Genomic DNA, 107,521 nt, shown 5'->3' with positions numbered 1-107,521 from the left:
ACTTGGTAATCCAGGCTGGCCTCGAACTCACGGAGATCCGCCTGGCTCTGCTTCCCGAGTGCTGGGATTAAAGGCGTGCGCCACCACCGCCCAGCTAAAAGTTTTTTTTAAAATAAAAGATTTAAAGAAGTACATCTAAATTTATCCCATAATTGTATTTGTTTAAATTTAAGAAGGAAGACAGACGGGCAGTGGTGGCACACACCTTTAATCCCAGCACTCGGGAGCAGAGGCAGGTGGATCTCTGTGAGTTCGAGGCCAGCCTGGTCTACAGAGTGAGTTCCAGGAAAGCCAGAGCTGTTACACAGAAATCCCTGTCTTGAAAAACCAAAAAGAGGAGGAGGGAGGAGGAGGATGACGACGACAGCTTCTGGTTCTGTAAATGTTGAGGTGATTTTAAGTGAACACCATAGAAAGGAAACTCAAAGCAGCATTGTTCCACTGAGATGTGCTGCTCTTTGTTTTGCTCAGAGGATGTGAGGTTGCCCCACAGATGGTGAGAACAGGGTGGGATGAGGATTTGGATCTGAGTTTGACCTTTATACAGGTGGAGAATGTTGTCACCATCTGTTGTGGGGAACACTTTCTGGGGAGACATAAAACAATTGGCCACCACCTCATAGGGCACCAGTGTTAAACTGTAGAAAAGCACCCAAGTCCCAGCTGTGGGGACCAGTAAAATTGCTGCGTTTACATGGATGATGACTTCCCACCCTCTGCCAACCCTCCTCAGTATATATACTCTAGCAAGTCCTGAGAATAAGGGTTCACGTAGTTATGGCAAATGTACGTACGTACGATTGTCTGGGAAGAGCCGAGGGAAATGTATGAGAGTCCAGTGAGGCTCCTCAGCCCATCCTTCAGCAGGGGTATCAGCTGTCAAGTGACCCGCTTTTAAGTCAGTGTTGTACGGTGGCTTTTATGTTCCAAGGATAGTGTGTGCAATACCATAGTCCTTTCTGGCCTAGTGGTGGCTCGATGTCCCAGCAGCTTCCCAGCCACAGGTTGGAGGCATGGTGAGAAGACACTTGTGTTTTGTGTGGACGGGGGCTTCTTCCATTGACACAGGACTTGGTTAGGTGTGTATGGAAATTGCTGGGTTCTCCATGTCCATCCCAGCCTCTGGTTTTGCACAGCAGAGCACCTGTCCTAAAAGTTGGGGTCAGATAGGTCCCTCTGAGGGTACCTGTGAGCAGGAGGGTTCCAATTAGAAAAGCCACCCTTCAGGTCTGGACAGTTGCTGGGGCAGAAGCAGCTTTCAATTTAGTGGATTTCACTCCAAGTGCCACTCAGCAGTTTCGTATTGACTTGACACCTCTACGCCGCCTCCTTTAGGGACTTCGGGAAGCTTCCAATCTAGCAGACACAGGGAGTTTGGTCTTTGGCTTATTGTTCTCAGATGTTTACCAGACAAGTCAAGGTGAGAACAGAAAAGCAAGCATGCAGGTGAGGCCACTGCTGGCCACACACCAGAGGAGGGCGCAGTGACTGTTCTCAGCAGGCAGGCTGACACTCTGGGCACAGTGGTGACGGACAGGGTGCTAAGATCACCTTCTTAGTGCCCCCTTCCTAACCCCTAGCTGGCTCTGGTATGAGTGTGAAGCCAAGCAGATGACTTGCTGGCAGATCCCACGGGCAGAACTGGCAGTTCCAGTGTAGGATGAGTGCTCTGGGGACAAAGGACCCCACAGCTGGAAGGAGGTGTGGAGGAGGGGCAATGTGAGAGCGTTGACATGGGCCAGCCAGGACTCCTGAGATAACTAACTCCAGGCGGTGATCAACGTGACCCAGGCAGGCGGTACTGGCCAACCTGGTCTGACTGGCCTCATAGACACCTCAGCTTCTGCACCTGGAAAGGGGCGGAGCACAGAGGACACAGGAGGATGGCCTGTGGGAAGCCAAGAAGGCTCCCAGACCAAGCTAAGCACAGAGACCCACACGTGTGTTCCTTGCTTTGCTTCTGACAGTACCCGGGAAAGCAGTTTAAGAAAGGAAGGGTTTGCTCTGGCTCAGTGAGCCTACAGTCCTTCCTGATGAGCGGGAGACAGCTGTCACATTGTATCGGCTCTCAGGAAGCAGAGATGAACGCTGGTGCCTACCTGCCTTCTTTTTATGCAATCTGGCCTCAGCCACCCCCAGTTAGTGTGGATCTTCCCACTTCAGTAAACCCAGTCTAGAAGTTTCATCACTGGCCTGCCCAGAGATGTGTCTCCTAGGTGATTTTAGATCCTGTCAAGTTGGCAATATTAACCATTGCATGCCTGAAACAAGCTATGGACACCATTGTCTTCTAGCCTCAGTGGCCTGCCACCACAGAAAGAGGTGCCTCTCTAGGGTGGCCTGGGCTCCCACTTGGTTTTCCATCCAGGGGTGGACCTTGCTGCCTCCTGTGTCTCCCTCTCCACTGTGCTCAGAAATCTCCTGTCTTGCCATGTCATACTTTCCTCTAGTATGCTGCTCTCTCTTTACTCCATCCATGGCCCTGTTCAGCTCCCATGTGTGATGTGCGTTTGCACCTCCCCCCTCCACTTCCGAGGACTGCCTGTCACCGCCCCCCTCCCCTCGCTCATTCCTCTCATGCACCCTTCAGGGCGAGCCAGTGGGCACACTGGATTCACACAGCTCAAGGGGCCTGCTGGGATCGCCCTGCTGGCAGGCTGTGGTCTGCCCTTTGATCTGTGCTCACTCCTGTCTTGGGCCACAGCCCTTGACTTCAGCCTGGAGTTCTTCAACCCCTGCCTGCTCCTGTGCACACATCTGCTCCTGAACATCTATCTGATCTAACTATCTTGAAATGCCCTCCTTCCAAAGCCTGGGACGCTGTCATTCTCCTGGACTTGGTCTCCCACCGAGTTCTCCAGTTTCACTGTATCCTAAAACAGGAAACCCTAACTGGACGGTGGGACAGACAAGCTCCTGTGAGAGGACAGTGTCAGGAGATGTACCCTTGCTCTCAGCTAAGACATCCGGAGGCCCCGGAGACCTTGGAGCTCCTGTCTCAGGTCCACCTCTACCAGGTGCCTTAGGTCAGGGATCAGCCTCTTGCCAGCTGGCCAACTGTAGGCTGTTGCCTTGGCCCAAGGCTTCCTCAAGGACAGCTGCTTTGCCTGGATCCAGCTTTGCCAAGGTTGAGGTCAGGCTGGACTGAGGTTTTTTTCTTTTTTTTTTTTTTCCAAGACAGAGTTTCGCTATATAGCCTTGGAACTCACTCTTTGACCAGGCTAGCCTCAGACCCAGATCCTCCGCCTGCTTCTGCCTCCCATGAGCTGGGATTAAAGGTGTGTGCCAGCACTGCCCAGCTGGACTGAGGTTTTCAATCATGACTTGCTATCTGAAGGAGGACAGGAATCTAGACCAGGGTGTGACAGGGTCTTCAACGAGTCAGCTTTGCAACTATGTCAGCTGTGTGTTGTTCCTCTAAAGTGCAGGGGTGGAGCCACACCCTTGTCACTGGGTGTCATTGTCACCCTGGCTCTCCTCTGCTTATTTTCTCCTTCATTTAGGAGGAAGGTCTCTGCTGTCAGTAGAAGCTCAGTGAGCAGCACAGCCAGGCTGTGGGTACAGAGCGGCTTCTTGCTGTGGTTGGGTGTCTTCTGACAGCGTCTAGGTACATAACAAATACCTGCTCTGAAATGTGTGGGACTCTTACAAATTTTATTTGAGACAGGGTCTTACTATGTAGTCCTGGCTAGCTTGGAACTCAGATTCCCTGGAACTGACGTTACAGGTAGTTGTAAGCCTCTGTATGGGTGCTGGGGATCGAACCCAGATTCTATGCAGGAGAAGCCAGTGTTCATAGCTGCTAAGCCTTCTCTCCAGTCCCTTATGACTGTATTGTCAAATCTAAACCATCATCACCCCGTGCTCAGTCAGAGTAGACATTCTTAAAATATACCTTACATGATTTGTCTTTTATTTTTGAGTTATATGTATTTATTTTGTGGGGTGCAGGCACATGCTAGGGTACACACATAAAGGTTAGAGGTCAGTGTATGGGAGCCTGTTTTCTTCTACTGTGTGGGTTCCGGGGATGGAGCTCAGAACCATCTCACCCCTGCCTATGACCCTTCTGTTCTTGTGATATTAGAAGCAACCAACCCCTTTAAGTGTATTTTCCCCACACTTTGACGTATTATCCTGACAGTTAAAATATATATATATATATATATATATATATATATATATATATATATTTTTTTTTTTTTTTTTAATGTGTGTTGGTGTTTTGCCTGCATGTATGTCTCTGTGAGGGTGTGGGGTCCTCTGGAACTGGAGTTACAGACAGGCTTGAGCTACCATGTGGGTGCTGGGAATTGAACCCAGGTCCGATGGAAGAGCAGCCAGTGCTCTTAACTGCTGAGCCATCTCTCCAGCCCCTATTCTGACATTTCTGTCATACGTTGTTATAGTTAAATAGGTCCCATTGTCAGGGACCAGGGTCTTGTCTTCAGCCAGGGCCGAGATGGTAATATTTGTTGAGTGGGTGAACTAGAAAAGCGTGGTGGAGGAAGCATGACCGTAACCATGATTTAGACTGCTCAGGAAACAGGCGGCCCCTCCCCCAGCACCAACACACACAAAGCCAGGCTTCAAAAGCCTCCTTTACCCATTTGGCTTTCCTGTGCCTTCTAAGGGCCCCACCCCACCCCTTTGTCTTTTTCATACTTGAAAACATTTTGGTGAAGTCAAGCTGGAACCAGAGCAGTAATTCCTCTTTTTGGAGTGAACGCCCCAATGTGGCACATGGCCAGCTGCCTTCTGGGTGGCACAGGAACAGTTGGTGACAGCTGGATACAGTCAAGTTCCATTACAAACACGTTTTAAGTGCCATTCACACACAGAAGAAACTGCATGCTTTAGCAAAACAAAATCTGGGGATTTTCAAAGCAAGACAATGCCCCATCTGAGCCTGTGCAGCCTTTTCATGCATAAGCATCCTCTTCTGCGCCTCTAGGCTCTCCAAAGCCCAGAGCCAGCAAGTACAGGCCACGATGGCTCTTGCCAAAGCTTTGGGGCCTCCGGTCCTGAGTCAAAAGCCTGACCACATATTCCACCTTAGCGGGGAGGCCAAAGGCTGGCCTGTCTCAGTTCACTTGATTCTTTCCTCAGGGAGCATGGAGGACTCCAGACAGGGCCAGGCAAAGCACTTGTTCGTTTGATCATGAGACGGGTGTTATGAAGTATTTCTCAGGACTTGTCATCCCTCTCCCAAAACTCTGTCAGTCCACCTTGGGCTGCTGCCCAGTAGGCAATGGTTGGTCACCCTTGTGTGAACATAGCCATCTGGCTTCCTTTGGCCTCCACTGGCGTCTGCACTTACATGCACATACCTCCACGTGCACATAATTAAAAATAAACATTTAAAAATGTTTATTTGTTTATTCACTTATGTGTACGTATGTGTATGCCTGCATGGGTTTATGTGTGCCACGTGTGTGCAGGAGCCTATGTCAGAATCCCTGGAATTAGAATTACAGGCAGTTTTGAGCAGCCTGGTGTGGTCCTGGGGAACTTGGTTCCTCTGGATGGGAGAGCAGCAAGTGCTCTTAACTACTGACCCATCTTTCCAGCCCCCAAATAAGTCTTAAAACCTCAGCAGCATATGGGGAGCATGCCCAATGCTGGCTGGCTTACAACAGGAATGTGTTTCGGCTTCTGGAGGCAGGTGTGGGCCTGCAGGGCTGTGTTCCCTCCAGAGGCACTGGGCGAAGATCCTTCCTGCCTCTTTCAGCTGTTTCAGGTGATTTGGGGCTGGCATGGCTCCAGCCTCCTCACATGGCTTCTCTTGGCTGCCTCTGTTCAGACCCTCTTAGAAGGACACAGTCCCACAGGACTAGAGTCCACTCTAACGCCCTTTTCTTGATTTCACGGTAAGGACATAGTTTCCAAATATGGTTGTGTTCACAGGCAATGGGCGTTGAAGCTTCAACATGTCTTTTGTGGGACACAACTCAAGACATGACCACATAGAAAGGCTCTGTTAGGGAACTCACAGGGCAGGGCACACCAGGAACTCTGCTCCTGTCCAGCTGTGTCCCCATCATGAGCCTAGAAGGAACCTTTGTAGAATGACTGTTTTTCACTTGTGTGTTTTGATGACAAATGTCTGCATCCTATTCTGTTTTTATTTTCTCCCATTTCCTACATCTTAGAAATCCTCTTGTATCAGTAAACACAGAAATCTGTCTCAATCTGTTTCTTTCAAAAAATATAAACACAGTAAAGCCATTTAATACTCTTACTCTTTAAAAACAAGTTTGCTTAATGTGGATGTGTGTGTGTGTGTGTGTGTGTGTGCGCGCGCGCGCATGCGCGCGCGCGCACCACATGCACCACATGCATACAGGTGTCAGAGGAGGCCAAAAGAGGGTGAACTGAACCGGGTTCGCTGCAAAAGCAGCAAGTGCTCTTGGTAGCCATTTCTCCAGCTCTCTTCTCTGCCAAAAAAACAAACAAATACACACACACACACACACAACACCACCAACAACAACAACAAAAACACTGAAACTTTTATCTAGATCAGGGTGGTTGCCACAGTGTTCATGTGGAGGTCTGAGGACAACTCATGGGATTTGGTTCTTTCCTTCCATCCTCTGGGGCCCTGGGATAGAACCCAAGTGGGCAGAATTGGCAGCAGGCACCTTTACCCCTGAGCCATCTCCCTGGCTCTGCCTCAGTATTTCCAATGCCGTCCAGTACTCTGTATACAAAGCAATCACAACACATTCAGTCTGTCCCCTGTTGGTTGTCTCTGAGGGTGCTTTTCCATGAGGACATTTTGGGTTATTGTTGCTAAAAAAAATTATTTCCCAACTCTAATTTTTGAAATTATAATGGAAGGCTGGTGTAGATGGTAAGAGGTACTCTCTTAAAAAACTTAGCAGTTGGTAGCTTGAAATCTTCAGATGTGAGTGTATAACCTGGAGTAACTGCAGAAGCCAGTAAAGTAAAAGGGTGATTGTGGGGTGGGTGGGAAAGGAGCAGTAGAGAAGGGGAAAGCAGGGTATGTGTGACATGAAGGGGAGATGGGAAAAATGGGGTTCTGATTCTGGATGGGGAGTGCAGTAGTTACAGAAGAGAGGGAGGAAGGTAAAACAGGTAAGGATGTCTGTAAAAGTCAGGAGGACTACTACTATTAACTACCTAAAAATCCTTTTAATACATATAAGTCAGTGTATAAATAGTTTAAAGGATTTTTCCCATCTGGGCTGACAATTCTTCCCCCAAGAGCCATAGACTAACAAAAACCAAATACCAGGCATGAGAAGCTTAGTTGTTTGTCAAGGTTGGTTGACCAAGAGACCCCCAAAACATTACAGACTAGTGCTCTTAGTTACAGCCCTCCTACAAGGCTGTAAGTCCCTATTGCCAAAGAAACCATGTACTTCAGACACAGGGTCCAGAAGCCCAAGAGCTGAAACTGACCTCAGAGCCTCCTGAGGACTAGCTGCATGGTACCAGAAAGAACCCAGCAAGCTTCCAAAGGAGGGAGCAACCAACAGTCCCACCTATTGTTGTTGGTTACTCTTTTGGGGGCCCACTACCCAGCTCCCAGATAAACACACACACACACACACACACACACACACACACACACACACACACACACAGATAGAGAGAGGGAGTCTTACTGGCCTTAGCTTGTCTTGTTTCTAGCCAGCTTTTCTTAACTTTAAATTATCCCATCTACCTTTTGCCTCTGGGCTTTTACCTTCCTCTATTTCTGTATATCTTTTCTTTACTTCTTACTCCATGGCTTGCTGTGTAGCTGGGTGGTGGGCCCCTGTTGTCTTCTCTTTCTCTCAATCCTCAATGTTCTCTTCCCAGATTTCTCCTCCTATTTATTCTCTCTGCCTGCCAGCCCTGCCTATTTTTTCTCCTGCCTAGCCATTGGCTGTTCAGTTCTTTATTAGACCAATCAGGTGTTTTAGATAGACAAAGTAACACAGCCTCACAGAGTTAAACAAATGCAACATAAAAGAATGGAACACATCTTTGCATCATTAAACAAGTGTTCCACATCTTCCATACATTGCATAAACAAATGTAACACATCTTCAACTAATATTCCACAACACCTACCTACCTATGACACCTATGAACCACAACAATGCCAGCATGGTAGATAACCTGAGGGTGCAGCAGTGGCATATATTGGTTGGTGGTAACCAGCAGCTCTTTAGACTTGAAACCCACTCAACAAGAGGGGAATCATGCCCAGAACTAGAAACCAAGTCAATTACCCAGTGCTTGTAAAGTCATCCATCTTATAGGAGAACCTACCACTGCCACCTTATTAAACCAGAATAATCCTTCACTATATTCTAAATTTTATTTGTCCTTATATCTACAGATAAGTGTAATTCTCACTTCTAATTAAGGAAAAAAATTTTGGCAACAGATGGAGACCATTATAGAAAACCACAACTAATCAAAATGCAGAGTTGTGGAGTCCAGTCCCAGCTGATAGATCTATAACACACACCCCACACCAAGGGCCCAGGGAAGAGCAGGTGGGTGGGAAGACTGTAAGCGCCAGAGGATTGGGACATTTGCTGTAAGATTGTCTTCTAGAAAGTTCAGAATTAAATCTATGAAGTCTCCCCAGAATGATTGTCTAAACATGACCCAATCAAAGATGACACCAATAGACACGCAAATATGGGAAGGGACAGGTCAACCACTCAAAGACATACAGGAAACCAAGGGAATGTTGAGAGTGGGAGACACAGCCTTTCCAGGGGGCGAGCATACCAACTAACTGGTCATCCAGTACTAAATGGTCAACGCTGAAAACGCCACACAAGTAACAGTGTACAGACTGATCAGGTATGTAACAACAAAAAGAGGTAATGGGGAAATACATGGGTAGGTTTGGAGGGAAGAAAGGGAAGGGGGAAATGATGTAATAAGATTATAATCTCAAAAAATGCCCCCCCCCCTTTTTTTCCCCTGGAGCTGAGGACCAAACCCAGGGCCTTGTGCTTGCTAGGCAAGTGCTCTACCACTGAGCTAAATCCCCAACCCGCCCCCCCCCCCCTTTTGTGTGTGTGTTTTTTTTTTTTCTGAGACAGGGTTTCTCTGTGCAGCTTTGCACCTTTCCTGGAACTTGCTTTGGAGACCAGGCTGGCCTCAAACTCATAGAGATTCGCCTGCCTCTGCCTCCCGAGTGCTGGGATTACAGGAGTGCGCCACCACCGCCCGGCCCAAAAAATGTTTTTTAAAAGAGTGACCTTTTCAAGAGGGGACTCCTGTGGCTAAGGATATGTAGGGAGACAGGTAAGACAGGTAATCTATTTTTTTTTGAGACAGGCTTGGTTGTCCTGGAATTCACTCTGTAGATCAGGCTGGCTCTGCCCCCCCCCCCCCCCCAGCTCTGGGATTAAAGATGTGCACCTGCACCACTGCCCTGGTCTGGTTCTTGAGACAGAGTCTCATTATGTTGTCCTTCTACTCCAGCTTCCAGGGGGGCATGCAACAGGCAGGCACCACTGCCCTAGGCCTTTCTGGAACTATTTTAAAGGGCCAAGTAGGAACGGAGTAGGAAGTGTTTGCATGGTGTAGTAGTGGGGGACCTCTTGGACAGGGACCTATCTTCTGGTGATGCCCCAGCCTATGCATGTGACGCTTTGACTCTTGGGGGTCGGTTTTCTCTTTCTCTGGTCTCTGGGACGCGACCTAGGGCCTCTCACATGCTAAGCAAGTGCACTGTCACCGAGCTGCAGCCCGGGCTCTACATCACTTGTCTAGAGTTCACACACAGGACAGGGTTCCCTGAGGGCCTTTCCAGATCATTAGTTGGTGCTTCCACTGATTAATTCTGCAGAGACTTCCTGGGGAATACATGTTTTAACCTCCACAAGAACAGCCCCTGGCCAGCACTGCAAAGGAGGATCAACTGGTCCTCCCAGGACAAGCAAAGTAAAGCAGCAGAGCCTGCGAGTTGAGGCTACTTTGGTAGCGAAGCCTGAAGTTGACATGTCCTCCTGTGAAACTAGACCCAGGTAGGAAGCAAACTCAGATGAATTTAGGTAACTTCATTCTCGGCAAGCTGGAGTCCAAGTTGGATTCAGCTTGGGCCACCTACCCTTCGGTGGCACCCATGACCTTGGGTCTCTGTAATCAGCCACTTCGCTGGACTGCCCGCCTGGCCAGTAAGCCACGCCCGCAGCCTACGCACGCTTGTGAAACTCGAAACTCGAAACTCTGCTCCGCCTCGTGGAGGGTAAGGGGCGGTGCTTAAAAGCAAAGGCGTGGTTTAGGGCGGGGTCTTATATAGACTGAGCCTACGGTGCCGCGCGTGCGTAAACGCAAGCCAAAAAGGCGTCCTTAAACACCTGGTTGGAGCCGGCGAGGAGTGGGGGAGCGTTCACGCACGCGCGCTTTCGATGGGGGCGGGACCTTAGGCCGGGGGCGGGGCCTCGGGCGGCGCGTGCGCAGGCGCGTGCTGGGCAGTGCGGGCGCGGCGCGGGGGGCGGGGCTCCGGTTCTCGTAGCTGGCCTGAGGGGCGAGCTGGTGACTGGCAGGACTAAGGCTGCGGGAGGTCAGTGGCGGTCGGGGGCCGGAGCCGGTCGCCGGCGCCATGGAGGACGACGACAGCTATGGTGAGTGGAGCCCAGCCAGACCGCCGTTCCTCTGTGCGCTTCCGCCGGCGTCCCCGGGACCGGGCGCGGGGCGCGGAGCTCCGGGTGGCTGTGGTGCGAGGGCCCCGGGGTGACTGGCCAAGCGCTCGCGGGCTTGAGGGTCGCCGGGGCTGAGGGTCACCCGGACCTTAGAGTCGCCAGGAACCGTGTCACCCAGGCCTGAGGGTCACCAGGAATTGAGTGTCATCCGGGGCTGAGGGTCACCCAGGCCTGGAGAGTCCGGGGCAGGGGTCTCCCGAGGCTGAGGGCGCCCGGAGCGGGTGGTGGTAAACCCGGTCCGACGGTCTCTGAGACCAGGGTTCCTCCGGGCTGAAGGTTTCCGAGTCTGAGGGGCCCCAGGAGGGGAGTCACCGGAGTTGGAGGGTCTCCGGGGCAGGGGTAACCTGGGCGCTGAGGGGCGCCAGGGTCATCAGGATGCCGAGGAGCCCCGGGGCGTCGAGGGTCGCCAGGGCCCGGTGGCTGGGGTCCGAGTCCCCCGGGCGAGTCGCCTGCTGCTTGTCACCCGCTTGGCTGGCGCTGCGACTGGCCGCGGGAGCCGAACGCCTGGCCTGCGTTCCCTAGTAGTTTCCAGCTCACCGGAGTGTTAGAAGTTATGTGCCCCATCCAGCTCTTTGTTCCGAGATGAACACGAGTGGCCTGACCGGGGCCTCTGAGACGGGGACCTCGGCCAGGTTCGTGCTGCTGTCGCATTGTGAATTAACTCCTGGTCCCCACATCTGTCAGTCAGGGCCTGACCACCCTTGGCAAGGAGATCAAGTTTGAGCTGTTGCCTGCATGCAGGTAGACGGAGGGTAATGACACCAGTTCGTCAAGACAGAAGCAATTCAGATTCATCCGGCTAACCCTGCTGGTGATCAGCCAGGGCTCTGGTTCCTCAGAGAGTCTGCAGTCTCAGGATCTGTTTGAAATGCTTTACGCGGTTGTTAGCATTGTGTCCAGGAGGAATGGAAGAAAGAATGGCAGGTAGAGCAAGTGGCGAACTTTTCTGGTTTGGCAGGGAAGTACAGATGGGGAACTTAACGTGCTTAATGGAGCCAAACTCTGGTTTATTGCCTCATAGGCTGCGGCATTGCTTCCTAACACTCTGCCATGGGGGTATTAACATGCCAAAAGGGAAGCACGTTAGGTCTTTGCAGGTAAGCCGGTAGAGAACTCTGACCTGGTGAAGCCGGGAGGGTTATGGCTGACAGCTTGACCCTGAGCTTTGAGTGTGTGAACACTGTTTGGCTGAATGTTAGAGGTGTGTGTGTGCCTGTTTAGTAGAATACAAGCCAGCCTTTGCTGCCTTCCTGGTAAAAGAATGTGTGCCTTCCTTTATGATTGAAAAGCAGCCCCCTGCTGGCAGCCCCCAAGAGAGTGCTCATCCCCTTTGGACCCTCTGGGTTTTTTCTTCCGTTGGAAACCTTCACAAGCTTTAGCCACTGCTCTCTGGCTCTTGTCATGTGTTGCCTCTGGGCCCCAGTGTTCTGCCTTGCTCTGTTCCTGCCCTCCCCTGGTGTTAGTGCCTGCTGGGTGAGGCGAGAGGCTGCTGTTCTGGGTGGTTTTAATAGCACCTGCTTTGACTCAGGCATAACTTCTACTTAGAAGGGAGAAATGGGAGCGAGCAGACTGTTTTAGTTCCTGTTACTGCCGTGGACGGAGGGGCTCAAACCCAAATTTACCATATAGTTCTGGAGATCGCACTGGACTGATACCAAGATTTCATTAGGGCAATATTCCTTCCAGAGACTGGGGGGGGGGGAGGTCAGCTTCCTTCCCTTCAAGCTCTGGAGCATTATTTATTTACTTATTTTTTTTTAAAATGCATATAGAGGTAGGAGGGCATCTTACAGGAGTTGGTTCTCAGCTTCTGCTCTGCCGGTCCTGGGATCACACTCAGGTTGTCAGGCTTGTCACCAAATGCCTTGACCACTAGGCCATCTCACCATCCCAGATGTGGGCATGTTTGCAAGCCATTTTAGGAGGGCTGCACAGGGTGATGAAAAGGAAGTTTATCGCTCTCTTCGGACACCTTCACATCTTTTCATTTGGGAGGAACTAGAGGGGCTAAGCACAAGAAAACTCAAGTATCATACAGTTAAAATGATCATGGCTGAGGGAGTCTGAGACTAGCCTCCCTTCCTTCCCTCCCTTCCTTCCTCCCCTTCCTCCTCCCCTCCCCTCCCCTGTCCTTGTCTTCTCTCGCTCCCCACTTCTCTTGCTCTTCTCTTTCCTTCTTGACTTGGAGGAGCACCTCCCTCTGATGCCTGGGCTGGCCTCAAACTCCTAGGTTTAAATGATCCTTCTGCTTCAGCCTTCTGAATGGCTGGCGCTACGGTGTGTCCTTGTGTCTGGCGCAGCTTGGTTTGCTTTAGTATCAGAACTGCCCGTTCCCCTCAGAGACTGCAGAGAATTTACTTGGACCAGTTTCCTTCCACCTTAAGAGGAAGCTTGTGCTGGGGATTCATGGAGCACGTAGACATGCTCAGAGCCTTCACTGCCTTCTTCCAGATGAACTGCTTAAGCTGTAGTACTTAGTTTGTAAAATAATAATCCACTGTTTCATGTGGCTTTGACAGTTTTACACACAAATGTTTTAGCCAGATTTGCCCTGTGTTTGCTCCTGTCTGCCTTTGTGTTGGCCTTGGACCTTTACCATCATTCTGTAGGAAAACACATTTGGATTACAGAGCTGTCAGGTTGGTATTAAAAATGAAACCTTTGGAGCATAGCTCATGTGTAGTATGCTGAAGACAGAGCATATATCTTACGGGTTTGCTGTTCAGTTAAAGGAACTTTCAAAAGCAAACAGCGAGTCCTGTCTTGACTGCAGCCTCTTTAGTATTTACCAGGCAGAGATCAATTGATAACTGCACCTATGCAGGCTCTAGAAAGATCTGTGATGGCACCTGGAGTCCTCCAGACAGTCCTGTTGGCTTATAGTTTCAACTATGTGTGTCCAGGAAGAAAAAAACTGTAAACTTAGATTCTGTGTACATCCTGTTTAGGACACAGACACTGGGTCGACTGGAGTCAGATAGGGCTCTGTAATACTGCTAAGGGTTGTGAACACACAGCCATGTGAGGGCCTCCCTAGAGCAAATCTTTACCTTGCTGCACAGCAGTGGGGATCAGGTTGGGACTAATTCCTGGATTCTATTATTAACTTTTTAAAAAAAAATTTTGAAACAAGGTCTCATGGAAGCTGTGCTTGTCACAAACTCGTATGTCTCTCAGGGTAACCTTGAACTCTGGTCTTCCTGCCTTCACCTCCTAAGTGCTGGATTATAGATGTGCACCATTCCCAGTTTAACCTCTTTCTAAGCATCATGTCCATATAAGTTTAATTTTGTTCTAATTTTATGTATATGACTCTTTTGTCTGCTGTATTATGTGCACTATGTATGTGCCTGGTGCCCTTAAAGTTTGGAGGAGGGGTAGTGAGCCACCATGTGTGTGTGTGTGTGTGTGTGTGTGTGTGTGTGTGTGTGTGTGTGTGGGGGGGGGGCGGCGGCGGCTAGGAATCAAACCTGGGTTCTCTGCAAAAGCAGCCAGCGCTCTTAACCATGGAGACAACTCCAGCTGCCATATAATTTTTTTTTCTTAATATGGGGTCTCATTATGTAGCCCTGGCTAGCCTAGAACTTACTATGTACACCTGGCTGGCCTTGAATTTACAGAGTTCTACCTGTCTCTGCCTCTCTAACACTGGGATTAAAGGTGCATGCGCACCACCATGCCTGTCTTCCCCATATAAAAATTTAAAACAAGAGCCCTTGGAATCTGCCCTTTATCATAGCAAACATGCATTGAACACCTTGTTTCTGCTCCTTTCAGATGGGATTGCTTAGGCAAACTGTCAACAGGTAATTGATCTTTATGTTCAGGAAAGCTTTCAAGTGAACTGAAAGGTTATCTCTTGCAAAAGCATTTTGCCAGATATCCTGCACCCATCCTACTCCTGATGTGCCTGTGACATGCTTCGTGTTGAGCTCCTGGGTCCGGAGTAAGCAAAGTAAAATCAACTTTTAGCTAGATTTTTAAGCTAATTAAATATTAAGAAGCGTTGAGACAATCTGGTTTCGGTTTCTTGGTATAGGGTGAGCACCGAGGTGGGACATACAGGAAAATAGTTGCTTTGCATAGCATGTGGAGATTACTGAAGTGCAGCTGCTTGCTTGGTGTCTCTAGCCTTGGCTCACGAGGGAAGTGTACAAAGCATACTCAGGGCCAGGATGGGGAGATAAGAATAGATACAGCACCCAGGGCTTCCAGAATCACCTCTCATCTGTTCCTCCTGTCCATCCATCTCCTGTCGCCATGGTCACTGAAGACTGCCAGGATCTGACCTGGTTTTTATGCATGGTTAGATGTGGTGTCTAAAGTACAGAGGTGCCCCAGAAGAAGAACCCTGTGGTGTGTGGACACAGAACTGTTCTGAACTGTGGTTACTGTGGATGCCTTGCCACAGGAGAAGCATGGGTGTGAAGGGCAGGCATGGAGGGTGTAGGTTGTAGCAAGTCTGATGGTGGGAGAAGGGCCTCTGGGCAGTTGTAACCTAATTGTATGTATCCAGGGCTCTGATAGGTACTTTAGGGAAAGAGTTGTAGAATAGAAATAATCACTATCCACAACAAGAAATCCATGTGTTGTACTATAGCTGAAAGGAGAATTTATATCCAGATATAGGAAGAGCTGACCATGCTGTATAGTGAGCTGTGGGGAATCCATGAAGTTACAGAGGATTGTGAGCCACCATGTGAGTTCCAGGAATCAAACCCAGGTCCTCTGCAAAAGCAACAGTGCTCCTAACCACTGACACATCTCTCCAGTCTTAAGAATAATTTTAAAGCTGATATTCTTATTTATTTATTTATTTATTATTCATTCATTCATTCATTAATTCATTCATTCAGAGCTGAGGATCAAACCCAGGGCCTTAGCACTTGCTGCTAGGCAAGTGCTATACCACTGAGCTAAATCCCCAACCCTGGTTTTCTTTTCTTTTTTGTTTTTTGGTTTTTTGAGACAGGGTTTCTCTGTGTAGCTTTGTGCCTTTTCTGGAACTCACTTGGTAGACCAGGCTGGCCTTGAACTCACAGAGATCCACCTGCCTCTGCTTCCCGAATGCTGGGATAAAAGGTATGCGCCACCACCGCCCGGCACTTTTTTTTAGTTTTTATGTGAATGGATGTTTTGCCTGCATGTACCATGTGCATAACTGGTGCCTGATGTAACTAGAGTTACTGATGGCTGGCTGTGAGCCACCATGTGGGTGCTGAGACTTAAACTCAGATTCTCTGGAAGAGCAGGTAGTGCTCTTAACCACATTTTCTAAAATGCTGATACCTTAAGAAAGAGATTCAGCCGGGCGGTGGTGGCGCATGCCTTTAATCCCAGCACTCTGGAGGCAGAGCCAGGTGGATCTCTGTGAGTTCAAGGCCAGCCTGGTCTCCAAAGCCAGTACCAGCACGGGCGCAAAGCTACACAGAGAAACCCTGTCTGGGGGGGGGGGGGGAGAAAGAAAGAAAGATATTCATATTTCTCACCATTGGTTGATCTCCTAGTCTCTCTGAACACTCAAATAATTGGCTCTTTTCTTTTAAGGGTCCCACTACATTTCTCATCAGTGTATATCCTGACTCCTCAGTTCTCAGGTTTGAAAACAAGAATTTTTTTACATTCATGGGGTACCCTACCCAAGGGAAGACTGACTTGAGGATTTTGTGTCTCCTTCCTAGCTTCTGACCTCCAGCCTTGTAACCTGATTTCCTGTGCCCAGGGTTGTTCACAGGGCCTGGGCTCCTGCCAGGCCTCTAGAAACTCTCAGGGACTGTGTGTAACAGCCTCTGAATGTATGTTTTGGCAGGATCTCAGCTAACTCCAGATCTTGAGAGATGTGGAATCACCCCATGCTTCTCTTGGGATAGGCTTAGATGTAGTAACAGGGCCATTTAGGGTGACCTCCCAGTAGGGATGATTTTGCTTCAGAACCCTGGCAGGATGAGTACCTTCCCATGGCTGGTCCTTAGGAAGAAGGTGTTCCCTCCACCCTCACTTGGAGCAGCTTCTGACAGACTTTTCTTTGTCCCCACATGAGAGAAGAAACGGACCTTAGAACATTGATCTGGGAGTGAGGGAGTGGAGATGGGACCTCTATAGCTCGCCTTTGCTCTCTGCAGACAGTGAGGTGCACAGTGTTCTGGATAGGACCCAGAGCACGTGGCATTTGGAAGAGAGCTGCCTTTTTAAAAAATTTTTTGTGCCTCTAGAACAGACAATGGGGCCTAAGGTCCCATATAGGTAGCCTAGCAACTACGGAGGAATAAGAGCTTGAACCAAGTCCCTTCTGGCCTTAATGTGCAGAGTTTGGGTTTGCTTTCACTCTCCATCCCAGACAGGAATTCTGATTCCCTTGGACATGTTCTGCCATATACATAACCACTTTTCTTTGTTCTTCTGTGATCTAGATGACTACTTTAATTGTTTTCAAATTTGGTTACACACTTAATGATTTGGTTTGAAAAGAACAGTTAAACAAATCGAGCGCTTTCCTAGAAACATAAGACTACCATAGTTACATATTCTTGAGTTGATGTTAACATGTCAGGGAGTGTAAGTACATTTAGAGTTCTTGATACATGGTGCCAATTAGCTTTTCAAAAGGACTATACCAGTGTGCCTCCTTCCTAGCCATGTGGGTACATGTACACATAAGTGCAAATGCACCTGGTGGGAGGGTTAGCGTCTAAGAGCTGTTCAATTAGAACTGATGTAGTGGTCATCAAATGAGCCCTCATTAAATCTGTTGATTCCTAGCTAGGCTGGAAGTTTTTGTTTTGCATCCTTGTGTGTCATGAGCTGGCTATAGGACAACTGGGCCTTAACCAGGATGAACTCTGAATGGCCTCTATCAAATCAGCTGATTTACATAGTTTGCTAATGTGGATATTTTAAGCATGGGGAAAGTAGATGTCAGTTCTGATGGGAGCTTGTGCCAGATTTTGGTCAATTTTAGTTGCTTTGAACCTGTCACTGATTTTGTTCCTAAATTAAAAATTTTTATCTTATAGTGTTATACCTCTGATAAAGTTCAGAATCTTTCCTTTAGAGCAGTGGTTCTCAACTGTGGGTTGTGACCCCTTTGGGGGTTGAATGACCTTTTCACAGGGTCATTTATTGGAAAACACAGATATTTATATTATGATTCTTTCTTTCTTTCTTTCTTTTTTTTTTTTTTTAATGGTTTTTCGAGACAAGGTTACTCTATGTAGCTTTGGATCCTATCCTAGAACTCACTCTGTAGACCAGGCTAGCCTCGAACTCACAGAGATCCACCTGGCTCTGCCTCTCAAGTGCTGGGATTAAAAGCGTTAGCCACTACACCCAGCTATGATTTTTTTTTTTTTTTAATTTATTTACAGTTAATAAAGTACACATGGGAAACCCTAAGAATTTACCAACAAATTACAACAAACTTTGAGGCCTAGTAAGTGACTCAAGTAGGCTATAGAATATAAGGTACAATAATCAATTATGGAATATAAGGTACAATAATCAATTATGGAATATAAGGTACAATAATCAATTATGGAATATAAGGTACAATAATCAATTATGGAATATAAGGTACAATAATCAATTATGGAATATAAGGTACAATAATCAATTATGGAATATAAGGTACAATAATCAATTATGGAATATAATAATCAATTATAGAATATAAGGTATAATAATCAATTATGGAATGTATAGTACAATAATCAGTTGTGAGAGGGTGGGGATGCAGCACAGTACTAGAGTACTTGCCTTGCATTCTTTTTTTTCATTCAATAACTGTATTTATGATATTCATTAATTACATCAATTGTATTGATTTATTACATTCATGATATTATGTCCTGAAACTACTGTCCATTTGTGGGGCTTTTCCATCACACAGATCAGAGATTCTGTACTTAAGAAATCATTGCTCTATATTGCTTTCTTCTCCTTCTTGAGATAATGTCTAATCTTTCTGTCTCTATGAATTTGTATATTCTATATATTTCATGTAATACAATTCTATAGTATTTGTCCTTTTTTATGTAAAAACATTTTATGTACAACTCCAGGAGAAATAATACACAGATAGTTTGAACATAAAAACAGGTTATACTTCAGAAGTCCAGGGTTATTTGAAACTGGAAAATATTTTCTCTGTAAAAAATAATAAAAATGATAACATTTCCTAGTAATCCCCTTTAAGCCAAATAATAGCTGAATTATACATATAAATATTGATTAGATTCTGAGATACAGAAGAAACCTATCTTCCTCTGTTCAGAGAGCTGTGTTTTACTTAAGTTATGTGAGATTCCTATTCATCTTCCCCTTCACTGTTTGATTTAGGGTAGATATTTTTCTATAGGATAATTTTATTTTATTTTATTTTATTTTTTGGTTTTTTGAGACAGGGTTTCTCTGTGTAGCTTTGTGCCTTTCCTGGATCTCGCTCTATAGACCAGGCTGGCCTCGAACTCACAAAGATCCACCGCCTCTGCCTCCCGACTGCTGGGACTAAAGGCATGCGCCACCACTGTCTGGCTTCTATATGATTCCTAATAGTAGAAAAATTATAATTATGAAGTAGCAATGAAATTAATTTCATGGTTGGGGCTCACCACAACTTGAGGAACTGTATTAAAGGGCCGCAGCATTAGGAAGGTTGAAAGCCAGGACTCTAGAGAAACATTGCAAGTTAAATGGATGGATAGTCTGGTTTCTGATGACAACAGCTCTCTCTGTGGGTTTGTAGGCATGGTACTCTCTCCTTTCTGAATGTTCCATGTGTCAAAGGAGACCCTTTTGTCAGATAAAGTTTTGTCTTACCTGTTTGGAGCACCCAGGACTAGTAGGATATTACTCTCCTGTACAAACCAGGTGATGGCCTATTTTTTCAAGGATGTGGAACCAGATTAGAGGTCACTTAAGGGCAGGGCAGCCCTGACCAGCAAGCTTCAAAGGTTGGAGCACCTGAGCTGAAGATCCTTGGTGGTTGATCTCTCCTTTGTCTCTTGACCAGGCTCCCTGCCTCACTCAGGCCCCAAGATGAAAGTCCTTTGGAGTGGGCTTCCAAAAGAAAGCTCTTGCCTGAACCTGTCCGCACTGTATCCCCAGCCCCAGCTTGGTTGTCTGTCTAATTATTGTTGCTTAGTTTCAGTTGCAATAATAGAGGCCTGGAGGAGGTGGAGAAGCATTTAGAAATGTTCGAGAAGTGAATCCCACATCCTTTCAAACTGCTTGTGTTTTGCTTCTCTTTGCCCCAGCGGATGGGGGCAGCAGGGCTTTACCAGGTCATTGTTCAGGGAGGGTGATCCCAGTATTCCTGCGGTGGTTGGCTGGGACTTGCAGTCAGGTCAGGACAGCACCTCCTGCCTGCCATGTGCTCATGTGCACTGTTTTTGATTAGGGGTGGTCTTGAAGGTCTGTGTTGTCCTTTCTGCTGTTGCTATGAAGGGTGCATTGGTGAGAACCTTTCCTGGCGACATCACTGGTCTATTTCCAGTAGCTGGTTTTCACTGCTTATTTGGTTAGCAAGTAGTAGTCACTGCTCTGCTCTACACAGCCTAGGTGTCAGGAGGGCTTTGGACCTCAGAGAAGGACATCGGCATGAAGGCAAGCCATGAAGGAGCCTGTGTGAGTGGATGTGACAGGTATTGCATTGGGCAGGGGAACTGTCATAGAGAAACTGCTTGGACTTGTTTAGAAAGGTCATGTGATCTAAGTAGATGAATGTGGCAAACACACTGCAGGCCAGGAGGCCTGAGCTGCAGGTGTGGTGTGTGCCTGGCAAAAGCTGGAGGGAGGAGGCCTGAGCAGCTAAGAAGCAGCAGGAGCGCTCTTTCTCTCTCTCTCTCTCTCTCTCTCTCTCTCTCTCTCTCTCTCTCTCTCTCTCTGTGTGTGTGTGTGTGTATTTTTAAAAGATCTATGAGTTAGTCTGGCACAGAGGGCACAACCTTCCATGTGGAACATGCTGAGGGCCTAACTTGGGGCAGGAAGTAGAGGAGAGAATAAATACAGTGATGGACAGGAAGTGAACAAAATTTGGTTACTAGTGCCTGGGAGGGCACAACGTTGAAAAGATGCCAAAGGTACTCCAGTTTCTAACCTTGAGTGACTGCTTGGAGAACCCCTGGATTTTAACCTTCTGCAGCAGCAGACATCCTGCAGGAGTCTTTGGAACTTTAGACAACTGGATTTGAATGAAAACTGAGACTACACCGGGCGGTGGTGGCGCACGCCTGTAATCCCAGCACTCAGGAGGCAGAGGCAGGTGGATCTCTGTGAGTTCAAGGCCAACCTGGTCTGCAGAGACAGTCCAGGACAGGCTCCATAGCTACAAAGAAACCCTGTCTCGAAAAAACCAAAAAAAAAAAAAAAGAAAAGAAAAAGAAAACTGAGACTACGAGTGTATGAGTGGGAGGCGATGCCCGGGGCAGACCTCAACGACTCCAGCATGGCGCCTCAGGCACAGTCCTGCTGATGGGTATGAGAGAGGGGACCGAAGGTACAGGCATGCCATGCTTCAAGCAACTAGACTGTAAGTGGAGAGAGTAGGAGGGTGGGGAGAAGGCACACCGGGAGCATGCTTAGTAGCTAGAGGTGACGTAGAATGGAGAATGCTTTTTGCTTTTAATTTGTAGTCCGGGTGGCATTGGGCCCCGGTGTAGCCAAAGGTGAACTTGAACTTCAGCCTCTCCCTCCTGAGTGCTAGAATGACAGGTGTGTACCCCCCACCTAGTTTGTGTGGTGCTGGGGTGAACCTAGGGATTTGTGCACACTAGGCAAGCACTCTATCAACCAACCCACAGCCCCTGCCCATAATAGAATTAAAAATACCCATTTCAGTAGTTATTCTAGGCTAATCTTGGGTTACACAAGTGTTCCTTTGTGCTGGGCAGTGACCAGTAGGAGTGGCCTCTGATTTCGTTTCCCCTCCTGTGTCCTGTGTGTGGCAGCTGCAGACTGCATGTGCTTTGGGAATCTCTTCAGTGTGTAACTTTCTCTTGAGTTCTGAGTCCCCAAAACATAATCTCTAACAACCATAATGACTGAAAGTTGGATGTTGAGTTTTTGCAAATTCTGGTGGTTTCAGCCTTGACCAGACTCCCTTGTCATCTGAAATCATTGTGATAGCTCATGGACTCTCCATTCTGAAGTCCCCTTCACACGCCATTAGCACCTTCACTTTGTCACCATTCATTTACCATCCTGGGTATTCAGGCCTGAAGTCATCATGAACAACCCCCAACACACACACACACACACACACACACACACACACACACACACACACAAACACACACACACCACCACCACCACCACCACCACCACCATCATCATCATCCTTGGGAATGCCATCCATCCACCTCCTTTGAGATGGAGGTCTCTTGTTGGCCCAGAGCTCACCATTTTGGCTAGGCTGCCTGGCCAGTGAGCCCCAGGGATTCCCTGCCTCTGCCTCCCAGCCCTGGGATCACAAGTACAGACCACTATTTCTAGCATTCTTATGTGGGTCCTGGGGATCAAACTTGGGCTCTTATGCTTCAAGACAAGCACTTACCAACAGAGCTGTCTCCTCCACCCCTCTTCTCTCTCTCTCTCTCTCTCTTAACTGTTTTCTGTCTGCCTGTCCATTTGTCCTTCTTGTCAACATAGATGAACCAACCTCCCTCTCTGCTAGGGCACTTGCTTGAGAACTTAAAAATACAGGTCCTGTTTTCAAAAAGCTTTTAGCGTGGGCTCAGGGTGAGCTGAATGTTTTCGAGAGTACGTGAGAGCTGTGACGGTTACAGGCACCTGATTCCCATCCTGTTCCATGATGAGGGAGCATTCTTGATCGGGGTTACCCTGTGAACTGCTTCACCATGGTAAGCTGCTGGCACTTGTGAGGGATGGAGCGTTGCAGGATTGTTGCCAATGAGGCCCTTCCTCCTCCTCCTCCTCCAACTCCTCCTCCTCCTCCTCCTCCTCCTCCTCCTCCCTGCTCCTATGTCCTCTTCTTCCTCCCCATGCTTCTGCTCCCCTTGCTCTCCCCGCCCCTCTGTCTCCCTCCTGACATCACCAGGACCACGCTGTTCTTCCAGTGGACTTGCACTGTCCTTGGTTTGTTCTTTGCCCACACCTGTTATACACATTTTGTTTATTCTGTGCTGTATATGCTTTTTTGAAAACCCACTTTTAAAACTTTTCATTTTGTTTTGTCTTCCTCTCATAACTGGGATTGTATAGTTCTGTGTCTCAGCAAGGCCTGTATTGCAGGTTACTAAATCATTTATACTGAAATAATTGTTGTGACTCTTAGGGTTGAAGTGTTTGTGGGGTCACAGATAAGGGTAGTTTCTGTCTCCTAAGACTCCTGGGTAGTACTAATTTGGCCCAGGACCTCTCAGAGCCTCTGGCAAGCAAGATGGTGTAGTGGCATCGGGGTCATGCAACCTGGTCTTGGATTCCCTGGAGCCCAAACACTTCAGGTTGGTGGCTAGGCAGCCAGAACTTAGTTACAAGGCTGAGCTGACTGCCTCATGGGCACCTAGAGCCTTGTGTGGCAGAAGACAAAGGTTGTCTGTGGGAAACACACAGTCAGTGGAGGAACAGAACAGAGCCAGTTGTTATAGCTCCAGAATCTGTGTAGCTGAGCTCTGACTGTGCAGCTTCTGGAGGAGAAGCAGGCTTTGGTCAGGGTCATCAATAGGCTAGAAAGCTCAAATTTTGTAGGTTAAGAATGAACTTTGGACCAGGTAGTGGTGGTGCACGCCTTTAATCCCAGCACTCAGGAGGCAGAGGCAGACTGATCTCTGTGAGTTCGAGGCCAGCCTGGTCTACAGAGCGAGATCCAGGACAGGTTCCAAAGCTACACAGAGAAACTTTAAACTTTGCCTGGGGGATGGGCGGGGGGGGGGGGGAGAATGAACTTTGGGGCTTACGTCCAGAACTGTTAAGTAAAAACACTGTCTTTGAGGGACTTCTGCAAAATCAGTCTTGTGTCACCTGGCACCATAGGCTCAGCTGTGGACTGTGGGTCTCAGGAGCACATCCAGGTGCCCTGGGAATACTACCATCTTGTTCTGATGCCTCTTGGTAGACTGTCACTCTTGTGAGGATGACTACCTGGTAATTAGACTGAGTGGATGGAGCTTTGGAGGACCTTGCTGGTACGCTGACAGCCACCTCCTGCTACTCCAATTTTGGCTGGAGAGTTAAAGAGCAATTTCTTCTTTCCCTGTTGGGATATCTTACAGGTGCTCTCCATTCAGATTGCAGTCACACAGCATGGAGGAGGCGAGATTCTGCAAGGATGGCTAGGGTTAGACTTGGAAGGTCATCTTATACAGCGTAATGGCCCTCTGACCTCCCAGCCTAGACTCTGCCTCCGGAGGAAGCAGCACTTTGGGAGTGTACCACAGGGCAGCAGGAAGGCTCCTCTGTGTCTGGGAGGTCTCAGAGGCCCAGTGGTTCCTGCTGCCGTGACCTCTGACCCTGCTTGTTTCACTCAGCAGACAGGACTTCCTCTCTTGTTACCTGACCCAGCCTATAAGTTTAGCAGGGCTTGGCACGTTGGCTCTAAGTTTGTTGACTGAATCCTAAAATCTCTGCCCCAGTCTGTTTCAACATAGGAGTTAAAATCATAGGATTGATCACGGCAGCTGTGAGTCCCACTTAGAAGCAGAGCCCCTTGTAAGCTTGTGCATATGACTCGCTTCCCTCTTCTCTGGGTCTGTGGTCTGTCTGGAGGTCTGGTTCCTGATGCAGCTGGCTGTGGGGTAAAGCAGTCAAGTCTCACTGTTGGCTTTTTGGAACAGTGAGGAAGTACTCTATGCTTTTGCTTTACTTTGTTTTGTTTGATTTTTGAGACAAGACTTCTCTGTGTAGCTCTGGCTGTCCTGGATTTCAGCTCTGTAGACCAGACTGGCCTTGAATTTAGAGATCTGTCTGCCTCTGCCTCCTAAGTGCTGGGATTAAAGGTGTGTGCCACCACTGCCTGGCTTTGTTTGTTTGTTTGTTTTAGACAGGGTCTAGCTATGTAGCCTCTGGCTGGCCTGGAACTTGCTGTGTAGACCAGGGGTGGTCTTGAAGTCACAGAGATATGCCTCCCTCTGCCTCTGGAGTGCTGAGATTAAAGGTGTATGTCCCAGATCACTTTGTGCCTTTGAGATTTCAGTACAGTTTTTTTTTTTAATGGATATTTTCTTGAAAAATGTGATTATTCTATACTTGAAAGATGATTGTACCTAGCTGGGCAGTGGTAGTGCACGCCTTTAATCCCAGCACTTGGAAGGCAGAAGGAGGTAGATCTCTGTGAGTTCGAGGCCAGCCTGGTGTACAGAGTGAGTTCCAGGACAGCTGGGGCTGTTACACGGAGAGAAAGGAAGGAAGAAAGAAGTGTGTTGCAGTTCACGAGGAAGGGCAGTCATAATCTTCACAGCCTGGACTCTGTGGCCGTCAGAGTGCTAGGTAGAAAGGTGTATTGTTGCTACCCAGCCCATAAGATGTTTCTGTGCTCTCTTCCAGAATAGAGCTAGTTCTCTTCTGTTTTCAGGCAGTGGAAATATGTCTGAACAATGGGCCACATAGGAAAAGGAGTTCCTTATTCTGGAAGGATGTTGTTTCGTGATTGTCCGTCCTTCCCCTACATCATGTGGACACACTGTGGAGGACACAGGAGAGTGCTGCTGTGCTGAAGGCTCACTTTCTACTCTGAATAGATCTAAAGCCAAGTTTTTTGCTAAGTACTAGTGTCCTTCCCTTTCTGGACATTGTATTAACTTCCACTTTCTTAAACATATAAACTTGTGTACACAGCATTGTAATAAGGGGAATTAAACATGTGCCTCTCAAAAGTATGTAACATAGCCTCAAAAGTCAACAGAGAAAAATGTGGTTCTCAGCACATATGGCTCTGAAAGGGCTTTAGTTGGCTTGAGGGAGTCACAGTGATTTTATTTTCTTATGCTATCATATCCCTAGGTCAGTGCATTTCTGCACCAAAACAGGTCAAGTTTCACCTCCTTGCAGCCAAGGGCTGTTGTGAAGTATTACTTTAACTATGTAAAGATGTGTTACATTTGTTTATGTTGCAGAATATTAATTTAAATATGTGAAAGTGTGCTATACTTGTGCATGTTGCATTTGTTTAACAATGTAGAGATGTGTTGCTTTGCCTGCCTAAGGCACCTGATTGGTCTGATAAAAAGTTGAACAGCCAATAACTAGGCAGAGGAGGATTAGGCGGGGCTGGCAGGCAGAAAGAATGAATATCTAGGCTTGAGAGAAGAGAGACTGAGGGAGAAAGAGAGGGAGACTTCCAGGGCTAGCCTGTCAGGCAGCTGCCAGCCAGACACGGAAGAAGCAGGAAAGTAGGACATACAGAGTGACAGAAAGGTAAAAAGTCCTGAGGCAAAACATAGATGAAGAGAAACATGTTAAGTTCTAAGAGTTAGTGGGACAAGCCTAGATAAGGCCAAACATTAATAACTAATAGTAAGTTCTCTGTGTCATGACTTGGGAGCTGGTTAGTGGCCCAAAAGGAAGCCTGCCACAAAGGGCAGAAGGGGAAGGAGCAGATCCCAGGAGAGCTTGTCTTCCTTGGAGAAAACAAGGACCTCAGTAGTTTGGATTTAAAGGTGAGAAGTGCTCAGTCTTGCTGCCTGTGTGTTCCAGAAGCTGGGCATGTGATGTGTTGCTGAGTGGAAAGCAATCCATAAAGCCCCACCCATTGAGAAAATGATCCTTTCCACTCATACTTGTTCCTGCACTGAAACATTTCTCTTCTTAAAAATATGCCAGAGTATATTACTCTTAAAAAAAAAAAAAAAAAAAAAAGCCAGACATGGTGGCACACACCTTTAACCTCAGCATTTGGGAGGCAGAGGCAGGTGGATCTCTCTAGGACAGTCCAGTGTAATAGGGAGTTCCAGAACAACCAGGGCTTTACAGAGAGACCCTGTCTCAAAAAAAAAAAAAAAAAAAAAAAAAAAAAAAAGAAAGAAAGAAAAAAATGGGGGAAAGCAGTGTAGGTTCTGGAGAGACAGTTCAATGGTTAAGAGCACATATTGCTTTTGCAGAGGACCCAAGCTTGGTTCCCAGCATCCACACCCACATTTGGAAGGTTACAACTGCCTGTAACTCCAGCTCTAGAGAATTTTATAGCTCCTTCTGGCTTCCTTGGGCACCCACACTCATGTGCACATAACCATACACATGTATCTTCATAAACACATAATTAAAAATAATATTTTTAAAGCAATTTATTCTGGCTTTCCAATCTACCCACATCTAGTGACCAAGTCACTTCAGGCTGGGAGCTAGGAATGACTAAACACACATACGTACGTGTATATAAACACATGTATATAGTTACATATTTTTTAGACTTGAAATTTTGATGATCCTAGATGTAGACTCCACAGGGTCCTGTGGCAGGCTGCACAGGCTGGTGATGACGTGGGCTGGCCAGACAGAGTAGTTGCCTTCATTACCCGTATAGATTGTATTGAAGAGGGCAGGAGGGCTTTTGTGCCCACCATGCTATACTGGATGGCTGTGCTGGCTGCACTTCTCCAGCTGTGACTCTCTAGTCTGATTTCTGTGGTTTTGCTTTGGGCCATTCAGAATTCCCCTTAGAGAGCTTTGAGTTTTCAGAGGTTCTTAAGAAGAGATTCAGCAGATCAAAGAAGCAAAAAATACCCAAGCCTGGCTGCCTTTGCTCCTCTATTGTAATTACCGAGTTTAACCACCCACTTTAGCTTCCTGAGTGCCCTGTGTGGTTTTCTGTCTTATTTCTTTGAAGAGACATCCTCCCTACATATGCCTGCCATTGCTAGGCAGCCCCTGGACTGGTGCCAGTTGTGCTAGGCGTAGACCCTGGTCTGTACACGGACCCCTCCACCTTGCCTGCTTGGGTGAGAGACAGGCTTAACACTGGGTGTTAGGCCCAGGGGACCTCCAGAAGATTGAGGTCAAGCTGTTTGTCCCAAGGGTCTTCTGGGTGGCAGTTTGTCTTTCTGTAGGGTCTTTGGCAATGATTGTGCCTTCTCATTTTACTTTAGCACTTGTGCATATTTTGGAAAATTATTATGGAAATATTCAAACATAAGCAAAAACAGAAGAGTGTGTAAGCTACAGCTCTCTCCATTGGTGTTGGTGTGACCACCACCTCTTAGTTTTTTCTCGTACCTATTCCTACCTGCTCACTCTCAAGCCTTTTTCTGAAATGAGGAATGTTTTGTTGTGGCTTGCTCTTAAAAAAAAATACATATTTTTTATGTGTGTGTGAGAGAGAGGGTGTGAGTGTGTGTGTGTGTGCTGAACTTGTGTCCTTTGGAAGAATAGTGCTCTTAACCTCTGAGCACCTTTTAAAAGATATTTATTTATTTATTTATTCATTCATTCATTCATTCATTCATTCATTCATTTATTGTGAGAACTACCTTGATGTAGTTCCTAAAAATATTTTTAAAAACTCTCTCAGTGTTGGTGGGAATGAACTTTGTTCTATAAATTTTACTTTGTGTCAAAAATACTCTATCAGTCAAAATTATAGCTGTTTCTTTTCTAAGTTGTGTGTATGATGTGTCTGTGGATGCATGAATGTGAAGGCCAGAGGTATTGGGCTGGGTATTTTTCCCTCTGTTTTATTTTTTTCTACCTCATTTGTTGTTGTTGTGTTTTGAGATACAGTCTTATTCTGTGGCCCTGGCTGGCCTTGGAACTTGTTATGTAAGTCAGGTTGGCATCAAAGAACTCCATCAAAGGGTCACACACAAAGAGCCGACCCTCTGGCTCCTAAATGCTAAAGTTAAAGGTATAAAGCTACCACACCCAGATTCACCTCATATTTTGGGACAAGGTCTCTCACTGAACTTGGAGCTTATTGGCCAGCCAGCTTATCCCAAACAGTGAACTCCAGGAATCTGTCTCCACTGCTCCAGTGCTGCTGTGCTGGGTGCCAGGGACCTAACTCAGGTCCTCATTTTTGAGTGGCAAGCACTTCCCTGACTGAGTCTTTTGAGCCCTACCAGGTCATTTTTCAGTTCACTTACCAACAGGTATCTCTTAGACACCGTGTCATGGAAACCTTTTCCCCCGGGATGGCTTCAGCAGACGTCTGCCCCCTCCTTCTGGAGCACAGATATCCACCAACATTCAACTTAGAGAACCTGCAGCTCATCAGACTTATTTATAGAACATAGGTGAGGGGTTGCTTACAGGAGCATGTGTGACCCTAAAGTGCCACACCACTCAGAAAGTCTTATCCAGCCTGGACAACTTCCCCGTGGCTACATAGAAAGAACCCTCCCTTCAGTTAACCTTCCACTTTCTGCTTACTTTAGCACCTACCAAGACTGAGGCCATGTTAGTTAGTGTCAAGTTACATACAAATCTCCAAGCTATACAGGGGGAGCAACCAGAATCTCAGGTGAAGTCCCAGTGGCCTTTCCTACTCTTCCCTTGGTGAGGGAACATCAGTGGTCAGCAGGCCAGTCTTGGTCTCTTGCCAGAAGTCACAGTTGCTGTGATGAAGAAGAGAGCTGCTGTGCTCAGAGGACAGGGTTTCACAACCTGTCGTGATGGGTGTGCCTCACAGGCCTCTGACTGGACAGTCTCCAGAGAGTCTGCGTCCTAGCTAGAGAGAAGAGCAGGTGCTGAGTCCCTCCACAGCCTCAGGGGCCTGAGTGACTGGAGCGGCAAGGGAGTGAAGGGAAGACAAATACGCAGACACACAGAAAATCTGGGGTTGGGTGTGCTGGGCTCCTCGTGGAGACGCCTAGCTGCCTAGAAGCTCAGCGTATCTATTATGTTCAGTTGAGCAAGGAGATAGAGCTATTGCACTCAGCTGGACAGGGGTCAGGTTTAGCTAGGTGGGAGCACTCTTCGGCTGTAAACATCTGGCCAGGGCAAAAGCTATAGTGGACACTTTGGCACACTTCGTCAACATTTGCACTTGGCCTGGGAGGGCAGACTTTGCCATTGTCCCATGGGTCTGTGGCATGGTCCTTCATATGGCCAGCTTATACCAACTCCACACTCCACTCAGGACTTTACACATTCAGGGTTTCTTGTGCTCCCCACTACTGGGGACATTTGTTGATGTCCATAGAGGGGACTGTTTTATCAGCAGCATATGGAGTTGTGGAGCTCAGATGAGGGTTTCTGAGTAGTTAAAATGGTGATGACATGTTGTCTGCTTTTCTACCCCCATGACTCATCTGAATCTAGTTTTGCTGGGTTTGTTGAGCACAGGCCTGTGGTTAACTTTTCCTACCTTGTCAGCGTTCTTGTGCCCTTTGTGACTGACAAGGCATCTTTTCTAGATGTTAAAGGTTTTATAGAGTGAGTCCACTAAGATCATTGCTTCATGTGTAGCATGGTCTTTTGGCCTCTCCCTTATACCTGAGGAATATAGGGTTCCCTGCTGTCATCAGGAGGCCTTGGTGACCTACAGATCACACACAATTGCTCCTCAATGATGAATCTTTAAAAAGAGTGTGATGGGGGGTGGGGCTGGAGAGATGGCTTAGTGGTTAACAGCACTGGCTATTCTTCCAGAGGTTCTGAGTTCAATTCTCAGTAACTACATGGTGACTCATAACCATCTGTAGTGGGGTCTGAACCCTCTTGTGTACACTTGATAGAGCACTCATACACATTAAATAAATAAATCCTTAAAAAAAAAATTTGTGGCTGGGCGGCAGTGGCACACACCTTTAATCTCATCACTGGGAAGGGAGAGCCAGGCGGATCTCTGTAAGCCTGGCCTACAGAGTGAGGTCCAGGACAGGCACCAAAACTACACAGAGAAACCCTGTCTCAAAAAACCAACCAAACAAAAAGTATGTGTGTGTGTGTGTGTGTGTGTGTGTGTGTGTGTGTGTGTGTACTCTCATGCATATGCCTATATGTTTTTGTGGTTCTAGGGGTAGAACCTGGGGTCCCAAACATGCTAAACAATTGTTGTAAAATGCTCTATCCCAGCCCTAGAGGGATTCTTTCTAAAACTCATTGAGAACTCATTTCAGGGGGATTATTTAGTGTTTGAACTGCCAGGTCCATGATGATCTTCTGCTTTGGAACTAAGTTGTTTTTTTTTTAATTGTATATACAGTATTCTGCCTTCATGTGTCCCTGCAGGCCAGAAGAGGGCACCAGATCTCATTACAAGTGGTTGTGAGCCACCATGTGGTTGCTGGGAATTGAACTCAGGACCTCTGGAAGAGCAGTTGGTGCTCTTAACCACTGAACCATCTCTCCAGTCCTGGAACTAAGTTTTTAATTATAGGCTATTTTGAGAGTTAGTGATTTGTGTCCCTGATGAATTGGATGGCAATAATTATATTTAAGTAATTATACTAATTTTAATTTTGGAGAAATTGGTCCTTTCATAACTGCAATATGGCAGATCATCATTATGTCTTCTGTCCTAATTGTTATTACCGTTTAATTAATGTTGTGATCTGCTAGGACAGTTTGTAAACTGATTAACTAGGGGTGCTAGTAGTCATCTGACCCCTCACTTTGAGCCCACCAGCTTTATTCTCATGTTCTTGGTGGCTCCCAGTGTCCTGTACTTGAAACATACACTTTAAGGAAGCGGAATGTGGTGAGACACACCTCTAGTCTAAGAACTAGAGAGGTCGAGGTAGGCGATCTTGAGTTTGAGGCCAGCCTGAGCTATGTAATAAGACCCAGTTTCAAACTAAGAGGGTTTGGGGTGTGGCTTAGTGGCAGAACACTTGTCTAGGGTGCATAAAGCCCTGGACTCTTTCTACAGCACCCAAATATTTATCTGATAGAAAGAGAGAACGATAGTTTTCTCCTTCCCTCCCAAGTTCTGAATTGACTAGAAACTTAGAACAAGGAATCAGACAGTGGCAATTAAACCATCAGCCTTATGACTAGTGAGGAAGGTGAAGACATTTCACTTAGCATCCAGGCGTCTGGGAAATAAGCTACACATTTGCAAATTTCTCCCTGTTTCTTTTCCAGAGATATAATTTTGAACTAGATTTCTTTAGAATTAAATGACTGGTGGTCTGGTCTGGTCAGAAGGCTTACTGGGTAAAATGCTGAGACTGGCACCATGGTGTGTGCTCAGTCACACTTGTATGTACACACACACACACACACACACACACACTCTCTCTCTCTCTCTCTCTCTCTCTCTCTCTCTCTCTCTCTAAATTTTTTTTATCCCCCAAGACAGTGTTTCTCTCTGTAGTTTTGGTGCCTGTCCTGGAACTCACTCTGTAGACCAGGCTGGCCTTGAACTCACAGAGATCCATCTGGCTCTGCCTCCCGTGCGCTGGGATTAAATGTGTGTACAACCAGCGCCCAACTACTCTCTACATTTTTAATGTGAAAATAGAATGAAATAACTGGTAACCACAAGTGCTACCTGTGTTTTTTGTCTCCCAGAGTCTTGATATCAGGCAGGGTAGGTAGACCATTCTGGATGGACACAGAGCAGTGACGAGGTTCAGGTTGTCCACGGAGCTCATTTTGAGCCAGTGTGAAATAAGGTGACAGATTTCAGCTGTCACCCATATACACAAATGTCTTTATGTGGCCTGATAGAGTCACATTTTTTGACACTTTTGTTGATGTTTAATGGCTTGCCAACAAGTGTTAAATTATTCTAGAACTGCATTCTGGATTATGGTGCTGCTGGAACACTACACTAGACACTACAACAAGACAGAACACAGGACAGTACACAGGACAGTCCATGGGTAGCACTTGTTTCTTTGGCTAACTGTAGCATCTCTGATTTGCTTCTAAACCTGGTGGGATATTTTTGGACCCAGGTTTTTGTTCCTGTTGCTATTACTTGTTTTAAACAAGCATTTAAACAATGGCCTAAGTAAAATGTTGGAGCACTTCATGAGTAGTCATTTAAACAATAGATTTAGAGGTGTTTTTATTTTTTATCCTTGAACCAGCCCCATCTTCTAAAGCAAAGCTTAGACCAAGCAGAGCTCTGGCCTTTAACATCTGTGACCAGTGTCAAGGAGCTTTTGGCCTAGTTGACCTCAGTGGAACTGACTGGAGCTCGTGGGTTATTGTGGCAGGCACAGCTCCTGGTCTGGTCGATTGTCAGCTGACTAGGAGGATGGGTGGAGTGCATCATTTTGTAACATTGGTCTTGTGGTTTTACAAAGAAGGGGCTGTGTAATTAGACTGAAAAAGAGGGAAGAAACAAGAAGGGGAGATGTGCCACTCAAATTGGAATCAACAGCAACAGCGACCCCACCCACCCATCCATACTGCTCTGAGCTGCCAGCAGGCTGCTTTCATAAGTGAGCTTAAATGTCTTGAGGCAGCAGGAAGGGCTTGGACTTGCGACTACTGGATGTGCCTCCCCGTGGGAGGCCTTGCCTTCTTGTGGGTGGGAGAGGGAGGTGGAGCAAGGAGGAGGGAAGAGGAGGATCTTTGATTGGTGTATAAAATGAATGAAAAAATTTTCTTAATAAATAAAGGGAAAAACAACACAAAATAAATAAAGCAACCCCCCCCCCCCAAATGTTGCACCATGATCTGTTTTTTTGGTGAAGGCTAAAAATTTTGACTTAAAACTCCTAATTGAGCCGGGCGGATCTCTGTGAGTTCAAGGCCAGCCTGGTCTACAGAGTGAGTTCTAGGACAGGCACCAAAACTACACAGAGAAACCCTGTCTTGAAAAACCAAAACCAAACCAAACCAAAACCAAACCCCTGCTAATTGAATTTGTTTTAGCCATGGAGAGAAAAATATGGAACAAGTTAATAATCTTCCTCCTCCTCTTTTGGTGTCTTGTATTCTCCAACAACTAAAAGTACTGGAAAGATCATTCTAGGAACTAGGGACTTTATTTTTAAAATGCACTGCAAATGCTTGTGATGTATTACCTTAATCTAGCTACAGAACAGATTTCCCTGTGTCCTGATCAGAAGTGTTCCTGTAGCAACTGCCTTGTTGAACTCATCTGTTCATTCCCTGGTGGGATGGTCAGTACTTACACCAACCTGATGGGACACTTGACATGACTGCTGGGTGGTATCTAAGACATAGATGATGTTCAGCAGACATGTTCACTGGAGAACAGTGCTCGTAGGTCATAAAATCAAAATGCTTAGAGGTGAGGCTCAGAAATCTGGGCCACCACTCTGTTTCCTTTTTTGTGGTCACAGCTGACAGACAGCTGAGAGAGGGGCTCTGGAGTGGACTGTAAAGGATGGTAGGATCCAGAAAAGCAGAAAACACTGATCAAAATGATGCATGCAAAAGTTTAAGATCATGAACCATATAGAGACATGGATAAGTATGCACAGCAGTACCAATCAGAAGAGCCAAAAAGTGCAAATAGCCTGGGTGGCCATCAGCAGGGAGACATAGGGCCGTGTGCTGTCTAATGAGGATTATTGAAGTGTGGAAGCTGTAGAGTGGCTGAGTCTTGGAGACAGATTAGTGATAGAGCCAGGCTCCAAAGGCCACGTGTACATAGCAGACCTGACCAGACAGAAAGGCCAGTTGGTGGTTTCCAGAGCTGGCGGTGACAGGAGTGTGCATGGGGCTTTCTTTTAGGGGAATTTGGTGCTGGGAACTAAAGCCAGGTCTTCTGGAAGAACAGCTGGTGCACTAAGGGCTGAACTCTCCCCCAGTCCCTCAGTTTTAAACGTTGCTGTAAGCATGTTCAACACTGATACAATTCTCAGGTTAAAGTAGTTTTCAAAATATTGTTAAATGTTCGCATAGCACAATACTCATTTCAGTATTCCCCTCCCCAAATACAGCAGGAGGTGACCAGAGCCACACGGTCTGTCTGTCCACTACAGCCTTTCCTGGAGCTACTGGTTGCATCCGTTTGTCATTTCCTTGGTTTTCTTCCAAACTCTCAGGGTTTTCTGTTTTGTTCTCCTGTTGTTTATTTTAGCTCACTCACCCCTTTCCACCTCCTGCCTAGCCACCATGTCTTCTGCCTGCTCCACCTGCAGGCAAGCAGTTCTCCCAGGCGATGACGTGTCCTGTAACCCCCATGCCACCATCTCTGTGGGATCACCTTCAGTAGCTGAAGGCCCCTTGTTTTTTCTATTTTAGGTGTCAGTGACATTCTCAGAAGTCCTCTACAAGTTCCTTAGCAAAGGGTGTGTGGGAGGCTTGTGTTTGAGTTTCCATGTTAGAAAATGCCTTCATGAATCTGCAGTTGTTTTGTATTTAGTAAAAGTTCTGTTTTAAAGGCTGTGTGTGTGTGTGTGTGTGTGTGTGTGTGTGTGTGTGTGTGATGTTCAGGAGGCTTGCTATGCTGTATTTTTGCTTGCCAACATGAAGTAACAGCCCACAATTTAGGAACATTGGCTATATTTTTGATGGTCTTTTTGGTGGTTTCCAGTGTTGCTATGCATGTTACATGAACATTTGCAGTCCTGTCTGTAAGTGTGAGTGTGAGGGTGTGATCCCAGCAGCATTTGTGCAGAGATGGATCTTTTCTGGTCATGTGCCAGCCCCATCATCTCTTAGGAGTTTTATTCTGGAGAGAGATTTCTGAGCTGTGTGTCCTCTGCCAGCACAGTGATACCCAAATCCCTAAAACAACTGAGTGACACCTCTGGAGTTCACTGAGGGACGCGGACCCTATAGTATGCTGAAGCCTTTGTGTGTGAGCATGGCTTCTTCCACCTCTTTAGAAAGTCTTTCTATAAAATTTTAGATTTTTTTTTCTTGTAAAGTTTTACACATTGTGATAAACTCCTGACTGGGCACTTGAGCTGCAGACGTGTGGATTTGTGGTCAGCAGCCTTGCTAAGCTCTGTGACGAGTCTGACACTTTACCACGAAGTTCTTTCCCCTGTGTGCAGACAATCAAAACAACTGAGTAGCAACGCTTTCCTTGTCCCTTTCCAGTCCTTCCACTGGCTTCCTGCTCTGTGTAACTGGCCACTGAGTCCTCTCAGGAATTCTTGCCCAAGGGGAATTAGGGTAGAAAATTAAGTCACTGATGGTGAGCCATTTTCTCCAGCCTTAAAGGGGAAGCTTGTACTAATGTCCTACAGAATATATATGTGTGTACATGTGTATGATATAAGATAATATAAATGTAATAGATTATTGTACTAGGTAATTTTTATTTTGGCTTTCCAAGAGATTTTACTCAATCATAATTATGTAGACATTCAGATTTATTTATTTATTTATTTATTTATTTATTTATTTATTTGGTTTTTTTGTTTTTTGTTTGTTTGGTTGGTTGGTTTTTTGTTTGTTTGTTTGTTTGTTTGTTTGTTTTTTGTTTTTGAGACAGGGCTTCTCTGTGTAGCTTGGCTGTCCTAGAATTCACACTGTAGACCAGGCTGGCCTCTAACTCACAGAGATCTATCCGCCTCTGCCTCTGCCTCCCAAGTGCTGGAATTAAAGGTGTGTGCCACACTGCCTGACGTTATTCAGCTTTTTAAATACTTTCCCACCTGTACATACATGATATTTCAAAAAAATACACAACTAAATCAATTAGGGGTAGGCAGATTTTTCTGTCCTGCTTGCCAGCCCCCAAATAACCACTTAGACACTTATAATTAATTATGAAAGCTCAATCGATAGCTTAGGCTTGTTTCTAATTAGCTCTTATTACTTAAATTAGCCCATTTCTATTCATCTATGTGGAGCCATGTCTTACTTCCTCTGCATCTCCTTGAGACTCCACCTTTCTTCTTCCCAGCATTCTCTCTGCCCCCCCCAAATCCTGCCTAGCTATTGGCCATTCAGCTTTTTATTAAACCAATCCAAGTGACACATATTCACAGTGTACAAAAAGATTATTCCACAACAATGAGGTAGTCTGGTGTGCCTCTCTCTTGGGTGACAGATATTGTTAAGTGCTTGAAGTATACAACACACACACACACACACACACACACACACACACACACATACACACACACACCTTAATAATTTTCATATTGGTTACATCTTGAAATACCGTTTCAGCTATGCTTGTGTCTTAGGGTTTTTGTTGCTGTTAAGGAACACCATGACCATGGCAACTCTTATAAAGAAAACATTTAACTGGAGTGGCTCACTTACAGTTCAGAGGTTCAGTCCATTATCATCATGGTAGGACATGGCAGTGTGTAGGCAGACGTAGTATCGGAGAAGCAGCTGAGAGTCCTGCATCTTGTAGGCAACAGGAAGTGGTCTGAAACACTGGGTGGTATCTTGAACATATATGAGACCTTAAAGCCCACCCCACAGTAACACACTTCCCCCATCAAGGCCACACCTACTCCAACAAAGCCACACCTCCTAGTAGTGCCAGTCCCTATGAGCTTATGGGGGCCAGTTACATTCAAACTACCACAGTTTAATTAAATAAAATATAATCTTAAGATTAATTCAACCTATTATCTGCTTTCCCTTCCACTCTCCTTCTCCCTCTCTTCTTAGTTTCCTTGTTTCATAAACCCCTCTATATAGCCCAGGCTGACCTCAACTTCAAGGTCCTTCTGCCTTAGCTACAGGCATGGACCATACATCTGGCTCTGATGTGTAAAAAATATATTTCATAGATGAGAAAAACCTCATATATGGAGAGAGCAGGCAGCTTCTGTACAAAGAGAATATGTAGCGGCCCAGGATCTCAGTTGATTCTTGGGCTTTTGCTGATCCCAGTGACATTTCTGCAGATGTTGATGAGAGCTAACTATACATTCAGAAAGAAACTTAGATTAGTTTGCCATTTTGTACCTTAATCAAGTGCAGATGAGTTTAGATCAAATATATATATATATATATGGAACACTATTCCTTGAGAGTTACTCTTCTCCAAACCCAGAAGTCAAAGAATAGTTTGACAGATTAGGCTATAGGTAAGTGACCTTTTGCAAAGCAAAAGTCCTTACTAGGAAAGCTAAGAGAGGTGGTAGAGTTGGAAGTATATGTAGCATACAGCCACAAAGGATCACTATCCAAACTACATGCAGAATACCTACAATCAGCAATAAAAATCTTAGCCAATAGAACATGGTGTGTGTGTTTGGCTCACATCACACAGTGGGAAGGAGACTGAGTGGCCTTCCTGAAAGAGTGTGAGCAGCACTTTGCAGTCACAATTGTTCAATCAGTGCACTCAAGAACTCTAATCTTGGTTGCCAAACACCATCTCCATTCAAAAGATCCCACAGTCCTTGGCAAGATAGTTGATGCCATGGCCTGGTGTAACAAATAACGAAATGAGCTAGCCTGGAGTTCAGAATGACAGAGCCATCTTGAGGACACTGGCAGTGAAATTACCAGGCAGAAGATGCTGAGGAGCAAGTCTCTCCAGTGAGAGACTAGTCTGGACAGAAGCCCAGCTTACTCACTTTGTCCCAGTATTCAAGGTCATCAATGCTGTTATTGATTGGCATCACATACCCCTGACCCAGATCCAACCTCATTCTTCATGGTGTTCTTGTCTAAGTCAGTGACCTCAGTGTAATTCAAAAAAAGCAGCTGACAGACCCAAAGCTAAGGTACTGCACATGCAGTGCAGCCTTGTGGATGTTGAATTTCAGAGAATATGGTCTGGAGACCTTTCTCAAGGGATGGACGAAAGCTTCCTGCTGGGCTGTAAGTGTGCTCAGGGTTTTTACTTCTGTGTTTTATGTACTCTGCATGCCCTGGTACCATAGAAGTACAGTCATCATGTATTTCTTATGCAGTTTTAACATAGGAGGAAGGAAGTATGGAAGAGTATGCCTTCAATGAAATGTTTAAAAAATATTTCATTGTGTTTTATAAAACAACACAGGCTACTCGTTTAATGTCTATGCTTTATTTAACAAGCAACTTGTTTTGATTAAAAAAAAAAGATTGGCATTTAGCCTCTCAGAAAACTTCCTTGTTGTCTATGAGGTTTTGAGAGAGAGGAACTGCCATTTGGGAGTTTTAGAGTTTAGGCAAACTGTGCCTCTGTGGTACTGTGGGGTGAGCTACAGGGGAGAGTATAGTGGGTGGGGCTGAGGTGCAGGGATAGCCTGGAGGAAGGGGTGAGGTGCAGGGGTAGCCTGTGGGAAGGGGTGAGGTGCAGGGGTAGCCTGTGGGAAGGGGTGAGGTGCAGGGGTAGTCTAGGGGAAGGGGTGAGGTGCAGGGGTAGCCTGGGGGAGGGGGTGAGGTGCAGAGGTAGCCTGGGGGAGGGGGTGAGGTGCAGGGGTAGCCTGGGGGAGGGGGTGAGGTGCAGAGGTAGCCTGGGGGGGGGGGTGAGGTGCAAGGTAGTCTTGGGGAAGGGGTGAGGTGCAGGGGAGAGCACAGTGGGAGCCCTCCCAAGACTGGGCCAGTATAGATGCTCTCACCTCCCCTTCTTCCTAAGCAACTTCATCTTATAGAGGTGGTGGTGATGATTGGAGAGTGCCTGTTCTGTTGCAGTCACATCTCTCAGAGAGGTTATGTAGACCTGCAGAAGTATTTCTGCATTCTTTGCAAACTGATATGAATGATCAGGTGGTGGTGGTCTTTAATCCCAGCACTTGGGAGGCAGAGCCAGACTCTGTGAGTTCAAGGATAGCCTGGTTTACAAAGCAAGTTCCAGGACAGCCAGGGCTACACAGAGAAAACCTGTCTCAAAAACAAAAACAAAACAACAAAACAAACTTACCCAGTGGATTCTCAGAGTGCATCCTCTGGTCTTTTAGCTGTTGTAGCAGATCTTGCCAGCCCTCCTGGTGGTGTGATGACCCAGTTTCCTGACAGAGCTGCATCGTGTCTCTGAGTTTGCCTTTCCTCTATCGCTGTAGCCCACTTTCTGGAGCAGGCTTCTTGCCTGAGAAGAGACTGAGGTTGGTCCTGATTGGGCATACAGTTGTTTTCAGAAAGTAGAATGGCAAGGAGAGGTGGCATGCTGGCGAGAGGCCTCCTCACCCCAGAGATTATGTAGATCTTTGGAAACAGTGACCTCTGTGCAGCATTTGGTTGTCTCTGGATCACCTCCAAAGGAAATGCCAGATGATGCCTCCAAGTTCATGGTTTACTCCAAAAGTATTTATTTTTGGTTTCCTTCTCCAAATGCTTCACCATTCCCATGGGAGAAATCTTCTTTGTCTTCTTCCTGGAGCTTGGGGCTCCCCAGCCTCAGAACCCAGCCTTAGCTGCTTTGTGGTGATCATTTTTTTATTGCTGCCTGCAACTTGTATCCCTCAGTAAACCTCACACTTAAGCACTCAGGGACAAAGCGCCAGGCAGAATGGCATTGGACGGCTCAGCAGTGTTTGCTGAATCAGTGCAGAGCACTTGGTGCACACGTGACTGAAGTTACTCTAGGGAAGGGGGTACCTGCGGGGCAGTGGGAGAATGGGTAACCCTAAAGACGCAGGGAAGGCTGGCATGGTGGTGTAAGCCTGTGCCAGCACTGGAAGGCAGAGGCAACAGTGACTACAAGGCTGGCCTGGCCTACACAGTGAGATACTGTCTCAGAGCATCAAGGGGAAGAAAAGCCCCAAGGAGGAGTAAAGATGAAAGTTGCCATATAGTCACGTACGTTTTCTGTATTACAGTTGCCCTCACCACATTTAAAGGTGGCTAGTAACAGTTTATTCATTTAGCCAGCAGAGGGCAGCATAGATGGAATCTCCAGATACAGTGTTTTTTCTTTTTTAATTTATTTTATTAATTATTTTATTTCTTTGTTTTTTGAGACAGGGTTTCTCTGTAGCTTTGGAGCCTGTCCTGTACTAGGTCTGTAGCCCAGGCTGGTCTCGAACTCATAGAGATCCACCTGCCTCTGCCTCCCGAGTGCCGGGATTACAGGCGTGGGCCACCACCTCCTGGCTTAATTAAATTTTTTTAAACTTTTTTTTTTTTGTTTTTTTTTTTTTGTTTGTTTTTTTCGAGACAGGGTTTCTCTGTGTAGTTTTGGTGCCTGTCTTGGATCTTACTCTGCAGATCAGGCTGGCCTCGAACTCACAGAGATAGGCCTGGCCTGCCTCCCGCCACCACTGCCTGGCAATTTTTTTTTTTTTTAATTAATTTGTTTGTTTGCTTTACTTAAAAGGTATTTAAAGGTACCATAGCAACAATGTTGCAGAGTAGTATGCAGATTATTTCAGCCTTAGCTTTGTTGTACCCTGTGGATCATACTGTGTGTTCTCTGTCACGGAGAAAAGTGTCTCCCTTGAATCAGAAACATGTCAGTGAAGTCTTCAGGATGGATCTTCCATCATCCCTGGATATGGTCCATTGGTGAGTTGTCTGCCTTATTGCATTGCCTCTGGAGAGTCACTTTAGCAGTGTCTTCCTGGTGCTCTCATAACTACACCCTAGGAGGACTCTCTGAGACCGGCATGGCAGGGCCATCTGTTCTCTCTCCTGAAAGGGAACCCAAGCCATACAGTGCTCATTCTGGGACACTTTATGGTATCAATAATGGATTTTCTTCACAAAGGGAATAAATAAGATCAATCTTTGGTTTTTTTTCAACATTACATCTTTCTGTGTCTTTTTTCTTTTTACAAATGTCAGTTGCTCTTCTTAGAAAAAAAAATTAAACAGGAGATGCACATGGTGGCACACCCTTGTAATCCTGGCACTTAGGAAGTTGAATTTCCTGGGTTGCAAGTTCAAAACCAGCCTAGATGAGTGAGAACCTGAAGAGGGAGGAGGGGCAGGCAATACAAAACATAGAGAAGGTGTGCATTAGGTTTGTGTATGTTTTGACATCTCGTTAACATTGACTCTTTGTTTTGATAATAAAAGTGTTATAATTCTGCCTCATAAAGGCTTGTTCTGACCAGCCATGAGAACCCTGTGGGTTGCCGGCGCCAGAGAGGCTTGTTGGGAATGGGAGCAGGCTTTGGGGTCTCAGTAATATGCTCCCCTTTTACTGGAGTCTTCTTTGGAAGACACAGTGCTTGGTAAGCTTGGCCCTGTTGATACTGTTTATGTTGCGGTAGAGTTTGACAATTATTCCGTGACAGACATAGGACAAGGAAAAAGTAACTGTTCATGACGCTGTGGTAATTCCATCCGTAGGGTATTTTGTAAGCAATATTTATTTCTTTTTAGATGCTAAGTAGTGGTTTCACCAAAAATGTATCTGTAATTATACTCAGTAGACATGTAGAAAAGCTAAACCATAACCTCTGAGGCAAGCAGGAAATGTTCCAGAGTCAGAGAATTAAGAATGGAAGTGGAGCCGGGCGGTGGTTCTGCCCGCCTGTAATCCCAGCATTTAGGAGGCAGAGGCAGGCGGATCTCTGTGAGTTCAAGGCTGTTCTACAGAGCTAGTTTCAGGACAGCCAGGACTGTTACACAGAGAAACCCTGTCTCGAAAAACCAACCCCCCCCCCAAAAAAAAATGGTAGCGGAGCCAGGTGGTAGTGGTGCACACCTTTAATCTTAGCACTTGGGAGGCAGAGGCAGGCAGATCTCTGTGAGTTCCAGTACAGTCTGGTCTCCAAAGCAAGTTCCAGGAAAGGTGCAAAGCTACACAGAGAAACTCTGTCTCAAAAAACAAAAAACAAACAAAAAGAAGAAGAAGAAGAAGGAGAAGGAGAAGGAGAAGAAGAAGGAGAGGCAGGTGGATCTCTGGGTCAGGCCAGCCTGGTCTAGAGAGTGAGTTCCAAAATAGCCAGGGCTACACAGAAACCCTGTCTTAAAAAAATAATAGGTAGGGTTGGGGATTTAGCTCAGTGGTAGAGCACTTGCCTAGCAAGCACAAGGCCCAGGTTCGATCTTCAGCTTAAAAAATAAAAAATGTCATGAAAGCACAATCATCATAGAAATAGCCATTACATCTACTGTCATGTCATTGGCCCATGTTTTTATGTTCTCACCTTATCCATTGTGGGTGGGTGGGGTATTAAATATGTTTAAGCGTCTTAATTATTTGGAAGTACAAAACTTCTTACTCTAGACCCTTGCATCAGTGTTTGAGGTATAGGTCAGGGGAGCTCCAGCTCGCTGTGAAAACACAGCTGAGCAGTGTGCTGTGCTGGGATGCACAGAGGATGAGTAAAGTCTTGTGCTCCTGCCATGGACACAGAAGGGTAAATATGTAAGATGACAGCTGTGTTAGTTAACTTGCCCCACCATAGCAACCTTTTGATTAGCTGCATGTCTTCCAGAACATTATGGTGTACACCTTAAATATGCATAATAAAATTTATTTTAAAAGCAAACTTGCATAGGAATGCCCTGACACACAATATGAATAGTTTTCCAATGTCTTCTTCCACAGTTTCAAACTCACTGTAGGGCCTGCCCCAGCTCCTGTATATCTGCATCGTCTGAAATGCTTTTCTGAGGCCTCAGTAATTTGGTCTGCTCTTGTAATGTGCCTAGTTATTTCAAAATGTCCTTTGGAACTTTCTAACAGTTCCCATCCAGGCAAATGCATAGTGACTTTTCTACAAGGCTCTATTTGACACTGGCTGTACATGTGCCTAGTGTATCATTATGTGATATGCTTATATATTCTAGTGTTATAGATAGTTCCTGCTTTTATTTTTTTGAGATTTATTTATTTATTTTATATATATGAGTACTCTAACTGCATGTACAACTTTATGCCAGAAGAGGGCATCAGATCCCACTATAGATGGTTGTGAGCCACAATGTGGGTGCTAGGAATTGAACTGAGGGCCTCTGGAAGAGCAGCCAGTGCTCTTAACCGCTGAACCATTTCTCCAGCCTGTTCCTGCTTGTATTGTAACTAGATTGTTTTGCTTTTGAGACAGTGTCTCTATATGCAGCCTTGGCTGTCTGGAACTCACTGTATAGACCAGGCTGTCCTTGAACTCATACAGATCCACTTGACTCTGCCTCCCAAATACTGGGATTGAAGATGTGTGTCAACACGCTCAGGCAGAATGGTGTAACTTTTTAAAAAATAATTAATTATTTTTTATTTTATATGCATATATGTCTGTATGAGGGTGCCAGAGCCCCTAGAATGGGAGTTACAGACAGTTGTGAGCTGTTGTGTGGGTGGTGGGAATTGAACCCAGTTCCTTTGGAAGAGCAGCCCATGCTTTTAACCTCTAAGGCAACTCTCCAGCCCCATGGGTAGATTCTGAAACTCTTAATATTGCTGGCTTTCAAGTTCTAAGTCCCAATTTGGAAGATAAATTATTGTGTTGTTTGTTTTTTGTTTGTTTGGGGCAGTGTTAGGAATAAAGCCCGGCATAAACTAGATGAAGGCTCTTTTCACTTACCTAGCTTCCTGTTTATGTAGAGTTTCGGTAAGTTACTTAGTCCAGCCATGAGTGTACCTTGTAGCATGGGCGTTAGGCCTGGGTTTGTAGTCCTCCTGTGTCAACCTTTTCTGTAGTTATGGTTACAGGCCTGTGCCACCAGGACTGTGGATTTTCTTGTTATTTGTTTAAACTTTGAGACAGGTGGTCTTTGAGACAGGTAGCTCAGGCAGGCCTCTAGCTCATGATCCCCCTGCCTGAGGCTCCTGAGTGCTGGGATTACAGGGGCACACCACATGCCTTGCCTCATAAGGATGATAAATTATGTAGTCACTTTCCTCTGAGTCAGACATGGGCCTTTGGTAGATAATGTCTGTTTTAAGGATTTGAGAAGGCTGTCTTTATTTCCTTTTTTAGTTAACAGAGTTAGTGCTGCACTAGCTTTAGCAAAACAGAAGTCAAGCTGAGGGCATCATGGTGTGGTCTGGGGTTCTGCTGCACTCAAGTTTGTAGGGCAGCTTTGTCAGGCTCACAGGAGCCAAGACTCAGAACTGTCCCCATCAGGATTGCCAGGAAGTCTCATGAGGAGCCCAAGGAGGGATGCTAGCTTTCATAGGAGCTACTTTGAGTCACTTTTTGAAAATTATACTAAGAATGGATTATTGGCTAATAGAGGTGAAAGTTGTGAAGGTCCAAAATCAGGAGCTGAGGGACAAAGCTGTGAGGAGCTGTGGGGCAGTGGCAGTGGACAAGGATGTGAAGTCCTGAGCTGCAGAGGATGTGGAGGAGTCACGGGAACCAAAGGGATGGGTCTCTGAGATCCTAAGAAGATGGGGTGTAAAGGTTCCTGGGCTGAGGGGGAGGACTGGGACGCAGAAGCTGCAGAGACCCAGCCTGTGGCCTCTGCTTAAGCCTTGACTCTCCATGTCTCCATGCATCGTACAGAGTCCATCCCTAGGTCCTGGCACTACCTTAGATGTAAATAGAACAGGAATCTGACCCATCTTTCATAGCAGCTTTTCAGGTCACACTGCTTCTGCCCTGGCTGCCTGCAGTCGGTTCCTCCCAGCACCCAGGGTGGTCTTGTCACAAAGGAAGTCAATGTCTTTGCTCTGCCCAGAACATGGTCATTCATCTCACCCAGAACAGAAGCTGCAGTCCTTAAAACAGCCCAAGGCTCCCTACAGTCCTCCCAGGGCCTCCACCCTCTGACTTCACCTCCTGCAGTCCTTCCTGCCCCCCACTGAATTTGACACTGTCCTGAGCCCCAGAGCCCATGTCCAGGAGTGGTGTTCACTCTGCTTTTGTATGTGTCTTTGTCATTCCACACAATGGAAATGCTGTGTCCATTTGGTCTGGATGTCTCTACAGCCCACACCCACAGTGCTCAGGGACCCTTATTGAGTGAAACAGTAGGAAGGAAAGATGATAGACTTGATTGATTTTAAAAAAGTGTGTAAAACTGAAGATAGAACTGGAGTTAAAAACAGGTGACAGATTGCATTATAGGTTGTAAATATTCTATTCAGTCCTACAAACCAGTAGGAAGGATAACAGAAAAAAGAATATAAGGTGTAATATCAGCTCACAGAACAGAAGTGTTCTCACACTTAGGGAAAGACAGGCTTGATGGCAGTAAGGCTAGTGTAGAGGTCAGCACTGGGAATGTCCCCACCTGTCAGTGCAGTTCAGTGCGGGCCGTATGGACAGACCAGACATGTGCTGCCGCACTGCTAGGACATAGGAAACAGAAATGACCTGTCCCTCCCAAGTCAAGATCACCTGGGAATCAGATCTAAGGCCAGAGGGTTGAAGTATGGGTTAGGAACCATCAACCAGGCTTTATTTAAATGGTGCAGAATGTGGTGATAGCAGGACTCACCAAGGGCAAGGGTTGGAGAGGACACTTACCCCACAGGAGATCTCAGGGTTGGACAAGGCCACACCAGCGAGGCCTAGGGAGAAGACTCAGTGAAAGCTACCAGTACTACTTGGTTCAGCTGGAGAAGGGGGAATTGAGAATTGAGGCCTTGCCTACATCAGGCTGGCCTCTGGGCATGTCTGTGGGGCATGTCTTGATTGTTGGTTCATTGGTATAAGAGTTCCCAGCCCACTGTTGGTGGCACCATTTTATGGGCTGGGACCTAAAGCTAACTGAGAAAAAACAAGCAAGCAACAGCTTGGGTGTATTCATTTCTCTCTGCTGTTGGCTGTGGATGTGATGTGACTAGCTGCTTGAGTTCCTGCCTTGGCCTCCCTGAATTGATGGAATGTGTCCTGGAATTGTAGCCAAATAAACCCTCTCTCCCCAGAGTTGCTTTGAATCAGGGTATTTGTCATATTAATGGTCATGGTGGTGCTTCATGCTGTTCCCTAGTATGCTTGATGCTACTACAGACAGCTGGCTAAGCAGCCTCATAGTCCACCCTGGGAACTCTACTTCTAAGAAAGACTTCTGGAGAGAACTAGAGATATGTCCAGAGCATGTGCATAGAGCACTGAGGTTAGACCTTACTTAAAAGTCTTTAGACTGTGAATAATGGAAACATGATATCCCTTTATAATCCTGGAAGGAAATAGGGCTAGGGAGATAGTGTAATTAGTACACAGGAGAGCCTGAATTCCATCCCAACTCCCTGTAAAAGTCAGGTGTGACAGCGGATGTGTGTAATTCCATTGCTGGGGAGGTGGAGATAGGGATCCCAGGGGCTTTCTGGCCAGCCAGTCTAACTGAATCAATGAGCTCCAGTGAGGGTTCAGGGAGAGACCTTGTCCCAAAAGTAAGGTGAAGAGCTGGGCATGGTGTGCACACATCTTTTGTCCCAGTATTAGGTAGGCAGAGGCAGGCCTATCTCTGTGAGTTTGAGGCCAGCCTGGTCTACATAGTGTGTTCCAGCTGGGGCTATATAGAGAGACTCTGTCTCAAAACAAATTTAAAAAAAAGTGAAAAGCAACTGAGGAAATACCTGTTGTATTTGATGCACACACCTGTGAATACACAAATATGTACACACACAAACACACACACACACACACACACACACACACACACACACAAAGTGAAAACGAGGTGTTTATAAGCAGCATGCAAAAATAGTTGCTAACTTTCTGGTGTGTGTGTACACATATGTGTGTGACATGAGAGAGACAGTATAACATAATGTATATTGCATGCAAAAGAAGCCAGGCCAAACCCTACAGTGGTTCTCACTGGGGGAAGGGTCAGACTGCTTGCTAACATTTTCTGCATTCATTCATGAATATGTTTCATGAACATTGTGAAAAATATGCAGAAAAGAACGTCTAGATGTGATGCAGTAGGAGCTAGAAAAGGAGTATTACCCGGTGCAGTATGCAGCTTCACTGGGGTCACCATCAGAACAGCAGGGGGCTGTTGTCTCCCAGAGTCCTTTAGCAAGGTGGAGCAACTTGGCTCAGTCTGCAGGGCAACAGAGGACCAGTCTGTAAACTTAGGCTAGAGACCACTTTGGGCTTGTCATCCTTAGGAGGTAATTTTCTAATTCTAGATTAGTGTTACTTGTTAGAATACTTGCTTTGGAATAAATGGATTAAATAAAGGTGCCTTTCTTCACAGATAGGAAAAACAGTAGTAACTTTCACAAAAAGTCTCCTGTGACTGTTACAATCTTGAGCAAAAGGAGCATAGTCCGAGGCATCCTAACACCTGATTTCAAACACACTGTAAAGCAGAGCAGTCCAAATAGCGTGCTATTGTCACACAGAAGTGAAACAGAAGTGGGAGCCCAGAAGTCACATATCTGCAGCCAACTGACTTTCAAGAGAAGCACCAACACTGGTCCCAGTAAAACTGGTTATCCACATATATAACCAGAAATGAAATCTGACTCTGTCTCACCATCATAAAAATCCAACTGAGGGGTTGGGATTTAGCTCAGTGGTAGAGCGCTTGCCTAGCAAATGCAAGGCCCTGGGTTTGATCCTCAACTCTGAAAACAACAACAACAACAAAAACAAACAAACACACACACACAAACAGAAAATCCAACTGATTCAGATGACCAAAGACCTGAATTAGATTAGAAACTATAAAACCAATAGAAAAAGTAGGGCAGTGCTGTAAGGTGTTACAGACAATGATACTGTGGATAAGATCCCCAAACAAAGGCAAAAACAGATCAATGAGAGTTTATCAAACTAAACAGCTTTTGGAAAAATATTTGTAAACTGTGTAGAATATAATATCCAGAATATACAAGGAACCAAATAGAAGAAGAAACCTAATTAAAAAGAAGCCTGGGCATGGTGGTGCATGCCTGCACCTTAGCACTTGAGGGGTGGAGCAGGTCAGAAGTTGAGATCATTGTCGGTTATGTAGGGAGTTTGAGGCCAGCCAGACTATGTGAGGCTGTCTAAAACAAACAGATGGAAAGACAGCAGAAAAACAAAGCAAGAGATGGAAATAGGCCTTTTTTTTTTCCCTTTTCTTTCTCTGTGTAACCACCCTGGCTATCCTGGAACTCACTCTGTAGACCAGGCTGGCTTTGAACTCACAGAGATCCTCGTGTCTCTGCCTCCTGAGATCTGGGATTAAAGGCATGTGCCACCACTGCCCAGTGACCTTTCTTGAAAAAAGCAATACAAATGGTCACAGGTGAGCCAGGCATGGTGAAATAGGCTTCTATGTAATTCTAGTACTCCACAGGCCTGTGTGTGTGTGTGTGTGTGTGTGTGTGTGTGTGTGTGTGTGTGTGTGTGAGAGAGAGAGAGAGAGAGAGAGAGAGAGAGAGAGAGAGAGAGAGAGAGAGTGAGAGAGTGAGAGTGAGAGAGTGAGTGAGTTAGTTCAAGGCCAGTCTGGGCTATATGATGAAGCTCTGTCTCAAGCAAACAAACAAAAACTCCTAAAACCCAGCAACAAAAATGGCCAAATGTTTAAAATGTTCAATATCACTCAATCATCAGGGATGGTGTAAGCAAAACAAACAAAACCCCTAAAACCCAGTAACAAAAGTGGCCAAAATATTTAAAATGCTCAGTATCACCCAGTCATCAGGGATGATGTCAGCAAAAAGCAGCAACTGTTGGCTAGGCCACAGGGGTGATTAGTACAGACATTGTAACAAATACTGTGCAGGTTCCTAAAAACTAAAACAGCACTTTACCCGTGGAGCCATTTGACTGGCCTGATTTATTGTTTTTATCTATCTATCTATCTATCTATCTATCTATTTATTTTTGCTTACTTACTTTGGTTTTTGAGTCAAGGTTTCTCTGTAGCTCTGGCTGTCCTGGAACTTGTTCTGTAGACTAGGTTGACCTCTAACTCAGAGATCTGCGTGCCTCTGTTAGGACTAAAAGTGTGTTCCAGTACACTTGGCTTCATTATTATTATTATTATTATTATTATTATTATTATTATTATTATTTGCATTTACATTTACTTACTGGGGGGGCATTATGCATGCCATCATGAGAATGTGGCGGTCAGAAGACAGCTTGTGTAAGTTGGTTGTCTCCTCTCACCTTTATGTGCATTCTGGGGTTCAACGTGATCGTCAGGCTGTGTGACAAACTCTTTAACCACTGGACTATCTTGCCAGCCCCACAGTCATGATGAAAAGAGTTGGAAATCCTCAGTACACGGAATGGACAAGGAGATGCATTACTCACCCTAATTTCGGAGCTAAACATTGTGTATGGAGTTATTGGTCTGAATCCCATAAACAGGCGATTGTTAAGTGTCAGTTAAGATTGCAGAAATCAGAATGGGGTTGAAATTGACTTCGCATTGGGAGTGTGGCCCTTGATTTTCTCATCTCTAGGCCCTGACTTCTGCTTCTTAACTGGGACATGTTAGCATGTGGTGGTGATTGCCATCTTTGTCATTGTTTATGGATGTTAACGTACTGCTTCCTCTCTGGGAGATGACGGGGTTAGGTGATTGTGTTCCTGGGAAGACTGAGGAAGTGAAGAGGAAAGTCGCAGCTACTGTGCCCTTGCTGGGGTGGGCCCTGCTGAGCTGTGTGGTGACTCAGTGCTATGTAACATGCTAGAAAGTGCTTGAGCTTGACTTCAGGAACTGGGTGGTGACAGAGTGTTGTGACGCCTGCAGAGCTGCAGGCTAATTGGTCCCTGTTCCTCTGGTAGTCCAGAAGCAGCCCCAGCTGCCCCAGTGGCTGGACAGCTCCTGTAGGTGTTTCTAGCCCCACCCAAGCACGGCCCAGGAAACTGCTCTGGGTACTTTGCTAGTGAGTTAGCAGCAGCCTCTCCTTTGTGGCAGAGCCCAGCCTGTCCTGTTCTGAGAAGCCAAACAATGGTTCTTAAGGAAGGAGAAAGGGAGGATGGTGAGTCCCAGCCCCAGATTAGACCCAGGTGGTCTGAGGCGGGTGGATTGGGTTCTGAGGGTCTCTTTGGACTCAACTGTATGTCCCCACAGGGACAGCTTTACTGGGACTTTGTGGAGGGTGAGTTAGAGTCTGGTTTTTCTCTGTTTCTTTGAAAGAGCTGCAGTGTGCTGAGTAAGATTAAGAGGTGTGTCATGTGTCTCAGGCAGAGGGAGGGAGGCAGAGGGAGCAAATAACTATGAGATTCTAAATGAGTTGGCAAGAGTCATCCAGGCTTCTACCAGCCTTTGTTTTACTTTGAGCTTTGTACAAAACAGTAGATGCTCTTGGTGGCTTGCAGCCTCCTGCTTGTGGACCAACCGCTCACTGTATCTGAGGAGCAGTTGTGAACCACAGTGAAGCTGGGCTGGCAAGTAAAGGCATCCACTGGGTTATGCCGTCAGCATTCGGCATCACTGGTTCTTGCATTTCCTAAATGAAGTGTAGCCAAAGGAGAGGCTTCCTCTTTCTTCGCTGGGTGGAGACTGTTGGAAGTCTCATGGTGTCTGCTGCATTTCCCTCATCTTCCCCCAGCCCTCCTGTCAACTGTGGCTGTGAGTCAGAAGCTGCAACTCTGGGCAGTCTCCCTGCTGTGCTTTCCTTGGCTCAGCCCTGAGGCAAAAGAGGGCGAGTGTGACCCGCTGCAGCTCATGTGGTACGTGTGGTCGTGTGGTCATGTGGTCGTGTGGTCTTCATGTAAACCTGACAGAGGTGAGGCCATGCTCCAAGAACGATTCCAGGGAATCTGGTTATCTCTTTCACTTCCCTCTTCTGGCTTACTGAGCACACACTTGAAGTCTCACCTCTAAAGAGAGCTCACCCTGGGCAGTTTCCATGAGGCTGCTTGAAAAACTCTGTTGTGGGTACAACTGCTGAGTGAGAAGGATTTTATTGGAGGACTGGGGGGGGGATGGTAATGGGAGCGGATACCAGGCCAGGGTCAGCTGCCCACTGGGAGCTTTTTTTTTTTTAGAAGTGAATCCACATTAGCCCTGGTATTGAGCTGCAAATAGTTTTGAGCGAAGAGGAGGACACAGAATAAAATATTAGAATAATCATAGCATCAGAGTGAGACTGCCTACCCAGGCCGGCAGTGATCACTGGCTGCTAGTACTTCACCCACCCTCACATCCATCTAGGAAGTGTGCTGTAGTCACTTTGAGCCAGTGGAGTCATATGTGGTTGGGTTCCCCATTGGCCTGGAGGCTTTAAAGTGTATCATCAGATGCCCTGAGTGTGGGTGCAGGGCTAAATCCAGGGATGGGGTGATATGCCTGAGGCAGGCCTTAGGGCAGAGCTTTAGGGGCAGGGCCTGAGGGATCAGATCAGCTCTGCTTTTAATGAACAACCCTGAAAAGCCAGTGTCCCCATTTCTAAACCCCTCCTAATGTTTCCTATTTGGAACAAAAGGGAAGAGCATTGCCCTCTTAACCATTGCTAAAGTAGATTCCTGATGGGCAGCCACAGAAGCAGGATGGCATTTAGATGGGTGTAAACAGGAAGAGAACAAGTGGAGTTTCCTGTGGCAAGTCCCTAAGGTCCCGGAGGAGGAGAGTGGGTGCTTCTTACGAAACTACCTCCCCAGATTTGCTGTCCCGAGTATATGCCTGCTCAGTGGTGAGGACAGACATTCAGAAGGGGGTCCTTCCGCTGTGCACATCAGCCGTGCTGCTTTCACACCCTTCTTTAAAAATTACTTTTTACGTTTATTTATTTATCATTTATTCATTTACTTATATATGTGCATGAATATTTTGCCTGCATGTATGCACATGTGCACCTGATGTCATGGGATGCCTGAAGAGGGTATTGGATCCTCTGGAACTGGAGTTATAAATGGTTGTGAGCCACCACCATATGGGTGCTGGGAAAGGTCAAACCTAGGTTCTCTGGAAGAGCAGCAAGTGCTCTAACCTGCTGAGCCATCTCTCCAACCCTTTACCTCCTTTCTTATCTGTACTTAAATAAGCAGTTGCTCTCTAGCATCATGTGTTTATTTGCCTAAGTGAAAGTTACCAATATAATTAATTAATTGGGCACTGTTTCCTTAACCACCATAGATTTGGTTCTAGTAGATTAGCTATTTGAGCTTATCTGCTTATGTATAGGCCCCCTTGATTTGCCACTGAACCCTCTCTTTAGTATGGAATCCAGACTCCTTAATGTGTACCCATGGCCCTCCAGAGCAGGCTCTCAGCGCTCTTGCGGGCTCTCTGACTTGTGTGCCCATGATCCTAAGGGTTTTTTTTTTTATCACCTGGGGTTCACCATTCCCACAGCTTCTCCATTTGGAATCACTGATTACCGAGTCTTGGATCCAGCTGGCCCCTCTGTAGCATCTCGGCATGTCCTAAGCATGCACAGATGCTGTGCCAAGTTCCTGCTGCCACAGGCTTGCCCGCCTCTCCCCACTGGCAAGGCTGGGTCTGGAGCTATTTAAGTCCCAGCTCCAAGCACAGGCTGCACTTATGGCAGATGCTCAGCAAATGCTAGCTAAATGAATCTGTAGGTTTCAGTAGGAGAATAAATTGCTAAGGACCAGTCAGGGACCAGGCGGGCTGTTGGTGTTGGATCTGTGCCTCATTGAGGAACTGTCGGGAGCAATTCACCTCAGGGTGAATTCAGACCTGAGCTTGGTTTTCAAGTTTAAAAAAAAAAAAAAAAAAGACTCAAAAATGTCTGAAGCTGTGAGGTACTACAAGGGTATAAAATAGTATTATTTATAAGAAAACACACCAAATAGAGTTGCGTATAGCACCTCTTGGGTAGAACACTAGGTTTTCAGGTAGCAACTAAACAATTCACCTTGATGTTAACTTGACTCGCAGCAGCATCCCTGGTGACCTGTGTCTTGGTTTGGGACAAGCTGCTTGGAAGGTATTAGAAGGAAGACCCAAGGTGCTTGATGCTATGGATGAACACCTCAGGTGCTTCTCAAGGTGACACCTGATTCCATCTTATTTTTAAGCAGGAGTATATTTGATGTTGCACAAAGCACACATCAAGGCAAGAAGCTTGTGTCACCATCTGCTGTGACAGTGTTGAAGAGCTTCCCTCTGGTTGAGCTTTACAGGCCTCCCTGTGGAGCACAACAGTTGTGAATGTGCACAGCCACATTTCACCTTTTCTCCTCAGTGAGGACATGGGACAGAAGCCAGGGCTTAGCTGCCTCTGAAGACAGTCGGCCTTTCCCCCTGCCTGAGGTCTTCTGCACCTGCCATGTTTCCTCGTGTAGAGTATGAAAGTTAGGCTAGCTGCAGACACCCAGGACCAGTTAGAAAGGAGGTTTGGGGAGGCAGAAGGTGGAATCAGATTCTAAGAGTTCAGTATCGGTGGGAAGAAAAGCAGGCTTGGGTCTGGGGTGTTAGAGTCCTGCAAGTTTGCAGAGTAGTCAGTGAGGACGAAGCTGGGTACCATAGAGGAGTGAACAGAGTACCTTGGAGGCAGCATGTGTCCGTCTTCAGCCAGTCACCCTGGGGCCCATAAAACCTTATTGAAATGAAGGTGGAGGTTGCTATAAGTTTGCTGTTAGCTACATCAAAGATGGAGAGTTAGACTTGGAAATATCTGGGATTCCCACCTCTCATTTTCCCTTTGGACCTTGACACCCTTCCAAAAGCAGCTTCACTGAACACAGTGTTCTGGTGTCTGCTCATCTGTCTGTCTGTCTCCTGCTCAGCTGTACTTTCGTCTTAGGAAGAACGCCGGGGAATGCTGCTTCTCCTGCCTACCCTCCCAGGGTCTTCAGCCTTGAATAGTGTGTGTGGCTCCAGCACAGAGCCAGGTGTCCCTAGCAGCTGTGCAGTCAGACTTCCAGAGCCAGAAGTGCCTTTGCAGTTATCTAGCCAATCCCTGGTCGGCTCTAAAATAACAGTCTGCCTTGGCTCCTGGGAGAGCAGGCCTCTGAACAACCGAGGAAGAAGTTGATGGCCCTGCTGATGTGGTGTGGCAGGGAGCTATGGGGCAGGAAGTTGAGTCCTGCTCCCTGCAGATGGGCTGCTGTGGGAGGACCCACCCAGCATGTCCCTTCCTTTCTTGAGAAAATAAGGAAGTCATATTTTGCCTTAGCCCTGTGTTTTTCACACCTTACGGAGGACTGACTCAAGGAAGCTCAACGTACAGCCCCAGAGAGATCCGTGAGTCCTTCCAGAGTCAGTGGCTCTTCCACCTCTGTTCTCAGTGCTTGATATCCTTTCTCTGTCTTCCTTTGAGTCAGGATTCTGAGCAGCAAGTCCATAGGAAAGGCCACGGTGCTACCACAGCAGCGTCAGGGGGCCAAGTAGGGTGTCACTGATAGTGGACCAGTGCACAAGAATGTTCCACACATAGGAAGGGCTCAGGCTCTGTCTGGTCGAAGGAGCCAGTGGCTTTTCTTCATTTTCTCTGATGAAAGCCTCAACAGCAAAGATTGAATTTCCTGTGGACCTGGCGTACAGAACAGTAGCAAAGGAAGAGTTAGAGCATGCCCTTCTCCACAGGCCTCATTTGTGTGGTGGCTGCTGGTGGTGTGGGGTTCACATGTATCCAACAGGCACATGTCATGCATAAGGAGGAATCTGACACAGTGCTGCCTGATGCTGTCCTGTGTCACTACTGTACCTTCAGAACATCTCGCTCTTTAGTCACCATGTACAGTACTGAAAAATTTGTAGTTTTTACAATTTTGATGTTGTAGTCATTGGGGAAATTCTTATACACAAATGAAGAATCCGAATTTAGGGGCTGGAGAGATGGCTCAGAGGTCAAGAGCACTGGCTGCTTTTCCAGAGGTCCTGGGTTCAATTTCCAGCACCTACATGGTGGCTCACAACCATCTGTAATGAGATCTGATGCTCCCTTCTGGCCTGCCTGTAGGCATACATGCAGGCAGAACACTATATACATAATAAATCAGTCAATCTTTTTTAAAAAGTATCAAAATTTAGTTTAAGAAGCAGATTCAAATTTTCGGATGGAAAGCCCCGTGTGTTTAAGGTGGTACAGAAAGCTGCAGCAGCCTGTCTGCACTTCTGGGAGCATGTGCACACAGGGTTCTGGCAGTTGGTGGGTGCTTTTGTTTGCACTTCTGGGTAGTGGAACATGAACATCTTTAATGTTCCAGCTCTTGTGCTTCTTCAGTCTGACTCTTACATCCACCTTGGATCTCAGAGACGCAGGCCTTGCTTCTTCCTGTCCCTCCTCCCTAGCTCCCTTGGGCCTCCCTTGCTGTGGTTTCTCTCCTGTCCAGCTGCTTCCTCTGTACAGGGCAGGAGGGCCCATCTAAGAGCAGCCCCTGAGAACACTTGTGGGTAGGCAGAGACGAAATCCTGCCCCCCAGCATACACACACACACACACACACACACACACACTGCTCTGCCACCTGCAGCAGAGGCCTGGGCCTCTGTGGCTGCTCCCCAGCCTTGGCCTCCTGAAGCAGTGGCTACAGGAATGGGGCCAGCAGCTGAGTGCTCTGGACTCAGGAAGCTTGGGCTCCACCCAGGGTCAGCAGTTGCTCCTGAGTTCCTTTGGGACTCCAGCGCTGCCGCCAGGACTAAGGACAGCTCTGAAGAGCGGGGTGTCTGGCACTCTTAGTTTTTTGTCACCCCAACAGGTGTGAGGTCATCTGGAAAGGGTAAACCTCAACTGAGAAATTGTCTCTATCAGATTGACTGGTAGGCAAGTCTGTGAGACATTTTCTTCATTAGTGATGTGGAGGAACCACTGTGGGCGGTGTGTCCCTGCATGCATGGTTCTGTGGTTTATAAGAAAGTAAACTCAACAACCCATAGGAGCAAGCCTTAAGCAGTGTTGCCTCCATGGCCTCTGTGTCACTTCTTGCCTTGAGTTCCCGCCTGGCTTCCCCTCATGATGGACTGTAAGCTGTAAACTGAAATTAACCCTTTTCTTCCCAAGTTGCTTTTGGTCATGGTATGTATCACAGCAACAGAGACCCAACTAAGACATGTGAGGGTAGAGATGCCCCTGTCAACTTTCAGACCCTTGTTGAGCAAAAGTAGATGGCACTTGATGGCCTCTTTGAAAAAGCATCTCATTGTTTCTATTCTTACCAAAGAGTCACAAAGCTATTTTACATATAAAGAATTTCAGAACCTTCAGGATTAGGAGGTTGAGATAATGCCTGGCCAGGGACTTTGTGTTCAATGTGCTCCTTCATGTCTTGTTTGTAGAGAGCCTGCAGGCAGCGCTGAGCATCTGTCAGTGAGTTGAGGGGCCACCAAGGGTACCTTGGTCCATTCCTTCCTCATCAGAAGCTGCCAAAGAAATCAGTGACGGTGCACATACACTCTTGTCAGAAGCCATCCCTGTGCCTGAGATAGGAGTTGGGGGGGGGGGCGGTTGTTGGTGTGTTTGAAGTGTAAGTATCAAGTAAGGGTGGCAGTTGAAGCCACCAGCACCACTAGGTGAGGAAGCTCTTTGTCTTCATGACATTTGGAGTTTTAGCCATCCGTCCCTGTTCTTCCCTCTGGAACTGGAAGGCCTCCAGGCCTTTTCTCCCTTCTCTCCCCGGCACCTCCTTGCTGCTTTTGCTCCTCAGCTCAGCTCAGCAACAGTGGGACCGACTGTCTCAGTGGGAGTCAAAAGTCACCAGCCCGATTCCAGCTTGCCTTCCAGACTTTTCCCACTTGGGCCACCCTTCCGCTTCTGTCCCACCCCTGTCTCACCCCCCAGCCTGGGCACTTTTTCCTTCCTGGTGAACTCTGCTGCTCAACATCAATCTTGGCTCTTGTGTAGAGTCAATTTAGACTAATGTGTGCCACTGTTCTCTGACGTCCAGCCTAGAGCACTTTGATAGCGCACTATATGCTGTCTGATTCTTCTTTTTGTAAGGGTGGAGCCCTATCTTACCAACTTTGTATCTTCCATAGTCACTAATAGGTCCCTGTTGGTGTGTAGAATTCTTAGTCTAAGAAAGTAATTTCTTAAAAAATTCCATTTTTTTTTTGGTCAGGATTCCTGTTCTGCAAGCAGGTTTTTCTCCAGTTTTGTTTTGTTTTGTTTTGTTTTTTTCTGTTTCTATGCTTTCATAAATTTGGTTGTATATTGATTTACTTTAGCATTTTTTCTTTAGGTATGGGAGGGGCTCAGTTTGCAGCCTTTCCCCTGACTTCTGGTCTACTGGCTCCCTGTAACTTACAGTTTGTGTGTAGAGTTGTGTTCATACAGGCTTCGCTATCAGTTTCATTTAGCATGGGTTCCAGATGAAGGTGAGCAGTTCATGTGCTGTGAGTAAAGCTAGCAGAAGATCCACTTAGTATGTGTGTTGGAAGTGGCCACATAAGGGAGAGCCATGAGAGCCTTGCACATTATGGGTGAGTGCATGGGAAAGTTATAGATAGGTCAGGATTCATCTGCTTGGGTCTTTCAGTCCCCAGAGTGTGTGCATACCTGTATGACAATCAGATTATCACCTCAACAAGATGGTCTTAACACTTGGGACTATGAGAAGAACTGCAGATGTGTTCAGTGTAGGGTACCACCTGAAGGAGAGTATGTGAGGGGGACATGGCTTGTGTGATGCAAACACTGTGACCTGAATGTTATTGGGTGATGGCTGATACCCTCAGGCTAAGCAAGGAGGTGGCACAAATGATCAGAGAGTTTCTCTGGAAGAAGTGGGCCTTCAAAGTGTGGGGATGAGCCTGCAAACAAGAGGAAGAATGGGACTCATCAGACCTGGCAGAGCAGGGATGGGTGGGGGGAGAATCTCCAGACCTGAGGCAGAGAGACAGGAGCCTATGGCTGTGTCCAGCAGGATTCTCTGCCCACACTCTTTTTTTCCTATTCATTCTGATAATCTTGTTTTTCATTTTATGAAAGTCAAATTTTTTCCTCATTATAATACATTCTGATTATGGTTTCCCCTCCTCATACTCCTTTCCTACCCCACTCCAATCTGGATTCACAGCCTTTCTCCCTTTCCTTAGAAAATGCTGCCCACACTTTGTTGAAAACTTGTAGGCGCCAGGCAGTGGTGGCTCATACCTTTAATTCCAGCACTTGGGAGGCAGAGATAGGCGGATCTCTGTAAGTTCGAGGCCGGCCTGGTCTACAAAGTGAGTTCCAGGACAACTAGGACTGTTACACAGAGAAACCTTGTCTCAAAAAAATCAAAAGAAAACTTGTAGGCCCTTGCTGCTTAAGGCAGACATTTCATAAGTGATTTTAGGATTCTTTTAAACAAGTACTACCATTTTGGCACTAACTACTCATGTTGTTGTGGCTGTTTTTTAGAAGACATGGGTTGGAATGGAGAGCACAGGGTTTGAGTCCAGTCTGGAGACACTGCCATGATGATGAGGATGTCTGTCCACATTCTCTGACCACATTCTCTGTCCACATTCTCTGTCCAGTCAAGCTGAACCCTGAAATTGAAGATCACGGGGTGGGGGTGTTTGCCTGTGGAGGGAGGGGTAACCTTAGTGGTTCCCTAGTGCAGGAGGCTAAAAGGGTCATGGTTCTTAACCAGAGTTGTTCAGGGACTCCAGCAATGTCTGGAAACATCTAGTGGGAAGAGGCCATGAGTGCTCTTTGCCCTTTTTGGCTTCTCAGCCTTTGTCTCCTCTGGTTGCCTCAACACATCCCAGAAGCATACAGGGATGAGTCCCCACCACTGAGTGATATGTTCTAAATAGCCTCAGGGCTCAGAATAAAGAGCTCTGGTCTAGTGCAGTGAGGCATTTTCTGTTGTTGTTGTTGTTTTCTCCTTGCTTATTTGGCTGCTTGTTAAGTAGCCACTCCCCCCCAATCCCCCCCCCCCCCCCCCCCCCCCCCCCCCCCCCCCCACCTTCATAGTCTCAAGCAGTGCTTCTTGGTGTGTCAACACCTTCTTTCTTGTCCCTTCAGCGCTAGGTCTGGACCTATGGAATTTTTGTCCTGGGCCCTGGAGTCCCCCTTGTCTTGCCTAATAGGTAGTCTTGTGATGCTTGCACTCCTTCAAGACTCAGAGACATTGCCTGTGCTTAGGATGTAGCTGTGTTTCTTGCCACCAGCCATCTTTTAAAAGAAAAAAATGATTTCTTTATTTTTATTTTATGTGCTTTGGTGTTTTGCCTACATGTATATCTATGTGAGGGTGTTATATCCCCAGAACTGGAGTTACAGACAGTTGTGAGCTGCCATGTGGGTGCTGAAAATTGAACCCAGATCCTCCAGAAGACCAGCCAGTGCTCTTAACTGCTGAGCCATCTCTCCAGCTCCCAGCCATCTTATATAGTCATTCCAGAATGAGTATGCCTAGCCCTGCTACCCAGGGCACTTAGCACATGCAGCCCATCTCTGGTGAAGAACTCATAGGTGCAGGCATCCATAAACAGCAGAAGATAAAAGGGCTGCAGCAATCCCACTTGGAGGTGGAGGGAGGAGATCCTCCAGGGGTGGATCTTGTAGAATGCTGCCTCTCAAGACCCTCCCAGATGGTGTGTAGGGGAGAGCAGGCTGGTCTGATGTGGGACTGGCACATGGACTGAGGTTATGCCACGTGGGTAACAGATGTTTGACACCCAGATCCGGTCTCCTGTTTGAGAAGGCATCATAAGTAAGAGTTACCCTCTTTCTGGAGAGAGCAGCCATCAAGCTTTGCTTCTAAGGGCAAGAAGAAGGCAAGCACAGCCTATGAGCAAATGCTAGCAGTGCCTCCCCTCCCCCAGGAGGCCAGGAAGAGGGTAGTAGGAGGGGCGGTGTGATTACATTCATGGAAATGAGCCTGCTAGAGGAGCCGCACACAAGTGTCAGCTGCTGCTGCAGCTCCGTGCATCCGTCCCCATCCCCGGGGCTGCGCCAGCCTTCCCTACCAGGCTCTGCTCACTCCCGCCCGCTGTTCGGCCATTCGGCTTTTGTCTCCTCTGGACGCCTCCTCCCCTGCCCTTGTGTGCTGGCACACAAATGCTGTCCTTGCTCCAGCTCTCCCTGCACCCAGAGCTGGGAGAGCTCCGGGGAGCCTGGGCCTGTGGGATTGTTGTACAGCTCCACCATGGCCTCTGACATGGAGAACCGAGAACCAGCTGAGGCTTTGATGTTGCTGCCCAGGGCTTGACAGGACACCAGGGCCACAGAAGAGGGGACACGCTGCCGGTAAGATCCTGGTGGATGGTGCATGGAGTGGGTCTGCAGCTCCCCTCACCCCCGTTTTACCTAGAAGCAGCCTCTCCCACCCTGCACCCCATACCCTGCAGCAGGCAGCAGGAGCTGACGTGTGCCGCTGACTCTGCATGTCTGTCCTTGGATTCCCATTCTCTGCTCTCTCCTCTCAGGGATTTTCCACAGTGCTTCTGGATAGGAATCCAGTTATTTGTTGTTGTCTCTTCTTGGCCTGAGACTTGAGAACAAGCCAATAACCAATTCCCAGTTCTGGCTTTGATGAGGTTAAAATAGGGTAGCAGAAAGCCAAGGGGCAAATTCATGGCCAGACTCTCCTGTCTAGATCTGCCCACCACTTGGCGGTTCTGACTCAGGGCCTTTGGACCCTCCTTTTTGGGGCAGCTGAAGTTCTAGTAATACACACTGAGAAGAGTAAGATTTGACCCCAGGTCCTTTCCAGCTGCTAGACAGAGGAAAGGCTCTTGTGTGCAGGAAAAGTCAAGGTTGTGTAAAGGACTGGTGTGCAAACAATCTTTAGGGAGGAGATAAAGTGACAGAGAAGTCACTTCTGAAAACCCCCAGTCTGCTTCTGTTTGGGATGCACAGGGGGTGTGGTGGCCCAGCTGTGCAGTGTGATGGTGGCTGCAGCTGGCAGGCACCAGAATGACAGTGCTTCCCCCAAAAGACAAGTGTCCTTTGACCCCCAGAGGAGGGGAGCCTCACAACCTGGGTTCCTGGTGGGATAGGGACTCTCCGGCTGTCCAAGAGCTGAGAACCTAGTGCTATCTCAGAAGCATCCAGAAGGCTCTTCCTTTCCAAGGGATCCCAGCTTTGTCTTGCATAGAGAAAGCTGCTGTGAATCCTGGCTGTGTCACTGCCCCTGCCAGGTATTAAAGAGTAAGGGTCTCTCAGTTGTGAGGACAGTCACTTGTGTTTTAATAGAACTACATTTATAGGATAAAATTTGATAACTTAGTTCTTGTCACTGCCTTGAAATCTGACCTCATTTCCCTTCAGTGGGCTGCTTAAATTTACAGCACGCAAACTCAGTTTTGAGTTCTAGGATTTATTGGATAAATTGTGTTGATTCTCTTCTCTAAATGATAGTAAAATATCTTCATTTTATAAGAATGTTCTTGGAGCTTTTAAAATACACCTTTCTATTCCATGTCTACACACAAGAATACTGGGGAGAGGAGAGGTCATGTTTTGCCCAAGGTCACAAAGAAGTCAGTGAAGTCCTGGCTGGTCCTGGGCCTCCTCCCTCCCTCCTGTCCCTGGACAGTGTTCACTCTGAATTCAACAGGCAAGGCTGAGGCAGAGGCTGTTGTTAAGGTAGTCATCAGAGGAGCTATCCCTAAGCTTTGAGAACCGGACCAAAGTCTTCCCTCAAAATGCAAAATGTGGCAATAAAATCTTTAATACTCCTACTTCTAAGCAGAGGCCTGGATTGGTTTGCCTGGAAAGAATGTAAACTAGAGTGTATAAATGTCCACATTGGCAGTTTGCCCATCACATCTGTCTCAAGGGTCGTCCATGCTTGCTGCATGTGAATTGAACAGGCTTTGGTCCTATGTGTGTGTGAATTTCTTTAAAACTTGTATACTGCAGGAGGGTAGTGAGTCAAGGTGCCTTTCAAGGGCCAAATCATAGCAAAAGGGATCTAAACTGGAATCAAGAGGTTAGACTATTGCCATTAAAATTTCTGTTTATTTTTAATTATGGCAAAATCCATATAACATAAAACTTACCATTGCTGAACAATGGTGGTGTATCCATCCCCAGAAATGTTCAACACTAAAAGGTTGCCACTCTGTCCTTATTGATCTTCTCACCCACCCTCACCTCCCCAAACCATCACTACTCTCTCTATGAGTGTGACCCAAGCATCCTTGAGTAAAGAACTCTTACAATACTGTGACTGGCCATTTTACTGAGTGTCTTCAGGGTTCAGCTGGGCTATTGTGGCATCAGAATTCTCTTCCCATTAAACCCCTAATAGTGTATTAAATTTTAGAAGGATTGCGAAGGTTTTGACTCAGAAGGAAGAAATGGGATTGGTTCTCTAAAGTTAACAGACTCTATAAAGGTGTGGTGGGAACTCAGCACACTGCTGGCAACAAGTGTGTCACTAGATCACACCCCTTTCCTGTGTCCACCTTTCCTCATTCTTGGATCCTGATCACTATCCCGAGGACTGGAAACAATTTCTGGCTTGCTGTGTAGCCCGGAGCATCGAGCTTTGGGTTTTTCCTCTTTTTCTGTTACCCGAAAGGTGGTTGGAAAGTAGGTTGCATTCTTATTCTTTCTGAATGCCTCAACCCCATCCCTCATGAATGGGGAGTTCTAAGTGAGGGGAAACAGACTCTCCAAGCCAGGGAGCTGTGATCAATAAGAAACTTGGTACTGTCACTGAATCTGCAGCTGCTGGCTTCTGTGCCAGCCCCTCCTGCCTTTCCCGCTCCCTGCTGTTTCTGACTCACCACAAGGTACAGGGCTTAGGGCTATTACTTCCCCAGTCATGGTGTAAGCCATACCACTGCAGAGTGTTTGGGGAAGCAGCCTGTCAGCTTACTGTTTGTGAGGGACACACACTGATGAAATAGCTTGCCAAGGGCCACACAGTGGGTGAGTATGGACTGTAGGTGATATGACCAAGTAGCCCTGGGCAGTTCCACAGGTGGGTGCAGTGCCCAATAGACATGGCCCTCGTTAGCATGCACTCCTAAATTGTCTGTGACCTCTAGGTCTTCTCTGGTACTGCTCTCCCCTCCAGGAAGGGAGAGTCTGCTGTTCAGCCATGAGGGAGCAGTAGTTATAGGCTGGGTGAGTATCTGTGGTGTGTAGGCAGGAGAGGAGGCGAGTGAGCTGAATCTGCAGGTGAAGCGACCTGGCTTAGATCAGGTTGCCCACTGAGCCAGCTGTTCAGGATAGTTCCATCTTATAGAGAGGTGAGCGGCTGCTGAGCATTGGTGTGGCCACAGTACTTAGAAGTTTTTCAAAGTGTAGGTCCCTGGATTTCCTGGGTGACAAAGTGATATAGGCCTCTGAAGGGAACAGACTCTGGACTTGTTGCCAAGGTCACACTGGCTAAGTCCACTTGGGGGCAGACAGTTGATGGGTTGGTGCCTTGCTGTGGCTGGTGCTGCTGGCCTTCAGGGCTCTTCACACTGTGGGCCCTGTGGGCCTCACAGGAAGTCTCAGCAGCAGCTTTCTGTATTTGTGCTCTTGGAACTAGGAGAGCCACTGTCCTCTCGGAGTGGGTGCCAGCTCTGTGGGGATATGGGGAAACTTGGGCTTCATTTACCACTGCTGCAGTTCTGGGCTGTGCTTCGGTTTGCCTGAGTGAGTGAGAGGCAGGGAATGAGTGGGGAGAAGGGGAGAGAGGAAATCTGTATATGCATGTTCAGTCCAGGTCCAGAATAGGACAGACAGCTTCACAGCAGAGCTGTATGGAAATATGGGGGAGCCCTGGGCTCTGGGTTTGGGGCTATTACCATGGTAGCCATACTTTGTATGTTTACCTTCTTCACAGTGAGGAGAAGGTGATCCCTCTGAGAAGACCCAATTCTTAGTCACTCTTTACTGTCTCCCTGTAGTACTGCATTAATGTAGACTCTTTTTATCCACTGAGGCCCGGGCTCTGTAGATGCTGGTTAATAATTATGGCAGTTAATAAATATAGTTAATAATAATTAAAAGCAAGGCAGGTAGCGTGTTTTCAAGACAGACAGAGAGGTGTGAGGGGGCAAGATGACCTCAAAAAGCAGGAAGAAGGAAACCTGCGTTCCAAAGCAGCCTGGACCACTCTGACTTCATAGCACCCACTAGGGTTGGGTAAGCGCCATGCATTTGAGTAGTGGCTGCAGTGGCTGCTGAATAGAACCTGAAGTCACAGGAGCTACATCCCAACGGGACCTCGTGTCACACCACTGGGCAGCTGTGGCCAGGGACTGCAGGGCTTCAGACCGATGCCTGCCATCCTGTGCACATTTCTGTTCCTTGGCTTGGAAAGAAGGCACCGTCCCTTTAAGACAGTCCTCCTTTGTATGTGCTGGCTGGACCATATTTCAGCTCTGAGTTTCTGCCTACAGTTAAAATCTGCAAAGCAACATTTAAATAAATAAATGAGAGCTTCCTTTGTATGGCTTTTGCCTTCACAGCTGGGCACAATGGCTTCTTGTTGTTTGGCCTCTTAAATCCTCTTCATTAAACTGGAACCTGGGAAAGGATTGTTGAGGAGACCAGTGCCGGACTGTACACCTTACAGATTAACCTTAGCGCATGGGTTCCTGTCCCTCCAGCACAGGCAAGGGTGAGTGATGGTGTAGCAAGAGGACTCCTCTGATCTGTCTCTGTTGTGCTCAGACTGTGACAAGGAGAACCTGCTGCCCTGCCCAGTGGCCATTCTTTTAGTAGAAAGGGTTTAGCCGCCTCCTGGCACAGAAGTGTGGCTATAGCACGTGGCAGTGGGGGAAGGGAAGTTATTTGTTGTTCTGCCATCTGGCCTGTCGGAGCTCTTGTGCAGTTTAACCATGGCAGTCCTTGGGGTTAGGCAGTCTTCCCTGCTGTGCCCCAGGTCCAGTAGACTGGGTCACCCAGTGTCCCTTGTCTGTGTCTCCCTTCTCCTTCCCAGCATGGTTCCATTGTTCACTGCATCTGTGTTATCAGCCCAGGTCCCTGGGACCTCCATACCCCAGCACCCTAGCACTCGGTTAGATCCTGTGCTAAATGAAGCGGTCATTGGCATTTGTCTTTTTTCTAGCACAGAGGCTTGAACTAAAGATTTGCTTTGGTAAGACTGGTGTTGCGTTGGTACGGTTTGGTGTTACATTGGTAAGATTTGGTGCTGAGTTGGTAAGGTTTGGTGCTTCAGTGGTAAGGCTTGGTGTTATGTTGGTAAGGTTTGGTGTTACATTGGTAAAGTCTGGTGCTGCATTGGTAAGGTTTGGTGCTTCATTAGTAAGCTTTGGTGCTGTGTTGGTAAGGTTTGGTGTTGCGTTGGTGAGTTTCTGCAGGGAAGTGCTCTTTAAAATGTTATATTTCTCTCATCTTACAGCAAAATTCCAGGAGAATAAAACGAGATCTAGATTGTTTTTGTTTTTTTATTTCTTCTCCTAAATTCTGGTTCTTTGAGCATGGCTTTCAGGTTATTAACTATTGCAGAAGAAGTAACTTAGAGATCACATGGTTAGTGTCAGGAGACTGGATCAAAACAAATGACAACAAATGCCATACATAGCTTTTTGTTTTATTTTTAATGTCTTTATTATAACTGCAAACTGGCCATGTGTGTGGCTGCCAGGACACAGAGACCTTTTCCCTGGAAACCTTGGGTTAGTGTGTCAGACAGGTGACATGTGAGTATTCATGGGGACCTGCTCCCTAAGGCAGCCACAGGCATGAGCTCCTTGGTGTTGGTCTGCTTGAGTCTTCAGTGGCCCGTTCCTGTGTCTGAGCCAGGGATGAACTGGCTTCCTCCTGTGGCGGACAGAGGCTCCAGCTCACCTTCTCTTCTTTTGAGTAGTTTACTATACCTTCTAGTTCTTCTGTTTTGCCTTTGCACGTCCCATGAGTGTGTCTGCACTGTGCACTTCTCATCCCTGGTCTTTACTCAGGCTCTTGCTTCCTTTGTCCTCCTCCTCTGCAGTGGGGACCCTGATTCTCTCTCAGGTGGCCCCATCCTGTCACACCTGACTCACCCTTCATGATAAGAGCTGTTCTTCTTTCTTGGTGAGCATTTTATGCTTTGCAAACAGACTATTCTGAAAGCCAACAGGCAGCAAACAGTACAAGAATGGAGATACTGGGTGAGCTGCTCTAGCATCCCTGGCTACCCAGACTTCTCACTTACTTTCTCCCAGTATTCCTTTGAGGTGTGTTTTTTTCTATTTGGAGAACTTACCATTTTGTTAAGAGAAGGTGAAGTGGTGTCTGCCCATTTCACAAACAGTCCCCAGTATCTCCAAGGTAGTATTGCTATATAGTCCTTGCTGGCTTAAAACTCAGGCTGCCCCTGCCTCAGCCTCAAGAGTGTTGGGGTTATAGACATGTGTTACACACCCCATTCTTTTATTTGTAGCCTGTTTTGTTCTTTGTGATACCTTTTCTTTAGTCCACAGTTTGCACATCAGCCTGATCTACATGCTTTCTGCCCGACGCCCAGTTGTTTGCCATCCTCAGGCTCCTGAGTTCAGGACCTGTCCCTCGTCCTGCATTGTGCTCCACTTGAAGTCACTTTAGAACATGTGGCTAGGAGACTGGCTCTCTGCTACTTGGACATCTAATGATTCTGACTTGTCTCCCTCTTGGCTGAGGATTGGGGACCAGGAATTTTCATTTAGAATTTTAAAGGCCTTCAGGGTCCTCACTGGACTGTGTGGATCTCTTCAGCTGTGGGCTGATGAACCCCACTCTCTGCCCTGTAGAGGTCTTGGGGCCTATTTGCTTCTATTTATTTCTGAATGAACTGATTGGCTGCTCACTTTTAGGTCTTTTCTTGTTGTTCTTATATGTTTGTCCTTTAGTCCTTTCTTGGCATGTTTTATTTAGATAGGAGGATTGAGAAAGGGAAAAAGAGTTAATTTGCAAGAGTATGTTTTTTTTTTCTCTCTCTCTTTAATTGCCTCTTTTTCAAGGGTCTGGGTTTTTACTTTGTTTTGTTTTTTGAGACAGAGTTTCTATGTGTAGTTTTGGTGCCTATCCAGGATCTTGCTCTGTAGACCAGGCTGGCCTCGAACTCACGGAGATCCACCTGGCTCTGCCTCCTGGATGCTGGGATTAAAGGCGTGCGCCACTGCTGCCTGTGCACTGTGTTTTTAGAGCACAGAGTTTTCTGTTCACTACAGGATCTGTTTGTTTATTTGTGGTCTTACTCTTTCCCACTACAGGTGTAACTCTAAGAGAGAAGCTTGGGGGCAGGTGGGAAGGCTGTGAGGAGGTTGGTTTTAGGACTTAGGTGCTTTGCTTAGGTGGAGCAGGAGGAGCCTGTGGCTCCCATCCCAACTGGGTCAACTACCCATCAGATGGCTTACTTACCAGCAGCTAATCCATTCTTGTTTGCTTGGGATAGGTGTATATTCCAGTTCTTTGGCACATAGAGCCCTGTGGCGAGGTACCAGAGATAGAATGGCATCCAAGACTCCCAAGAAGGCCTCTGTTCTCATGGCATTGCCTTCTGAGTCCCAGGTTCCTGTCAGAGAGACCACTGATGCCCTACAGGAGTGTAGGTTTGTTGACTTTTTAGAATATCTTCCTTAAATTTTTTTTTTTTGTTTTTTTGTTTTTTGTTTTTTGTTTTTTGTTTTTCAAGACAGGGTTTCTCTGTGTAGCTTTGTGCCTTTCCTGGAACTCACTCTGTAGCCCAGGCTGGCCTCGAACTCACAGAGATCTGCCTGCCTCTGCCTCCCGAGTGCTGGGATTACAGGTGTCTGCCACCACAGCCCAGCTGATCTCAGCCACTGATAGTCCGGGTCCTTTTTTTTTTTTTTTTTTTTTGCCAGAGCTGAGGACCAAACCCAGGGCCTTGCTCTTGCTAGACAAGCGCTCTACCACTGAGCTATCTTCCTTAATTTTAAAGTAACATCTTGAGAGGCAGACAGTGAGGAGCACCATTTGAATGTGAAATGCAGATAATGGGTGCTGACTGCCACATGTGAATGAAGGGTAGGTTCTCTGATTCTGGAGGCAACCACAGAGTTTCTGACTCAAGTGATAAAGGTTAGCAGGCTGGGGATAAGAATGTTTTTTCCTATCAGCTCTGTACTAAGGATCTGGGATTTATTGGTCTTGTTTCTGCTCAAATGGAGACTCATTGATGATATGATTAACCAGCTCTGTAAGCATCAAATCAGATCCCAGGTATTGATATCCTCATGAAATAGATACTTCTAAAGTGAACCTTTGCCTCCAAAGCCATGCCATGTCAGGATGGGCGTGTCTCCATCTGTGCTGTAAACACGAGTGTCATTCCAGCTCTCAGGGGTCAGCTAAATATCTCACTTCATCACACCAGTGTGTCACCAGTGTGTCATCAGTGTGAGGCCTTACTCCATCACACCAGTGTGTCACCAGTGTGTCATCAGTGTGAGGCCTTACTCTATCATACCAGTGTGTCACCAGTGTGAGGCCTTACTCCATCACACCAGTGTGTCGCCAGTGTGAAGCATTACTGCAGAGGAGCTGTGCTATGCTTTTACAATCTGTGTCACACTAGGCATCATAGCTCAAGGTTGCACCTTGACTCAAGAAGAGAAGAAATCTCTATCCATGGAGGATGTGGGTTCCCTACACCATATTGTGCAGAAACAGGAGCCAATACTTTGCCCATTGGACACCAGTCAGGGCTTGAGGCACCTTAGTTAAAACCATTACCCATTGTCATCTGCAGTCCACAGTACTAAGTGGAAAATTCCAGAAACAAACAACTCATAAGCCTTCATTTGCATTCTGAACGGCAGGGTGAGTTTTGCACTTGCCTGCTCTACCCTTCTCTGTTTGTGACCCTCCATAGTAGTGAAAAACTGTTTACTCATTTTGCTGCTTGTACCTTGGGCTGCCAAAGGTTTGGCCACAGCGTAGGATGATGCCTGGGCCAGACAGAAAAAGCATCCAGTGTGGATGTACATGTAGACAAAACCAGTCTATCTGTGGGTCCAGAGGTCTGCTGGGGTCCTTAGAATGTGTCCTCTGAGGGTAAGGGAATACATCTCTATTCCACTCCCTCCTCAGATCATCCATGAAGACAGACAGAATGTGACTGAATGGGTTATGTAGTCTGTCTAAAGTGGTGGGGATGGGGGACAGGCAGCATGATGACTGAAGATGTGGGAACAGGGATACTTTGCTGGTTCTAATGCTTGTTCGTGTGGCCATCTCTTCCAACAGAGAAGTGCTTGGAATGAGGAGCCAGTCACTGGGGTCTATGGCAGTGTTCATGATGAGTGTGTCTTGATGGTAGGAGCACACTGAATATTTGCACCAGGTTGAAAAGAGTGTATGATGCTAGCCCCCAGAGTAAATGCTGCTTTCATCTTGCTGTGTGTCTTTCTAGATTTTCTTCTCTGTTCACAAAGAATCCTCACCCCCCTTTTCTAAAACATCACAGAGCGCTCAAAGCACTTCACCTCTGGGTTCCACTTCAGGTGCCTGGGCAGCTCCTGGGATCTGTAGTTCCACTTTTGACCTCCTGGAAAGGAGCTGAGGCCTGTCCTGTCCCAGCTAGAAGGCAGAATGGCCTGGCAGATGATTAAGGCCTCTCTCCTCTCCCCACTGGGGAATTCACCTGGTAGCATCTCCCTCCTGTTCTTCCTTTGGAGCTGTCCTTGCTCAGCTGTCTAAGAGCAGAAGGTCCCACCTCTCTTCCTAAACCTGCCATAGTGATTCCCAGCAGTGTCATGTCTTGGCTTCTGGCTTCCTTCTTGGTCATGTTTTACCTACGAGTCTTTGGATTTGTGTGTGTGTGTGTGTGTGTGTGTGTGTGTGTGTGTGTGTGTGTGTGTGTATGTGTGTGTGTGAAGATGCTTTCTTGGTGACATGTCTCTCTTTTGCAGTTCCCAGTGACCTGACTGCAGAAGAGCGTCAAGAACTGGAGAACATCCGGCGGAGGAAGCAGGAGCTGCTGGCTGACATTCAGGTTGGAGGGTGCTGGGAGGCTGGCCAATGTAGGAATACAAGGTGCCCTTAACGGCTGGTGCTCCCCAGCTCTGACCGAAGTGTAGGTGTTAGTGGTTGCCTGTGACTGACCAGAAGAAGGTGGAGTTTCAGAAGGCCTGCCCTGCTGCCGCTTGTCAGAGCTTGAGTGACTGAGCACAGTTTTCCCAGCTGACGCAGCACAGAACCACAGGCTCCTTCTGTGCTGGCACCTTCTGTGGGTCCTGACTGCTCCTCACTAGCTGAGGGCATGGGCTGCAGCTCTGGTTCCTTTACTTCTTTCTTTCCTGGTCACGGGATGAGAACAACAGCTCCCTCCCACCTTCCCAAGAGGACCTGAAGAGCACCGCTCTGCTCTTTACAGGGTGATCCCTGCAGATAGCTGGGATTGTAGACAACAGTGTTGCTGTTTTTCCGAGTTCTTTTTCATGGTAAAGGCTGTGCTGGAAAGAGAGCCCAGGAGCCGTGTGGTGGGTTATTTTCCCTCTGAGCAGCTGGATGCTGCTCTTCAAAAACCCGTTCTAAGATTTCAGGGGTGAGGAAAGGAGGGTCTGAACCTCAGCACAGTGAGAAAGAGGACAGGCTGGCTTGCTATTGGTGACTTGGGACTGTTTGGATGTTTTTTCCTGAGTCTCTGGTAACTGCTAGGAACATGGAGGAGCTTTCACCCGCCCCGCCCACCCCCTGCATGGAGACAGTCCCTCCCTTACAAGACTGAGTGAAGGGGAAGGCAGTGGCTGGTAGTGATTTTGATGCTGGGGGGTGAATGGTCAGCAGATTTAGTGGGACATTCTCATGTCCAGCTACAGCAGCATAAAGCAGCAGTGTAGGTCCAGCACAGCCTTTGCTGGTCCAGCCTACCATGTGTGTAGGTGCCTGTGTGCTGTGAGTTCCATCATACCTGTGTTTGGGGACTGCAGACTGTTCTGAAAGACTATGCCAAAGTGGCTGTTCTTCATCGAGTACACCTTTTTAACAAAGTGCATATGCCTAAAACACTTCTTCCCTAGCCCAGGAACCGTGGGCCAAGTAGCTGCCTTCCAACCTTTGCAGTCCTGAAAAGCTTACCGTCTGGTGGGAGGGAGCCCAGGAGATATTTGTTGAGTAAATTCCATTCTCCCAGTTGACCCCTTAGAGTTTCTGCGTGTGCCTTGGTTGTTCTGTTCTGTTCTGCTGTGTCATGGTCTGGGGATGGAGGGAGTTGTGTGAAAGGCTTTGGAAGTGTCACCGTGGTCTGCAGCTCTCATCCTGGTAACTCCCATTTACAGAGGCTGAAGGACGAGATAGCAGAAGTCGCTAATGAAATTGAAAGCCTGGGATCCACAGAGGAAAGGTGAGTCTGCCTTGCTGCTGGGTGGGCCTTGTGGGTCTAGCTCCCACTGCACCATCCTTCCCTACATGTTCTGGCATGTTCAAGGAGAAAGTAGGTTTTCTGCCTTGTAGTCCTACATAGCTATCCTCTGAGTCCTCACTGCAAGGATATGAATTTTTTTTTTTTTTTTTTTGAGACATAGCTTTCTACATAGCTTTGTCCTGAAACTCGCTGTGTAGATCAGGCTGACCTGGTCACAGAGATCACCTGAGTCCCAAGTGCTGGGAATAAAGGTGTGCTGTACACCACTATACTTAGCCACAGGACACCTTTCACATGTACAAAACTCAGCTAGAAAATTCAAAGGTTCCTGAAAACTTAAGTTAGCAGTTCTCAGCCTATGGGTCATGACCCCTTTGGGAAACAAACCTTTCACAGGAGTCACATATCAGATATCCTGCATATCAGATATTTACATTATGACTCATAACAGTAGCAAAATTACAGTTATGAAGTTGCAACAAAATAATTTTATGGTTGGGGGTCACCACAACCAACATGAGGCACTGTATGAAATGGTCACAGCATTAGGAAGGTTGAGAACACTGCTCTAAGTGCTCATAAATTGTTGTATAGATTATTTATTTCTCCTTCTCTTGTCCACTCTGTATGAATTTTTAAATTTGTAAGTGCTGCTAATGCGATTTTTGAAGGCTGGTGTGCCCACTTGTGTGTGGTGTAATGTCAAGTTCACTTGCACTTCCTTATGCTTAAGGGAGAAGAGTGTGGAAACGATTACAGTGTAAAATGACAAGATGTCAGTGATTTTGAATGGAATTCCCAGGCCGTTTCTACTGCCTCACTCGATAAATGATCTGCTTCCAGTTAGTTGCCTCTGTGTCTGTGTTTTTCTAGGCCTAATCCTCCCTGTCTGACTTCATAAGGCCCTTTGATTTGTTATTTTAAACTTGTGTGGGCAGTGCCATTAGGGATGAAGCTACATCCTCCACAGAGAGCAGCCAGGAGGGCACTGTCAGCCTCTGGGCTGTCTTTTAGGGTCATAGCTTTCTTACTTTCTATTATATTTTTTATTTTAGATTTAAAATTTTTTATGTATTGACTGCTTTGCTTGCAAGTATGTCTGTGCACTACATGTGTGCCTAGTGCCCATGGAAGTCAGAAGAGAGCATCAGATCCCCTGGAACTGAAGTTATGGATGGTTGTGAGCCATCATGTGGGTGCTGGGAAATGATCCCTGTTCCTCTGCAAGAGGCCACCTCTGCGGCCCCTTACTGTCTGTTAAAAAAAAAACATAGAAATTGGTAGATTAAGAGTTTATCTAGAGAGCCAGGTGGTGGTGGCACATACCTTAAATCCTAGCACTCAGGAGGCAGAGTCAGGCAGATCTCTGAGTTCAAGACCAGCCTGGTGTACAGAGTGAGTTCTAGGACAGCCAGGGCTATATAGAGAAACCCTGTGTGAGAAACAAAGCAAACAAACAAACAAAAGGGTTCATCTAGATTTAAAGCTTCTACTCTAGAAAAGGTAACAGGCTGGATGTGGTGTTGCACACCTGTAATTCCTATACTTGGAAGGCAGAAGCAGGTGGATCTCTGTGACTTTGAGGCTGTCCTGGTCTATATAGTGAGTTCCAGGACAGCCAGGGCTACACAGTGAGACACTATCCTGAAAACCAAAAACCAACCAAACAAACAGGCTAGGGATGTGATTCAGTGGTAGAATACTTGTCTGGCATGTGTGAGGCCCTAGATTCAATGCCACCATCAGCAGCTCTCCCACCACAACAAGCAGGTAATTGCTAAAGAAATAGGCAAGTCACAAAGTAGGAGAAGATAGCTGCAGCATGTGTATCTGAGGAAGAACTTGTCCAGAATAGACACTCACACAGTGCAGTGACATGTAGATGACTCAAGTAGATGGACACAGATCATGCAAGAGGCAGTAAATAATAGATGCTTCGGTCTGATGATGGTGGTGCACGCCTTCAATCCCAGCACTTGGGAGGCAGAACTCTGTGAGTTCGAGGCCAGCCTGCTCTATAGAGCAAGATCCAGGACAGGCACCAAAACTACACAGAGAAACCCTGTCTCGAAAAACCAAAACAACAACAACAACAGCAGCAACAACAACAACAAAAAAGATGCTTGTGTGAAAGAGACTTATTATCATTAGCTATGAGGGTAAGCAATGTAAAACTACCATGAAACGCAGCCTCACATATCCTGAAATGGCTAGAATCAAAAGATATTAAATACATGTCCAGTGCTGATACCCAGCAATTCAGGTGTTTACTCGAGAGAATGAAAGTATGTCCACAAAAACCTTTACCAAGGATATTACAGCATTCTTATTAAAATCGACCAAGCTAGAAATTGCCCACCTGTCTACCAGTAGGTGAATGCATAAGTAGGCTGGGACAATGGCCCATTACTCAGTAGTATTGGAGGAGCGTACTGATCTGGTGCAGGAGTGTGTGCAGGCCCCACAGACACAGACTAGAAAAGCCATTCATATGTGTGTACATAGTACCACATGGACATAAAATACATAATTCTGTCATAAATCTTAGATGAAAACCAAGGAATGGCAGGTGTCAGAGGGGACCCTGACCAGAACCTATTGGGGAAGATGGGAGCAGGCTTTCTGGGGTGGTCACCAGGGCACGCATACCTGTCAAAACTGGGAATGGGGCACTTAGGATGTGAGCCTTGCACTGAATGAGAATTCTCTCTGTTGTATTTTAAAAGTGACAAGAAGGAGTCACACCATACAACAGGGCCCTTGGGGGAAGAACAGAGAAGGGGGCAGAGACAGTCCCTGAGGACAAGAATGGAGGAAGAAAAAGAGACAGGAGGTGGGCAAGGCCCGCTTTTATTATAAGGAAAGCAGTGAATGTGCACAGGGGTGCTCTTGGTGGCTGCAGCTGAGGACATATCCTGTCAGGACCTAAGGGCAGGCCAGTACAGATGCCTAAATGCTAACAATCTCTGAATTAAAAAATCAAATTATTGGCCTTTTCCTGGTTCTAAGTGAAATTATTTTTTTAATTTAAAAAAATTACATTTATTTATTTATATATTTCGTGGAAGTGAGCACACGTGCCTCAGCACACTTATAAACCAAAAATCACTGACATGTGGCTCTCGGGCTCACAAGCACCAGATGCACTGATGAAAGTTGGTCTTTTTTCTTTGTTACCTTTAATTTTTTTTTCTTTTGTTTGTGTGCACCTACATAATATGCATGCATGGGTGTGGAGGTCAAAAGACAGCTTTGTGGAGTCAGTTCTCTATTTCCACTTTTACACAGGACCGTCTTTGTCCCCCTCTCTGTCCTTCCCCCAAGGGCCCTCTGTTGTATGGTGTGACTCCTTCTTGTCGCTTTTAAAATACAACAGAGCTAATTCTCATTCAGCACACATGTAGAAGTCAGGACAACTTTGTGGAGCTAGCTCTGTCCTACTGTGTGGGTCCAGGGGATTGAGTTTAGATGGTCTGCTTAGCTGCAAGTCCCTGTACCTGTCGTCATCTTGCTATCCAGGAATATATGTTTATTGCAGTAAACTGGCAAAAGATGGAAAAGCATGAAGAAAGCAGATTTCCCATGATCAGCAACCCAGAGAGAACCACAATTAATATCATAGTATACTTCCTTTCTGTATATTTTGGTGCCAGCACACATACGTGGAATTCGGGATATTGTTTGCTTAATGTCCTGTGGGTTATCACGGTCCCAGTGGACTGAAGACCCCTGGCGGTGTCAGCAGCACTGAGAACACTCAGCTGGTGAACTTAACAAAACCAGCTCTCTGTTCACTGGGTTAGTTCTTTCCATGGAGTCCTGATCTGCCCACCCTGAGCTAGAGAATCTTGCCTTGTTTGGAGATGCTTTGAGTGGACAATGGGATACTGTGGTTTTGAGTAAACAAGCAACACCATCATCTGATGAAACTTAAAACATGAAGAATGCCCTTAAAGGTGACATATAAGGGCTGACAAGATGGCTCAGCACATAAAGGTGTTTGCCATGCAAACCTGCTGACTTGAGTTCAATCTTTACCCTGTGTAAAAGTGGAAATAGAGAACTGACTCCACAAAGCTGTCTTTTGACCTCCACACCCATGCATGCATATTATGTAGGTGCACAAAAACAAAAGAAATAAAAATTTAAAGGTAACAAAGAAAAAAAGACCAACTTTCATCAGTGCATCTGGTGCTTGTGAGCCCAAGAGCCACATGTCAGTGATTTTGGTTTAAACTCTGGAGTTTAAGCTAATTTTCCAGTATTGAAGATCAAAAGGAGAGCTGTTCTGCAGATTCTGAGCATCTGTGTAGTCGGGATTTCTTATTAATTCTGGCTTTTCTATAGGTGTGTTGTGCTTGTAATCAAAGGCCTAATCAGCATTCTGTAGCAATAACTCCAAACACTATGTAAGAAGTAGAGACAACGTCATACTGTGAGACATAAAGCTTTCTCAAGTTGACCTAGTTGATGCAGCTGGTGTCCAAGGGAGACTGTGCTGAAGTTAGGATGGCTGACCCATAGGCACTAATGATGTTAGCCAGCCACCTACAGTGACTGTCCCATCAGTCATAGACAACAGTGGATAGCTAGAGGCAGGAGCTGACTCATGGAGAACTGGGAACTTTAGCCAGCTGCATCCTGGGAGTATTCCAGGCAGTCATAAAGCTACAATGCTGAATGGCTAGGGGTGGGAGCTGATTCATGGGGAGCCGGTGAAGTTAGCTAACCACCCCTGTAAGCACTCAGAATGGTCAGAAGCAGCAATAGTAGCTGGCAGAGATCTGGAAGTATACTATTGAAGTCTAGACTCTTGGTTCCGGGCTTGCCAGAGGCACAGGAAGCCTTCAGTAAGGAACCAGACAAAGGCTGAGGGCCCTTATGGGTATTTATGTGCCTTGCCATTGTAGGGCCTCCAAGTATTACATACTGTAATAGGAAACCAGCCGCTTTTTTCTTGTTTTTTTGTGTGTTTGTTTTTGAAATATGGATCAAAGTAGTATTCTTGGATTTAGGGAAAATGTAATTGGATAACCTGAGACTCATACCTGTTCATTCCAAACCTCCAGTCAGCCTAGCCAAGCATGGTGGGCTCCTGCCTGTAATCCCAGTATTTGGGAGGCAGAGGTAAGAGGATTGTTGTGAGTTTCAGCCCACCCTGAGCTACAGAGTAACCTCCCTGACTCAACCAGGAAAAAAGAAAAGAGGGACTTTCTTTTATTATTATTATTATTATTATTATTATTATTATTAGTAGTAGTAGTAGTAGTAAAGAGATTTTCTATTCATTTTACATACCAACTACAGATTTCCCTCTCCTCCCTCCTCCCACCCCCCAGCCTTCCTCCCTAATCCACCTCCCCATTCCCACCTCCTTGAAGGCAAGGTCTCCCATGGGGAGTCAGCAGCGCCTGGTACATTCAGTTGAGGCGGGTTCAAGCCCCTTCTCCCTGCACCAAGGCTGCACAAAGTGTCTTACCATAGGCACTAGGCTCCAAAAAGCTGACTCATGCACTAGGGACAGGTCCCGACCCCACTGCATGGGCGCCACCTAAACAATTCAAGCTGATCAACTGTCTCACCTATCCAGAGGGCCTGGTCCAGTACCATAGGGGCTTCTCAACTATTGGTCCACAGTTCATGCATTTCCACTAGTTTGGCTAGTCGTCTCTGTACTTTTTCCCCTCATGGTCTCAATGTCCCTTGCTCATAAAATCCCTCCTCTCTCTCATCGTTTGGATTTCTGGAGCTTGGCCTGGCACCCGGCCATAGATCTCTGCATCTGCTTCTATCAGTCCACCTTTGGGGATTCAATCAGTGCTGATGTGCTCCTTAAGACAATAAATAAGTTATTTCTGAATAACTCATTTGCTCAGAAACTGTAAAATTACTGTTGGTTCCCAAGTGTACACCAAACTTACAGGAAGTTTTAAAAATGTCACCTAGACTCTACCCTAAAACTTCTGAGTCACTAACCCAGAACCTGGAGCTCAGTTCATTTGTGGGATTGGATAAAATGGGCAAGAGCCCTGATCCCTTCACAGACACATTAGGTGTATGAGTGAGAGCTGGCATTCTGCATTCTGACTCGCTCCCTCAGCTGTTTGTGACCACACCTTGAGAAGCATGGTCTGTGAACTTGCATTTGTTTAGGCTGATGCACAGTTAAGAAAACTGTTGCTTGTTTGTACAGCATCTTAAAAAGTTAAATGTAAAAGTACTGCATGACCTGTCTCCATACAACCTTGACCCTTCTGCCCAAAAGAAAAGAAAACAAGGGTGGACATGTGCTGATAACAGCCCTGGGCGTAATGACCCCAATCTCGACTCTGTCTGTCATCTGAAAAGCAGATGGAGATAGACATGTAGAGGAATGTTGCTAAGCAGTAGGCAGAGTGTTGTGCTAAACAAAAGTCTAGATGCTCCATGATTCTGTCCACACAGAAGCTCCAGAACCAGGCAGGTCTCTGCATAGAAAGTTGACTGAGAGCTCCTGGGGGTTGAATTAGGAATGTGACTGAACTGGAAATGGGCAGATTCTACAATATGTAGACAACAAAGCTTAAGAAAATAAAAATTCTAAGAGAAACCATGAATCTAGAGGGAAAGAGGCAAATGAGCCTGAGCCTGAGCCTGGGCCAGGGCTTTAGCTGACCATGCTTAACTGGACCAGTTTGCCTCCTTACTCTTCTGGACCAGTCTTCCAAAACTGTTAGCAGCCATATGTGAGGACTGCTCTAGCCTGCACCAGAACTCTCTGCTGCCAGAGCACTAATGGCTATACTTCTCTTTCAGGAAAAACATGCAGAGGAACAAACAGGTAGCCATGGGCAGGAAGAAATTTAACATGGATCCTAAAAAGGTAAAAAGCAAAAACGAAAGTGACCAAGGCCAGAGTCTGAAGATGGGGCTTTCTTGGTGGTCAGATGGGAACCAGAGGCGTTTTTTTCTAAGCTATGGTTTTCTGGACTGGATGTTGGGTGGTTACCCCCATTGTCTTGAGTCTGGAGCTCTAGTTCCTAACCTGCAATGCCTCTGTCCGTGTCTGCTGGTGGATGTTTCTTGGACATGCTCCAGGGCCCATGGCAGCCTCTTCCTCCCTCATTGTCACTGGCTCTTTCTGGTCTTTCTGCAGGGGATCCAGTTCTTAATAGAGAATGATCTGCTGAAGAATACTTGTGAAGATATTGCCCAGTTCTTATACAAAGGGGAAGGGCTCAACAAAACAGCCATTGGTGACTACCTTGGGGAGAGGTGAGGCCTTTAGAGAGGGTGTTGTCAGAATCATGGGAAGAAACAAGCCCCTGGTGCCCAAGTTCATGGGGTGGCTGTGGTACTAGGGCAGCAGTAGCCATGTGGTGTTGAGTGGAAGTGTTCTGAGGAACACTGACTTACTTGTCCAGGGGTATGCAGGATCCTTGCTCGTTTAGTTAGTAAACAGAGCCAGGCCAATGTCTTCCTATGGATGGCCAGACTTGAGAGACCTCCTGGCCTGGGACTCAGGAGATACCATCTGCTTGGGATCAGGATGGGTGTTGGCCTTGGTGTCAGGGATCCGACCTGTGCTCCATCCCTGCCTCTTGTTTGTTTCCTGACAGAGATGAGTTCAGCATCCAGGTCCTGCATGCGTTTGTAGAGCTGCATGAGTTCACCGACCTGAACCTCGTCCAGGCCTTGCGGTGGGTGTTGTCAGTGGGGCATCATAGAGCGGGAGTGTGTCCATCCTGTATGCTGTTGGACTACAGTCCTGTTGTGGGGGTTGTTGTAATTATCTTGAAGTATTTCAGGGGAGGCCATGTGCATGCCTATGAGTGGGAAAGCATTTGCTGGGACTGTTTCTTGGTCTTGGGGGTGGAAGGACTGTTACGTACTCAAACTTTGCAATTGTTTCTACTCTTCAGAATAGATTTAGCGCAGTGGTAGAGCACTTGCCAAGCAAGCTCAAGGCCCTGGGTTTGGTCCTCAGCTCCGAGGGGAAAAAACAAATAAGAAAATTTTGGGTTAATTGTCAAGTCCTGTATCATTTGTCCAGGGCTAGTTTCAAGTCCTTGTTCAAGTAGTCTGTCAGGCTGGATCATCTCAGCTAGCCATCTCAAAATTGTCCTTAGAAGTTTGTAGTCCAAAGTGGATCTTTCCTGATGTTAATCAGCTTAATGGCTTTATCATATAGTCCATGTTGAATCATCGTTGTGGGATTCTGTCATCTTTTTGAAGATTTCAAAGTCACTGTTAGGCATGGTTATGGTTCCCTGAAGACTTTTTGTGCGTGTTTGTGTGTGTGTGACTCCTCTGTGGTTTGGAGCAATCACAGTCTGATAAATGTGTGTCTCTCAGAACCACAAACGTTCTTCCCTAGAAGAGAAAATCTTCACAGCAATTTCTCCCCACCATTTGTCTTGCCAAATGTTTCCAAACTGACCTTTGCCGATGCTTTCTTATAACACAATGGTCCTGGCAATTCTTCTCTGAACAAGCAGTAGAAAGCCCTTCATCCCAGGTAGCAGCATCATTGCCGTCACCAACATGATGAGAAGCAGCCAGCAACTCGGAGCAGCAGCAACTGCCTCCATGGTCCCACCACCATTTGTGGCTCAGCCCGGGCCAAAGCTTCTCCTAGTTTGGCCTCAAACTTGGGATCCTCCTGCCTCTTCCTTCTTCAGTAAATCCAACCAGTGTGCCACCACAACTGGCTGAGTGTAGCTCAGGTCTGAGCAGGGGCCACAGGCAAGAGGCTTTTTCATGAATTCGTACCACAAATGTTGGGCGCCAGGTGTAGCAGGAATCTTAAAAGTTCTTATTAATAAGATCAAACCTGAGGCCAGTTATTGGGGTGAATGCTGGAAGATCAGAGAAGCAGAACAGGCCACAGCTACCTCATCTCACCAGTTACTCACCTGATCCTGTTTCCTCAGACTGGAAGCCTCTGTGTCCTCATCCAAATGGGTCTCAGCTGAACTGTTGCTCAAAAGCCTAAAAGCTTAACCAGCCTAGTTCCTAGTTTTCAAGCCTTATATACCTTTCTGCTTTCTGCCATCACTCCCTGGGATTAAAGGCTCACTTCCTGGGATTAAAGGCATGAGTCACCATGCCTGGCTGTTTCCAGTGTAGCCTTGAACTCACAGAGATCCATGCCTCCAGAAGGCTAGGATTAAAGGTGTGAGTGCCACCATTTTCTAGCCTCTGTATCTAGTGGCTGTTCTGTTTTCTGACCCCACATAAGTTTATTAGGGTGCACAATATTTTGAGGATCACAATACTACCACACTAAACTAGGTAGCTGTGTATTTCATTTTAAAAAGAAAAAAAATCAACTTTTTTTTTTAAGTTTGGTTTTTCGAGACAAGGTTTTTCTATGTAGCCCTTGCTGTCCTGGAATTCACTCTGTAGACCAGGCTGGGCTTGAACTCACAGAGATCCTCTTGCCTCTTCCTCCAGAGTGCTGGGATTAAAAGCATGTGCTACCACTGCTTAGCATCTTTAATTTTTTAACAAATGTCATTTTGTGCCTTTTAAATTTTCTGTCTTTTAAATGTTCTCTGCTGTAGGTATAAATCCTGAGGTTATTTTTTGAGCTGTGATTTTTAATATGTGCAATAATTACAGAATTAACCCATGGCTGTGGGCCCATGTTACTTATGTGGTTTCAACATGAATGCTCTGAATGAATCCTTACCTTAGAGTTCATTTTAAATGATTAACATCTGTGCTTCAATTCTGAAGAGGAGGAGCTGTTCTTGGAATAGGAAAATCTCAATTTCTTGGTTTATCTAAGCACTTTACCTCTAGTTAAGGCCACAGTGATGGGCAGTGGCTAAATTTGCTTTTGTTCAATTTCTGTAAAAGTGGACTGAAGCCCCCTCACCTCCCTTGCCCTCTGATACTAAAGCCATGACCAGCAACAGAATCAGTCAAAGCAATGCTCCTGTCTCCACTCTTAGGCAGTTCCTATGGAGCTTCCGGCTGCCTGGAGAGGCACAGAAGATTGACCGGATGATGGAGGCCTTTGCCCAGCGGTACTGTCAGTGCAATAATGGGGTGTTCCAATCTACAGGTGAGTGAGGGTCCTCCTGAGAGTGTGGGAGGAGAGCTTTTTCCATAAGGTTCTCTTCCTGGCAGTGAAGGATTTCTAAGACAAGAGGCTGAGTCCATGCCAAGAACAGTTTCTTTTCTTTCTTTCTTTTTTTTTCTGGAGCTGAGGACCGAACCCAGGGCCTTGCACTTGCTGGCAAGCGCTCTGTCACTGAGCTAAATCCCCAGCCCCCAGGAACAGTTTCTTAATGGTATATATATATATATGGTGAAAGATTGGAAGCATTCAGAAGACCACCACTGAGGCACAGTAAGACCTGGTTGTGGCTTAGTGGTAGAATACTTGCCTCATGTGCATGAGGCCCTGGGTTCAGAATTACCCAACACGTAACTGTTAAAGATATCTCTAGAAGCCGGCTGCTGTAGCATTTGTCTGTCATGCTAGCTACTCAGGAGGCAGAAGCAGAATTATGACTGTAGTCAGCTAAGCACAACCTTGTCTTGGAAAGAAAATCATGTTCTTATAAAGATATTGGCAGGGGAAATGATAAGATTAACAAAAAAGCATGTGTGTGTACATGTGTGTATATGTGTGTATACATGTTTGTGTGTTTGTGTATATATATATGTGTGTGTGTATCTGTCACTTGTATATGTATGTACATGTATTTATCCTCTATGTAAGTATGTATCCCATATGTATGTGTTGGGGGGACAGTATGTTACAGTGTCTATAAAGTGATTTTATTACATAGTCACATTTATATAGAAGAAAAAAGCAGACCAAATTATTACTGAATTGTAAGCAGAAGTGGAGTTTTCCTGTCCTGACCTCCCAGTTCCAAACAAACACACACAAGCTTATATTAATTACAGAATTCTTGGCCACTAGCTCAGGCTTATTATTAACTAGCTCTTACTTTTAAATTAACCCATTTCTATTAATCTATGTATTGCCATATGGGCTGTGGCTTTACCAGTCCTCTGGCATCTTGCTTCTTGGGCAGATCACTCGAGTCTCGCCCGACTCTGCCCTTCTTCATCCCAGTCCTCAGTTTGATTGTCCTGCCTAACTTTATCCTGTCTTGATATAGGCCAAATAGCTTTATTATTAACCAGTAAGAGTAATACATATTCACAGCATACAGAAGGATCATCCCACAGCACTAAATAGAATTGTAGGTAGTTTTTATCTTTTTTATACATTGTATTGGTTTAGAGTTTTGTTGTGTCTCTAGATGGCCTGGAATTCCCTCTAGAGACCAGGCTGTACTGGAACTCAGAAGAAACCTGCCTCCTGAGTACTGGGACTAAGGGATGCTCCACCGTACCCAGCTGGCCATTTTATTGTCTCCCTATCCTTTCCGTCTGAAGAAACTTGAGTGGCTTCAGTGCACTCATGTGTCTGGCCCCTTTCAGAGAGTAAGCCTGGGAATAAGTGCTCTGCTCACCCACTCTTCCTGCCCATGATCTTGTATTCTTGATCTTACTTGGTTTAGTGTCTCCTGTCCTGAGTGGGTGTTTCCTTTGCTCTCACATCCTGTTCTTCTCTTCCCTAGACACTTGCTACGTCCTCTCCTTTGCCATCATAATGCTGAATACCAGCCTACACAACCCCAATGTCAAAGACAAGCCTACGGTGGAGAGGTTCATTGCCATGAATCGGGGCATCAATGATGGAGGAGACCTGCCTGAGGAGTTGCTCCGGGTGAGCAGGGCCAGAGCGGCTTTATCTGGCAAAGTGTTTGCTCAGAACAGGATCGTTTTTGTAGGAGAAGAGACAGAAGGATAACTTGCCAAGTGCCTGCCTGCTCTCTTAATTCATTTAAATATGTGAATTTCACAAAGGCCAGCTGAGAAACAGGAAGGGGAAGAGGCTTCTAAATCTAAAACTAAAGGCTTGAGTAGACTCCAAGCTGCTATTTTTTCTTCCTTAATTATCCACCAGGCATCTTATTCTTGTCCCTGTAAGCTGCTGGAGAGCAGAAAAATGGTTGGTTCTTCTCTAGTCCTTACCCCAGGCTCCCAGTGACTGAGTAGAGAGGGGAAAGAACAGCTGCTTCTAGAATAAGACGTGCAATGTCATCTTCTACCCCAGAACCTCTATGAGAGCATAAAAAACGAGCCCTTTAAGATCCCAGAAGACGATGGCAATGACCTCACTCACACTTTCTTCAATCCAGACCGAGAAGGCTGGTTGCTGAAACTCGGTAAGTAACCTTCCCCAGCTTGGGTTCCCTGCAACAGAGCTCAGGAAGAAGGGCTGTATGCTCACAGGCTTGGGGTGTGGGGAAGGGGGCATGTCACAGGCGTCCCACAGAGACTGCCCTGAGTTGTGTTCTTACAACAGTTCACCTCCAGACAGGAAGCTGCTGAAGCCACTCACCATAGAACGGAGACTCCCGGACACAGACTTTGCCTTTATAAAGATTGCCCATGTGTATCTGAGCCCTCTGTGTTCACTCCTGAATAGGTGGCCATGTTCTATGAGGCACTTTCTATGATCCACCACCTGCCTCTGCCTCCTTCCCCTTGGGAGGGTAACCAGCCATATCCATCTCTCTACTTCCCATCCCAGATTTACCCCTGCACTCCTGCCCCACCCAGTGCATCATCACTTCCCTCTGCATCTGGCTCCCACGGGCAGTGTGCATGGCAAACCTAGAGCCCTTGGCTGCAGCGCAAACCCCGGCACTCTTCCTCATGCTCTGGCAGTGGCCCCTTCCGGCCCCAGTCAGCCCATTAATGATTATGTCATCAGAAGCTGCATTCCTCTTCCCTCTGCCAGAAGTGAGCCTGTGTTGTTAAGATTTATGCTCATGCCTTGCCAGGAAGGTGACAGAGTAACTAAACAGAAGAAATTCAGTGGGTTCTTGTGCACATTCATGTCCACCTGTGGCTGCTTTATTAATTATCAGACATACGAGAGGTCTCTGAACTCTCTGGATGTGAAAATGTTCAAATTTTTTGACCACTAGAGAGCACATTCCAGTTTCCTTCTGCCTTGGCCTTTGATGAGCTGAATCCCATATCAGCAGAGCATATTCTATTAGAGACCCGCTCCTCTTCCATCTCAGTTACTTGCTCCGATAAGCAGCATGTTGGCCCTTACTGACACATCCATGGAAAGTAAGATACATGCCCTCTGCTACTAACTCATCCAGATAGCTTAGGGTTGATATTTCCTTTAAAAGGCCCATGTTTACACATGACAGTTCATAAATTCCTTTCAAGTACTGCTTCACTGATTAGAGCCTTGCAGTGTCTGACCATGGCCAACAGTCAGTAATCTCTAAGCAGAAGGTCTGATTGAAGGCTCTGAAATGGTTAATGCATGGGCAACCTTCCCCACATTCTTCTTTCCCAACCCAGAGAGTGAAAAGAAAATGTGCCGGGAATTTCAAAAGTGTGTCCAAATTTAGATTTACTTCCCTCCAGGGAGATTTGTTTCCATGCGAATGCTAAGTGTTGGCTTTGACAGCTGAGACACTAAAATTAGAGCAGATATTATCTTGGCTCTTGTACCAGGATGACATGCAAATTCATGAGGCATCCTATATTTTTAAAAGTCAAAAATGTAAGCTGAGTGCAATGGTGCACACCTGAGATCCCAGACACTTAGGAGAGAGACATCAGGAGAATCCCAGGAGCCCATGAAATCAAGCCAGCTTCGTGGTAGAGCAAGGCCTTATCCCAAAGAATAAAAATCTAACAATATGGAACTCATTTATCGTGGGGCCATTGCTTCACGTTTCCTAACCACCTAGACTCCCGATAGGGTGTTTCCATTGTGGCACACTGAGACTCAGTCCTGTGTGTCTGTGTGCTGCAGCACAGGGTAGGACTTTGTGCCATCTGTAGTTGTCTGTATATGTCCCTGTATGCAGAGAGCCATAGCATGTGTGTCCTTGTGTACACACATGTGTACATGTATGTCCATGGGTGTACATGTGTGCATCCTTGCACACATTTATAAAGTGATGAGTATCTTAAGGAAGATACTGACTTTCTCAGAAGTGCTGCACGTTCCCCTCTTTGCTCTGGATTGTGAGGAGTCTGGCAAATGCTGGCCTTACAATAATGGATTTGTGGCACTGTTAGGCCAGGCATGGGTAAGGCCTCCCACCTTGCTGTACAGCATGGGTGGTCCCCTGCCCATCAGTGTTTCCAGGTTCACCTCCCTCTTCAGGCATACATAAATGTGACTGGTGTGCTGCACTTTAAGATTGAGGAACTGGGTTTGATTTCTTTGTTTTAATTTTCTTTTCTCCTCATTTATGTTTCCATGATTTTGGCTCTCCTTTTCCTTGCCCCAAACTCCAGGAGGTATGTAACCCTGCAACCTGCTCGCTCACTCTGCCCAGGCCACTGTCATTGCTGCAGCGTTTTTTCACTTTGTTACTTTTGGTTATTTTGTTTTTTAATTGCTGGTAGTAGTGTTAATGCTGCTTCTAACTTATTGTACAGTCCCTAGGGAACTGGCCAGGATCAGGGATTTGGGGCAGTGCTCACATTTCCTCTTGGGGGAGGAGAGAGTGGCTCAGCAGCCACCAGCTCGGAGGTCCCAAACTGCAAGTAGTCATGCAGTGCTAGCCCAGAGCGAGCTGAGGAGGGCAGAGAGGCACTGGCTTCATGCTCCTGAGAATTACTGAATTCAGACGGACACCTGTGCGTCAGCCTGATGTAAGGAATCAAAGAAGAGGGTGCTGCCTTGTAACTTCCCAAAGCCATGTGCTTCTGACACCATGGTGGATGAAGGAGTTGAGGAAAGACTAAATTAGATGGCACTTGAAGCATTGCCTTTCCATGAAAGAGAAATGGTGTCTTCCAAACCCCAAAACCAGAACCCCTACCTGTAGTCCTCGATTCCATTTCTTGAGTATCAGGGAGGCCTCACAGCCTGGATCCTCTGTCTATGTTTCTAATGGTGCAAATCCTCCTCTGTTTCAGTCATCTTCAAAACCCAGTTTGGCCTCTTAGTTCTCTGGTTGCTGATATGGGAGAACATATGGAGGAACTGAGTGCTCCTCGGTCTGTGTCTAAGCCTGACTAGAGCAGAGCCGCCCTAAGAGAACAGACACAGGCTCTCTCCAGTGCTTGGAGCAGGCAGGATGGACTGTTAGGACAGTGTCAGCCCTTCTGTCTAAGGGAGAGCCTGTGGAGCCCTGCGTGGGAGGGGGTCCTGTGAGTTCCACAGGGACTGTCCTAGGCGCACATTGATCTGTCTGCTTGTCCCATGTCTGTTTTTCTTTCCACGTGGAAGTGTTCCCCGTGGGCCCGCAGCGATGCTTTGTGGTAGGGGGCTCTGTGGTGCAGCCAACTGTCCAGGGGACATAATGAAGCTTTTATAACCAGACACAACTTCCCAGCTCTGCTTTTTCTCCTTGATTTCCTGCCATCTTGTTTCTTTTGGTATCTAACTCACTTTTTCCATCATTTCCTGAGTCCCATTGTCTCCTGGGGTAGTGTCCTGTAACAGAGTGCATGGGAGGTCAGCATGGGTTGACCATCCTTGTGTACCAAGCCCTGTATAAGAAATGGTCTCCCCAAGAGGCTGGAAGACAGAAGCTCTCAACTTAGAAATGGGAAGGATCCACTTTAAGACAGACTGCCTTCGGTTTTGAGCACACTCTTTGTCTTCCTTTCCATTTGTTCTAATTCTGCCCAGCCCTCCCTTGCCAACATGCATGTCACATTACTCTTATGTCTTTTCTCATTCATGCCACTTAACCTGGGGTGCTTCCAGAAAGCTTAGAGACCACCATGAGGGAGAGTGCCTCACAGGAGGCATGGTTGTGGGCACATGATTGCTCGTGGCATACTCCATCCGGAAACCTAGGTCTCAGTCATTTAGAATCTTGTAGTTAATGGTAGCTGCTTACATTTCCTTCCCTACCCCTCAAGCTCAGGTACACAGGCAGAGCTGTAAAATACCCTCAGAAAAGTCTAGGTCCTAATCTGTTCTGCTGGACCTCTTCTTTCAAATTTCAGGGATGAGCCTGCAGGCAGATGCTGGCATTTGGAAATAGTCTTTATAAAATTTCCCTGCTCTGCATGGCTGTTAGCAAGAGGTCAGGGGAGTCGGTATGGCAGATGTCCCACTCCCCTGCCCTCCATGGAGACTATAAAGAAGTGATATTCTCCATAGTTGGGCCCTAGCAAAGGGCAAGTGCTAAGGATCAGGGAGAGTGTGTTCATACAATGCCATGTGTGTATCACATTGGGAAGGCTCTGGGTAATTCTGAATGGTTCATGTCAAGACAGTCTTCCCTTGACCAGAGGTAAGTTGGGGAAAGTGGGGATCCTGAGCATGATGCAAGTGAGGATAGAGCTCCCTTCAAAGTGGACACAGTTAAGCACATCCTTCCCCATACCCAGCGCAGAGTAACCTCATAGGGTATTGGAGAGGACTGAAGAAGGCCCTGGCCAGCAGCTAGTCACCACCTCCTGGCTGTTAGGATTGCCTCTTGTAGTTAGAGTTTTCAAGAGTCACATGAGTCCACAGTGGGAAGGCTCCTGAGCCCACCTCTTGGATGAGCTAGTCCTTTCCTGGTGAAGGAGTCCTGCTTCAATTCACACCTACAACTCTGGGGACATGACTTTCAGGACACTAACTAAAGGGGCTGAAGCCAGGGTAGCACTTCACCACAGGCAGGAGGGTGAGGGAAGCCCATGGATTGGTTGTAAGGGCTCACAGTACCTCTCTTTTTGGATCTTCTCTCCTGTCACTTGCGTGGAACTCCCTGCCCATGCCACCTGTGTCAGGGTGCTGACCCTCCCTTCTTCCTTTCCTTTCTTTGCCTGTCTCTATCACACAGGGCATGGCCGCCTCCTCCAGCCTGAAGGACACTTGCTTTCCACCATCATCACCCTGGTGCTTCCTCCCTAGCCCATGCTCTCATCTTGCTGTCTGGGACATCTCAGGGTGTCACCCAGACACGCTTGCTCTGCTCATACCATAGACTTTCACTCTGTGAAAGATGCTTCTGTCTTGGCCGTGTCTTGTCACTGATGTAAATTTTGCCATAGTCTAAGTGTTCTCCTGGTACCCCGCCCGACCCCATCCCCTCCCTGGGGAAGAGAGCTTTGTGTGTGTGTGTGTGTGTGTGTGTGTGTGTGTGTGTGTGTGTGTGTGTGTAGCATGCACCTGCCTTGGTGTCTTGTGTCAAGAGCATCTTCTTTTGCTCTCAGGTGGCAGGGTGAAGACCTGGAAGAGGCGCTGGTTCATTCTGACTGACAACTGCCTTTACTACTTTGAGTACACCACGGTGAGCTTCTGCTGGTCCACCTGGGGCAGCCTGGGCCAGTCCTCCACTTCCAAACCACTCTAGCCAAACATAGCTAGAGGGGCCTGGGGAGATAGTCAGATCTGCCCTTCTCTGGGGGTCAGGGGAGAACTAAGGTAAATCTCAGAATGCAGCACCCTAACAAGGATGTGGAGTGGCTGGCCAGGAGGCTGTGACCCAGAGCAGCCCTTGGTTCTAGAGACAACAAGAGGTACAAGTGCCAGAACCGAGAGGGAGCAGTGGACCTCGTGTTGGGGCTGGTTTGGAGCTGGGCTGGAAACAAGGGACTTGGGTCGGTTGCCAAGAAAGACTTGTGAAGCTAGTGAAGGGGTAATAATTGTGATTTGGAGAATTTAGATTTTCTGTAGTCCCAGAAATGCCGAAAGGTTTGATTGAGAAGGAGCAGTCCCAGTGATCAGAGGTACAGTTGAGGGAAAGGAACAAAATAGGAAGGGCTAATCTGAGAGAACCCAGAGGTTTGGGGAGCTGAAGTCTCCTTACATCATGGAAGTTCTGTTGGTATTCTCTATAGTGTAGGAGTAAAAGGACCCAGTACAGCTCCTCCAGGCCTCCTGTGGGCAGGACATTCAGAAAGCCAGAGGCTGTCGGTGCTCAGACCGTGACTCCCACACTGGTGCCATGGCACTCTGGTCCCATCTTCCTGGGCACCTGCAAGCACAGAGTGATTCTTCTTGCATGCATATTGGACTTGGGTCTCAAACTAGGTCAGTGTAACTAACTTGGCTGGATCCTCACTGAGTAAAAGTCATTGATCCCATCGAGAAAACATGGTTGAAGCCTCATGTGTGGTAAAGGTGGAACAAAATGGTGTTTAAGTAACAGTTAAACAAAAATCAGCAGGAGCATTGCCACAAGCCTTAGGCCAGCCTGGGCTACATAGTGAGCTCCAGGCTAGCTGCATGGAGTTAGCAGGTTCAGTTCAGTCATTCATGCTGAGGATGTGCTGTGGACCTGGCAAGAAATTGTTTCCAAAGTACTTCTTCTCGCAGGGCCTCACTCGTGCTGCCCAAGTTCTGCAACTGGCTTTGCTTGTCTGTATTTAAAGTCTTTTCAGACATTAGAACAATACGTTAAGTATATAAAAATGGTTCCTGTTCCATCCCCCAGGGTACTGTGGACAAAAGGCTCAGCAGGTTTCCTTCCCGGGGGCCCTTCCTTCCTTTGACTTTCTAGGGTCTAGGCAGCAAGGAGAGGTTTCCCAGCAAGTGCTGTGAAAAACACTGACAGAGAGTAACCCTAGTGAGACTGAGTGCGTGGGATGAGACAACCAGAGCAGGAAAGGGCCCAGCTGGTGTGGGCGTCCTGCCCCCTGGCAATGGGAACGAAGTCACAGCTGGAGCTGCAGAGTGGTTCTGCTGCAGCCCACTCCACTCTTTGGCCTGGAGGAAGACGCTGGCTGAGTGCATGGAGGGAAGTCCACTGTGGGTGAGGGCTGGGGAGTGAGCAGACAGGACTTCTCTCAGTGACAGGATGGGGCAGTCTCCCAGGAAGCTGCCTTTGGGGCTTCTGGGGTCCAACAGGTAGAGTCAGCTCTAACCTGGACCAGCTTCACAAGAGCTTCCTCCAGTTCTCTTAGGACACTGCAGAAAGTACAGAATGGCAAACACCTGGCCCCCAGAGAGCCCAGGAAAATGGTCTAGGGTCACTTAAATAGTGACCAGAATGATCTAGAAGGCAGAACTGGACTTCAGCTCATAAGAGCCAGAGCTGTGCATTTCTGAATCACTATAGAGCTATGGAGTTATGGCTCATTCTTTAGCAAGTCTATGAACTTTAAGGAGTGGGACATATTAACTAAGCATGTCCTCACTTTCTATAGGAAGGCAGCAAAATTAGAAGTAAGCACCAGGTGCTGTGCACAGGACACGGTTTTAGTGCCAGGAAGTTGATACCTGCAAAATCCGTTTTGTACCAGTGGACTTGTTCCCAAGGTGTAGCAGGGGGTGGTGCAGGTGGGGTGGGTGGATGCTGAGCTCTTTCACTTAAGTCTGGATCAGAAGTGCTGAGCTCAGCAGGCCAGGTATGCTGACATAAGGGGCCAGTGCTAAAAGGTGCAGTTGGGACGATTGATAGCATCCTGCACTGAGCTTTGGAACTAAAACTAGACTACCAACATATGGACCTTGTGCTGAGGGCTGCTGCCAGCCACACTGAAAAGCAGGACCAATGTTGATGTTTTCCTAAACATAGAAGTTATAAAAGATACTCAAGTGTAAACTGATCCTAAATACAGAGCTGTACCTTGGGTAGACTTCACTATAGAGCTGTTGCTAAAATTTCCTAAATACGGAAGCAGCATGGAGATTCAGGGTCCACATGGAACTGTGCCGAGACCCGGAATGGATTCATGCCTGTGCTAAGTAACTAGACCCTGTGGACGCAGGACAGGCTGGGAGTGTTAGAAACCTGGAAAGTGTCGAGTGAAGTCAGTGTCAGCAGGGACCAACAGTAGGAAGAACACTTCATCTTTCAAACCATTCAAGCTGAATCACATGACATTTCTCAAAACAGATGAAACACCTAGCAGTTTTTATAAGGCTACTTTAAGAATGATCTTTCATGGCAAGGAAGCATTTTCCTTGAAGTTCCATGTGTTTTCATTTTCTGTCTCAATTTTTTCTTAATAGAATATCTTTTATGAAAATACTACATGAAATAGCCCATCCTCACAGACATGTTCTTCTCCCTCCACATCACACCAGCCCTCTACATCCCCAACCCCTGGGCTTCCACGTGGTGGTCACCAGGTGATCTGATTTGGAGTGTCTAAAATCTTTTTCTTTTATCCTTTTCTGCAGGATTTTAAATTCTTTATAATGAGCAAGTCATGTTTTTGGAAAGATACTGGTACTTGCTGTAAGAAATCACATAGGCCAAAGAACTTGGCACTGTTTTTTTTCCGTCCTTGTTGGGGTCACAGATGATTAGGGACATAGATGAAACCAATGGTGAGGTGTACCATGGGTCTGTTCCTGGACTTGGTACAGAATTATTTGATTATTTTATTTTTGATGCTGGGGATAGGACCCAGGTTCTCCTACTGAGCAGTTCTTCGAGTCCCTTGAAATCTACATAGAGTTACAGAATGAGAGGCCTACACAGGAACCCCATTTCATATTTGGACTTGACATTATTAGCCAGCAGCATAACATTGAGTTGTTGGGACCCACAATTTCCAGTGCTCTCCAGATTCTGTTGAATGTGCATGAGTGAGCATGCTGGCTTGCTTCAGCCGCTGTCAGCCTGCAGAACCCCTGTGGGAGATCACCAGGGGCCCAGGGGTCTCCCTGGCTAGTTGCAAGGGGCTCCAGAGCTGGTCCGCGGTCTTGGGCAGGAGGTGGCGTAAACCTTTTGGTTTATAACTGCCCATCTAGTACACGGACTGTGCACCATGCACATGGAGCTCATTGCCCCGGGCCTGCAGTCAGGCAGAGGAAAGAAGCCAGGCCCCACAGGCTCTGCATTAGGATGACTTGACAACCCACTTCAACGTTAGAATCCTCAACATGTCCAGGCACCCCATGGCCCGGAAATGAGAGTGGAGGGGGTAAAAGGAATGGGGAAGTAGACTGGGAATTGTTGAAGAAGCCAGTGGTCACCCTTCCTGCAGCTGCCTGGGGGTTCCTCCTCAGGAGGGGACTACTGTGAGTCTCTGGACCAAGGGATCCTCTTAGCACTGCTAAGAGTGGGCATTGTATGCACATAGGAGGGTCAAGGAAACTCAGGTAAATAATTATCTCCCTTTCTGTAACTGCCATGTGAGTGACTGATACCCAGAAGAGGGCTGTGAGGATCTTAGGCAGACTCTGGTCAGCCGTGGGAGAGGACCCTGGTGAGCAGAGAGAGCCTGCAGTCTACACACTTACTCAGCTTAGTCCCTCACTCTCCAAATGATACAACTGCGAGTCCAGATACCTAGGAAGACTTCTGACCAGAGTAGGTGGAAGCCAGAGCTACTTGCAGGAGGGAGGAGAGGACTGTGGGGAGCTGGACGCTGGTCTTAGAGAGACAGCCCATTGCAGCAGGGACGGGAACAGGGATGTAGTGAGCCCAGGAGCAGACCGACAGACATGCTCTTGAAAACAAAACACTTTGGCTATAAATGCAGTAGAAGGGCTGGAAGGAACCATGGTTTCCAGAAAGAGTACAGGGACACAGAGGAAATGATAACAGGAGACAAGAGCTAGGCCAAGAGGTGCCATGTGGCCCAGAGAGGACGACAGCTGTGAAATACTGACAATCACTGTAGCTGGAATCTTAACAGGTCTTATTAATGAAATCAAACCCAAGGCCAGGGATTGGGGTGAATGCTGGAAGATAAGAGAAGCAGAACAAGCCACAGCTACCTCACCTTGCCAGTTCCTCAGCTGATCCTGTTTCCTCAGACTGGAAGTTTCTGAGTCCTCATCCAGAATAGGTCTCAGCTGAACTGTGCTGCTCAAAAGCCTAAAAGCTTAACCAACCAAATGCTTCTAGTTTCTGGTCTTCACACCTTATATGCCTTTCTGCTTTCTGCCATCACTCCCTGGGATTAAAAGCTCACTTCTTGGGATTAAAGGTGTGTCACCATGCCTGGCTGTTTCCAATGTGGCCTTGCACTCACAGAGATCCAGAGGGATTTCTGCCTCTGGAATGCTAGGATTAAAGGTGTGAATGCCACCATTTTCTAGCCTCTGTATCTAGTGGCTGTCCTGTTTTCTGACCCCAGTTAAGTTTATTAGGGTGCACAATATTTTGGGGAACACAATACCACCACAATCACTTCAGACCATCATCAAATGGAAAATGTGCCTCCAGGCTTACCCTGCATCATGACTGAAAATAGATCCTCACCACGTCTATGTTCTTTCTGAGTCTCAGTACCTGGAGGACAAAGAGAACAGTTTCAGCCAACAGAAAAACTTACACAAAATAGCCTGAGAGCTGAAGGGTGCCATGTGTCACAGTCTGGAGGGTGCACTCTCCACCCACACTGTCCAATGCATCTGAGCTCCAGTCAGGTGAAAACTTTTCCAACATGGGAGGTTTTAACAGGGTTCCCCTGCCCTTTGTACCCTCCCTCAGAATACTGTTGGAAGATACACCCTGCCAAGTAAAATGAGGGAGATCTTAACTGGGGGACTGGGTCTCAGGCAATGAAATAGGGGAGGGCTACAAACTTTGGGATGGTATGTCCCCAGGCTTAGAGACCAGCTGGCTCTGAGAGGGACATTGCCACAAAGTTAAGATTAGGAGACTACTCAATATGAATTAGCCTAAGAAAGGAGATTTTTGACAAGACGGAACACATGCGGTTGATGTGGGTGCTGTTTGGTAGAAAAGTAAGTAGTGGATGTGTACACACCACCCAATTAGAGGGTGAGTTTTGAGTTGGGGGAAGGAGAGCAAAGGTGGAGTAGGTTGCCTGGTCCAGATTAGCTAGCTGCTGCACGGCATAGACCAAGGGGCAGAGTAGTGTTGCCGAGAAGAAAGACTCGCTAGCTTGAGTACTGAGGGATGAAGCAGAAAGAGCTGTGTCTTTCTCAATAGCTGGAAGCTCAGAGGAGCAGCTCAGAGAGGGTGTCCTAAGGCCAGCACTGAATGGGTTGGCAGGAAGAGGGTGACTTTCCTGCAGGGCCTGGGGAAATGGCTAACGGCATTTTGTTTGTTTACAATCATAGAACTAGATTTGTTTGGTTGGTTAATAGGTGGAATGGTTTATTTTTGACATATTGTGCATGTGTAACTCTGATCAGTATGTTTGAGAAGCTACAGGTCTTGACCAAGGTTAGCTGGCTGGTGGGGTAGAAGTGTGTACATGGTAAGGGCCTTGCTGATGTGATGGCCAGTTCCTCAGGAGGGAATGAGGATCTGTCAGGCACCTCACTGGATCATGGAGCAGCTGTCTAAAAGACAGTGTTCACCCTAAGTAAGGGTCACAAATTCAGATGATGTGCAGTGAGCAAAGGCAATCTGAAACTCAGCTGGAGTCCCTACGTCAGGCATGGGCAGTAGTGCCTAGACCTAGGCCTGAAAAGACTCCCAGGAGTTAGTGGCACAGAACCATGCTAGGAAAAGGAAAAGGGAAAGGAAAGCCAGATACAGACATGGAAGAGGGGGAAAGCTCTTTCTTAGGGAAAGTAGCTGACATGTTCTCTGCTTGAGTCCCCATGGGTTATTGCCAGGTACACTTTGATGGTACCTGCTGAGGCCCCTGGCCTTGTGGTCTGCAGAGGGCTTTGGATTTTTCCCAGCCTTGTCACAAACTCCTAACTCTGGTCCTGTTGAGGAACTCAAGGGTGGCTGAAGCCAACCTGGGAGCTTCATGCCTGAGAGGAAGGAGTCAGGATGGGCTGAGGGAGGAGAAACAGGTGTTTCCTCAGCTGTGAGTGAAGTCTTTCTGCCCCTGTTCCAGGATAAAGAGCCCCGTGGGATCATCCCCTTAGAGAATCTGAGTATCCGAGAAGTAGAAGACTCCAAAAAGCCAGTGAGTATTCCTGCGATATTGCCCAGGGCCAGGAGGGGATGGTCACAACTTTGCTCTAAGAAAGAGTGACGTTGGAAGGCATTTTAAGACAAACATGAGAACCTGAAAAACAGAGCCATGCCTTTACCTCCACCTGTTTTGATTACCCTTAGTGTTCAAGTGAAAAATGAAACAAATAGCCTTACTTTGTTCTGTCTGTCTGTCTGCCTCAGTGTCACCTACTGACTGAACCGTCCCTCCTAACAGGTCAGCTGTGAGCACTCATAGCTCAGTGCTGACTTTATGACTAATGAATGCGTTGTGTGGCATGGGAGCAGCTCACCTGCAGCTCTGTGCATGCTCCCATCTGTTAGGAGAGGAGCCAGCAGGTGTCAGTCCAGCATCTCACTCAACAGGTGGTCTGAGACACGGCTGAAATCCTGCAGTGTTCCAGTCTGAGCTTCTTTTTCCTTAGGAAAAATACTTGTGTGTGTGTGTGCAGGTGTGTAGACAAATTACTGAACAGTCTTATTAAAAAAAAACAAAAAACAAAAAACAAAAACCCAGAGCCAGGTATCAGGGTTAAAACCTGAGAGATCAGAGGAATAGGAAAAGCCACAAGCCAGCCTCACCTTACTGACCCTCAGCTTTCAAAGAATCCTACTTTCTGTATACCCACACCTATATGCCTTTCTGTTTTGCTATATCATTTGCTCTCTCTGTCCAGCTACACCACTTCCTCTTCCTGCCCAGCTCTGTCACTTCCTGTCTGTCTGTACAGACTTCCAGATCTCCATGGTTAACTAGTGTTGGAGTTTAAGGCATGTGCCACCATGCCTGGCTCTGTTCCCATTGTGGCCTTGAACTCACAGAGATCCAGACAGATCCCTGCCTCCGGAGTGATAGGATTAAAAGCGTGTGCTACCATTGCCTGACTTCTGTGTTTAATATAGAGGCTGGCTTTTTCCTCTGATCCTCAGACAAATTTTGTTGGGAGATGCAGATAAAATAACACCACAGAGGTGTACATGTGTTTACACATATGCACATGAGTCATTCCTCAGGAACTGTCTGCCTGGTTTTCTGAGACAGACTCTCAGCTGGAGAGATGAGCTGGTGGGAAAGTGTGAGACAGTGTTGGCAAGTACAAGAGTTTGAGTTCAGATCCTCAGAAGAGCTGGGTGTGGTGATGTGTGTCTGTAATCCCAGCACCCCTACCATGAGGTAGGGGATGGAGAAAGGAGAATTTCCAGAAGTTCACAGGCTTGCTGACCTAGTGTATGCAGTGGGAAAACAGCAATGGGCGTGTCTCAGACAAGGTAGAAGATGGGGTGGTACCCACAGCTGTCCTCAGAGTTCCAGACTAGTACAGTGTACCTGCATTCACACAAGTGCGCCCACACACACATGCTCACGAATTTATTTATTTGTTTGTTTGTTTGTTACTTATTTATTTTTGCTTTTTCAAGACTATATGGCCCTAGCTATCCTAGAGCTTGTTTTGTAGACCAGGCTGGCCTCGAACTCAGAAATTAACCTGCCTCTGCCTCCTGAGTGCAAGGATTCAAGGTGTGTGCCACCACACTGGCCCACACTTGGCTTTTTAAATGCAGGATCAAACTCAGTTCCTCATGCTTCTGTGGCAAACACTTTATCAACTGACTTCTGTCCTCTGCCCTCATTTTCTGAAGGTATTCCCTGATACATATTTCTTGAAAGTAAGAATAAAGAGTCTTTGGGAAAATAAATAACATTTTTCTTGGTCAACAGCTTCTTAAAATCTGACTGTACTTTCTGATTCTCTTCTCAGAACTGCTTTGAGCTTTATATCCCTGACAATAAGGACCAGGTGATTAAGGCCTGTAAGACGGAGGCCGATGGCCGGGTGGTAGAAGGGAACCACACGGTGTACCGCATCTCCGCCCCGACCCCCGAAGAGAAGGAGGAGTGGATCAAGTGCATCAAGTACGGGGCTCCCCACGGGTCGCCACACGCCCTCTGCTCGGAAGGGCTCCCGGCTTGCTTCCCAGCAGGCCTTCGGATTCCTGCCTGCTAGAGCATGAGTAGGCCATGTCTCCAGCCTAGGCACCAAGGGAATTCAGAGACCCAGAGTGGGGACGAGACCCCTTTCCTCCACTATGTGTCTGTAGGGGGTCATTTCTCCCTGGTGCTTCCTCAGGGGATGGCACTTGCCTTTATTGTGCTTTTTCTCCCAGTTACAGACACGGAAACTAAGCCCATGAGTTTTGAGAGCTGTAGAAAGTCATGGTGCAGTGATGCCAGGTCATGAACCATGTGCAGTAGAACACAGCCAGCCTGAGTGGAGGGAGCTTCTCCAAGTCCCACCATGAATTGTGGCCCCACAGTGTGATGTTTACTACAGGGACAGGACTTCCCAGTGTGGCGTGTGACTGGAAAGAGGCTTTGCAAAGCTCCTTAAGGTCTTCTGTCGGCATTGTTCCCTGGGACTGACATGAAACAAAAGCCCATGGGTTGATGGGCATCTTTCTCCTTGCCCCAGGAAGACGCCCATTGAGCAGTCTGACTTCCCCACCCTCTCAGCAATTATTTCTTCCAGCAATACATCCTTACTCATCACTCTGGGGACTTTGGCCATCTGGAGTTATCAAGTGTTTCCCTTAGAAAGCTTTCCTTGTTATCTGTGCCCTGGTGATCTGGGGAGTGAGGAAGATATGCCATCAGGGCATAGTCTGCCTCTGTGTCCTCAGACATAGCAAGCATGCCTTCTACCCAGCTGCAGCCTGTCCTTAGGACCTGATTGTTACCTAGTCTAATTAGTTTGGGGGACTTTACTCCAACCAGTGCGGTGTTTTGGCCAAGATCAGACAGCGTGCAAGCAAGGTGCTGACATGCTGGTGTGAAGGGCTGATACTTTTCTCTGGAAAGATGCCACTCACAGTTCCCAGAGAAAGGAAGCTGATGGCTGGGGCTTGGATGCAGGTCACCAGTGCAGTCAGTCCTTGATGTCTTTTGGGGTGTGTTACCCATCTCTTCTCTGGCACTCCCAACTTAGAGGGCTGCTTGAGGACTGAGGTAAAGTGCTGAGGCTGATAGCATGCTGCCTTGACCTAGGCATTGTCCTCAAATGACAGCTGTTGTGCCAGTTACAGTCCACAGATAGGGCCAGGCAGGCAGCCCATCCTCTGAGCATTGGCTCTGTGTCTGGGAAAGACCTGAGACCAGGGAACAGATCATACCCAGAGTGTCCTGTGTCCTTTCATGTCTGTTGTTGGGAATTCATTAACTGTTCTCTCAATCCAGTAACTGTCTGACACTGACTCAAAGCGCTTTCCCTGGTCCCACCACGTTCTGCATGACCTCTAACTGGCCTGTGTGGACCACTGTCTTCCCATCTGTCACTAGAATATGCTCCTTCCCTTTAAAGCTCTTTCAAAGGAATTTTAGCCATTTTTGTCCATTTTGGCTCTCATATAAGTTTTTGCTACTGTAATCAGAAAAATGGAGTGTTCTTTAAAGTCCCTCTTGGATCCTTGTGGGTGCTAGGCCTTTATGGTGGATGCTAGGCCTCCCCCTGGGGCTGCCAATCTCCTCTGACAATTCCCCCCAAAATATTCTTGATGCTTCCCTGGGAGCTCTGGCTTGGCCCCTGGAGGTTGTGCAGATGCTGGGACTCTGTAGCATGGTCTCTGCATCCCCATCCTCATGGGGAAAGCCCAGAAGATGGTAAGCACCACTCCACAGATGAGGAACTGAGACACTGTCTGGCTCAGACCTGTGTGGAGGAGTGTAGATGTAACAGTCTTATTAAATGAGAAACACAGAGCCAAATGCAGAGTTAAAAGCCCAAGAGGTCAAAGCAGTAGCTAAGAGCTGATACTAAAAAACCTTTCCTACCCTTCGCTGCCGCTGTTGTCCTTCCCCTCAGAAAGAGACCTACTTCCGGTGTGTCTGTCTTTTTATTGACTTTCTGTTCTGCCTTCTTATTGGTTGTAAACCCAATCACATGACCTCCTTGTCTCTGCCTGTCTATACAGACCTCTAGGTCTCTATGGTTGGTATTGTGAGTGTCTTCATGCTGGCTGTATCCTTGAACAGAAATCTGCCTGTCATGTGATCAGGATTAAAGGTGTGCACCACCACCACCTGGCTTCTGCTATGGCTTGCTATTAGCTCTGACTCCCAGGCAACTTTATTTATTAACATACAAATAAAATCACATTTCAGTATAAATGAAATATCACCATAGAGGGGTGAGATGAGAGAGCACTGGGGGAAATATGCTTCATGGTGTTGTAGAAGGCCAAGATGCTTTCTCTTAGGAGCTGCCCTTCTTGGGGCTCCCAGCAGCCTAAGCAAACTCCTAGTGCATTGCATGTGTCCATCTCAACACTAGTTCAACAGAGTCCAGACTGCAAGCAGACACTCAGTAGGCCAGAGATGCCTACTGTCAACCATGGGGAGCCTGTGTCTGACAGGTGTGGAGAGGTGCGATTTCCAGTTCCAAGAACTAACAGGGCCAGGTCTAAGTACCAGGGATGAAGAGGAAGTTAAACATAACCCATAACTGAGGATTATCTGGTGCCAACCCAGTTCTTGGCACCATTTCCCAGCAAATTTTCATCTGGGCATCATGGGCACTGCTGTACAACCTACCAAAGGGGTTGGCCATTCCCCAAAAGGCAAAGTAGAATCAACTACCCCTGAAGATGAAAGGCCTCTGACTAGCCGTATTCCTTTGGGTGCTGAGTCCCTGTGGTGGTGAGACCCAGCCAGCTCACCAGAGCTGTGGCAGGGAGGGTGCTGGGATGTGTGTGCTGTGGACTCCGGGTCACTGGTGATCACTAGAACTAAACATCACACAGACTCTGCTTCCCTAGGAAACCAAGCAGCAGCTCTGTGGCTTTAGCCACCTCCACTGTCCAGTACAGGTCGTGTGTGCCCTCCCTTACTAGGCTGGACAGACAGCATGGCCGTTCCCCTTTAGCACTGGACCCTCAGCAACAGTACTCATCTACATGGAGCTGGTACACATAGGCCCCCAGAAGTTCCTCTACCATCTATGCCAGCCTCTTGAACACCATGAGTGAAGTAACTTAATGGCAAGTATTGCAACATGCCACTCAGTACTACAGAGGACGGTCACTTAGTTGAAAAAAAACAAATCTCCATGCTGGGAACTCAGCTAAGGAGTGAATGTATAATGGTTCCACTCCCAAATGCTAAGTGATGTTAGTTAAAAATAGGTAGGAACCTCCACGCTTACTTTGTTACATGTCCCTGTGTGTCACCTTAAGCTACCACTTGGACAGAGTGAGGGTGGGCATTCCTGGTGACAGCTGGCAGCCCAGGTTCATCTACCCCTCAATTGCTCTTCTCTCCCTTTTCTGTCCTCCAGGGCTGCCATCAGCAGAGACCCTTTCTACGAGATGCTTGCGGCACGGAAAAAGAAGGTCTCATCCACAAAGAGACATTGAGCGTGCACCAGGGCACAGCAGCCCACTGAGCTGGGCCCTTTCTCCCGCCTCCCCTTGAGGGGCACAGCAGAGCCGAGCAGAGGAGAGCAGAGGGCTCCTCTGCCAGTTCCTGCCCGCTCCTAAAGACTAGCTTCAGCTTTTGCAGTTTTCTAGGTGGGAGAAGGGTGGGCAGTGAGGGCTGCTGGGGCTGCTGCCGCCACCTGTGGGCTCAAGCCGCTCGGCTCTCAGAAGCACTGCTAGCAGCAGAGCGGTGCTGCGGTCACAGGCCTCAGCTCCACAGACCAATGGCACAGCCGAGAGCCCTCTCTTTACCTCGCAGTGTTCCTGGCCAAGGGCCTTCACCTCTGCTCCACAAATGCCTGTGAGGATGTACTTTATGGACTGAGGAGAAAGGAGGAAAGGAAAAGAAGCCACGCACTAGAAAGATTTATTTTTGTTTTTGTAAAACAAACATGAACGTAGCACTGTACTCTGCCCTCCTGTGCCCTGCTTGGGAAGCTTCCCCTAGTAGGGGCTCTGGGGCTGCTGGCACCCCAGGAGCTGCTGCCTCGTGACCTGTGTGGGTAAAGGGCAAAAGCAGTGCTGTGGCAGGGCCCAGCAGACACAGGGAGGCCCCCAGGACCCTGGAGGGCAACAGGCAGGCAGGCTGGGCAGCTCCTGCCCAGTGCCTATGGGGTGGGGTGAAGGTGGCTAGCTCCTTGCCTGGCCCCAGTTTCCAGGCCCACTGCGCTTTAAAGTGGAAGTCTGCATTTTCCTAGTAACCAAAACTGTGAGGAGACCACCCATGGTCCCGGGCCGCCGACGGCTGTTTCATAGCTGGTTTTTCTTTCTCCTCCCCAAGGGCTCCACTCCTCGTTCTAGAGGAAGGAGTAGGTTTTACCGGATCCCCTTGGGGCTCCAGTCTTTTCTGCCTCAAAAGCATCCCCAACTGGACTATTCTGGTGCACTCTGTGGTAGCCTCCAGGAGCAGGGGCCTTGCTCAGCAGTGTGCAGTGCAGTCAAGCAAGGGTAAGGTGGCCTTTCTGTCCCCTTGCCTGCTATGGCATGGCATGCCACGGCACATGTGTGAGTTGCCCTGGTCTCCTAACTCAGTGTGAAGGGAGCCATGAAGTGCAGCATCTCCTGCCGTTCTCTCAGGGACTCTCAAGGGCAGCTCCTGCTCCTTGGCCAGGGCCAGCGTGCCAGTCCTGGCAGAGCAGGTGGCACACTCCTCCGTGTGGCCAAGGCCTCGGTGGCAGAATGCTGCCTCTAGGCAGGTGGAGGAGCCATGGGCCCCCGCTAGGCTGTGTGAGCTCGGCTCCTCCAATCCCAGAAGGAGGTCAGCACCTCTGGAAATAGCTTTGCAGAGAAGGGTGTGGGGATGGCACTCTGGCCCCTTCTTGTGGATCCGGCCTCGAGTGGCTTCAGGTGCTTGATGCTGGAGTGTGTGAAGGAGACAGTGACAGAAGAGGGTCCAGGCTGGAAAACTGAGCCCCCTGGTAGAGAACCAGGCAGTGCCAGCCGGGTTGTGGGGGGGTTGGACCAGGGTCAGAGCCCCTCCTGCACACTGGTTCTCACAGGTGTGTCCTGGGCAGACCAGCACCTGGATCAGTATCAGTCTATTTATCAGAGGTGTAAATAATTCATACATAGTTTTTCTCCTTTTAGATTATTTTGTATTTGTTTAAAAAAAGATTTGTCAAAATACAAAGAAATGACTGAAAGTTGTCGACAGGGTTTTTTAAAAATATTATTATTATTCCAGTTGTTTTTTGTTTGTCTTTGCCTTGTAAACTAGCTCCAAGGAACTGCAGCAAATAAACTCCAAATGTGCCCAAACCACTTTCGTCGTCTGCTTGGTAGTGGGTGTCATCTCCTGTCAAGCCTGGGCTTGGGAGCTGGTGCCCCTGTAGGATGGCCATGGCTGCATCCTGAGTGTGCTTGTGATAAAAGCAGAAGTTGGGTAGGGTTGTGCTTCTGCAAGGGATAGCATAACAAGGGGGGAGTGGGCTTAATGTTTGCCCCCCTCTTTTTGGGAAAGAAACTCAACTTGAAGGCGGAGCAGAAGTGTCCACATTACCTGCAGCACTGCACAGCTTTGTCGGGCGATTGAGCGGCACCAGGAAGCAAAGGCCGAAGGTTCATGACCCACGTGGCAGGAGCTGGCATCTCTCTGGGCTCCTTTCTTTCTTTCTTTCCTTTTCTTGAGGCAGCACTTCTGTAGCCCAGGCTGGCCTTGAGTTCACTGTGCAGCTGAAGAAGACCCTGAATTTCTGCTCTTCTCGTGCCTGCCTCTCTCCAGTGCTGGGATCACAGGTCTGTACAGTGCCCAGTTTGTGCAAAGCTTTCTTTGTGTGAGGTAAACACTCTAGGAACTGAACTGCGTCCCAAGCCTGGGGGGCGGGGCAGCAGGGCCGCAGTCCTTCCCTCACAGGTGTGTCCTGGGCAGCCCAGACCTGGATCAGCAGAGGTTTATTTATCAGAGGTGTAAATAATTCATACGTAGTTTTTCTCCTTTTAGATTATTTTGTATTACAAATAGATTTGTATTTGTCTACAAAGAGATTTGTCAAGACACAACAAAATGACTGAAAGTTGTTGACAGGTTTTTTGAAAATATAATCCAATTGTTTTCTGGTTTTGCCGTGTAAACTAGCTTCAAAGAAGTAGGTCACTGAAGGAGTATTTTTGGAGACTGTATCTTGTCCTCTCTCTCTGCCTCCTGTGTACCATGAAGTAAGTAGCCTCCACCACAGGGTTCTGCTGTCATGATGCTCTACCTCATCAGGTCCCAGGATCAGTAGATCCCAGGACCATGGACTGAAACCTCTGAAGCCGTGAGCCAAATGATCATTATCCCTTTTGGTTCCAGGTATTCGGGTCATATCTGGGGAGGGCTAACAAACAACCTGGTTAGCTCCGTGCTCAGCAAACAGACCACTGCCCTGACTTCCATCAAGGCAGACAATGTAAAGATCAAAGGTGGTGTAAACTTGGTATCAGAACACGTGTCCTGATAGACAAGAACAGCCCCAGCAGATACACTATTCTTGTCTCCCTTAATCCAGGTCTCTGCATCTCATTCCTTGACATTTGATGACATTTGCTTATCTCCTCCTGGTTTAATGTTTTCATATGTATTTGATCAAAACAAATCTGCTGATGTGTATGTGGCTCTTGATGTTTACATGGCTGCATCTTGTTCACAAGCATGAAGTCAGTACTATGCACAGAACCCCCGTTTCTGTGGGCTCCTCAGCTTTGGGCTCTGTCCCTTCACTTCCTTTTTCAGCCCCATCAGGTGGGCAGGTTCTACCGCTTCATTCTGTGTGACTCCGAGCTCTCAAGAGCTGAGTCTCAGCATCTCCTGCTTCTTGCTTCATTAAACATGCTCTATCTCAAGCTCTGGTCTTCTCACAGTAGTTGCATTAGAATCGCTCGTTCCTCGCTGAACGTCTTCATTCAACAAACACTGCCTGGGGGCTACCAGACTAGGAAGCCAAGTACTATGTCCATGACTTGACTCAAAAGATTGCTTACTGCTGGCCTGCCTGAGGCCCCCTGGAGCAGAAATAGAGAACAGGGCCGCAGAGCAGCTGTGCTGGAGGCAGGGCAGCAGGGTTGGGCAAGCGTGCTCCATGCTCCTGACTCATCTCTTCCTGAGCATTGAATTGACCACCGGCGCCTGCTAGAGAGCAGCGGAGGAGTAGATTGTAGACAGTAAGAAAATACCAAACCTTTTTTTTTTTTTAAAGTGTAACTCATAGGCTATGACACAGAGTGGCTTATACAGAAGTCGCGCTTTGGAAAGGTAGGTGACGTGGATGGCTAGCTTGCTACTCCTTGTGCTGTGCTGGTCACAGGAAGTGACCTCATCACTGTTGGGTAGGGTTTGCCCTGTCTCTGGAGTTCTTCCTAGGCTCCAGCCTTTCGGCTGGCCTGACCTTGGGCTCTGTAGCCCTGCATGGCTTGTTTGCCAGCTTTGAGCCTCCCTCCACTGTGAATGTGACCCTGAGCATGACAATCACACACATTGTTAGAGGTTCTCTGGGCCTGGTAGAAGGTGAACTTGCAAAGTTCACCCACTGGGGCCCAGCTTTCTCTGAAACTAGCCAGTGTTAGAAGATGCCCAGGGGAGGGCCAGGCTTGGGTCATTTGTCTGTCCCATCCACGGTTCTGGTCCTTCTGGTTAGGGGCTATCTTGGTGAAGAAGGAGTACCAGTCCTTGGGAAATGAAGTTGGTCATCCCAGCATCTTGCTTAGCAGCCAAGAGCAGTCTCAGGCTGGAGCAGGGATGAGGGTGATAGAGAAACAGGTAACATGGGAACACTGCCCCACCCCACCCTACCCCCATCTTTATCCCAGGTTGCTTCATCACATCAGAATGTGACAGAAACCTCTCAGGTGTGTGTATGGGAACTTAGCAGAACCCAGGTTAACAGAGCCAGTCATGGATATGTCATTGTTTATTCTGTAGGCCTCTGCATCCCTGACGTGTGTGTGTCTGAGTGTGTCTGCTCATACCAATGCTTGGCTTGTTTTTACTTTGTTTTGCTTTATGTTTGGTCCTGGTTTTAGTTTTGTATTTGTTCTTTTGAGAGCTCACTGTGTAGTCCTCACAGCCTTGAACTCCCTTTGTAAACCAGGTTGACCTCAGACTTGAGCAAAGCTGTCCCCTGCCTCTCATTCCCAAGTGCTGGGATAACAAGCCTGTGCCACCACACCCAGCCTTGGATCCTGTCTCATGAGCCTTTTGCTAATTAAGAATCTCACTTTAAGGATCCACAAGAGGATCATCTCTGAGGAAGCCCATTGCTAAAGCACCTGAGGCTGGGATGCGTACCTTAGCCCTAGCTGGTCAGGGGTAGTAGGTTAGCAACTGAGGTAATGTCCTTGATAACCAGACATAGTCACACCTGGGGGAAGTAAGGACATGGTGCCTCCAGGCTTTCACATCCAGGTGAGTGAGAACATGGGTAAGACTGAGGAGGCGATGATGTTGACAGATGCTATCCCAACACTGTAAGCAGGCAGCCTTGGGTGTAAAGGGCAAGAGGGAAAAGGATGATGTGGGGTGCCAGGCGGACGCCCCTTGGGAGGGCATCTGAGGGAAGTGACGTCAGGAAGGACTAAGGTGGTGTCCACAGGGAACTGCAGAGCATGGCTCTTTCCGTGGTTGTTGGAGGGTATAGCCATTGGTCATATCACTCCCTAGTGTGACAGCTCCAGAGCATTATGCCATACATGCATGTAGAGGAGGGGCCTGGCCAAGGAAAAGGCCAGCTTCCATGAGTGGGTTGATTTCACCAAGGGCCAGGACAGCCTAGAGTGGGCAGGACCAGCATGACTAGCCAAGTCCCTGGTACTTATAATGACATAGCTGGGCATGACATGGCTGTTGACATGCAAATCCACCTCCCACCCCTACCCCTCCCCACCTCACCCTGGCAGACTGCAGCTAGGTCAGACATCTGTGCTCTCGTGGATTCTGTCAGACTGCAGGCTAATACACAGTATTCTTCAGTCATTGTGCTCCTAGGCCAGTTCCCAGGCTCTAGGTAAGCTCTCAGGCCAGGGCTCTGCAGGGGTGCCCAAGTCATTCATTTGTTTTTATTTGTTGGTTTTGGTTTGTGGCAGGCTCTCATCCATTGCCCAGGAACCATTGCCTGGGATGCCCTGTGTAGCCCAGGTTGGCTTCACATTCACAGTCATCCTCCTGTTCTAGCCCTTTAAGTGCTGAAATTACAGCTGGAACTCCCATGGCCAGCTTGAGTTGTTCATATTATAGTGACATGGGGAATGTTGAATAGGGCATTTAGGAGTTGAGACACATGCCTGTGCTGGTGAGGACCTGATTTACATGAATAGACTGTGGGAAATGCAGAAACCACGCATTTCCCACGTGGTCAGAAGATAATCAGATGTCAAATCCTTACAGTAACCTCTGAAGAGCTGCTGAGAGACAGTGAGGTAGGCGAAGAATCCAAGATTACCCCAATTCTGCTGGTTAGAGCAGTCAGGAGCAGCAACTCAGATATGGAGCATGTTGGTCCCTGCCATTGGCTCCGTAGTGGAGCCAGTGACTCAGTGAACTCTGGATGCTCACAGGTTAGTACAAGGAAGAGGACATTGTATCCGTTTCCTCTATTAGACAGGGTGTGAAGCATAATTGTCACAATAGTGACAACTGATGTCTGTTAGCCTGGCCGATACAGCTAAAGTCCAGTGAGGAAGTCTCTTCCGAATGAAGAAGGAATTTCTTTAAATTCATTTTATTTTATGTGTATGGGTGTTTTGCCTGCATATATGTGTATCACGTGTGCCTGGTGCCTGTGGAGACCAGAAGAGACTGTTAGCTCTTCACAGGAAGACAGCCTAGCCCAGAGCACTTCCGTGTCGTCCACATTGCCCAACACGTTGGAAACAAGGGGGCATGCATAGAGCTGGGACCACACAACTGAAAGATAAGAAAATCAGCAAACAAAAGCAGACCCCATGGCAATCTAAGGATGAAATCTGTTGTCACTCAGTGCCCAGTAAAGTCTCTAAGGCAATCCAGTGAGGATAGCAAAGCCTTTTCAGCATAGAAACCAACTGCATGAGTAAGCTACATACTCCAAAATAATTCAAGATGGACTGTGACTTGATCTCGCACATAAAGCCAAGAAGTTTCTAGATGAGAACACACAAGAATATACTTATGACCTTGGAGTCAGCAAAGGGTCTTCAAGGTAGAATTAGAAAGATCACAGACACCTGACATCAGCAAGCATGGTGCTGATATAGCCCTATTTCATGGGTACAGGATGGCCACAGTACCCCAGGGAGACACACATATTTAATCCTGCTACTACCACCTAATGTGGGCATTAAGTTCAAGCAATACTGAAGTGTGTGCAAGAGAGCCTGGTCCCCAGACAAGACAGATCCCCACCAGCTTCCAGGAAGCTGGTACAAAAAACAAACAAACAAACAAACAAACAGAAGAGAACAATGCTGCTGTCTGCTGCTTCCTTGGGGAAAGTTAGAACTCATTCCATGTGAGAGACTGAGTAATG

At 47.2% G+C, this 107,521-nt stretch overlaps 1 protein-coding gene across 2 annotated transcripts; it reads left to right on the top strand.

Annotated features, from left to right (window-relative positions):
• Positions 1 to 10,474: 10,474 nt before the first annotated feature.
• On the top strand, positions 10,475 to 102,305 carry Cyth1 (cytohesin 1). Of its 2 annotated transcripts, none has more exons than XM_036195572.1 (13): positions 10,475 to 10,607; positions 69,794 to 69,876; positions 71,162 to 71,226; positions 78,043 to 78,109; positions 78,383 to 78,501; positions 78,846 to 78,926; positions 81,186 to 81,298; positions 82,836 to 82,984; positions 83,375 to 83,486; positions 88,468 to 88,544; positions 94,978 to 95,049; positions 96,839 to 96,993; positions 100,406 to 102,305. In XM_036195572.1, exons 1-13 carry the CDS (start codon positions 10,586 to 10,588, stop codon positions 100,482 to 100,484), a joined length of 1,194 nt encoding a protein of 397 aa, XP_036051465.1. In that variant the 5' UTR covers positions 10,475 to 10,585; the 3' UTR covers positions 100,485 to 102,305. The 2 variants fall into 2 exon arrangements, with proteins under 2 accessions (XP_036051465.1, XP_036051466.1); XM_036195573.1 differs by lacking the exon at positions 10,475 to 10,607 and adding an exon at positions 59,713 to 60,236.
• Positions 102,306 to 107,521: the final 5,216 nt, after the last annotated feature.

The sequence above is a fragment of the Onychomys torridus genome, chromosome 8 (assembly GCF_903995425.1).
Source record: "Onychomys torridus chromosome 8, mOncTor1.1, whole genome shotgun sequence".
NCBI classification, from domain to species: Eukaryota; Metazoa; Chordata; class Mammalia; order Rodentia; family Cricetidae; genus Onychomys; species Onychomys torridus.
This window is presented reverse-complemented; position numbering and strand designations above follow the sequence as displayed.

Bases quoted from the DNA above. Each gene is read 5' to 3' on its own strand.
- Cyth1 (XM_036195572.1), top strand. From the start codon at position 10,586: ATGGAGGACGACGACAGCTATG. The intron at 10,608-69,793 runs GTGAGTGGAGCC...TCTCTTTTGCAG, and splicing joins GGAGGACGACGACAGCTATG to TTCCCAGTGACCTGACTGCA. The intron at 71,227-78,042 runs GTGAGTCTGCCT...CTTCTCTTTCAG, and splicing joins CTGGGATCCACAGAGGAAAG to GAAAAACATGCAGAGGAACA.